This window comes from Neomonachus schauinslandi, chromosome X (genome assembly GCF_002201575.2).
Source record: "Neomonachus schauinslandi chromosome X, ASM220157v2, whole genome shotgun sequence".
In the NCBI taxonomy this organism is placed as follows: Eukaryota; Metazoa; Chordata; class Mammalia; order Carnivora; family Phocidae; genus Neomonachus; species Neomonachus schauinslandi.
Window position 1 is genome coordinate 14937179 of NC_058419.1, and position 109214 is coordinate 15046392.

General features: G+C 42.3%; 2 protein-coding genes across 2 annotated transcripts; one reads left to right on the top strand and one right to left on the bottom strand.

The window, feature by feature from the left end:
- The first annotated feature begins 1979 nt into the window (after window positions 1-1979).
- Window positions 1980-3458, top strand: GPR101 (G protein-coupled receptor 101). The gene has a single exon (XM_021684672.1). The coding sequence runs from the start codon at window positions 1980-1982 to the stop codon at window positions 3456-3458; it is 1479 nt and encodes a 492-aa protein (XP_021540347.1).
- Window positions 3459-13006: 9548 nt separating this feature from the next.
- Window positions 13007-90754, bottom strand: LOC110575939 (transmembrane 9 superfamily member 2-like). The gene is made up of 17 exons (XM_044911915.1): window positions 90566-90754; window positions 82585-82652; window positions 81155-81248; window positions 77736-77863; window positions 77312-77438; window positions 64312-64439; window positions 59015-59126; window positions 46019-46098; window positions 43060-43168; window positions 42227-42359; window positions 41082-41201; window positions 40823-40880; window positions 31695-31854; window positions 30660-30811; window positions 28718-28829; window positions 26119-26290; window positions 13007-13074 (listed from the first exon to the last, which is right to left on the bottom strand). Exons 1-17 carry the CDS (start codon window positions 90752-90754, stop codon window positions 13007-13009), a joined length of 2010 nt encoding a protein of 669 aa, XP_044767850.1.
- Between the last annotated feature and the right edge of the window lie 18460 nt (window positions 90755-109214).

The following is a 109214-nucleotide window of genomic DNA, read 5'->3' on the forward strand; positions in this document are numbered from 1 at the left end:
CCCGCGCTCGAGCGCCCCGGACGCCCAGTCCGCGGCGGCCCGACGGCAGCCGCTCCGGGCCGGGCCGCGCCGAGCCCCCCGTGCGCCCCGCTCGCCCGGCCGCAGCCCTCGCCTGTGCCCTCGCACTTCTCGCGCGCGGACCCGCGCTCTCCCCTTTGCTGCCCATCCTCTCTTCCTTAAGTCTTTCTTCGATCTTCCTCTCTCCGTCTCTCCCTGCCTCTCATTCGTGGTCTCCATTCCTCTTCCTCTCGTTTTTCTCTGCCTCTCCGGGTGGCTGTCATCCTGTCTCCGTCTCTCCTTCTCTTTCTGCCTCTCCGGGTCTCATTTTTTTCTCTCTCTGTCTCTCATTCCCTTTCTCTCTCTGCCTCCCGGTGTCTCCCGCTTTGCCTCTCTCAGACTCTCCCACCAGCCCGGCACCCCTGCCTCCTCTCCTGCCCTCCCCGAGCTCCCCGCGAGCTCCCCCTCCCCAGCCGCGCCGCCGCGAGAGAGAGAGAGAGAGAGAGAGAGAGAGAGAGAGAGAGAGAGCGGGGAGCTAGAGGATACGGGGAGGGGGTCGCAAGGAGGCATCCTCCCTGCCTCCCGCGGCGGCCGCGCCGCTGAGAAACTAGGAGATTTATCTGCCGGAGCCCGCGGGAGCCAGGGCGGCAGCTGGTTTCCATGGCAAAATAGTCAACCCAGAGATAGAGATCGGAGACAGAGATCCCGCCAGAGAAAAACCGAGGTGAGGGATCGTCGGAGGCAAACGGAGAGACACAGAGATACACACGCACTGAAAACATACGAAGAAAGTGTTGCGCGAGAGTCCCGGGGACAGAGGGACAAGACAGAGAACCCGGGTGTGTAAGTGCGCGCGCTAGCGAGATAGCCCGAGCCACGAGAGACAGGGAGAGCCGGGAGAGACAGCAGCAGATCGTCAGAGGCAACGGCGAGAGACGGGCAGACAGCGGTCAAGAGGGAACTAAACGCGCGGAGAGACAGAATCCGCAGGGAGACACGCGGCAGACAGAGGGAGACGCGGAAGCGAGAGCCTCGGGGAGACGCGGAGAGCGACAGGGACACGCAGGCAGCGAGGGATACTGAACAGGGGCACTGGGGACCCACAGAGACTGTCAGGGAGATAGGCTGGGAGAGACCGGGAGAGACGAGACCGCATCGGGAAAGGACGGAGCAGCGCACGCACTAGCGAGCGACAGAGACCGCGACCGGCAGAGACACAGAGAGATGGGAGCTCATCAGCAAGAGACGCAGGGAGAGACGGGGACGAGGCCGGGAGACAGGCGGAGAGAGACAGGGAGAGACGTGCGCGCACAGCTACAGAGAAAGTGCGCTGGCGAAGGAGTAACGGGGCGGGGGGCGGGGGAGGGGACGGAGTCCGAGAAATTGACTGAGACCTGGAGGGACTGACGGGAGTGACAAAGAGACGGAAAGGTCGGAGAGAGAACGACAGACTGACGGAGAACGACTGCGCGCACGTGCTAGCGAGAGACTGGGAAGGAGAGACAGGAGACAGAGTGAGAGACCCGGGCGAGAGAGTTGGAGAAGAACGGTGAGACACGGCCACAGACCCCCAAGAGCGACAGGGCAAGTGCGCTAGTGAGGGACACTGGGGGGAGAGAGAGCGACACGTAAACAGGCAGAGACAGCGCGCGGGCATGAGACAGCGCGCGCGCATGCGCCAGCGCCAGAGATCGCGGGAGAGACGCAGAGACGATGTGGGAGAGACGCAGCGCGCGCACGCCCGCGGGAGCAGCGGGTGCGGGGGGTGGGGGGAATCCCCGAGACCCCGAGAGAGAGCGGAGCGGAGGGACCGGGAGAGTAAGAGGAGGTGCGGAGAAACTGCCCTCCCGCGGGCCAAGGCGGCGCGGGGGTCCCGGGGAGGGCGGGGTCCCCGAAGCGGGGTGACTAACCCGGCCCCGGGTGTTTCTTCCGGCCCCAGCACAGGCACTGGCCACGGCCCGTGCGGCCCGCCCGCCGCCGCCATGACGTCCACCTGCACCAACAGCACACGCGAGAGCAACAGCAGCCACACGTGCGTGCCCCTTTCCAAAATGCCCATCAGCCTGGCTCACGGCATCATCCGCTCGAGCGTGCTGCTCATCTTCCTCACCGCCTCCTTCGTCGGCAACATAGTGCTGGCGCTCGTGTTGCAGCGCAAGCCGCAGCTGCTGCAGGTCACCAACCGCTTCATCTTTAACCTCCTCGTCACTGACCTGCTGCAGATTTCGCTCGTGGCCCCCTGGGTGGTGGCCACTTCCGTGCCTCTCTTCTGGCCCCTCAACAGCCACTTCTGTACCGCCCTGGTGAGCCTCACTCACCTGTTCGCCTTTGCCAGTGTCAACACCATCGTGGTGGTGTCCGTGGATCGCTACCTGTCCATCATCCACCCCCTCTCCTACCCCGCCAAGATGACCCCGCGCCGGGGGTACATGCTCCTCTACGGCACCTGGATCGTGGCCATCCTGCAGAGCACACCCCCTCTCTACGGCTGGGGCCAGGCTGCCTTTGACCAGCGCAATGCCCTCTGCTCCATGATCTGGGGGGCCAGCCCCAGCTACACCATTCTCAGCGTGGTGTCCTTCATCATCATTCCGCTGGTGGTCATGATTGCCTGCTACTCCGTGGTGTTCGGTGCGGCCCGGCGGCAGCACGCTCTGCTGTACAACGTCAAGAGCCACAGCTTGGAGGTTCGCGCCAAGGACCGTGTGGAGAATGAGGATGAAGAGGGAGAGAGGAAGGATGCGTTCCGTGGCCAGCATGGAGGTGAGGTCAAGGTCCAGGAGGGCCACGTGGAGGCCAAGGAAGGGAGCATGGAGAGCAGTGCGGGGAGCACGGCCGCCAAGGGCAGCGAGGGGGTCGGAGAAAGCAGCTCGGTGGCCGGGGAAGGCGGCGCGGAGGGCAAGGAACAGGGCAGCCTGAAGGCAGACAAGGGCCACATGGAGGAAGGCCAGTGCAACATCGACCTGGGTGAAGATGACATGGAGTTTGGCGAGGAAGCCATCAATTTCAGTGAGGATGACATTGAGGCCGTGAACATCCCGGAGAGTCTCCCGCCCAGTCGCCGAAACAGCACCAGCGACCCTCCACTGCCCAGGTGCTACGAGTGCAAAGCTGCGAAAGTGATCTTCCTCATCATTTTCTCCTACGTGCTGTCTCTGGGGCCCTACTGCTTCCTAGCGGTCCTGGCCGTGTGGGTGGATGTCCAAACCAGGGTACCCCAGTGGGTGGTCACCATCATCATCTGGCTTTTCTTCCTGCAGTGCTGCATCCACCCGTACATCTATGGCTACATGCACAAGACCATCAAGAAGGAAATCCAGGATATGCTGAAGAAGTTCTTCTGCAAGGAAAAGCCCCCAAAAGAAGACAGCCACCCAGACCTGCCGGGAACAGAAGCCGGCACAGAGGGTGGGACCGAAGGCAAGACCATCCCTTCCCATGATTCTGCCATTTCGCCTTGAAGCTAGTTCGAAGGCAAAGCTTGAACCGTGCACAGTGCACAAGCAGGAGCAGTGCTGTTTTCCGTGGACCGCCCCCAATCCCGGTGATGCCAACCCATACCATTTCAGGCAAGGCCTTGCACACATTCTTCTCGCCGCAAGATAGAGAAATATATGGAAGAGGTAGGAACTGGAGTTTTCCCTTAGAAGTGTGCCCCTCAAAGCACAGACTTGAGGATTCTGACTGAAATTTTCCCCCCAAAAAGTATTAGGCTCTAAATTTCTTAAAGCAACAAGGGCTATCCACTTTGGACCTGTGTCTGTCTCCCCAGAGCTACAGCGTGTCAGCTTTTGCTCTGAGGAAAAAGGAAGATGATGCCTGTGAACTTAAGGACTTTTAGGCCCTCAGGTGAAGAGATTATGGGTAAGGGCTACAGCCTGTGTTCAACTGAAAGAAAAGCAGCGGACCAAATCATTCATGGAGCCCAAGAAGCAGAACCCCACTGACTGATCAATGGACGAGTCAAGTTCTAAACTGAAGAGACCCACGATCTGGTGTAAAGACTATTATGGAAACTAAGGCAAAGAGCATCGTGTAGTTAAAATACCAAGAAGGTTTCTAGATCCTCGAAAGGGATCCAGAAAAGCAGAACAGGATATCAGGGCATGTTTGAAATGGGAAGGTAGTCCAAGGGAAAAGGTAGAGAAATAACACACATCCATGAGGCTAAACAGTTGGCTCTTTTCCGTAAAACCCTGGGTTTGTGCTGGGGCTGGGACCCAGGTCATTCCACGCAAATGGAAAATTGTCAATTGACACTAAAACTATTTTCTGTCTCCTATTCGGATAATAGTGAGATGGAAAGCATGCCACAATTTTACAATTTTCCCTTTGTGATTGAATTGGGATGCTCATAAGAATCCTCCAGATCTCCTCTGCCAGTCACTTGTTCGGGGGTGGGGGTGTGGGGGTTCCCAAATAGGCCTTTTGGGTCAAACAGTATTTCCAGGAAAAAAAAAAAGAAACGTGACTGGGAGTGGCCAAAAGTTTACAAAACTCACACTGCCAATGAAGAGTGATATGCTCATTAGAAATCTCTTTTGTGTCCATGGGATCATAGACAAGTGACATGACCTCCACGTGGGGAGCAAGTAAGGCAGGCTAAACATTTTCATTCCTCCAGGCACACCCATGTGTCTTTTCCACCTGTGGCTCTCTCTAAAGCCTTTAAGCTCCCTGCAGATGTGGAAGAGAAATACAAGAGAGTCAGAAATAGCAGAGACAGTGGTTTCACAATACCTGGCAAGCATCTGACCTATTTCAAACAATCCTAAACGAAAGCATTCAGGTCAGACATATCCTAAGTATTGCTACTGAAATACATTGCTTTGGCAAAGACTTTACAATACCTAAATTATCCCCAGGGTCAATATAGAGGAAGGCTCTTTCACATCTCAAACCCCAAAATCACTTCGGGTCAGGATATGCCTGTGTATTTCTGAGGGCACAGACCACATTGACATGACCTAATAAACATGGACCCCCAAAATGGCCAAGACAGTGTTTTTGATCCTCCTGATGATCAAATTAAAGCAACTCCATGGCCAGTCAACTGTTCATGCAGAAAGCCAACATTAATATGGGTGGAGGGAGAGGAGGGGGTATTTGGTTGAAAAATGGTTCATCGGGTGGTTGTACATAAAGATGGCCATATTCAGAGTTTAGCCTCATTCTTGTGTGATTACCATATCTATATTAGAACTCAAATTTCATTCATGTAAAGGACCAACTCATTGAATTTTTTTATCTCTTCCTCCTCACAGATTCCAACATGAGCTTCTCCAAGGGGGAGAGGTAAACAGCAATTTATGTGGGCTATGAATAAGTCTGCGTGGAAACTTGGGATTGCCACGTTCAGAATTTAGGAAAGGAGAGGGGTATAGATGCAAACGGGACTCAGTCTGTCCGTGAAAATCTTATCAATTCCAACCTCATTACCCTGGAACATGTGGTAATTCAGACAAGAAGTGTGGGCTGAAATTTCCCCTTGCACTATCCTTTATTTTTCTACTAAAATGTATAAAGTGAATTAATAGTCATAAATTTATTATGCCAATTTATTGCCAAACTCTCATAGTGACCTGTCCTCAAAGGATATCTGGGTGGAGAAATGGCCCGTGTGACCAGGCCTCTTAGTGGGGGGAAGGGTATCGCCTTGAAGGTCTGTCATGGTCAAAACAGTTCAAAGTAGCGAGAGCCTGTCCTTTGAGTAGAAATGCTTACCTGGGTAGGAAACAGGATTTCCAACACACGTGTCTCCAAATATTTTGTTGAAACTGAACTTCTTGTTTTATTTTTTAAAGCTCAACCCCTTCAAAGTGTATCAGAGAAAATTGTTTGCCAAAATCCCAAATCAAAATGGAACCAGAGCCTGTCCGAGTGTGGTAAGTTCACTTAACAGCACACGCAACATTCTCCGGGCCACCAAGACTCACCAATTTCCTTTATAAAGTTCCTCTTTTCCCTATTTTAGTCATGGTCTGTTCTTACAGCAAATTGGATTTTTCAAAGGTGAAAACCTTTTGAAAATTAGGAGACTGGAAAAGAGGACTTTTGAATTAAGAGCACTCTGCTTTGCTGACATTTTCTACTTAATGAACAATAGGGCCTCTGGTTAGCTCGAGATAGCAACTGCTTCAAATTTTGTGCTCTTTTGAATAGAACACTATCAACCTAATGAGGTTTTACTGCACATACTGTTTTGTCATTTAAAAATCTGAAAGCACACAAAAAAGTCATCATTAGCCTCACAGATCCTCATGTGCAATAGCATTCCCTAAATGTTTTTAAAGGATGTATTCTTTTGCCAAGGCCACTTCATATGTGCAGTAAAAATCCCATTAAAGTACAGGGGCCAGACAAATCAGACTTTGAAATGATGTGATTTCCAATTTAATGATTTCCTTATTTAAAAATAATAAAGCATCTAGTTTGCCCAAGGAGTCACAGGTGCTTTCACTAACACACCAATTTCAAAAAGCTTGGGAAGGCAGTAATAAGGAGCAAGCCTTGGGCTTCCATGGCTTCTGTGATTCAAGGGTCCATCTTCTGGAAGACACCACAAAGAGCAGCTCCCTGCGTACCTCTTGCCGGCAGGCCCCTGCCTCCACCTGTCTCACTCCCCCTCCCTCCCCTTGCCCCGCTGGCCCGTCCCCTCCCGCACCCAGAGCTGACAGATTTGCAGGAACCTGGGGGCCCGTGGAAGCAGGGGAGAGAAGTGAAAGGTAGGAGTGACCAGCAGTAAAAGGTATTTTTCTGTCTCCTCCCCAACTCCAGTCCAATTTAGAGATGACGGGATATCAACTTCAAATTCAACAGGTAAGGAAAGGTGCCATTTTATAGCTTAGGAGGAGGTAGGCACCTCATTTCTTACCCAAAAAGCACCCAATACAACCCATCTTTGGGGACACCTTCAGTCCTGTAGATACTGTCCACTGATTGCAGCAGGAAAAATAAAAACACTAAAAAATCTTTTACCTATAAAATTATAAGGTGCCTAACATTGCCTTATTTTATACATAATTAGCCAATTAAGCTAAAGTTACTTCAAAAGATTTTTTTCGTACTACCTTGAAGAATAATTTACAAGATTAAACTAGGCGTTCTTTCTTAGACTTTGCCAAAATGCTCTTAAAAATGCCTGAAATACACCACTTGGAAGAGAAGAATTATGCATCATCTGGTAATTGGAACTCTCCAAAATAAAACCTTCAGAGGTTGTTGGGATGAAACACAGAGAATAACAATTTAAACTACTGGACTGGTTTTTTCTCTCACAACTGCCCTCCCCCATATATTGAGGGAAAAAAAAAAAAAAGAAGTGTTTGCCCCTCATAATGGCTTGTTTTGGTTGTTGTTTTTTGGTTTCTTGTTTTTTGGTTTCTTGTTTTTGTTTTTGTTTTGTTTTTTTGCTGTGTTCCTCTTTAAGACAAACCCCATGCTGTCAGGAGAGGCTTCTCTAAGCAAAATGTCTTTTCCTTCTAGAGCAGACAAAAGATTAAAGGAACAGTTGGCTGCCAGCCAGTTACCAAGATAAGGAGAGAAAATCTGGTCAGTCATGGCTTTTAACCCTCTCCCTCCTTATCTCTGTCTCTCTCGTTTTCTGTGGGCTGGACAGGTGCTCTTGACCCCCCTCAAAGCCCCTCCCAGCTTAGGCACAAGGAGATGGAAGCAGTGAGCTGCAGATAGCAGACCATAGCCTAAAACTTGAAAAGAAAAGAAGCCCTTGTCATAAATTCTTTCCAGTTACTTACAAAGGATCTCTTCCTCGATGGCAAATGCCCAGCTTGCTTACAGCAGTCTTCTGCTAAAAGCAACAAGACTGGCTGGAGGAAGAAGTAGGAAAGCTACAGTCCACTGAACTTGACCACTGATTGCCACGTCACTGGCAAGTTCACTGCTCTTTGGTAAGTAGAATAAGAATCCTCGAGGTAAAAATGAAGGTTGCCAGTAGGAATCAAATGTTCCCATCATTGCCTCCCAAAGCTCTTAGATCTCAAAGTACACACACCAAGAGGAAACCACATAATTTATACACTCACGAGAGGCTCGCTATGTTTGAAGACTCATCACTGGATCTCCCTTGTTCCAAACTGTAGACGAAAACAAGATTGGTTTTAGCTTGGTGCTTTAAAGTTGAGTGGATTCCCCACCCTGCTTCATCTGTGTTACAACTTTAATGTTAAAAATTTGATATTTTGGTCTGATTCAGTGGTGTATTCCTTTCTGTGGTAGTTCTCCTAAATCTAAGCTGTAACTGTAAATAAAATACCAGTGTTCTTGGAGATAAGGTGCTAGATATTAGATGTATGTGTTCATAGATAGTGTCATCCTCAACAATGGATAGTTCGTACATGTAAAGTTAATAAAATGCATGCACAATTTTATGTGTGACCCACACCTTGGTCAGTTTCTGAAGTAGAACATAGTACATTCGTTTTTAAAATTTCATTTTTAAAGTGTATACTACAGGCTGTATGAGATGGCTCCAAGGTGGGGTAGCAGGTAACAGGTGCCTTTCATTCCTTAAATCCCTGGTAGTCTCTGACAGGGGAGAACTTATTCTGGTACAGTTGATCATTAGTGTGAATTAATCATCTTGGCTGAAGTCCTCCCTGGCGGTTCTCCACAACATGCTTGGCACTGGTATGCCTGTTGTCCATTAGGGTGAATGTACAGAATGCAAAATCAAAAAAGACAATCCTTTCCCCCTTCAAAGAGCACAGACCCCAGGAGAGGCTATTGGAGTCCTGTTGGCAGGATAAAAAAAAAAAAAAAAATACTGTACTCTCAAGACCCAACCAGTACTTGACTGTGAACTGACAGGATGCACATTTAGCAGATCTATATTGTGCCCATCCCCCCATGGCTAGAGCAGCACCCAAACCCAGAAAAAGGCTGCTCTGGGTTGTTCCTTTGATCGGTTGCCTGAGAGATGAGCTAGAGCACGGATGGGTAAATAACGTAGTGGGACTCCTCCGGGGTTCGCAGCTAAGGTGTTTGAGAATATTACAGTCATGTATCAACAACATTTGCATCAGACGAAAAAGAGAGAACTATGAGTTTATTATATTTTAAAACAAACATATGAAAACAGAAGACTATGTATATACATATACCCTCATTGAGTAATTTCTAAAACTGCCTTTAAAATCAAACTTTATGTGCTTTGAGACTGAAAACCATAGAAAGATGCATTCAGTCAAAAGCAGATCTCTTTAATATGTTCAATTTTGAATTTAAAATTTTCCTTTTCCTTTAAAAAAACATTTGTAATTTAAAAGTGCCTTTTCAAAGGATTGCCACATTACGATCCTGGGGCCAAGCTCCCCTTGGCACAACTTACCTTCAGGTGCACAAAAGGGGTGGGCTTTACCCTCCTGCCCCAGCAAGAAGAGAAACCCCTTCACACCCCAGTCAAATTCATAAATCAATACTGTTACATGGGCCAGTAGTCTCAGAGACTCTGCCCAAGGACAAGGTTTCATATATTGGTTGGTTTTAATTGGATCCTTTCTAAAATGGTTACAATGCGTTTTTTTGCAGGACAGGAATAATGGACTCCTGCTTGGGGAAGGCAGAGAGATTGATGTTTGTGGCTTAACTAAATATTCTTAAGTAATGTTTGTGTTTCTTAAATAGGTGCTGTTAATCTGTCCTTGGTATTCTTCTTAAATATGCTAAATAAAGTCTAATTTTAATGTGCGTATCTGGTTATTATGCCGGGCTCAGTGGGAAAACAGCAAGGAAGACACACAACTAGGTCTCCATGCGTTCTGTCTTGCTGGAAGGGAGGAGACAGGATAAACTAACTGTATGACATGGTAGGATGGAACATAGGGGCTCCAAGATTTCATACTGTGCTGCCCCAATACAAGAAATAATGAACGGGATGGGGGAGCCATCCTGATGGCCTTGCTGGAAGAGGGGCATGTGCCTCAGTCCTCTATGAATGAAAAGGATTTCAAAGTGACAGTAGGGTGGGCAGAGTAGGAAAAGGGCCAGGTGGTTTGTGGGGTTCCCAAGGCCATGAGGTCTGACCAGGGGGAGGGGAAGGAGTAGCCTTCCATTTTAGGAAACAATACTGCCCAGCAACCAGGTCACCTCCACTGGGCTCCTGCCCCTACCACCCCACTACCCATGACCAGGACACCTCCCTTGGCACAACCCAGTCCCAGCCACCTCAGCTCAGCCCCAGTTCACCAGGGTTTCCAGAACAGGAGGGCAGGCGCACGTTCCCCCGAGCCCCGGGGTGAGAAAATTATACCTTGAACACCAGCCATGACATATGCACACACAGGACACAGACGAGACAGTCAAATATGTCTACAACGTAAGAGCCCCCTAGTTCCTCCGGAGCTGACGTGCTTGACCTGCTAGTGGCTCTTCTGTCATCTCATCAGCAGTTCAAGGAATTGCACAGCTCGTGCTTCCCGAGTGGCATTCATGGCCCATGCTCAGAGGCTCAGAGAGCTATTCATCTCCGTTTCAATCAAAGTAAAGTGCTCTTCTCCATTTTTCACTCCAAAATCAAGCTAAACACTGATGTACACATTGTATTTCAAGATGTTCAAAGATGGCTGCCATGAGACCTGCACACGGCTGCAAAAATAAATTTGCCCTATTTCTTTCTAATACTTATTATTGAAGTATAGGTGACCTACAATGCTATATGAGTTTCAGGTGGACAACACAGTGACTGAACAATTCTGTAGGTTACTCGCTGCTCCCCGCAATGGGTATGGTCACCATCAGTCACCATACAACATTATTACAACATGATAGGCTGTATTCTCTATGCTGTACCTTCCATCTCCATCACTTATTTATTTTATACCTGGCAGTTTGTACTTCTTAATCCCGTTCACCTATTTCGCCCATCCCCCCCACCCCCCTCCCCACTGACAACCACCAATTTGTTCTCTGTACCTATGAGTCCGTTTCCATTTGTTCATTTTTTTTTTAGATTCTACATATGAGTGAAATCATATGGTACCAGTCTTTCTCTGCCTATTTCACTCAGCATAATACCCTCAAGGTCCAGCCATGTGTCACAAATGGCAAGAGCTCATTCTTTTAACAGATTTGCCTTTCGAGCAAACTACTACCATCAGTGCAAATAGGAGGGCTTGTGAGCTTAGATAAAACTCCCAGGCAGCCAACCCGGTGGGAAGAGTCCCCCGAAGCTCACTATAACACTGCTTAGTTCAAAGTATTTAGAGGAGAATGGAATTGGTTCCAATGAATCTCAGAACAGCAGTTAACTCCTCTCAGGCAGGGCCTAGGGCTCGGCCTGATTTTAAGACTGAATGGGAGAAGGTAGAGAGGATCTGAAAATTCCATTCAAGACACACCTTTGACCTTCTATAGCCACTCCCTCTCTGGCCAGTCTGCTCCAGGCCCCAGGTCTATTTGCCTGGGGTCTGAGCCCTGATCCTTCAATATAGACAAAGCCATCCTACTGGCTAGGTAATTACCTTCCTCCTTGAGGCAACTAGTAACTTCCATTTCCCCCCACCACTCTCCTTCAGAATGCAACTCTCTGACCCCATCCCTCACCATCCCAATCTCCCCTTCAAGAGCAACAGAGCTTCTTTGATCCCCCCCACACACAAACAAGTACTCCTCAGCTTAAGGAAGGCTTTGAGAATGTTCATGAGTTGAAGCTTGTGCATATACAGTTTTCAAACATTTTCCTCAACAAGGCCAATATTTATCAATAAAATGTATCACAGAAAATATATGATTTTCATGACTGCCTCCCAAAATTGCAAGCTTGGAGAATATTGTCATACGAATTCCTGACATTTGGGGAGTTATGACACCTGACTATTGTTCAGTCAAAGCAAATAAATCCCAGAAAACTGGTTCCGAAGAGCTAAGTCAAACTTGAACATTCTCAGCCTCCAAAGGACAGCAAATAGAAAAAGACAACCAATAACCAGAAATGTGCAGATTTAATTAAGGAATAAGACCGCAGTACCTGGTATTTCATAAACCCTATATACTAAACCAATGTGCAGGGACGCCTGGGTGGCTCAGCCGGTTAAGCGTCTGCCTTGGGCTCAGGTCATAATCTCAGGGCCCTGGGATGGAGCTCTGCATCAGGCTCCCTGCTCGGTGGGGAGTCTGCTTCTCCCTCTTCTCCCTACCCCCATTCATGCTCTCTCTTGCTCTCTCAAATAAATAAAAGCTTTTAAAAAAAATGATGTGCGTTGTTAAAATGGTCATCCAGGGGCACCTGGTTGGCTCAGCCAATAGAGCAAGTGACTCTTGATCTCAGGGTTGTCAGTTTGAGCCCCATGTTGGACGTAGAGCTTCCTTTAAAAAGTAAATAAAATAGGGGCTCCTGGGTGGCACAGTCAGTTAAGCACCAATCCTTGGTTTCGGCTCAGGTCATAATCTCAGGGTAGTGGGATCGAGCCCCGCGTCGGGCTGCATGCTCAGTGCAGAGTCTGCTTAAGTAAGATTCCCTCCCCCTTTCCTTCTTCCCTGCTCTAAAATAAATAAGTCTCTCAAAAATAAATAAATACATAAAATGGTCATCCAAATACAAGGGTGGAATAGTCTGTACAATCCACGTAAGTTAGAAAAATTCACATTTTACCTAAGATTTATTTGACAATAGTTCTGATGCTGTAAACAAAATGAAGAAGAAAAAGGAAAAAAAAAAAAACATTTCATCTGAAAAGCCCGTGTGCTCAGCTTTCATTTCCTAAAGAAATGTGCCTCCCTTGCTCTAATTGCTTTCAATTAAACCTTTTTATGGTATCTTTTCAGGACAGTCTGACTTAGAATAAACCTGTTTCCAAACCAACCTGTTTTTTTCCACATAATCAGTATTTTGTGTCATACAAACTGAGGCCAGACAATGAGATTTTTACGTGATATATATTTAAAATGTGTAGTAGGAAGCATACACATGTATCTCCATAGATGTTCATATAGATATAGATGTATATATTCGAAAGCAGTGGTGACATGCCTGGAAGCCTTTGGGGGACATTCTTTAATCCACTTTTACCACACTGTAGATTTTAGTAATAAACCAGAAACAGGAAAAAAATCCAACTGTCCCTGAAACAAAATGAAAAAGATCCTTGTTAACCAGACACTATAGCAAATCAAAGTAGCTTTCTCAAAAATGCAAAGCATGTCAGTTTTGAGGTGGACTACTGATTCTCTAAATCTCAGGACTCCCACATTATCAAACAAAAAATCACCAGGCTCTCTTGCTGAGCAAAGAGGATGAGCAGCAGGGCTGGATGCAGCCACCTGCAACAGGTGTGAGAATCCATTTGATTGAACGCTGCAGGTCTCTAACCAAAGCAAAAAAAAAAAAAAGAGTAGCTTAAATTCTCTATTTCAAAAAGGATACAAAGAGGTCCAAGGCTAGTTTCTAATATAATAAACTTCGTATAACTTGCTTCAATCTAGAAAATGTAACCATTATCACTTGATGTAACAAAAGTGGCAATAATCTATTATTTACTTGCATATTCAGGACATAGTTTTATAAATCAAAGTTTTATCTTATTAAACTTGAGAAATATCCCATTTCTGGGGATATATCCTAAAGAAATGACCCCGTAGGGGCGCTTGGGTGGCTCAGTGGGTTAAGCGGCTGCCTTCGGCTCAGGTCATGATCTCAGGGTCCTGGGATTGAGTCCCACATAGGGCTCCTTGCTCAGTGGGGAGCCTGCTTCTCCCTTTCCCTCTGCCTTCCCTTCCCCGGCTTGTGCTCTCTCTCTCTCAAATAAATAATAAAATCTCAAAAAAAAAAAATGAAATGACCCCATAGAAGAAAAAAATTACATGCAAAAAAGGTGTTCAAAATACTATGATTTATAATATTGAAAAATTACAAACCAAATGCCCCCCAATAGGTGACTTAGCTAAATGATGGACTAAGTGCTCAATGAAATAAGATAGTCATCAAAAATGACAAATTTAAAGACTATACAGCAGCATGGAACAATCTTTATAATATGGTGTTAGGTAAGCCAGATTGTAACTCACCAGTGTGAACACTGTATACACCATGCACTAGATACAGCAGAGCATGGACCAAAGAAGATACCTTTATATGTAGGGTGATACAATTCTGGGCAAATTTTTCTTTAACATAGGATTTCATCGATGTTCATGTTATAAAAACAATTCTCATATGATATTACGGTTCAGTAACTCAAAGAAAACTCTAATAGGAGTTTTCTTTTCCAGATCCTATAATCTAATGGGGTAACTCAAGACAATTCAATCATCTAGCAAAACATGTTAATCACAGAAGGCTTTAGGCAGGGTTTGGTCCCTTTTTCTTTGCCAGTTTCCAAGCTATCCAATATACCATCATGCCACCTCCCTCCCACCCTTCAAAGCTCCTTGTCAGGAGTCAGTGTGGTATAGTGATTAAGACCATGCATGGGCTCTGGGAGTGAGCCCCAGAATCTGCTCTGTTGGTTACTAGCTGTCTGATCTGGGCAAGTGATAATCTTGCCAAACCTCCATTTTCTCAGCCGAAAAATGGGGATGATAATACCTATTCCCATTTTAAGCTTCCTTTTCTGAATCCAACAACTTCAAAGGTTCAGGAGATGACAATGTGTAGCTAACACATGTCTCTGAATTTAAGACATTCCTGATTTCAATTTGCTGCATATTATCCCCGTACACTACTGAAATGTCTATGAATTCTCAAACTTTTTGATGCTCGACTTACAATACTCAAATTGTCTCCTACCCGAAACACAAAGCTCCATTAACTCTCACACTGTTCTGATAGGCAGCTAAGTCAGCTGACTCTGGAGTCAGGCAGACACTTAGCTATAGGATATAGAGCAAGCTACCCATCTCTGTTCCTCCTTAGTGAAAAGGAATTCTATCCCCCACCCAACTAACAGGATTGACCTGAGAGAAAAAGGTAAGATACATTAGGGTGCCCGTCAGAGGAGGTACTCAAGAAATGAGAGCTAGCATTCGTGTCCTGATCTGGGGCTTGAAAAATATAGTCACATGGGGCTTATTTGACTAGTGTGGTAGTCCTCAACATTGCCTGTACCCTGGAATCATCTAGGAAGATTTAACAGCTACTATTGCCTGGGTCACATCCCCCAGATGTAATTGATCTGGGATGCAGCCTCAGTACCAAGATTTTTAAAATCTCCCCAGGTGGGCCCCTGGGTGGCTCAGTTGGTTAAGCGACTGCCTTCCGCTCAGGTCATGATCCTGGAGTCCCGGGATCGAGTCCCGCATCGGGCTCCCTGCTCGGCAGGGAGTCTGCTTCTCCCTCTGACCCTCCCCCCTCTCATGCTCTCTCTCTCTCATTGTCTCTGTCTCAAATAAATAAATAAAATCTTTAAAAAATAAAAAAATAAAATAAAATCTCCCCAGGTGATCCTAATATGCAACCAGGGTTTCAGAGCCTCTGGTCTAGCCTGCCTTTCTGTCCCCCTCTCTCCCTCCCTCCCTCCCTCCCTCCCTTCCTTCCTATAAACAAACATCATTAAGTATAAAGAGAGGTGGGGAAATTTCTCTTCTAAGGGCCACTGAACCATACAATTGAAAAGCAACTTAAAGGATCTGGAAAATGGAAATATTTTTTTCTACAACCCAATTGCTTGTACTACAATTTGTGGGTAGAAAAACAGAGATGGGCCAAAAAGGGAGAGAATGGTCACTTTGGTGTCTCTGTCTACTTTTGCCTCAGGTCAGAGAAAATACTAAACCAGTACTAGAAATGTCCTAGTTTCTTTCTAAGCTTCATAACCTTTTATCATTAGGTCAGGTGATACAGGATCTTGATGAGGCAGTCCAAGCCAAGCAGAGAAGCCCATTTTTCCCCTTGTCCTGGCCCTAATTGCAATTCTATAAGGTAAAGAATGCACAGCCTGATCCTGGGACTGCTTTCCAATACACATTTCTTCTGAGGCTTTCCCAAAGTAGTCATTATATATGCACACTTGAAAAAGAAGAAGAAACTAGCTAAATAAAACATTTTGAAAGTCTACCGCATTCTACTTGATAGGATCAAACCTTTAAAGAGTCTTTCCACAGCCACTGTGGGGGCTATATTCCAATACACATTAATCTCAGAATTTGCACCAGTAAGACATGCAGGCAAAAGGTTTTCTTAAAGTTGGAATGAAAGCCATTACACAAAGGAACAAAGAGAAAGCTTGTTTGGAGAAAAGAGTCTTGGGGGCCTTGACTCCCTTCGGCCATATTTGATTCAGTATTCATGAAGCACTTTCTCTGGGCCTGGCCCTTGCTGGGTGGGTAATGAGAAGGACAGAACAGGGCTCTTGTAGGGAACGATCTCAGGTGATGGCTATCCTACACATCTCCACTGACAAAGACATCACATTCTCCTCATCTCTCATCTAGAAAACTCTCTCGGCTCACCTCTACCTCCAGTCTCTCTCTCTAATCCATCCTGCACTTGGTCAGAGTGACTGTGAGATTTCCAAAGCACAAATTATAGTCATGCCTCTACTTGCAAACCTTTAATAGCTCCCCATGGCAAAAGCACTCAAACCCCTGAGTGTATCAGAAACCTTTTAAGCTGTTAAAAATAAACATCAGCAAGGATTCTGATTCAGGGCTTCGGGATGGGCCCTGGGCATCCGCCGTATTGGTTTTCAATCATTTCCACAAATGAATGCGAAGCACGCCCACATTGGTGTCGGCTCATAAGGCCCTCCAGGACGGGGCCCCAGCCTCCTCCTTTAGGACTTGTTCCTGTCACTCCGTGCCTTAAAATTTCAAACTCCAGCAGCCCCAAATTACCTACAGATCTCCCCATACCATGCCTTGCTCAACCTGTCAATTCCACCTTCAAACTGTAAGACTCAGTCTTCCCTCAAGGAAGTTCTATCACTTTCTCCAGCAGAGCTTTTTCTGACCTCCTTCACCCTCCCCATGCCGGGGCCTGGCGCCCCTGTTCACTGCTTTCACAAAACCCTGAGCTTCATTTTTAGGCTCCTTGCCACAATGCGTGGAATGATCTGTTTATTTTTTTTAAGATTTTACTTATCTAGGGCACCTGGGTGGCTCAGTTGGTTAAGCGACTGCCTTCCACTCAGGTCATGATCCTGGAGTCCCGGGATCAAGCCCCGCATCGGGCTCCCTGCTCAGCAGGGAGTCTGCTTCTCCCTCTGGCCCTCCCCCCTCTCATGCTCTCTCTCTCATTCTCTCTCTCAAATAAATAAATACAATCTTTAAAAAAAAAAAAAAAGATTTTACTTATCTATTTGAAAGAGAGAGAGCATGGCAGGGGGAGAGGCAGAGGGAGAAGCAGGCTCCCCGCTGAGCAGGGAGCCCGACATGAGGCTCAATCCCAGGACCCTGAGATGGTGACCTGAGCCGAAGGCAGACGCTTAACTGACTGAGCCACCCAGGCACCCCGGAATGATCTGTTTAGAGGCCTTCTCTCTCCAGACTATAACTGTGAGGCTAGGGGTTAAGGCTTACTCAGTTTTGTACCCCCAGTGCTTAGCATGGTGTTGAGCACGTTGTAGGCAGATGACAAAATTTAAACTGGTCTGGATAAACTGCATAGCAATGTAAGCTCCCTGAGGATAGAAACCTTTATCCCTTCATATGAATGTTTGTTCACTGCCAAAGCCCCAGCCTCTAGGGCTAGTGCCTGACACACAGTAGGTATTCAATATATACTTCTTGAATGAATGGCAAGAATTTGGAGAGGGCATCACAGAGAAGGTCCTCTAAAGTTGGACTCTGAGGTATTTGAGGATGGGAGAGAGGTATTCCAGATAGAGCGAAAAGTACCCATAAAGGCCTGGAACAATTAAACCCTGACAGTTGTAAGAAACAGTGAGAACCATGGCAGAAGGATTGGGACATTAAGAGTGTATGACCGAAGAATTAAGGAAACATCAGGTGTCTGGCTGGCTCAGTTGGAAGAGCACATGACTCTTGATCTCGGGGTCATGAGTTCAAGCCCCATGTTGAGCATAGAGATTACTTAAAAATAGGGCGCCTGGGTGGCTCAGTTGGTTAAGCGACTGCCTTCGGCTCAGGTCATGATCCTGGAGTCCCGGGATCGCGTCCCGCATCGGGCTCCCTGCTTGGCGGGGAGTCTGCTTCTCCCTCTGACCCTCCCCCCTCTCATGTGCTCGCTCTCATTCTCTCTCTCTCAAATAAATAAATAAAATCTTAAAAAAGAAAAAAAGAGATTACTTAAAAATAAAGAAACTGAAAATATTCTTTAAAATAGTAAAAGAAAAAATAGAATTAAGGGAATATCAAAGAAAGCATATAGGAGAAAAGACTGCAAAAGTAGGTGAGAGCCAGGGAGTGAATGCTAAGAAGTTGGGATTTGATTAAGCAGGCGGGGGGGGGGGGGGGGGGCAGTGACGATACATAAGCCAGAGCATAAGATGACCAAATTTCTGGGGCGCCTGGGTGGCTCAGTCATTAAGTGTCTGCCTTCGGCTCAGGTCATGATCCCAGAGTCCTGGGATCGAGCCCCGCATCGGGCTCCCTGCTCGGCGGGAGGCCTGCTTCTCCCTCTCCCACTCCCCCTGCTTGTGTTCCCTCTCCCGCTGTCTCTCTCTGTCAAATAAATAGAATCTTTAAAAAAAAAAAAAATGACCAAATTTCTATTTCGTGACAATGACAACGATGATGATAATAATGATGAGGACGATATCTGTTGTTTACTAAAAATTTCTATGCCTGGCTCTGGGTTAAGCGCTTACACGTGCGATCAGATTGAGTCAAAGTCTCTGAGCTAAGTACTAGGATTCTCCCCATTCTATAAGGAAAGAGGGGCTCAGAGAGTCTGTTGACTTGCCTTACAACACCCAGCCAATAAGCGATTCAGCTGGGACTCAAAGCCAAGTCTTTGTTCTAGGATAGGGAGATCAATACGGGCTGAGGTGACCACGAATTGCTTTGTGCAGAAAGACCACAGAGAATGAGCAGCAGTTGGACAGGAAAAGCCTGGCGTGTCGGGAGTAGAAACCAATTCAGGTATGAGATGCTAGAGAGTGTAAACCACACAGTACAAGAATATGCCAGAGAATGCAGGTTCTGCTTCCCGCCGGGGAAAGTGAGGCTTCCCTTCCTCTGAAAAGTTTTAGCAGGCTACTCAAAACTAGAAGAACACTGGCTACTGGAGGACCCAGAGTTAGAGTAGGTGTGTAGCTAGTTGCACTGGGAAAAACAATGGGAGCCCCAGTTTTCCATACCCTCAAGAGAGAGGACTCTGTCCTGCTCATTCCTACAGCACCTGGCATGTGGATCCATAAATGTAAATTGAAACCAAAATGAGCTGGGCTTGAAGAAGTAATGAGGAAAAACTGGAAGAATGTGCCTCCATTTTCTGAAAGAAGGGTCAAAAGGGTATGGGAAAGACTGAGATATTGTTTCCATCATCTTATTCCTGAGGGTGATATTGTGCTCTTAGATGCGCCAATCTTAGCTCTCCCAATTCAGAGCAGTCCACCTGATCAAACAGAGGACCACAGAGGAGATTCCACAGGCATTCTCTGGTTGTTGGCTTGGCCTCAGCTCAAGGAAAGTGCCTCTCTCTTGAGGAGGACATGGAGAGTTGTAGTTAAGAGAATGAGCTTTGGAGTCAGACCAACCTGGGTTCGACTGAATCAGAGCTCCAACACTTACTAGCTGAGTGACCTCAAACAAGTCACTTAATCTCAGTTTCCTCATCCATACAATGGGAGTAATATGACTTAACATCTCATGCTAACTAGACAATTAGGTGAAAAGTAAGTGAGATAAATACGTGCAAATAGTTGGCACGAAGTCAATTCAACAAAAACCAGATAGTATTAGATCTATGTTTCCATATTCCCTCTTAACACATTGCCAAGCCCATAGAAGCTTAATAAATATTTGTTGGTTGGTTAACAATTAGCATTAATATATCTTTATCCCTTTTTGATCTTTTATCCTTTAGAACTATTTTTTTAGATTATTTATTTATTTATTTATTTGCCAGAGAGAGAGAGAGAGCGCACAAGCAGGGGGAGCGGCAGGCAGAGGGAGAGGGAGAAGCAGGCTCCCTCTGAGCGGGGAGCCCAAGGTGGGGCTTGGGCTTGATCCCAGGACTCTGGGATCATAACCTGAGCCAAAGGCAGACGCTTAACCGACCAAGCCAGCCAGGTGCCCGAGAACTGAAATTTTTAATAAGGCAGAGACAAGTCAGTATAGTAAAACACGAAAGGCCCACTACGGCTAGCATTTGTGCATTGAGGTAATTGGCCTTTTCCTTCAGTGTATTTCATCTTACACTGTGTGAGAACATGGATTCTTCACTTTAATTTAGTGATAAAATATTACACAGTAGACATTCTCAAAACATACTGAGCTTCATTAGGTTCTTTTTAATGAATAAAAATATATTCAAAGCACAGACACTTAGTGAGAAAGCTACCAGTAAAGCACTCGGCACTTGGCTAATACTTCTTCTGGGTCTTAAAAGCTCCTGGTACCAAACTGGCTTCAATCACCACACAGTGACTGGTGATTCAGAGTCTCAGATTCTAAACATAATCTTGATTTTTGAGACAATCAAAACTGTATTTTGGGGGCACCTGGGTGGCTCAGTCGTTAAGCGTCTGCCTTCGGCTCAGGTCATGATCCCAGGGTCCTGGGATCGAGCCCCGCATTGGGCTCCCTGCTCGCCGGGAAGCCTGCTTCTCCCTCTCCCACTCCCCCTGCTTGTGTTCCCTCTCTCGCTGTGTCTCTCTCTGTCAAATAAATAAAAATAAAATCTTTAAAAAAAAAAAAAAAACAACTGTATTTTGAAAATAGCATTAACTCCTAAGGAAAAGTAAGGTTTGAAAATAGTTCACTCTAGACCAGGGTTTCATAACAGTGGTACTACTGATGTTTTGGGCCAGATAATTCTATTTTGTAGAGGGCTGTTCTGCACACAGTAGGGTGGTCAGCAGAATTCCTGGCCTCTACCCACTAGATGTCTCTAGCACCCTTCCAGTCATGACAATTAAAAACGTGTCCACATATTGCTAAATGTTCCCTAGGGAGCAAATTCACCCCTGGCTGAGAAACACTGCTCTAGAATAATAGACTGTGGCTAAATAATAGACCTTGGCTAAATGCAAACATTTTTCATTGCTTGCTTAAAATATACATCATCACATAAAAGATTTCAAGGTTTACATTAGGCTATAAATGCCATTATTATAATACAACATAGCCCACTTTAGACTTTTAAAGAAGGAATCCTAAGTGTTAGATCTTAATTGGTTATTGTGATTTTATAACCTTCCTATCAAAATCTACAAAACTACATTATTTCAATTCATTTTCTTAAGACTTTAACTCATTTGGGGCACCTGGCTGGTTCAGTCAGTACAGCCTGACTCTTGATCTTGGGGTTGTAATAGAGATTACTTAAAAATAAAATTTAAGGGGCGCCTGGGTGGCTCAGTTGGTTAAGCGACTGCCTTCGGCTCAGGTCATGATCCTGGAGTCCCGGGATCGAGTCCCGCGTCGGGCTCCCTGCTCAGCAGGGAGTCTGCTTCTCCCTCTGACCCTCCTCCCTCTCATGCTCTCTGTCTCTCATTCTCTCTCTCACAAATAAATAAAATCTTAAAAAAAAATTAAAAAAAAATAAAAAAATAAAAAAATAAAATTTAAAAAAAGAACTCATTTGTTGATACCTAAAACAAAACTTGATGCAAATAAAAATCACTAACTATCCTCCAAGTATCCATAAGTGAACCATCAATTGAGACCAAGTATCCATAAGTGAACCATCAATGAGCATCCATTAGAAATCGGAGGAAAACAATCAAATTGGAAGACAGCATAGCCTAGTTGGTAATGCACAGACTTAGTTTCTTTTTTAACTAGCTTAACCAGCTGATAAACTAGTTTTTTAAAACCAGTTAAGATTTGGGGCAAGTCACCCACACTTAACTGAAATTTATTTATCTTAGTCTATACAAGGTTTCCGTCCTGGTACCCTCTGGTGATATTGTTGATATATTGTGGCTTATCTTTCCTCTCCCTGTCCCTTGAATCCTAAGTCGACATGTTGTTTACACATCTGTAAGTGTGCCACCAACTAAAAATTGGGTAGAGGAACACCAGCCACAATGCACATCACTTCCTTTGGCTCAAAAAATGAGAGGAAGAAAACAATGGGATGCCCTTTTAGACATACTGTGTTAACAAAAAAGAAAACCACTTTTGGGGTTTTGTTTTGTTTGTTCAAAAATAATACTCAGTGCCAGCCAAGGTTGTGGGGAAACCAATACACTGTGCTAATGGCAGAAAAGCATAAAGAATCATAAAAATATTCACGCTTTTTGACCCTGCTATCCCATTTCACAGACTGTCTTAAGGAAATAATTCAAAACAGAAAAAACAAGTTTGATAGGCAAGAAATGGTTAAATAATCTGCTCAATAGATTAAGCAGCCTTACAAATGATAAATATAAAGGATTCATAGTTGGGGCACCTGGCTGGCTCAGTCGGAAGGGCGTGTGACTCTTGATCTTGGGATCGTGAGTTTGAGCCCCATGTTGGGTGTAGAGATTAATTTTTTTAAAAAATAAATAAAGGATTTGTAGCAACATGGAAATATACTTAGTATATAAATAGTCTTCCCTACAGTCACAATACTCAATATTGAAAGATGACAGCTGTGAAGTCTTATCCTTCTGCTGTGATGACACAGATGAATCCAAATACCAAAGACAATGTGGTGACCACAAGGAAGAGCTTTGGATGAATGCATAATTATTCTAAATGAGTGTGAAACTCCTCGGCATTTTTAACATGAGTGGATATTGCTAATTTTCAAGTTGCCATTTAAAAAAAAACCCTCTCAGAAGCATTTGTCTACAGCAAGAAAGAGTAATCAGCAATTAATAACTGTACCTTTGTGTACATCCATATTCTCAAGACTAATGATTTAATTAAGGATGTCTTCCTCAAAAGTGAAACAACATGACCATAAGCAATAAGCCTCACTTCCTGCTGTGAACCTCAAAATATAATGATGATGAAAAAATACATATGACAGGAAAAAATATATAATGATGAAATGTAAAGAGATGCCATTTAAGGGTCTATAAGCAGACAGGGCTTCTTAAAGAACAGTTCTAGAAAACAGATGCCAAAAACACTTCATGGGATGCCCGGATGGCTCAGTCGGTTGAGTGTCCGACTCTTGATTTTGGCTCAGGTCATGATCTCGGGGTTGTGGGATCAAGTCCCCACCCCCCAAAATTGGGCTCTGCACTCAGTGGGGCATCTGCTTCTCCCTCTCCCTCTCCCTCCCCCTCTGCCCCTTCCCTCCATACTAGGTCTCTCTAAAATAAATAAACACATCAAAGATGGAAAGAAATTAAAATGAGTCAGTCTTGGGAAAGGAAGCACTACACTCACTGGAGTTGGCGTGTTGAGTTGGCAGTGCCAATGGGACAGGCAAATGTTCAGAATCTAACTGCAGAGACTTAGGAGCTGTCAGCATTGAGGAGGTAGATGAAGCCATGGGACTGGATGAGCTCTGAAACGGGGAGGGTACAAAGAGGGGCCTGAAATGCTAAAGACTGAACCTTGTATAAAGGCTAGAGGTAGGTGACAGGAAGAGGAAGGGAGGTACAAGGAGAATGATGCAAATTACATTGAGAGAGTTTCACAGAATAGGTGCTGAGTAGTCAGCTGCAGAAGCCAAGGAGGGTGAAGGCTAGGGAAAGGCCATTTGATCTGGCAAGGGATCACTGGGAACCTTCAAGAGTCAGTATTCAGGAGGGGCGCCTGGGTGGCTCAGTCGTTAAGTGTCTGCCTTCGGCTCAGGTCATGATCCCAGTGTCCTGGGATCGAGCCCCACATCGGGCTCCCTGCTCCGTGGGAAGCCTGCTTCTCCCTCTCCCACTCCCCCTGCTTGTGTTCCCTCTCTTGCTGTGTCTCTCTCTGTCGAATAAATAAATAAAATCTTAAAAAAAAAAAAAAGATTTAAGAGTCAGTATTCAGGAGCACCTGGGTGGCTCAGTTGGCTAAATGTCTGCCTTCGACTTGGGTCATGATCTCGGGGGTCCTGGGATCGAGCCCCACATCGGGCTCCTTGCTCACCAGGGCCTGCTTCTCTCCCTCTGCTGCTCCCCTGCTGCTTGTGCGCTCTCACTCTTGCTCTCTCTCAAATAAATAAATAAATAAAATCTTTAAAAAAGAAAACAATCCTAGTATTAAAAAAAAAAGTCAGTATTCAGTGGAGTGTGATAGAAGAGACGACAAGTGGTGCAGCCAACCAATGGGAGAAGATTTCTATCAGCAATGTGACCATTCAGCATTCCATCTACCTTCTGAAAGAAGCTGTTGTCATACAAGACTCTCAGAAAAAAGCAACCTGAGTCAAAGTGCTAGGTATTGAAGAAAACAGAAGCCTGAAATTACTGTGTGAGACACATCCAACTGCACATCACCCAAATATAAAAGCCAGTCAGTCACTGGGGGAGAAATCCAAAACAAAAGACACGAGGGGTGTAGACAAGGTCTACACACAGCAACGTGGAGGAACCTCACCAACAATACCAAGGAAAAGAAAGCAGACGTAAAAGAGTACATCCTGTAGGATTCCATCTATGCACAATTCAAAAACAGGCCAAGTTTGGGATGCCTGGGTGGCTCAGTTGGTTAAGCGTCTGCCTTCGGCTCAGGTCATGATCCCAGGGTCCTGGGATCAAGCCCCGCATCGGGCTCCCTGCTCCGCAGGGAGCCTGCTTCTCCCTCTGCCTCTGTCTCTCTCTCTCTCTGTCTCTCATGAATAAATAAATAAAATCTTTAAAAAAAAAAAAAAAAAAACAGGCCAAGTTAATCCATGATGCTAGGTGTCAGGGGAGTGGCTGCCTTTGGGGAAGGTGAGTGGAGAGAAGTGGCTTCCAGGGCACTGATCATGTACTGTTCATTGACACCAGCAATAGTTACAAAAGTGGGTTCACTTTGCGATAACTCATCGAGCTGTATGTGTATGGTGTATGTTGTGTGCACTTCTCTGTATGCATATTTTAAATACAAAGTTAGAAAAACCGCAAAACACATGAAAAGCCTGGTTAGACTAGGATGGTGAGACGTTCTCAGGCCTTCAGTTTTGAATAGAACGTCTGGTGGCTGAGAGATGTGAGGAGTCCAGCATAGTCTTCTGTGTACTGAGGAGTTAAGACTGGCAGTTTATAGGTAATACAATATTAAACAAGGAGACCCACCAAGATGCCTTGGTTTCTCAGGTAAGGAGACACCAAGACAAGACACTTGTCTTAAGGCTTTGATTTCTGACAAATTTCCATAGTTGATTTTTACGTATCTATTGAACCTGAGAGTTAAAATCAGAGAATACTTGAAATTTGCCCAAGTGATGTAGATAAGTCATGTGACTTGAGCGAAAACCAGAACTTAAAAGTGAGGCAGGTAGAGGGGCGCCTGGCTGGCTCAGTTGGTGGAACATAGGACTCTTGATCTCAGGGTTGTGAGTTCAAGCTCCACGTTGGGTGTAGAGATTACTTAAAAATAAAATCTTAAAAAAAAAAAGTGAGGCAGATAGAATGGAAAGCTGCCTCACTCGTCCTGAAAAGGGTTCCAAGCTCTCCAACTTCCTTATTTCTCTAACTGGATCATTTTATAAACCACTCCATTTTGCCACCTTTATGGCTTTAAGCATTAATCTAAACAAGAGTTGCCATCACATCTTGAACCCAAATAACAACCCCAAATGAATAATCCTGAGAAGTCTACATCTTGTCCCTCGCATCTAATTGCTTATATGACTACACATTTACTTAATCTATTTTTGCTAATTTAAAAGTTATTCAAGCCAGTTAATGTTTATGCTTGGAGGCTATTCAAAGGTGATTACACATAACCCTTTCTGTGCTTTGGAACACATCCCTACTGTTTAAAAACATTCACAAGGGACAACCTTGAAGCTAAGTACATAAGGTCCCTCCAGTTCCCCAGGCTTTGCAATCTTTTATCCCCAAAGCATAAAAATGAACATGATGACTTTGTTCCCTATTCCTTCCATTAATTGTTAATTGATGCTTATTACATTATGGCTATCTCCAAGTCTCTTCAGAGAGTCTGAAATGCATGAAGTAATTCTGTGGTTACCTGTGAAAAGGAAGAAAATCAAGACCATGACCATTGTGTACCCAAAGTACAAAATGCTGCTTGCAATGCCCACGATTTGAAGTTTGGCAAAAAAGTAATGAACTGCATATATGAAAAGGTAAACAGCTGTAAAACTGCTGGTAAAAAAGGCTCTCCACCACCAATGATAATCCTGCAAAAAGAAATAGCAAAAAACAACTTTTTAGGTGAAATCTAACTATAAATGGGTTAGGAATTATTGTCCTAAAATAGGCTTCATTAGATTATGCAGTAAAAGAAATAAAAGAGGAAGTTTTATAAGAAATTCAATGTGGGGGGGCGCCTGGGTGGCTCAGTTGGTGAAGTGCCTGTCTTCAGCTCAGGTCATGATCCCAGGGTCCTGGGATCGAGCCCCCGCATCCGGCTCCCTGCTCAGCGGGAAGCCTGCTTCTCCCTCTCCCACTCCCCCTGCTTGTGTTCCCTCTCTCGCTGTGTCTCTCTCTGTCAAATAAATTAATTTTTAAAAATCTTTTTTAAAAAAGAAATTCAATGTGGTATACACTGTCTGACTAATGTACGTCTGCTTGGAGTGCCTTAACATGTATAAACTCTTTGTTTCCAGGGAGACCATGTGTGCCCTCAGGGTCTGCACTTGTAATGCACGCATCCTTTCTATCAGGAGCATCCTTTCTATTGGGACGCTGCCTCAGCCTTAGAAGGTTTTCCGGTCAGCTTCAATTTACTGGCCAGAGCTGCCTCAGGCTAGGTAGGAAAAGATTAGTATAGAAACTTCAGATAGAGCTTTATAGCGAATGCGATTTGTTTTACCCAGCTGAATTTGGGACCCAGGGAGGCATGACTGAGGTCAATACGCAAGTTCTGCGTATTCTACAGGCTCCTGATGATGCTAATTTTACTGTAGGGGAACCTGGCTGGCTCAGTGGGGAGAGCATGCGATTCTTGATCTCAAGGTTGAATTCAAGCCCCACACTGGGCGGTGGAGCCTACTTAAAAAAAAAAAAAAAAAAAAAAAAGGAGGGGGCCCCCGGGGGGCTCCGTTGGTTAAGCATCTGCCTTCGGCTCAGGTCATGATCCCAGGGTCCTGGGATCGAGCCCCACATCAGGCTCCCTGCTCAGCAGGGAGTCTGTTTCTCCCTCTGTCCCCTGCTCATGCTCTCTCTCTCAAATAAATAAAAATTTTTTAAAAATTTTTTTAAAAAGACAGAAAAAAAATTTTAATGTAAAGGCACTGTGGTCGAGGGTCAAGGAGACCTACAGTACAGAAAAGAGTTAACATAGCAGGTCTGAAGTTACTATCTTTAGAAGGGTCTGCTTGCAAGGTTGGCCCTTGGCTTACATCTGGGAATTTGGCATTTAATCATTCCCTGACTGATAAGACTGGTTTGCTATACCTAGACTGTACAAACAATGTGATTTATGATGAGCACTTGCTTTCCTTTTGGGAGTCTGGAATTTTTGTAGTTGCTAGGCAGAGGGTGCCTATGTGACTATCTCCTAATGAAGACCTTGGATGCAGAGTCTCTAATGGGCTTCCCTGGGCACAAACATCACACATCTATTACTATATTTTTTACTGCTGGAGAAAGGAGCACAATTGATGTATCCTCTCGTGGAAAAGAGAAAGCATAGGAAGACTGTATGTAGAGTTCTCCAGACTCCACCTGTGTCTTCTCCCCTTGCTGATTCTGTTATGTATCCTTTGGCTATAATAGGCCCTAGCCATGCATACATCTTTATGCTGAGTCCCATAAGTCCTTCCAGTAAGCTGCCAAATATGTGGGTGGTCTTGGGAGCCTCCAAAACATTTCTTTTTTTTTTTAACTAGGCTCCAGTGGGGCTTGAACTCATGACCCTGATATCAAGACCTGAGCTGAGATCAAGAGTCAGATGCTTAACTGACTGAGCCACCCAGGCACCCCATCTAAGAAATAGAAATATACACATCATATGCCTATGAAAATGCTCTCAGACATCATGTATATGATAACCATTCCCTAAACTCTCTATTGTCACCTTTAGAGAGTGACATTTAACTACCAAAACAAGAAGGATGTAGGGGATTTACGAAAATAATGTTCACTACCACCTTAATTATCCAGAATGACATCAGAAAAAAAAATGCGGGTGGAGTGGGGTAAACAGAACTATTTATGTCCATGGTAACCAAAAGGCATGAAATGAAAATAAGAGAAAGGGCCTTTAGCAGCAATCTCAAACCCATAAAACACAATGCTGGCCTAAGCGGAGAAAATTTTAATTGTTAAAAAAAAAAAAAGCTACATTGAACCAGATCTTTTATATGTCCAAATATCAGATCAGTTCCCTATATTTTTCTATGTTAACTGAATATTATGCAGCAATTATAGTAACTAGCCAGAGAGAAATTGCTTTCTGTTTAAATTTTCCATCAAAGTCGCATTAACTTGATAGCTGCATCAAAATCAAAATGTGTCATCAGGAAAACACAATATAAAACTGATCCCACATTCTAGAAACCATGCAGTTAACAGTTGTTTCAATTCCTTTCTCAACACAGGCTTCTAATTCCAATAACACGAGTTTTGGAAGCATAAGATACATTCGTTTCTTAGGTCTTTACCTCAGCGCACAAATGGAAATAACACAGCAAAACTGTAGCTTCTGAACAGGTAATCAGGAGAATTATAAAGACCAAGAAAAGGAAGCCAAACATGAAGTACATCTGATGAGACCTGAAAATAAAAATGACAGCTTTAAAATTAACTTCACAGTACACAGAAAGCCCAATCTAAATCCATACAAGAGACGGCCACACTTCTCAAACCTTAGCAACTCATTCCAAACCTTTATCTATCCATCCAGTATCCAAAAGATACTCCCTGACCTGTGTGGCTTCAGAGTTCTGCCTGATCTTGTCCAGGTCGTATCTGTGTGGCTACTTACCCATAATTCTCTGCTCACGTCATTCAGTATTCAGTTGAGACCCATCAGTATCTCTGTCATTTTCTTTATGCACATTTTAAACTGTGCTTTCTTTTTAGCAACGGAAGGTTGTAAGTGCAAAAATGCCAGCAACTACGTTATATAACACAAAACCACAGAATCAAATACTGCCTTGCCTTTGAAGCTCTATTGACAGGCAGCCTCCCCCAATAGGTCTTGATAGCACAGCACACAAAATTCTATCAAATATACTTTCAGATGTGCATCTTCTTAAAGCTCTGTGTGTGGATTACATTTCTGCCAGACTTTGGAGGAACAGAGTCATTTCTTTCATTATTACAGAGCCGAGCTGACTAAATTGGGATGAGCAATTTTAAAAGCCTCCTAAAGAAAAGAAACTGAGGAACCAATCGATACCCCATTTTAAAATCTCCTGCAGAATGTATCCCTGGGCACAAGGGCGAGGGATGGGGCTTGGGGAAAATCATCTCTGTAGATAATGAACATATACAAAGTTGCATACAGCAAGCACACTCTGTTTCATTGAAATAAAACTTGTCTGAAGACTCTTCTAGTTTTCACTTGAAAATTATTTTCCCATCAAAAACATCTGGAAAATGCGGTTACTATAATCTATTTTGCAGCAGGTTAAATATTTAGTTGCTGACAAGGTAACAAATTTTATTGCTTATCTTTTAAACAAATTTGGCACAATGCTGTTTAAAAGGTGAGCAATTAATGTGCATGATTAAGCCTAACTTTTGAGGACTTGAAAGCTGTGTCTGAAAGACTGCTTTGGGACACAAGCATTCTAAACACACACAGCTGGCTACTGCCTTGGATTTTATGGGGACTTTGCCCCATCTCCAAAACTCCCTCTGCAGCACCACCCCACTCAACCCGCCCCTGAAACGAGAATGCAGTCAAGAATCAGGAATTAAGAAAAAAAAAGGACTTGGAGAAGCTGAAGCTGTCGAACTTGCATCAGAGAGCACGGGTTCTTACTTTACATATCAGAATTCTTAAATCACGACAGTTTCAAAGTAACAAATAGAAAGAGGAACACTGTAAGGAGCAGGCATGCTGACAACAGAGCTAACAGCTGACAGACAGGAGAGCAGAAAAACATTACTTACAGCTCAGGACAGATGAAGACCCAGAGTCAGTGGTCTTCAAAGTATTTTTAGCAGAGGAACTCTGAGATCTTGCATGGAAGGTCAGTACAGAAAAGAGAGATACATCAGGGCTGCCTCTTCTCATCTTTAGGCGCCTCCTTCCAAGGGACACCCCTGCCCCACCCCCTGCAAAGGCTCAGAGTAGTACAGTGTGAGCCAACTTTCTAAGTCATCTGGAAAGGCTTAAAAAGAGGCTATTACTTTTTAAAAAGGAAACCTGCATAGAAATTTCCATCAAAAAGTGTCTTGAAAAACTTGTGAATTAAGTCAAATTTCCCTAGGAAATTCCCCTGGGGTCAGATTGCCATTTCCTGGATTAAAAAGCGTGGGGGGGGGGTGTCAAATGAAGTTTTACCATACCAGAATTTAACCTCCTTGAAATACAGGAAAATTAATTGATCAACAATTAAGATTTTTTTTAGATTATGAAGATCCAATACTCACCAGATACTGTTCAGAATGAAAAACAGTTGAATAAAAATACAGCCAAAAGGTAAAATGCCACCGATTATGATGCCAAAAAGTGGTCTGGTGAAGAAATTCTGCTGAGGAATATGACGGGGAATCTGGTTTGTGTGAACTGGATGCTTAAACTGCTCGAAAAGAAATCAAGTGAAAATCAGAATGAATGAAATTGAGGTGAATTTATATACATATAATCACAACACAGAATCCTGAATCGGAACATGACATGGAACACTTCCAAGAGCAGTCATGTGGGCAGAGCCTAGACCACTGTGTGATAGAAATATAATACAAGCCATATATGCAGTTTTAAAGCTTTTAGAAGCTGCATTTTAAAAAGTGAAAAGAAATAGGCAACATTGGGGCACCTGGGTGGCTCAGTCACTTAAGCATCTGCCTTCAGCTCAGGTCATGATCCCTGGGTCTTAGGATCGAGCCCCACATCGGGTTCCCTGCTCAGTATCCCCCCAACCCCACTCGTGCTCTCTCTCACTCTCTCAGAAATATAAATTAAAAAAATTTAAAAACAAATAGGCAGAATCAATTTATGAATACATTTCATCTAACACCTCCAAATATTATCAGTTAAATTTGTCATCAATATAAAAAGTATATATATAGAGAGAGAGAGAGAGATAGAGTTCATATGACATCTTTATCCATTCATCTGCTGATGGGCATTTGGGCTCTTTCCATATGTTGGTAATTGTGGACGTTGTGCTATAAACACTGGGGTGTGGGTGCCCCTTTTGACAATATGTCCCTTTAATTTCATCCAACAGAGATAGACAGAAATATAAACAACCTATAAAGTGGGAAGTACATTAAATAGTGTCTTTTGAAGTATTACTGTGTTTCATTTTTAAAAATTTTTAAAAATATTTTATTCCAAAATGATTATCCTTTGTAGTTTTTGCCAATGGTACATTTCACATTCCATATATAGTAATATACACATTGAGGTATTATTTCAGACATTAGTCAATGGCCAACAGCAGTATTTTACAAATTTACCTTTTTCTTGCTTCCAAAGTATGCACCCAAAAATGTTAATGGTACTGAAATTCCAAACCACATCGCAAGGATACCTATCAGGGTACCAAAGGAGATTGCAGCCGATGACCCTTCCACCCAAAGAATCAGGTTCATAAAGAAAAGGTCGACAAAGACGACACTAGGGAGAAAAAAACATCATCAGGAAACAATATGCTTTCAGGAAAATGTTATAATCATACTTGATGTGAATGTCAGAACATTCTTTTGGTGGGAAGGATATAATAAATGACAAGGCTAAACCCTAGAAGAATATGAAGTCTCACTGTGGAAACCCAGCCACTGAGCCGGGGCTTAAACCCAATACCATATAATAAGGCAGCAGTTTATTATAAGACATCATTTCTACATCCTACTCATCTTCGCACCTCCAGAGTCTAGCAGAAAATAAGTAAGGTGTAGAGTAATATACCACGGAAAAACTCAATGTGCAATATAGGGAACACAATTAAGAACATGCATATACTGAAAACAGAATTCCAGACTGAAATGGGCTATGAGTCTCAAGTCCAACAAGTGTTCACTTAACACAAGAGCTTTAAATCAGTCACTCAAAATCAACAGGTCAGCTGCTGAATCTACTGGATAAATCACCAGGCAAGCCCAGCTATTGTGCCCCTATTGGTTCCAGATAAGCTTGGTCAAAGCTACAGGTGAATGTGGGTATGGATGTGAGTGCTTCTGAAAGCCTAAAAATGAGGGTGAAGAAGTGGGCAGAGGCTAGATTGTGGAAGGCCTTGAATGTCAGGGTAAGGAAGGTAGACTTGCTCCTGGCAGCATCAGGAGGCAGCTGAAGGGGTTTTACACTCAAAGCTCTGGGGTACACAGCGCAGCCTTCCAGGCAGATGAGTCTGCAGCATGGCGAAGGACAGCCCTAAGGGAAGAGAAACTAGAGACAAGGAGACCAGATACAAAGTGGTATGAATCTGTATAAGGTGGTGATGGTTAAAATGTAAATGATGTATATAAAAGACATGAAGCACTGAGAGACTTTTGGTTAAAGATGGCAGATTGAAATCACACATTTAGTTCTGCTGCCTCCTCAAAACTCCGATAAAATGATAGTAAAGGAACTTTAAAAGGGCACAAATACACAAGGATGGGGGATACAGGAGAGAAGACATTAGCAACAAATTTTGGAAAGCAAACAGCAGATGGACAAGTAGTAACTGAGTTAGTACAACTGGGAAAACTGTATCCCAAGTCATCTGTAGGAAAAGTTGAGAGGCCACTCAGGTTATACCACAGAACTCCAGAAAAGGTTCAGGGATATGTAGCGCCAGGTACCCCTGTGAGTGGGAGGGAAGGAGTGGCCAAAACCAGGACTGGTTGAAAGTCAGCGCAAGACACTCACAGACCTGCAGATTCCCTCCCCTGCACCGCAGAGCCAAAGACCTTCCCTTCCCGACCCCAGCAGAAGACTGGAGGGTCTAGCCTCTTAGAGAAGGTCCCTGCAGCTCAGAGGAAAACTCTAGAAAGGAAAATCTATGACTGACATCCACAAAGAGATTAGAAGAGCCACTGCAGCATGAAGCAAGATGACACTTTAAGGACTGGTGAGAAATAAAAGAGCTATTTGGAATTAGAAATACGACAAGGGGAATAAAAACCTCAGTAAAAGGGTTAGAACATAAAGCTAATAGTATGTCTTAGAAAGCAGCGTTAGGAGGAAGAGGATGAGGAGGAGGAGGAGAAGAAATGAAAACACCTTAAGTGCCCATCAAAACATGAGTGGATAAAGAAGTTGCAGTGTATATATACACTGGAATATTATTCAGCCTAAAAATGGAGGAAATCCTATCATTTGTGACAACATGGGTGGACTTTGAAGACATTATGTTAACTGAAATAAGAGAAAGACAAATACCATATGATCTCACTTACACGTGGAATCTAAAGCAAAAACAAAAGCAACCCAAACTCGGGGCACCTGGGTGGCTCAGTCGGTTTAGCATCTGACTCTTGGTTTCCACTCGGGTCGTGATCTCAGGGTCATGAGACTGAGGGCTCTGCGCTCAATGGCGAGTCTGCTTGGGATTCTCTTCCTCTCTCTCTGCCCATACCCTGCTCGCTCTCTTTCTCTCTCAAATAAATAAATAAATCTTTAAAAAAGAAAAAAAAGGCAAACCAAACTCATAGAAAAAGAAATCGGACTTGTGGCTAACTGGGGCCAGGGTGGGGGGAAGAAGGTGGTCAAAAGGTACGTATGAAGGACTAATGTACAACATGATGGCTTCCGCTAATGCTGCTGCGTGATAGATAGATAGGGAAGTTAAGAGTGTAAATCCTAAGAGTTCTCATCACAAGGAGAGATTTTTTTTTCCCTTTTCTTCTTTATTTGCCTTTTATTGTAGCTATAGGAGATGACAGATGTGAGATGAACCTATTGTGGTCATCAGTGCACAGTATATGTAAATTGAACCATCATGCTGTATGCCTTAAACTTATACAGTGATGGATGTCAATTAGTTCTCAATAAAACTGGAGGAAAAAAGAAAAAATTGAATAGGTCAAAAAGAAAGAAAGAAAAATTAGATGAACAACCCAGGCACATGAGAAATAGGAGTCACTTGAATAGACAGAGTTCTTCATGTCTTTTAGGGGTATTAGGTAATTTGCTCAAGGTCAGACAGTGGATAAGAGGCAGAGCTGGGATTCTAATTCAGGTGTGTGTGATTCTTCACGAGCAAGCTGTTTCCATGCCACTGTGCCATCCTAAGGCCTCTATGGTGGGAACCCACCCTGCCAATCAGGTCTATCTTCTCTTCCCCCAGACATTTTGTCAAAGACCAGAGAGAGGGAATGTGGCATCAGCCACATCATGACGCCCCAGCTAAGGCTCTGGTTAATTCTTTAGTTGGAAGTTCTCTCAAGGTCCATTCCAATTCTAGGATATAATGCTGCCTTCCTATCTGCCACCGTTCTCCAATTTCTTATTCAAGATCATTTTTTTTGGATGTTCCTCATCTCTCATTATAAACCAACTTCAGCCATTTCTTCCTTCATGTTACTATTTCTGCTCCACCCTCCCCACTGTGTGTACGAGCTCTTCTCCCTACTAAAACCTATGTTAGTAGGTACCTCTATTGTGCTTTTTAAAGGCTCACACATGCTCCTGCCAGAGACATGGTTCGAAGCTCTTTCAAACAACAATAAATGCAACAACAGTAAACCTCCACCTTAGGTCTCATTAGTTTCTGACATCTTAATAAGGGAATCTGGTTTCCTATGATTTAACCATACTTCTTCAAATGTTTCTTAATACCTTTCTGCTCTAATGAATTTGTTCAGCCACAATATTCCTCTGCCAAATTTCCTAGCTTTTGAGAGATTCATTTCAGCTGTTATCATTCCATGGCCAGAAAAATTATTTCTCACTTGACAAATCATAACCTCCCTTCTTATACATAAACTCAATTAACCCGTCTCAACAATTTCCCTCTTGAAAGTACACTCTAGAATGTTAATATGTGTTTAACAATTCTGTAACTGCCCTTCAGTTTCAAGTTTTTATATTCTAAATAGTTCTTCCTTTGTTGATCTCTAATTATTTCTAGACCTTTTCATGGAATCTTAAACAGCAAAACTAAAAGGAAATTTAAGAGGTCATCTGGGTTCATCTCCTACCTGAAACATTTATTCACACATTCATCAAACATTTATTGAGTACCTATGTGTTAGGCCCTGGTGTTCAAAGATAAATAAGAACCCTTGCTCTGAAAAACTCAGTCTAGTGGGGGACAGAGATAAACAAATAAATTACAATACAACATGGGAAATACTATAGCAGATGATAAACACAGAGCAGTAGGAATACGGAAGAAAAGAGTGATCAAAAGTACATTATAGCTCAGAAAATTTCACAATCTATTAGTTCATTTATTTCTCTAAATGACTCTGTGACAAAGGCATTACCCAGCAAGGAAATGGACAATCAGGAAGGTTATAGGATTTCCCCCAAAGTCACTTACCTAATACCGAGAGCCTAATAGTAAGTGCTGGAATTCAGACTTGCTTGTCTCTAATTGTAAAGTTTGGGTACATGCCCATCAAACTAGGCTACCTCTGCCTTTTCCTACCTACCACTTTTGGGGTTACATGAAGGAAAAGTATATGGTTTAATAATCTTACTTTCTTCAATTTCTTTTAGGGAACATCTATGTTCATTAGCCTAAATGCTTCTTCTTTTAAATTTAAAGCCATTTTTACACTGCCCATTTATGGCACCACATGAGCTACTTGCACATTGATATACCATGAGGCACTGAACTTCTCTTTCAACCTACTATGTTCTAAGAAATAAGAATGCCAGTACCTTACAATTCTCTCTCCCATCTACCTAAAAGAGCCCCTAAACCACTTGAGGGAAATATGTCCTTCGTATCATGCCTGGTTTATTGCTTTAAAATTGTATTCAATTCTACTAACAGAACTAAGAAACTGAATCTGTTTTGCATTTTTAAATTATTCACTTGATTCAATCATACAGTAGATATTTACTGAGTGCTTACTCCATAGAAGGCACTTATACTCCATATAGGGCACTTGGTTACAAGCTGTGAAAGATACAGAAATGAATAAGACATGGTACTTACCCTCAGGAGTTTTAGAATGCATAGTAAGATAAGGCATATCACAAATAACTCTAATCTAAGGAACACTGCGATAAGTATTATAGTAATGATAATAGACACTATAAAATTCCAGAACATGGAAGTGGTAGCATTTGAGCTGGGACATAAAAAAGAACAGAAATTTGGCATTGGAGGATTGGAAAGAGGTGATTACAAAAAGATGGAACAGCATGAGCAAAGGCATGACGGCAGAAGTCAAGAGTAGCTGATAACCACAGCTACCATTTATTGAGCACTCAGTATATGCTAGGCACTCTTTCAAATCCATTACACACATTATCCCATTTAATCCTCACAGCAACCATGAAGTAGATAATACCATGATTTGCATTCTACAGATGAGGAAAGCCAAGATTAGAGAGGTAAAACCAATTGCCTAACAACCCATGATTAGTAAATATTAGTTGAAGATCTTTTTTGCCTAATTTAAAAGACAACTGCATAATGCGATCATTATAAATCTGTGTTGACAAGCATGCAAAGTATTAAGATGTAATCTGTATGGCAACAGCAGCTCAAAGAAGGAAGGAGGGAAAGGAGCTATATGGGAGCAAAGTTTTTGTATAATATTGAAATTAAATTGGAATTAATCCAAATCAGATTAGTATACATTGATTAATTTTTTTATATTGATTAATTTAATTGTAATCTGTAAGGTAACCACTAAGAAAATAATTCAAAAGAAATAATAGAAGAAATGACAAAGGAATAAAAATGGTGCCATAGAAAACATCTATTTAATAAAAGAGAAGGCAAAAATCTCAAAGAGATGCCCGAACCCCTATGTTCATTCAGCATTATTCACAATTTGCTCAAGGCCTGGTAACTAGAAGGAGGCAGAACTGGGAAATGAACTGCTATGCACGTGCGGAGTGTAGGGTATGTGTGCATGGGGGCGCGCGCGCGCGTGTGTGTGTGTGTGTGTGACTCTAAAGCCTGTGTTAGGGGCGCCTGGGTGGCTCAGTCGTTAAGCGTCTGCCTTCGGCTCAGGTCATGATCCCAGGGTGTTGGGATCGAGCCCTGTGTCAGACTCCCCGCTCGGCAGAAAGCCTGCTTCTCCCTCTCCCATTCCCCCTGCTTGTGTTCCCTCTCTCGCTGTGTCTCTCTCTGTCAAATAAATAAATAAAATCTTTTAAAAAAATAAGAAATAAAAAAATAAAGCCTGTGCTGGTAGCTTCTATCACTACCTCTCCACTTTAATATACGGTTATGAGTTGTTATTGTTGTTTATAATGAAATTATTTAAAAATAGGTGGGGCGCCTCGGTGGGTCGGTGAGTTAAGCATCTCTTGATATCAACTCAGGTCTTGATCTCAGGGCGTGGAGCTTACTTAAAAATAATAATAAAAATAATAAAATAAAAATAGATAACACATGCATATGGTATATGATGCAAAAGGTTAAAAAAAAGAGTGAAAAGTAAGTCTGATATAAACAGTCTCCTTCACGCTTCTGTCCCCCAGCCACCCAAAAACCCACCCAGGACACAACCACCATTATTTAAATTTGCTTTTCAAATTTAAATTTCTTTTTTTTTTACTTTTACAAAACCATGGCTTGACACTGCATCATTTCATAGTCCATGTAAACCTGAGCCATGTTATTATGGATTTCTACTCAAATTTTTAAATTTTTCTGTGTAAAACATTCTTCAAAATTGATCCCATAGAAAACATGATGAAAACCGCTCATAGTGCATTGCAAATGCTAACGCTTTTCAGACATTGTTTAATTTGTCTAATCAAGCTTAGTGATATGGTATATTCTAATTCTTTTACATCTTCTATTTCAATGATGTAACTTATTATTGCAGTTAGATGGAACATCTGTGTGATGAAAAATGGGCCACTATTATTCATCTTGAGCCACGAAGGCAAAGATTCAGGGGCAATTTGTATTTATTTCCTCTATAGTGCCTCGCATAATGCCTTAAATATAGTAAAAACAAAAACAAAACAAAACCAAAAAGACCACAATAACTATGTTGAATGAGTAACTAAATAATGCAGAGAATAGTGAATGGCTTATTGACTGACTCTTGCATGTAATATCCCTTGTATTACAATTCAGTGTAATGACTTTTGCACAATGGCACTTCATTGCCAAATTTATTCAGTTTTGGATTCGTTTGAGTCTTGAACTTGAAGCAACAAATATCTGAAGTATTGTCAAGGACGTCGCTTTCTTACAGAAATGTAATAAAGCATTCACCTCAGAAAAGACCACCCATTCTAGTTCCCTTGAAAAGAGTTATAGGAAAAGCAGATGGCTCTATTCAAGGTGGGGAAGGGGAGGGGTGTGCATTGTCCTTATTTTAAATAAGTCAAAAATTATGAGGTTCCTGTATTTGATGTGCAAACTTGTAATGTTCAATCCTTTCAATGATCTAATCTTTTTCCCTGGAGTTTGGAGGGAAACCAGCCACATGGAGATGAATGATTATGGGTCTACAGAACCCATCACTGCATTGCATGATTTATTGCATGACACACAGTCACAGAGCATTATTAAAGCATTTGCTCTCACTTTGTCACTAATCAGAACATAACGCAACTGAATTTACTATGTATAACTTTCACTATGGGACCTCTTCCACTATTGCAACATACTCCTAGCATCACGGATGTGGGAACTTTGTAACAAATAGGAATTAAAGTACCACATGACAATTAAGACATAATCCACTACTTTTTCCTTTAAAAAAACTGTCCTTGGGTGCCTGGGTGGCTCAGTTGGTTAGGCGACTGCCTTCGGCTCAGGTCATGATCCTGGAGTCCCTGGATCGAGTCCCGCATCGGGCTCCCTGCTCGGCGGGGAGTCTGCTTCTCCCTCTGACCCTCCCCCCTCTCATGTGCTCTCTCTCTCATTCTCTCTCTCTCTCAAATAAATAATCTTAAAAAAAAACTGTCCTTTGTAACATATCAAGGAAAGAATATTAGAAATGAAACGTGTTATGTACTGCATTGTGTCCCCCCCCATTCATATGTTGAAGCCCTAATCCATTATGTAATGGTATTTGGAGGTGAGGCCTTTGGGAGGTGATTAAGCTTAGATGAGGTCATGAGAGTAGGGCCTTCATGATGAGATCGGTGTTTTTGTTTTTTTTTTTTTTTAAAGATTTTTATTTATTTGAAAGAGAGAGAGAGAGCGAGAGCAGGAACACAAGCGGGGGGAGTGGGAGAGGGAGAAGCAGGCCCCCTGAGGAGCAGGGAGCCTGATGTGGGGCTCAATCCCAGGACCCTGGGATCATGACCAGAGCCGAAGGCAGACGCTTAACGACTGAGCCACCCAGGTGTCCCGAGATCGGTGCCTTCCTGAGAAGGAACATGAGAGTTCACCGTCTCCACCTGCCATGTGAGGAAACAGTAAGAAGGCAGTCATCTGCAAGCCAGGAAGACAGCTCTCACCAGGACCTGACCCTGTTGGTGCCCTGATCTCCAACATCCCTGCCTCCAGAACTGTGAGAAATCAAATTTCTATTGTTTAAGCGTCCCCCACCCCAGTCTATGGTATTTTGTTATGGTAGCCCAGGCTAACTAAGGAGATGAAACCCAAAGTCCCAGGCGCCCAGGTGTCTGGCTCAGTTGGTTAAACGTCTGCCTTCATTCAGCTCAGGTCATGATCCCAGGGTCCTGAGATTGAGTCCCATGTGGGGCTCTCTGCTCATCGGGGAGCCTGCTTCTCCCCCTACCCCTCCTCCAACTCATTCTCTCAATCTCTCTCTAATAAATAAATAAAATCTTTAAAAAAAAAAAAGAATTCCAACAAAATCTCAAAAAAAAAAAAAAAAGAAAGAAAGAAAGAAACCCAAAGGGAGTCAGCACCTCATCAGTGAGGTTCTGTGGGAAGAGCCCTGGACGGGATGCCGGGGGGACATTCAGTTATGTATAGCCTGGGCTCTGTCACCGACTTCCCGTGTGACCTCAAACACTTGCTCCCTGGCTTGGCCGCCAACCCCACATCTCTATAATGAGGGGGCGGAGGGAGCTACTGGCCCGCCACAGCACAGCCCCGCCCACTCCCACGGGGACCATGATGCTACCTGGGAGCTGCAGTCACGAATGACACCGCAGGACCTAGGGGAGACAGGAAGAAAGGATCCCGGAAGCCAGTGACAAGGGGAACAACACAAGGTAGAGCGGAAATTGCCATTCTAACATGATACATAACGCAAGCTATATAACTGAGATGTGCATCTATGAAATCTGCTTCCAAACCAAAGATCAAAATCGAATACAGCGGCACCATGGCTGTCTCTTTGTACTAGAGGTTACGATGTACAAAAAGATGAAAGGAATGCAGATACCACAGAGACAGAATGCTGGCGCTACAGAAAACACAGTGGTCGCTCATCTCCTTTCTACTCCTCATTATCGGGTACAGTGATTTTGTTTCCAAGAGCAAGTCTAAGAAAGAGTATAATTGTGTAGGGAAAAGAGAACGAGCAATACTAACCCAGGACATAATAGTGCTGTCAGCAAAAAATTTGTCTTCCAGTTAACACCTTTAAATGCTGAGGAAGGAAAAGACAGAAATAGTTACTGTAGCAACTTATTTAGTCCACTTTTCAACTACTTTATACCCAGGGCCCAGTTACATTTTGATAGGCCAGCTAAAATGCCCCATGCAATTTTTAAATGTTTTCTTTTACGGCCTCTTAATGTCTACGTTTAACACACCAACTAACTGAAATGGTAACAGTTGCAATGCTTACTCTTATACATTCTAGCCGACACATATCCAGCAGGGGTTCCCAGGAGGACCCATAACACAACGGCACAGGTCATCAAGGCCCCTCGATGGGCGGGGGAAAGAAAACCAAAGCAAGCCAGAACTAAAGGTACAAAAAAGAAATATCAAAGCAGTGACAATAACAGCCCCAGAAGCATGCAAGACTTTATAATAAAGACCTGCTTATTAAGACACATTATGGGTAACAGCACATGAGGAAATTCTGCGGTGTGAGTACTTAAGTGACACTGTGAATGACTGTTATTCACTTAGCTAATGACAATTTTTTTCTTAACGAAAAGGTGTGATTTTCAATACTGGGCACATGAAATCAGTTTCCAAGTGTGGTCTAGTCTTTAATCTCACTGCTTAAATCAAAATTAAACAAACTAAATCCCCCTTCCCTACTCCAGGATCACGCCCTAAACAGCAACTCATTTTTCCCCACAAAAATTTCCTTCTGCTTCCCTTTATTCAAGGTGAGGAATAAAAAAATCAAAGCAAGACTTGGTCTCAGGAAAATATAACCTTAAGAGCTGAATTTTGAAATTATCATTGACACGTGAAACACCTAATAAGCCTTCCTTTTTTTTTTTTTTTTTTTTAACAGCAGCTTTGTTTACGAAAATCAACACTCTGGCTATCAAAAATTGACAAGCTCCATTTTTTACTTTATAAATGAAGGCAGCCAGGGTTTATCAGCCATTGAAAGACTACTAAAGATGCCATTGTGTTTATACATTTAAAGACCAGCGCCTAGGCTTGCCATAGCATTTCAAAATGCTAGTGGCTAATTATGAATTCCCTTAGTCCACGTATTAAATATGCTTCTACCCACATGCTGATTTTCAAGAAAGCATCTATTTTGCAAAGCGAGGAATATATGTATTGGACATTACAATAAATTATTCAGAACTGAAGAAGCCATGAAAGGTCCTTGACATAGGAACATATTCAGACTCCTCTCCTTAATTTGAGAAGATGGAAATGTAAGTACTAGAAAACATCATTTTCTTAAACTTCAGGGTATTTTCAAAGTCCTTTTGTGCACATGGATCAAAATTTAACATAGGTCAGCAGTTGACTAAGAATGTTTAAGATGACACCTATTGATCTGAGCCTACTCACATAAGGTAATAAACGTCATAATCAAAACTTGTGTTCCTTGACCCAGGAAAGCTGAGAGCAGCATTCTATTCCTTGGAGGTCTGAATACATCCCCATGAACCAGCTTCCAACCGAAGTCCTCCTGGGCCTCTTCCTGCACATAAGAAAGTCTTTGGTAAACACACACTATGACAGAAAGTTACCGAAACTCTGAAAGGTAGACGAAAATGAATTTTACTCTAAAGACAGATTAACTGGAAACCAATAGCTCATTTTGGATACAGTGGGTCTCTGGAAGGTACGTGATCCTGTCGTAAAATAAGTTGCTCCCTTACTCCAAGGTTTGCACTGGAGGGAATGTGTTCATCATATAGGGCACACACCTGGCTTAATTCCATGAAGAAAGCAAAATCATTTGACATACAGAAGGAATTCAACCAATTTTATAGACATTTAAAATTCACCAATACGCAAATGATTATAAGAGTCAAAATAGTATAAATGAGATAAAACTAAATTTAACCTAAATGATAGCATTTGGCAATGTTTGGTACATTTATCTCATGCTCCAAATTAATGAAAACCTTAAATAATAATACCCTGAAAGTTCAGAAACATAAAAAGGAATAGAACCAGAGTTGATAACAAATACTTCTCTAATAAACTTACTTGTACTTTTTAAAAATCTACACAACCCCATAACTTCTGATTTGGTATAATGGGCAAAACGACTAAACATCGAAAATGTGCTGTTTTCAAGGTATTTTATACTCTAAGTACAAATATAACATTGACAACTGGGCAGCGTAGGCATTCAAATATGTACTGAATCAAATATGTGCATTTTTACTTACAGAAAAATTCGTCTGATTGTATCTGATAATATCTCTATGGAGAGTTCTTAATAGAATCATAGCCACCATCCCAGACAAGAAGAGAACGATAACAAAGGAATTCATAATACTAGAAAATTTAAGGAAGAAAAAAAGAGAAGTTAAATCTCAAGCTCCTTATTTGAACAGTGAAAGAAAATGTGTGTATGTATAAAAGAAAGACATGCAAATTATCTTTATGTTGATCAGTTTTCCAAGGTTAAACTTAGATCAAATGCTGAATACATCAGTATATTAAATGAACTTAAAGCTCTACCACAAAAAGTGCATTACAAACAAAGCAATAGAAGCAACACTATTCTTAAGGTGATTTTAGAATTTAAGAGTACATTCCCAAAAAGAAGCAAGGAGAAGTAAATAAGATCAGTAACAGAAACTCAGTTCCAGAGCATGGCACTGAGAACGAAAGTTCAGGAATCGAGGTTGAACTAATGGCTGACTGACTTCTTAGCTGATAAACCAAGGTTGTAGTCTTTTTATCATTCTGTGAGCTTCAGGGTAATGACCCCATGGACAACTTACCTACGAGCTCTTACTGTTACTTAAACTAAAACGTAAAAATTATCCCCAAATCAAAACCAGTACCTCTGCCATCCTACCACCCAGCCAAACCCAGACACGTCAACAAAGTTTCACCAGAATCTATGAAAAGACCAGCACTGTTTTAAAAAGATGCCAATAAGATGATTGATGTCTATGGCTGCCAGAGGGGAGGTGGTGGGGGGATGGGCAAAATAGGTGAAGGGGAGTGGGAGGTGCAGGCTTCCAGTTTATGGAATGAGTAAGTCACAGGGATGGAAGGCACAGCATAGCGGATGTCGTGAATGGTATTGTAACGGTGCTGTATGGGGACAGAGGGCAGCCACACTTGTGGGGAGCACAGCAGAACGTACAGACTTGCTGAATCACCATGTTGTACACCTGAAACTAATGTAACATTGTGTGTCGACTAGACTTTTTGATATAAATAAATAAGCCAGCCAGCCAGCCAGCCCTGGGAATGAAAGGTACAGCACAGGGAATATTGTCAATAATACTGTAATAACTGTATATGGTAACAGGGGGTAACTACACCTATCATGGTGAGCATTTCGTAAAGTACAGGACTGTCAAATCACTATGTTGTACACCTGAAACTAATAATATTGTATGTCAACTATACTTCAATTAAAAATTTTTTAAAAGATGATTGATGTCTAAAATGTCTATTAAATGTCGTAAGTAAATTAGCTCATGACAGAAACTAAAGTACATTCCTCATTACGCTATAAATATCACTACTACTAGAGATTAGCCCCCACAGTGTATCCGGAGGCCCCTTGCTTTCACAATCCCTTTGGAAAAACCATTTACATAAATTTTATCTGAAGAGACTCCTGGAGGTGTAACAAAATGGGACCTGGACAGTTGCCCAAACAAAAGACTCTGTGGAAAAGCTATGGTATGATCATAATAATGAAGAAGAGGAGGAAGAGGGAGAGCAGGAAGAGAAGAAGGAACAAGTCTAGAAAAACAGGAGTGGGGGATGCTGTTCTCACTTTTTAAAAAAAGATTTATTTAGAGAGAGAGAGAGTGCATGCAGGGGGTAGGGGCAGAGGGAGAAGGAGAGAGAGAATCTCCAGCAGACTCCCACTGAGTATGGAGCCCAACGCGGGGCTCGATCTCACGACCCTGAGATCATGACCTGAGCCGAAACCAAGAGTCAGACACTTACTAACTGCACCACCCAGGTGCCCCGCTATTCTCACTTTAAAGGCAATGGCAATATAAGGAAAATCATCACCTCAAAAGACCATACTCAGAATCACACCTTTCCTCACTTTCATTTTTACTTTTTTTTTTTTTTAAGATTTTATTTATTTATTTGAGAGAGAGAGAGAATGAGAGAGAGAGAGCACATGAGAGGGGAGAGGGTCAGAGGGAGAAGCAGGCTCCCTGCCGAGCAGGGAGCCCGATGCGGGACTCGATCCCGGGACTCCAGGATCATGACCTGAGCCAAAGGCAGTCGCTCAACCAACTGAGCCACCCAGGCGCCCTCATTTTTACTTTTATAGTCTTCTTCCACTCCAAAATGAGCTAACACCTTACCCCTCCCTCAGCACTTTACCACAGTCATGCCCAATCATCACATTCTCAGCTGGTCCATCCCTCCGTCTCAGGTTGAAACTTCTAACTCTGTGGTTTGGCCCTGTTAAAGATTCCTGAGGAATCAAGCAGTTTCACCTGAATCCACTAGAACGTAGTAAGCTTCACGGGAGCAGAAGCCTGTGTGCCTCCCTCACACTGTCTCAGAGGCCAGCAGAGTGCCCGGCCACCTAACAGAGACTAGAAAGAACACCAGTGGAATGAGCGGCCCTTCACTCAAGATCTGACCTCCACACAGTCCTCTCCATTATCTGACCTGCTGAGGGAACGTCCCCTTGAGAAGGGAAACTAGCCACAGAGAAGAAAAAATGTCACCCAAGACCATCTCTGGTAACAAAATAATTTTTAAAAATATGTATGTATCGGGGCACCTGGGCAGCTCGGTCGGTTAAGCCTCCGACTCTTGATGTGGGCTCAGGTCATGATCTTGGGGTCCTGGGATTGAGCCCTGCCCTGGGCTTCATGCTCAGTGGGGGGTCTGCTTCACATTCTCTCTCCCTTTCGCTTTGCCCCTCCCCCTGCTCGTGCTCTCTCTAAAATAAATAAAATCTTTAAAAATATATATATATGTATATGTAATACAAATATATATTTACATCCCCCCCTTAAGCTATGTATTCTTTGTTTCATAAAGTACTTACGTAGGGGTGCCTGGCTGGCTCAGTTGGAAGAGCATGCGACTCTTGATCTCAGGGTCATGAGTTCAAGCCCCACATTGGGGGTAGAGATTACTAAAAAAAATAAATGAATTTAAAAATAAAACTAAAGTACTTACCTAAACCACTGAATGTTGGTATGAGGCATGGACTCCAAAATATAATCCCATCTAGATGCCCACTTGATGCTTTTGTTTTCCTAAAAAACAAAAATATACAATAATATGACCAAACTTTCACTGACCTTTTGCTGGTTATAATCCTAAGACAAACAAAGTTATTCTGCATGTACTTTCTCAATCTCTTCACTACTAACTTCATGGAATAATGAGATGTACCCTGGCATTTTTATCTTATTTTTATTAACTGACATTCTTCTTCATTTCAGAAAGGGACTAGAAAGTAATTTTAGCCTGCTGCTGTTCACCAGAAGTAGCAACCTTTTTTTCTCAATCTCTTCACTACTAACTTCATGGAATAATGAGATGTACCCTGGCATTTTTATCTTATTAACTGACATTCTTCTTCATTTCAGAAAGGGACTAGAAAGAAAGAAATTTTAGCCTGATGCTGTTCACCAGAAGTAGCAACCTTTTTTAAAAACAGACCATCTAGGGGCACCTGGGTGACTCAGTCAATTAAGCTTCTGACTTCGGCTCAGGTCATGATCTCAGGGTCCTGGGATTGAGCTCCGAGTTGGGCTCCACACTCAGCAGGGAGTCTGCTTGTCCCTCTGCCCCTCCTCGTACTTGTGCATTCTCTCTCTCAAATAAATAAAAATTAAAACAATAAAACAGACTATTTGCTTAAAGTAATCTCTACACCCAACGTGGGGCTCAAATTCACAACCCCGAGATCAAGAGTCCCATGCTCTTCCGACTGAGCCAACCAGGCACCCCTACATTTTTATACGTTAAGTATTTTGAGATGTAGTAGCAACAAGTTTATAAAAGATGTTTTCAAATATTGTAATTTTCAATACTGAATAAACCACAAGAAAATACAATTACCAATCAAGCTGTTTCTGTTGATGTGTGATCAAACTCAAATTGTCAGTAGCTTTCTTACAAAATATCCCCAGTAGATGAAGATCTTAACTGGTAACCCCCAATAAACACACCATTAATTCAGAGTAATCACCCCTCAAATCAATAACATGCTCTTAACAAAGGGAAAATGCTGGTACAAATTGACCAAGTAATGTTTGAAATGACTTATTATTTAAAACTGAGTGTTTGTAAGACAAAATCAGAGAGGGAGACAAACCATAAGAGACTCTTAACTCTAGGAAACAAACTGAGGGATGCTGCAGGGGAGGAGGGTTCGGGGGCGGACTAACTGGGTGATGGGCATTAAGGAGGGCACGTGATGGAATGAGCACTGGGTGTTATATAAGACTGATGAATCACTGACCTCTACCTCTGAAACCAATAATGCATTATGTTAATTAATTGAATTTAAATTTAAAAATAAAATAAAAGTGGGTGTTTGTTAGGTGTTTTTTCTGAAGTTTAGAGTTGGAGTATGGAGAGACTCAATGTGCACTGCTTTTTTTTTTTTTTTTTTTTTAACAAGTAGGCCCCACGCCCAATGGGGGGCTTGAACTCACGACCCTGAGATCAAGAATTGCATGCTCTATGGACTGAGCCAGCCAGGTGCCCCTAATATGTACTGTTTTAAAAAACAAAAACCCAAGGGGCACCTGGTTGGTTCAGTTGGTAGAACATGCATGCGACTCTTGATCTCAGTGTTGTGAGTTCGAGCCCCACATTGGGTGTGGAGCCTACTTAAAAAAAATTTTTAAAAATCCAAAGGACAGATTTTAATTGGGTTTTAATTCAAGTTGATTTTAACTAAAACCTGATGACTAGGAGATCATGGTTAACATCACCAGTGACGAAGCAGGTTGACATCACATGCCTCCTAACGTGCAGCATCACTTCCGCTGTATAATCTCTGCCTACAGTGTACGGCCTGAGCCTGCTCATAAAGAACCATCAGACAGACCCAGATTAATGGTCATCCTGCAGATTGTAAAGTCCTTACTCTATAAAAATTTCAAGGCTGTGGAAGACAGAGAAAGACAGAAGAACCAGTCTGGATTGGAGATCACAAACTAAACAACACATACTCCTGGATAAGATCTCAAACCACGAAGGGAAAAAGTGACATTGTTTGGCCAGCTGGCAACATTTGAATGGATGGATGTGAACCGGATGGTAATGTGATACCAGTGCAGATTCCTGATTTGGAGGGTTCTATGCTAGTGATATGCTATGCCAGTAGGAAAGTGATCTTGTTTGGGGGAAAGACTCCAGAGTGTTTAGGGGTGATGGAACACCTAGCTCTCCAAAGATTCAGAGAAAGACTAAGGCTAATGGACACACAGATAAGGGTGAACAATGCAGCAAATGAGTAAAATAGTAACAATTGGGGCGTCTGAGATTAAAGAGACTATGGGGGTTCTTTGTAGCGTTCTGGCAATCTTTCTGTAGTCTGAAACTGTTTCGAAATAAATTATTATGTAAAACCTATAAGGAGGAGCACCTAGGTGGCTCAGTGGGTTAAGCGTCTGCCTTCGGCTCATGTCATGATCCCAGGGTCCTGGGATCGAGTTCTGCATCGGGCTCCCTGTTCAGCAGGGGACCTGCTTCTCCCTCTCCCTCTGCCTACTGTTCCACCTGCTTGTGCTTTCTCTCAAATGAATAAAAACTTTAAGAAAATAAAATAAAATCTATAAGGAAATCAGAATTTTTAGACAAATCAAGGGATAAATATTCATTGCATAAAAGCATATATCTTAGCCATTCTATTAAAATATTGTTTCTATAGTAAAATGTGACTTAATTTGTAAAAATTTGAATTACAGGCATCTTCTTCACCAGCCTATCCCTTGCCTTAAGCAAGTTAACTCATATCAAGTCTTTCAAAACGGAGAGATACTTTCAAATATGCGCCATGAAGTTTGGATTTTACAAAGAGAGCCTAGAAAAATCTGCAGTTGTTAAACCTAATGGTTTTTGCACCAAACATTGCCATCTGCTGGAAATAATAGACTATAACACATATTACTCTTCCCTAAGAAAATAAGAAACTATTTAAAAATCCTAAGGCACATTTGAGAACAAAATGACAAATGCAGACAGATAACTAAGTGGTGGAACCTATTTCCTTAATCCACTGAAAACTAATGAGTTATTCTGCTTCTTTCCATGCCAGCGTTTCAAAGTCTTTTCTAAGACACAGCAATTCTCCTAAAACAAGTCCTTAATTTTGTTTACACTGGAGGCACAAGAAGCAAAGGTAGAAACACACACAGGACTTCTTGAGTCCTGACACAGTATCCCACGATGGATCTCACTCAATAAATACTCAGGCAGGGGCTCCAAGAATCAAATGGGCAGACAACGAGGGCTTCTTCTAGGCCAGATGTTTTCAACACGGGGAGCAGCGCCCCCTAGGGGGCAGAATGAAAATGTGTAGGGATGCTTCTGGTGTTAGCAGCATAGAACGCCAGACGTCTACAGCGCACTGGGAGACCAACCAACACAACAAGGAATTGAGAAAAACTTCCAAATGCGCCACCCAATATGGTGTGAGGGAAAGACTGCTTATGATTATGATCTGTGGGGCGCCTGGGTGGCTCAGTAGGTCAAGTGTCTGCCTTCGGTTCAGGTCATGATCTCAGGGTCCTGGAATCAAGTTCTCCATCGGGCTCTCTGCTCAGTGGGGAGCCTGCTTCTCCCTCTGCCTCTGCCTCTCTCCCCTGCTTGTGTGCGCGCTCTCTGTCTCAAATAAATAAACATTTAAAAATAAAAATTTTAAGGGGCGCCTGGGTGGCTCAGTCGTTAAGCGTCTGCCTTCGGCTCAGGTCATGATCCCAGGGTCCTGGGATCGAGCCCCGCATCGGGCTCCCTGCTTGGCGGGAAGCCTGCTTCTCCCTCTCCCACTCCCCCTGCTTGTGTTCCTGCTCTCGCTATCTGTCTCTCTGTCAAATAAATAAAAAAAATAAAATAAAAAAAAAATAAAAAATAAAAAATAAAAATTTTAAAATTTTAAAAATGATTATGGTCCGTGCCTAGATTCTAATTCCATTTTACAGATAAAGTACTTTTACACGTTTTTAATAACACTGACTTTTTTTGGGCACTGCAACTACCATGTAAATTGAGGGAAAACAGTACTATGTTCGGTTTGAAACTTTTTTTTCTTTTTATTTGACAGAGCGAGCATACAAGCCGGGGGAGCGGCAGGCAGAAGGAGAGGGAGAAGCAGGCTCCCCACTGAGCAGGGAGCCCGAGAAGCCCAATGCGGGACTCGATCCCAGGACCCTGAGATCGTGACCTGAGCCGAAGGCAGACGCTTAACCGACTGAGCGAGCCAGGTGCCCCTGGTTTGAAACTTTACCAAAATTGATCAACATTTCAGAAAATCGGGTGCCTGGGTGGCTCAGACGGTTAAGTGTCTGCCTTCGGCTCAGGTCATGATCCCAGGATCCTGGGATCGAGCCCCGCATCGGGCTCCCTGCTCCACAGGAAGCCTGCTTCTCCCTCTCCCACTCCCCCTGCTTGTGTTCCCTCTCTCGCTGTCTCTCTCTCTGTCAAATAAATAAATAAAATCTTTTTTTTTAAAGATTTTATTTATTTATGTATTAGAGAGCGAGAGAGAAACAGCATGAGAGGGGAGAAGGTCAGAGGGAGAAGCAGGCTCGCCGCTGAGCTGGGAGCCCGATGTGGGACTCGATCCCAGGACTCCAGGATCATGACCTGAGCCGAAGGCAGTCGCTTAACCAACTGAGCCACCCAGGCGCCCCAAATAAATAAAATCTTAAAAGAAAAAACATTTCAGAAAATCATGCCATCATTTGGAAATATGGGGTACTTGAGCTACCTATGTACAATATTCTCATCTTCATCTGCATCCACAGCTGTCACATTTACAGTGATTATACACAATGGTGCATGCATCTGACGGGCTGAAATATATACTGAACTACATGTTATTTTATTAAAAGTTATTTTCTTTTTATTTTATATTATAGTTAGGGTGTTATACTGATGTTTATTGAAACTACGCGTACAGTTTTAATCATCTAGTATCTATAAATGTGAATTCACAGTAAAGGGAGGCTGCAAAAACATTTGATATTAAAATAGGGGGCGCTGAGTGCCTCAGTTGTTAAGCGTCTGCCTTCAGCTCAGGTCATGATCCCAGGGTCCTGGGATCGAGCCCCCGCATCGGGCTCCCTGCTCCACAGGAAGCCTGCTTCTCCCTCTCCCCCTGCTTGTGTTCCTGCTCTTGCTATCTCTCTCTCTGTCAAATAAATAAATAAAATCTTTAAAAATAAAATAAGGCTCAGTCGGTTGAGCGTGTCTGACTCTTGGTTTCAGCTCAGGTCATGATCTCAGGGTTGTGGAATTGAGCCCCCACGTGGGGCTCCGAGCTCAGCACAGTCTACTTGCCCCTCCCCCATCCCACCCCACCCCCACACGCACACACGTGCTGTCTCTCTCTCAAATAAATAAAATCTTTTAAATAAATAAATAAAAGAGGACATCGATGTGATAGGGTTAAGAACTACTCATCTGTTTCAACTCTCTCATTTTATTTTGGGGAAACTGACGTCCAGAGAGGCAAATGAACTTGCTCAAGGTCACAGTATGAGTTTGAGGCAAGCTAGAACCAAAATACCAAAATTTTCTGCTTCTCAATTCAGTTAGTGGCCCATGCTGCCTACAAATCAAGAATATATTTTGGAGGGAAAAAAAAACAACAATGCTATAAATGTGGCTAGGGTCCCAGGCTAGCCCACAAATAAAACTTATATAACTCATATACATAGCTAAGAGTACTGGGATTAGAATGAAACCTTTTTAAAAACGTTTGGTTGGTGGTATAAAAACAGTAAGTTTCTGAAATAAAAGTACTGTGAATAGAAATACCTTAGCATGGCACTCAAGGCCATTCAAAATCTGGCCTATGTCTATCTTTCTAACCTTTCTACCAATACTATATAAACTATTAAAGTCTAGAGTGTTAGACTGAATCTCTTTGGCCTTTATAAACCCTAGCACCTAACGCCTGGCACATAAAGTGCATTTAATGTCCTTTGATGAATGGATAAGCAAAGGAAAACAATTTTGTTTCAATTGGACGTTTGTTTGCTGTTCTCCACATACACCATGTACAATCTTACCCAGAAAGCCCTACCCCAGCTCCTCGCCAAATTCCCAAAATCCGGCTCTCTTAACTCAGTCCATTGGCCTTCCCATAATGCTTCACACACCTCTGTCCCTTCCATCCAAATCACATGCAGCATCCTTAGAAGCCCAGCTCAAGGTCCCTCTCTCACAAAGCCTTCCTGGACAATTCACCCACCATTTTAAAGTCACACCGTGTATTTTAGAGGCTGCATTAAGAGCCTGGACTCTCTAGTCAGACTAATCTTGGTTTATAATCCTTTACTATAATCCTTTGGGCAAGTGACTTTCCCTCTATGAGTCTCAGTTTTATTTTCTATAAAATGGAGATTTAAAATAGTACCTGCTTTCAGAGGACTATTGTGAGAAATGAAGTTAAAGTAAGTACTTTATAAAAATTCCCATGCCAGGCATATAATAGGCACTCGATAAATATTTGTCACATAAATGGACGAATGAAAAGTCTTTACTCCGGGGCGCCTGGGTGGCTCAGTCGTTAAGCGTCTGCCTTCGGCTCAGGTCATGATCTCAGGGTCCTGGGATCGAGCCCCGCATCGGGCTCCCTGCTCCGCGGGAAGCCTGCTTCTCCCTCTCCCACTCCCCCTGCTTATGTTCCCTCTCTCACTGCCTCTCTCTGTCAAATAAATAAATAAAATCTTTAAAAAAAAAAAAAAAAAAAGGTCTTTACTCCAATGTTAATCTTTATGACCTGTCCTTCAATAACTTCTGAACAAATTTGTTATATAAACTCCCAACCTATACCCATTTGGGAATCATTTTCTGCAAACATAAAGTGCCCAAGATGCTTAACTAAAAAACCAAAAAGACAGAATTTTTTTTAACTAAAAATTATATTGCCTCTGGACCTTTCTGTAGCTAGTAGCTGCCTGAGCAGGGGCTCAGGCCCACAATCTCAGCCAATGACCATGGGCTCTGCTTCCAAACAGCAGCTTGCAGGTGGCTGTAGAGGAGGTACAAGGAGGTCTAAGGTGATAGAGGAAGGCCAGGAGGAGGGAGGTCACAACCCAGGTGGCTGAGGAGCCCCAGCTGCTGCATGGCACTGACATCTGTAAGTGGCTTGACATATGCATGAAGTTTGGCTTCCTGTCCATGTCCCCTGGCTCCATCCCTGTGTCAGGATTGTGCGGACCCCTCCCCCACTGCCCCCGAGAATGACTGTGTGTACCAGAGGTACATGGAAGGCTTCCACAGTCTGTACGAGGGTAAGACAGTGTGGTTCACCCAGCCAAGGGCCTGGAATCAATCCATGTCACAGGACCTCGTGGGATCTTCTGTACTGGGAGTGAGAGGCAACAAAAAGAGGGAAAACATGCAGAAGCACAGACCAAAGGGGAAACTCCCAGGAAATGTGGAGGGTTAGATCTTTGCCAAGATGGCAGCCCCTCTCCCCCACATTTCAGGTGCCTATTCAGCACCTGAAATGTGGCTGGTCCTAAGTGAGATGAGCTGCAAGTGTAACATATATGCTGGATTTCAAAGACTTGGTACAAGATAAAAGAACACAAGGTATTTCTTTACCAAAATAAGTGCTATACAAACATGGCATTCTAGTTAATAAATGTGTCTCTCACAGGGGTATAGGTTATCAGTGCTGACATTACATGTATGCTAGGGTTGAACAAATAAGTCAATGTAGTGTAGACGATAAGGGCCAGGTTTCTCAGTGTCAGAGAAAGAAGTTACCAGTGAGCAAGGGGAGAGGGCTAGCCTGAACACTGCAGTACTGGATTAAGTCCGAGATACTGGTATGAACTCATGTTCACTTACTTCCTTGTCCACTCAGTTTTATATTTTCCCATTTGCAATTAGCAAGTCATCTGTGGGGTGAACTTTGCCACTGTGAGAGTAACCAGTTTCCCCAATACTCATTCACCTCCAATTTTAACATCCACTGATAACATTGACCTGAATCAATTATTTAACCTGAGGGTGAAAAATAGTGGTTTTCAAATTCAAATTCCACTTCAAATAGTCATTACCACTGAAGCATTTCAACAAATGATGATGTCAACCCAGTGAGTTGACAAAATCTTTCATAAGCCATAATGCAGTTTATTTTATATTACAGTTACCAATGTATGAAGCTTTGCTTCTTATTTGTCCTCTGAAAGTTCAAGCTGTGTTATGGGTTCAATAAGATTTTGTGAGCTACTCCAAGATGCAACAACCATGTACACTTGGGATACCCAAAGTGATATCCACGATGTAACATAAATTATACTCCAGAAGAGTACTCCAGAGCCAACTGTAGCTGTAAAATGCTGGGTTAGACTCAGTCAAAATGTTTCTTTATTAGGAGACTTCTTTTTATAAGGATTTTATTTATTTGAGAGAGAGCAAGAGCAAGCAAAAGAGAAAGCATGAGCAGGCAGGAGGGGCAGAGTGAGAGGAAAAAGCAGGCTCCCCATTGGGCAGGGAGCCTGATGCGGTACTCGATCCCAGGACCCTGGGATCATGACCTGAGCCAAAGGCAGATGCTTAACTGACCAAGACACCCAGGCACCCTAGGAGACTTTTAAATATTTTACTAATGTGCTTTGTGAAGCTAAAAAAGGAAGTAGTAGAAAGTAGCATTTTCCAAACTTGTTTGACTAGTGTTCTAGGGAATGCACTTTGGGAAATGTTGATGTGTATCATTGTCACGGGGTTAAAAAAATGGCATTTTTCAACTAAAGACAATAAAATGAACAGCACCAGAGCTATACACCACCACTCCTCCTGACACCCTCCCCCACCTACAACAGCAATGTTCTGGTGTTCAGATCAAAAATATTGTGGCTTGGTGTGCTCACTGCATGCATGAGCTACTGTTGTGTGAGACACTTATGAATCACGTGCTCCTGTATCCACAAGAAGGAATAGGAAATATTGTATGTCTACTACAGGCTAGGCCCCATGCTAAATGTTTTATGTTAGCTCACATATCTCTGATAGTAATCACCAGAGGTGATGATTTTTATGCCCATTTTACAGATTAGGAAAAATAGGCACAGAGTAACCTATCTAAGTTCACACAGTTGGTACATGTCAGAGCCAGAATTCAAACGCAGACATGTGTGGTTCTTTCCATTGTGCCACTTCTTGAAGCCAAGGGCCTTCTAAGCACCCTAAATGAGCTTCAATGGGAGAGGAAGATAATTCCCTCTCCTGGAAGAGTTTCCAGGATGGAGACCTGTTAAGAAACAGGGGTTGAGCCATAACCCCAAATGAGACTCCTGATATGAATCTGAACTTCAATTTAGAGGTGTTCTCCCTTGGCTTTTACTGTAAACATAAAAGTTCCTACATTTAATTTTTTTTTTAATTTTTAAGTAGGCTCCACACCCAACATGGGGCTTGAACTCACGACCCTGAGATTAAGAGTCACCTGCTCTACCAACTGAGCCAGCCAGAAGCCCCCCCACCCACTGGCCACGTTTAAATTTTTAACAGCTGATGAATAAGAGATAAATATGTAGAAGGGCTTCAATTCTTTGATCAACTTCTGATAGTAGCTTAGACTCTGAATAATATTCTCAATCACTGGGGAAAGGTTATTTTAATTTCTTTAGGGTGTATTTCATTCCTTCCCCCAGATTACACTTCTGCATTTCATCCAGAGATCAGACGGCTGACTGGACTATACTTATTGGACTAGTAAATTGACTGTTTTTACCAACTGTACTTTGGGTGAACAGCAGGATGTAGGATCAAGTAATCCTGACCTCTAGCTGGATGATCCAAAGTATACACATACACATTTCTAACATAAACGGTTCTCATTTTCTTCACAGTAACTCTGTGGACAGAAAATATAACAGAGCTTTAATAAAGAAAGCCAGAAGAGTAGAGTAGAAAAGCTGAGTCTGGGGGCCAGACAGATCTGAATTTGAATATCACCTCCACCTCCGGCCAGCTATGACCCTGAGAAAATTAGTTCACCTCACTGGGCTTCAGTATCCTCATTTATGAAATGGATATAACCACATAAGTGATACATAGGGACAAAAGCAAGGCATCCCCAACCTGGAATTGCTCTCAGAATGAGATTAGGAAAAATCATGTTGTAATGGCTGTCAGGCCACCTATAGACATGACACAAACTGAGCACAATTTGTAAATATTTGAAGAAATTTGAGACCTAATCCCAAATAATGTGATTAGGGTTTGGTCTCAAGAAAGCACATCTAAAGCTTTAAGAAATAAGCCTTTTATACGAAATCAAGGATGATCAAAGCAGAATCAAAAATATGAGATATAGTCTTTAAAAAAAACTAAAAAGAGAAATGCACAGATCTATATAGTCATAAAAGGTTTTCCCTGTAAAAGGAAAGCCCCAGGGGTGCCTGGGTGGCTCAGTCGTTAAGAGTCTGCCTTCGGCTCAGGTCATGATCCCAGGGTCCTGGGATCGAGTCCCGCATTGGGCTCCCTGCTCAGCGGGAGGCCTGCTTCTCCCTCTCCCCCTCCCCCTGCTTGTGTTCCCTCTCTCGCTGTGTCTCTCTCTGTCAAACAAATAAATAAAATCTTTAAAAAAAAAATTAAAAAGAAAAGGAAAGCCCCAAAGTTAATCTTTTGGTGAAGCACCTCTAATACTTTGCAGGGCTGAGTTCCTAACCCATGAATATAAACATTTGGTCCATGGGCAAGCAGAGCACTAGAATGCCATGAATATCATCTTTTAATAGCCATTTCCCTTTGCTCTGGGGTCCTATGCTCACCAAGAAACTTTCTATTTATTCTATTCTATTTCTATTTGCTTTCTCACATATCATTATAACAGGCAGATGTGCTAACCAGCTAACATGAATGGCGTGGTCTGCTTGGCATTTATATTTCTCCATGTAAATTAATAAATTGGTATTCTGGTTTATACATTGGACCCTTAGGAGTTTGCTTAGTATGAATCAATCTTCCTTTGGTATAGTCACAGAATTAAAATTCTGAAGCAAGATTTTTAAAAATTGACAAAAACCTAGTACTGCTGAGTGTGTGAGGGAACAGCAGATCCTCAGCCCCAGCAACTTGTCTGGACAAGAATTTGGCAATGTGTTATCAAAATATGTACACCCTTTTACCTAAATAATCCTACTGCTAGGAATTTAACTTTAGGAGATAATCACAGAAGAAAATAAGTAAGAATGTTCATTAAAGCATTATTTATAGTAATTAAAAATTAGACATTTGGGTCATTCTTTTCAAAAGTACACTAAGTAAATCAACTATGGCCTACACGTTATGTGTAGTAGGGGCATCTAGGTAGCACAGTGGGTTAAGCGTCCAACTCTTGATTTCGGCTCAGGTCATGATCTCAGGGTCGTGGGATCAAGCCCCACGTGGGGCTCCGCGCTCAGCACAGAGTCTGCTTGAAACTCTCCCTCTCCCTCTGCCCCTTCCCACCCCACCCCTCTCTGAAATAAAAATGAAATCTTAAAAAAAATTCTTGGGGCACTTGGGTGGCTCAGTCGTTAAGTGTCTGCCTTCAGCTCAGGTCATGATCCCAGGGTCCTGGGATCGAGCCCTGCATCGGGCTCCCTGCTCGGCAGGGAGTCTGCTCCTTCCTCTCCCTCTGCCCCTGCTCATGCTTTTTCGTTCACTCTCTCTCAAATAAATAAATAAAATCTTTTTAAAAAATTTAAAAAATAAATGTATTAGGCAGTAAATAAAAGGAAGGATGTGACTCTATGTACACATGGAGTGAAAATAGCACATGTAATACCTCATTTGTACAAAGTTGCATATTTTTTGGTACCACATGCAGTGTTTCCCTGATATATTCTACAGAACATTATAACCCCATGAGTTCTGCCATGGTCTATGAAATACCATGTATCATAATCATCTTCTGAATATTCACAGTGCTTTTTAACATAATGAGTACTCTTGATGCCATTGTTTTAACATTGTTTAACTTAGCATTATCCAAAGTAACCTTGTCATAGAATCCCTTTTTCACATAACACTTTTGAAAATACAAAGCAAAAATAAATAAAATATGAAGCAACGAGTTTCCAGAAAAACCTTTGGGAAACATGGGCATCAGAGAGCTGATAGATTATTCACCAGAATGTTAATAGTCTGTATATCTATCTAGCTTCCCAAAATACATACCACTTCATAAAAACAGCTACTTACAAAAGAAAAATGACAGATGTAGAAACAATAATGAATGCCATATGTTGGGGACCTACTCTGTGTCATGCTAAGGTCTTTACATATTCTGAAAATGAGGATGAAATGACATGAGGAAAAAAAATTGAGCCTGAGATCACATGACTTACCTAAGCTCACACCGGCTAGTAAGTGGCCAAGCCTCAATTTGAACCACAGGTCAGTCTGAGCCCAATAAGGAATTTCTATTCGGGGTGCCTGGGTGGCTCAATCAGTTAAGCATCTGACTCTTGATTTTGGCTCAGGTCATGATCTCAGGGTCGTGGGATTGAGCCTCTCTGTCTCCCTCTGCCCCCGCTCCCCCTTTCTCTCTCTCAAATAAATAAAATCTTTTTTTTTTTTTTAAAAAAAAAAAAAAAAAAAAAAGGATGTTCTTTTCAGTACATGATACTCTGTCTCTTCCACAACATACTCTTCCTTTAAGGTCCCACTTGAGCAGCCTGCCAGCCTGCCAACCGCAGGTGACACCCCTCTGGTTTCCCACATACTTCTTTTAAACCTCCACGTAAAGTAAGAAAAAGTAAGTTATCTGACACAGTACCTGAAATGTGGGAGATTTAATACAGAATTCCTTTCACGATTGTCCTCTGACTGGTTTTAATATAAAGAACTTAACCTACTTTCCTGGACTCTTAGCTGTGTTATAAAACTTTGATGATGAAAATTAAGGCTTTACTATTAAGGAAGTATATGATATTTATATACTTGATTTGGAACAAAAGCAAGATGATGGCATGGAATACTTACTTCAAATCTCACAGAGTAAGTGTAGGTGACACTCAACTTATCTGTATGTTCTCCAGGAATTTCCATAGGGGGTCCATTACAAGTTAGGTGGTTTTCATCCGAATGCTTATAGCTAAGAAAAGGGCGGGGAGGAAGGGAAAGGAATTTTTACACCAAACCGCCACTGTAAATTGCCGATTCACGGCTATTCGGGCATATAACAATAGCAGACTGAAAAAATACTTAAAATACTTTTGTTTCTAAATGTTCCCAACACTCAAATTGCCCTGCTTTTCCGAAGCTCACTTTATGCCACTTCGCTTTAACAAAAGACCTACATTAGTGCCTGTTTTCACGAACTAACTGAAAGAAATGCAAAGAGGATTTTCACTTTTATGAAAAATCAAAAAGAGGATTCAGCATCGCTTTTGCAGGGAGCCATAATAAAGGCAGCTCGCACCCCAGCAGTGAGCATGGCGCCACCCAGCCCCTTCCCTGGGAACCACACAGCATTTTGACATCAAGCCACCAATGCTTTGAACTGGGTCTGTGAGCATCTGTGCTTTATCTCGGTTTACTTTGTGCATCCATTAGCAAGATGTGTCTTAAGGTATCAGAAAAGCCTGAGAGAGGCGATTTGGAGGGTCTGGGAACGCTCACAAATTTTTCCATGTAAGTTAATGGCAATTGCTTCCAAAAGCTTTCATAGGAACACTCTACTTTCGGATAGCAGGGGAAAACATATCACCCTAAGAACCTTCTCATGGTTCTTCTCCTGAGCCTGGCTGGCTCAGTCAGTAGAGCATGCAACTCTTGATCTCGGAGTTGTAAGCTCAAGCCCCATGTTGGATGTAGAGATTACTTAAAAATAAAATCTCAAAAAAAAAAAAAGAACCTTCTCGGGCGCCTGGGTGGCTCAGTTGGTTAAGCGACTGCCTTCGGCTCAGGTCATGATCCTGGAGTCCCGGGATCGAGTCCCACATTGGGCTCCCTGCTCAGCGGGGGGTCTGCTTCTCCCTCTGACCCTCTTCCCTCTCGTGCTCTCTCTCATTCTCTCTCTCAAATAAATAGATAAAATCTTTAAAAAAAAAAAAAAAAGAACCTTCTCTTTGGCTGTGGATAGATTTTTTAAAGTCCTTCTATTAGCAAATGGCTTTATTTCTCATCTTTCATCTCACCCCTCTCCAATATATTAAACAACCTGTCTTGTATTCTTAGCTGTAGGCTTAGAAAACCAAATAGGTTTTGAAATCATATTTATAAGCAGCCAGAGATCTGAGGGCCTACTGTGTGTAAAATGAGATGCTTAGTGATGAAAGGTAGTGAGGACAATCTATGCAAACCTTTTGTATTTGAAAAAGATGATTATAAAAAATAGAAGATGGAAAGCAAAAACTAAAGAAGTGTGAAACTAAACTTAAGGACTGATGAAGCTAACAAGTGCCTGGTCAGGAATAAAGAGACTGTAATATTACTTGAAAAATAAAAGAAGGGGCGCCTGGGTGGCTCAGATGGTTAAGCGTCTGCCTTCAGCTCAGGTCATGATCCCAGGGTCCTGGGATCGAGCCCCACATCGGGCTCCTGGCTCAGCCGGGAGTCTGCTTCTCCCTCTCCCTCTGCCTCTCCCACTGCTCATGCTCTCTCTCTCTCTGTATCTCTGTGTCTCAAATGAATAAATAAAATCTTTAAAAAAAAAAAAAGAAAAAGAAAAGAGGAATAAAAGGGAGAGAGAAAAATCAAAGGAGAAACAGTGGCGCTTCCCTTTTGAATTATTTACTCAACATACAAATTATCCCTTGGCTTCTGTGTAAAGGACAATATGCAATCCTTATGGGATGGTTATTTCTACATGTATATACACAATTAAACCATTCACTCACAATTGAGGGGGGTTATTGACATGCCCCTCTTCCTATTCATTTTTGTAACCCTAGTGTCTGGCATATGATATGCCCTTACTAAGTGTTTGTAGGGTGAATTCTATTTAAAGCCAAAATATATTTTATTTTTTTTATTTTTTTTTTAAAGATTTTATTTTATTTATTTGACAGAGAGAGACAGCGAGAGAGGGAAAACAAGCAGGGGGAGAGGGAGAAGCAGGCTTCCCGCGGAGCAGGGAGCCTGATGTGGGGCTCGATCCCAGGACCCTGGGATCACGACCGGGGTCGAAGGCAGACGCTTAACGGCTGAGCCACCCAGGCGCCCTGCCAAAATATATTTTAAAACAGCTATGAATGGGGGCACCTGGGTGGCTCAGTCAATTAAATGTCTGACTCTTAATCTCGGCTCAGGTCTTGATCTCAGGGTCGTGAGTTCAAGCCCTGTGTTGGGCTCCACACTAGGAGCCTACTTCAAAAAAAATTTTTAAATAAAATAAAACAGCTATGAATTAAATGATCACTGTTAAGGCTACCAATAAAAACTTAACATCTACAGGAAAAACATTACATTACCAAATGATAACGCATATCAAGGTTTACTGTTTAAGTATGTTTAAGTATGGCCCTTGAATCCAGCCCAGGAAATACCTGCATTTCATATGAGAGAGATCATGCAGCAAAAGGTATATTAAGATCTCCAATCAATGTAAAAGGCCTATTTTAAACCACCAGCCTTACATATGGGTTGCATAAGGCCTTCTAGGCCATTTTCAAAACTTGAGCCTTTACTCTAAGTGAGATGGGAAGTCACTGGAAGATTCTGAGCAGAGGATTGACATGAGCTGACATTTCAAAAGGAATGCTCTGCACGCTGTATTGAGAACAGACTGCTGGGAAACAAGGATGGCACCGGGAGACCGGTGAGGGTGTTGCCATCAGGCAGGTGAGATGTAATGATGTCTTGGACCAGATGATAGCGGTGGAGGTGATGAGAAGGGGTGGATCCTAAATATATTTTAAAAACAGAGTCCCATGGTCTGCCAAAGGACTGGAATAGATACAGAGTATGAGTGAAAAATGATAAAGAGGAGTCAAGGTTGCTGCCATAGTTTGGGGGCCTGAGCAACTGGAAGGATGTAGTTGCCATTTGCTGAGATAGAGAAGACAACAGGAAAAACAGGTTGGAGGAAAGATTACAAGTTCATGTTTGGTCACATTAAATTTCAAATGCCAGGGCACCTGGGTGGCTCAGTGGGTTAAGCGTCTGACTTTTGCTCAGGTCATGATCTCAGGGTCTTGGGATCCAGCCCTGGGCGGAGAGCCCACTTCTCCCTCTCCCTCTGCCCCTCCTCCCACCATTTGTGCACTCTCTCTCTCTCTCTCAAATAAATAAAATCTTTTCTAAAAATTTCAAATGCCTACTAGACATCCATGTAGTCATGTCAAGTAGACAGCTAGATATACAAGTTTACAGATCTAAGAGTCCTTGTAGGATCCAATGCCATGAGACAGGATAAGATTACCAATGTGTAAGTATATATAAAGAAAAAAAAAAGTTCAAAGACTCAGTCCTGGGGCCCTCCAATATGAAGATGTTGGAGAAATGAGAAGACTGATAAGCAACCAGTGAGACAGGAGAAAATCAGTAAAGTATGGTAATCCAAAAGCCAAATGAAGCAAGTAATTATAGGAAAAAGAAATGATCAACTATGGTAACCATCAGGGAAATTAGCTGGGTACAGTCCCTAATAGAAAACACAAGACTGTAGGCCTAGAATACCATTAGGCCTAACTCACTTCTTATGACCTTGAGCAGACTGCCTAATTCTAAAAAAATGATTTATAGCACAGTCCTTGTTCTCAAGGGGCCCACATAAATGACCTTTACAATGATTAGATAAAAGTTTTATTGCATGCATAAACTGTTGCTATGTGCAGTGTAGAATAAATATAAGTCTAAAAAATTATTTTCTTGGCTTTTTTACTCTGAGTCTGACAATATGAGATATAACTGTAAAGCACTGTTTGATTTTCATATAGCTGATGGGACTAACTGCCTGGATGATCATACCCTGTATGTTTACTACCTAATGACTTCGAATATGAGCAGCCATCCCGAGTTAGACCTCACAGTCCATGCTCCTAATATTCTCTTGCCAGATATCAGAAGTGACATACACCAAAAAGCATAGGTGATTGCCCTTGACAATGATTAGTATTTCCTGGCCTCTCTTGGTAGCTATGTTTATTTCCTGTTGTTCACAAATATACTCTGATCCCTTTAAGCCTTCTTTTATTTCCTACTTGCAACACCTTGCAAAGATAAATAATCCTCAAAATTTTTAACATAGACATTAATTTTAAAAGAATATCCTTTTACTAAGATAAACCAGAGTTGGAAAATACCAGTGTTCCTCACCACTTGGGGTCTGTTTAATGAAATCTATAGGCCCTTTTACCCAGAAAAATACACATCAATACAAATGTCCAGAGTTCGATATATCAGGGACCATATTAAAAACTCCTAATTCAGTCCTCTCCTCTCACAGATGAGGAAATTCAGCCTATGACAAATCAAGTTAACCTACCCAATGGTCAAAAGCTTGGCACAATACAGTCTCTAACTCTTCTTTCCCTTTGGGAATAATCTCTGTGCCAGATGGAACCTTGGCAGAAGTCAAATGGGGCAGTAGCCTTAAAAACAATGAAGTCTGATCCATTTCTACAAACTTAGGGTTGACTTGCAAAATGGAACCAGGAGAGATGAGACTAAAATCCAAATTTCCTAATTCCTTGTTCTGTATTCAGAAAACTATACCACATGGGCCTCCTTTAATATATGCAAGTAGGTTTCAAGGGATAACTTCTTCCCTCCATCTTAGTATTTCAGGTTTTATAATATTTTGCCCATAATGGACCATGATTTTATACACGTGTGCTATATTCCCCTCTCTATCCTAATTGAAGAGTTCTAATTTACAGCTAGGTCATCCAGGCTCTTTCTATAAATGTACAGGGATAAAGTACCTGCTAATTCTTGAGATTGCTTATTTGTTAGAGAACTCTAATTGTTAGTAGATTCTTCCTTATATTCAGCTGATACCTGCCGAATAGACTCCAGTAATAGACCTGTCCTCTGAAGAAACACAAATCTAAATCTAAGCTCTTTGTCATATGGCAGCAAGTAAAGAAGAGAGTTAGGATGCCCTCAATAAGTCTATTTCCCTTCCACATCTGTCAATTCTTCCTCACATTACACGGTATTCAAACTCTAACTATAGGTAGAAGGGAATAAATTGCCTGTTTAATTTTTCAAACTGTATGTCTAAGGTTACATCACATGTGTACCCTAAAAATGAAAATTCTAGTTGAGAACGTCTACATTCTGAATTAATTTTTAAATTAAAGGAACTAATTAAAAAGATATTCTATAATTACCTTTGGGGGTCAAGTTTGGCAGCAACCAATCTTGCAATAGCCCAATTTCTTTCACTTTCCCTGTGATACATAATAATAATATCAACGTGGTTGAAGAGGTAGAAAGTATTACTTTTGTTGAATTCAGGCTGCAAAAAGACACAGAAATTTTAAAGAAGTTTGAACTTTTCCCAGAAACTAAAAAATATAAAATCTGACCATGGAATAAAAATGGGATCCACTATATTATTGGCTATATTCCCTATGCTTTTCATCTTCATAACTTATTTTATAGCTAGCAGTTTGTACTTAATCCCCTTCACCTATTTTGCCCATCGCCCATCACCTTCCCCTCTGGCAACCACCAGTTCTCCCTCAGAACCCTCAGAAGGAACCAACGTGCCTACACCTTGAACTTGGACTTCTAGCCTCCAGAACTATGAGACAATAAATTTCTGTTGGTTTTTTTAAGATTTATTTATTTATTTCAGAGACAGAGAGAGCGAGCATGAAGGGGGGAGGGGCAGAAGGAGAGAGAGAATCTCAAGCAGACTCCCACTGATCAGGGAGCCCGACGCGGGGCTCGATCCCAGGACCCTGAGATCATGACCTGAGCCAAAGGCAGACGCTTAACCGACTGAGTCACTCAAGTGCCCCAAACTTCTGTTGTTTTAAGCTACCCATTTTGTAGTGTATTTTTAGCCAGCCCTAGCAAACAAAGGGCTTTGCAATATGAGCTTTGAAATCAGACAGCGTTTACTAGCTATCTGACCACAAACAAGTCATTTAACCTCTTTGAGCCTCAGTTTCCTCTTTTTACAAATGGGAACAACAGGGGCCCAGTTGGTAGAGCATGTGACTCCTGATCTCGGGGTCATGAGTTTGAGCCCCACGTTGAGTGTAGAGATTACTTATAAAAATATCTTTTTAACTAAAAAAAAAAAAATGGGAACTATAATAGGATTGCTCATAGAATGGTTGAGGATTTAACAGAATAATGTATGTAAAGTATTCAGTGCAGTGCTTGGCATAGGAAGCCTTCAATAAATATTAGCTATTACATCAACCAGGCCCTTCAATCTTCAGAAAATGAATCCAAATGAACCTTGTCAATTACCATATTGATTAATCTACAACATGCAGTATGCCTAGATTAAGAATTATGGCTCCAGGGCGCCTGGGTGGCTCAGTCGTTAAGCGTCTGCCTTCGGCTCAGGTCATGATCCCAGGGTCCTGGGATCGAGTCCCACATCGGGCTCCCTGCTCGGCAGGAAGCCTGCTTCTCGCTCTCCCACTCCCCCTGCTTGTGTTCCTGCTCTCACTCTCTCTCTGTCAAATAAATAAATATCTTAAATAAAAAAAAAAAAAGAATTATGGCTCTGCAAATCTCAGAACTGAGGGTGATGCCCTGAAGGAATTTTAGAGATCCTTTAGTACAATAATAACAGAAGAGGGTAAGAGTGATCCTATGGGGGAACAGCACAGTCAGCTTGGGCTGGAAAGTACATACTACTTGCTGCAGTGCTGTCCATAATTGCAAAGGACAAGAAACCACCAAGACTGTCTATGAACACAGTTAAATGAAATATGGTGCAACCACATAGAGAAATAAAATGCAGCTAGCAGATTTTCATGTCCTAGTATGGAGTATACCATGTATTGGTATCGGCTGTCCATGGTATGTACTAATAGAAGCAACCCCGCATTGTGGTTAAGGATGTGGTCTCCACAGTCAAGCTGCCCAGGTTGAAAGCTCAGGTATGGCATGTATTAGCCTGTGTGACCAGTTGCTTAGCCCCTCAGTGTCTCAGTTTCCACACCTAAAATGTAGAGATCATAAGACATAAGAGTACCTATCTTCATGGGTGCTATGAGGATTGAATCAACCCATGAAAAGCATCTCAACCAGTCTTGGGCATAAAGTCCCAATATGAGAGGTAAAGTGGTAACAAGGCCCTTAAGGATCTGGATCCTGCTTGTCTCTCCAGACTCATCTGCTGCCACAGCCCCTACTTGTAACCAGCTAAATGACTACAAAGAATTCTTTATTCTGTGCTCTCATAGCACTCAGCTCATATGCCAGTCACTCAATGACCACATCGAATTGTAGTCAGTGTATTTCCACGTTTACATCCCCTAGTCAATTGTGTTCCCCAGTAGATTACAAGGCTAGGAACTTTGCTTCACTCATTCATTCATTCAGCAAATATTTTTTAACATCTATTATGTGCCAAGCACTTCTTAACTATGCCCTAAGAGCTAATATCCTACAGGGGCTCAAATAATACAAGAGGTAGTTTCATATGTTACAGAGAGAACAGAATTTGGATCAAAAAACACTGGGATGCAATTCAGATTTTGCCACATATAATCTTTTGTATGTCAGTCTTTCTTGGCCTTAGTTTTCTTGAAATGGGGATACCATCACTTACTTCATAAAATTGTTAAGTGGATTGAGTGAGAAATTATAGGGAAAGAACTAGCACAGCACCTGGCACAGAATAAGGAGATCATTAAATGTTAGTTTCCTTCCTACTAGATGTCAAAATCATGCTTTAAAACTTCTAGATTTCCAATTCCAATCCGATTTGGGCTAAATCTCCCGCTGAAAACTACAAATGGTAAATATAACATAACAAATATCTTCATAAAAGCAACATGAACATAGAATGTACAACACCAAAAGTAAACCCTAATGTAAACTACAGGCACTGGGTGTCAATGTAGGTTCATCAATTGTATAAAATGTACCACTCTGGAGTGCCTGGCTGGCTCAGTTGGTAGAGCATGCAAATCTTGATCTCGGCGTATATTCAAGCCCTAGGTTGGGTGCAAAGATTACTTAAAAATAAAATCTTTTTACAGAACTAGAGGGTATTATGCTAAGCGAAATAAGCCAATCAGAAAAAGGCAAGTATCATATGATCTCACTGATATGAGGAATTTGAGAAACAAGACAGAGAATCATAGGGGAAGGGAGGGAAAAATGAAACAAGACGAAACCAGAGAGGGAGACAAACTATAAGAGACTCAATCTCAGAAAACAAACTGAGGGTTGCTGGAGGGGACGGGGGTGGGAGGGATGGGGTGATGGACATTGGGGAGGGTATGCACTATGGTGAGTGCTGTGAATTGTGTAAGACTGATGAATCACAGACCTGTACCCCTGAAACAAATAATACATTATATGTTAATAAAAAAAAAAAGAAGATAGTAGGAAGGGAAAAAGGAAGGGGGGGGGAATCGAAGGGGGAGACGAACCATGAGACTATGGACTCCAAAATCTATAAAGAACTTATCAAACTCAACACCCAAAAAACAAAGAACCCAGTTAAGAAATGGGCAGAAGACATGAACAGACATTTCTGCAAAGAAGACATACAAATGGCCAACAGACATGAAAAAAATACTCCACATCACTTGGCATCAGGGAAATCCAAATCAAAACCTCAATGAGATACCACTTCACACCAGTCAGAATGGCTAAAATTAACAAGTCAGGAAACAACAGATGTTGGTGAGGATGCAGAGAAAGGGGAACCGTCCTACGCTGTTGGTGGGAATGCAAGCTGGTGCAGCCACTCTGGAAAACAGTATGGAGGTTCCTCAGAAAGTTGAAAATAGAGCTACTGTCTGACCCAGCAATTGCACTACTGGGTATTTACCCCAAAGATACAAATGTAGTGACCCAAAGGGGCACGTGCACCCCAATATTTATAGCAGCAATGTCCACAATAGCAAAACTATGGAAAGAGCCAAGATGTCCATCAACAGATGAATGGATAAAGATGTGGTCCATATATACAATGGAATATTATGCAGCTATCAAAAATGAAATCTTGCCTTTTGCAACAACGTGGATGGAACTGGAGGGTATTATGCCAAGTGAAATAAGTCAATCAGAGAAAGGCAAGTCATATGATCTCACTGATATGAGGAATTTGAGAAACAAAACAGAGGATCATAGGGGAAGGGAGGAAAAAAATGAAACAAGATGAAACCAGAGAGGGAGACAAACCATACGAGACTCCTAATCTCCGGAAACAAACTGAGGGTTGCTGGAGTGGAGGGGGGTGGAAGGGATGGGGTGGCTGGGTGATGGACATTGGGGAGGGTATGTACTATGGTGAGCGCTATGAATTGTGTAAGACAGACGAATCACAGACCTGTACCTCCAAAACAAATAATACACTGTATGTTAATAAAAAAATAAAAATCTTTTTAGGGGCGCCTGGGTGATTCAGTCAGTTAAGTGTCTGACTCTTGGTTTCAGCTCAGATCATGATCTCAGGGTCATGAGATCAGGCCCCACATTGGGCTCTGTGCTCAGTGCAGAGTTTGCTTGTCCCTCTCCCTCTGCTCCTCCCCCAGCTCGTGCTTCCTCTCTCAAATAAATAAATAAAATCTTAAAAATATTTTTAAAATTTTTTTAAAAATAAAATAAAATATACTCTCTGGTAGGGGAGGTTGATAATGGAGGAGGCTATGTATATATGGGGGTTGGGGGTATATGAGAACTCTCTGTACATTTCCTCTTAATTTTGCTGTGAACCTAATCCTGCTCTAAAAAATAAAGTCTTTTAAATTAAAAACAAAAACAAAACGTGAGCTGACAAGAAAGTAAGGAACTGCCATGCCAAATCTAAGGGAAAGCAGGAAGCCAGAGAGGTAAGCTGGGTGAGGGGAGCACTGATGCTGCTACTGTCCTGAGGACACCTGCTGATCTGGGCAAACTTGAACTTAGGTTTGGGTAGCCTCATGGGATAGGGAGGAGAGACCTCAAGGAGGGCCCTCCCAGGTGAGAAGGCTAACATGAGACCCTCTGCACATTAAGCTGAGACCATTGACCCCTCACAAAACCAATACCCTCAGGGTAAAGATGAGCCAGAAGAAAACCTTCTCCACACAAGCCCCCCATGGACTACAAGGAAGATGGCCTTGATGGTAAACAGAAAAGGGGAGTGGGGGAACTGTCCTGGAACAGTTGTGGCCACGGGCCAGCCCTAACATAGATTTGCAGTGTGGATTCCCATCACCTAAGTGGCCCTAGGAATTTCAAGTTGTGAATTTGCTTTAAGGTGGTCCCAGACTGATATTTCCCAAAGATGTCTGCAGAAGTAAATGAAAATCTTCTCTGGAGGAAACTACTTTGATCCTAGGACTCAAAGAAACTCCACAAATAATTTTTTTTAGAGGCTGAGAGAGAGCGAGAGCAGGGTTGGGGGGCAGAGGGAGAGGGAGAATTTTTTTTTTTTTTTTTTTTAAGATTTTATTTATTTATTTGAGACAGAGAGAATGAGAGACAGAGAGCATGAGAGGGAGGAGGGTCAGAGGACGAAGCAGACTCCCCGCGGAGCAGGGAGCCCGATGCGGGACTCGATCCCGGGACTCCAGGATCACGACCTGAGCCGAAGGCAGTCGCTTAACCAACTGAGCCACCCAGGCGCCCGAGAGGGAGAATTTTAAGCAGGCTCCACATCCAGTGCAGAGCCCGACATGGGGCTCGATCTCATGACCCTGAGACCATGACCTGAGCTGAAATCAAGTCAGACACCTAACTGACTAAGTCACCCAGGTGCCCCATCAGAAGCAGATTTAAAACTAACTACATAGGGGGCCTGGGTGGCCCAGTCATTAAGCGTCTGCCTCGGCTCAGGTCATGATCCCAGGGTCCTGGGATCAAGCCCTACATCAGGGTCCCTTCTTGGCAGGGAGCCTGTTTCTCCCTCTCCCACTCCCCCTGCTTGTATTCCTGCTCTCGCTGTGTCTCCCGCTGTCAAATAATTAAATGAAATCTTTAAAAAAATAAAAATAAGTAAAATTTTAACTACATTTACTATACTTAAAGTAAAATACAAGCATGACAGTATGTGCACAAAATAGAAAAGTATAAAATAATGACTTAGCAAATTTGCAAAAGAACAAAATAAAACTTGCAGAAATGAGAAAGCAAATTACTGAAATTAAAAATTCAATGCCTATGGGGTTTTTTTCAGGATTTTTGAGGTCTGTTTATGGATGAAATAACTTATAAATTGATTATCAGATGCCAAGGCAAAGGGCTTGAAAATGTGAGAACAAAATTTCAATATGTTTGATATAAATGTTATTGTAATAACACATTTTTTTCAAGTTTTTATTTAAATTCTAGTTAGTTAACACACAGTGCAATATTGGTTTCAGGAGCAGAATCTAGTGATTCATCACCTACATACAACACCTGGTGCTCATCACAACATGTGCCCTCAATGCCAATGTTTATAAGAGAAGAAACAAGTAAAGAAGAAAATTTTAGACTAGAAGATATGCCAGAACGCAGCACACACAAAAAAATGGAAAATACAGAAGGGAGGTTAAGAGCATGGAGGAGAAAATAAAAACATTTAACACAGCTTTAATTGGAGTCTGAAAAGGAAAGAAGAAAGTATCTGACAATGGCTGAGAATTCCAGAACTGATAAGAGGCACCAATCCAGGAAACTAAAAAAAATACAGAAAAGATTAAAAACAAAGCAAAACAAAAGTCTATTAACTAGACACATAATCATGAAACTGTATGAGACCCTTTATAGAAAGAGGTGACTAATAATTCCATTTTATGGAATCTAAAATGCCACCAATTATAAAACATTCTTTTAGGGATGTCTGGGTGGCACAGTCAGTTAAGCATCTGACTCTTGGTTTCGGCTTGGGTCCTGGTCTCAGGGTTGTGGGATTGAGCCCCGTGTTGGGCTCCATGCTCACAGTAGAGTCTGCTTGGGGCACCTGGGTGGCTCAGTCATTAAGCATCTGCCTTTGGCTCAGGTCAGGATCCCAGGGTCCTGGGATCGAGCCCCGCATCGGGCTCCCTGCTCCACGGGAAGCCTGCTCCTCCCTCTCCCACACCCCCTGCTTGTGTTCCCTCTCTAGCTGTGTCTCTCTCTGTCAAATAAATAAATAAAATCTTTAAAAAAAAAAAAAAAAAAGAGTAGAGTCTGCTCGGAGATCTCTCTCCTTCTGCCCCTCCCTCCCCTCCCCACCCCCACTTTCTCTGTCTCTCAAATAAATAAATAAATCCTTTTAAAAAAACACTATTTTATGTGCTGTTAGGAAAAAACATTGCCAATTAAACTTTGACAAGCCATCAACTGAAAGGGATACATCCTGATTCCATAAATGTTAAAATATTGGAAAATATGAGTTTTAGAATAAAACGTGGACTATAAAAATAATAAACAAAGCATAAAATAACAGAAGTGAGAACAAATGTCTATCAGTAAATGTAAATGGGCTTGACTCACCTATTAAGAGGAAAAGGGCTTTCAGAAGATACAAGGCAAAACTCAACATGTTGTATACAAGAGACACATCTAAAACAAAGAGGTTCTGAAAAGGTAAGAAGGGCTGGGCAAAGTTACACTGAGGGAAGGTAGGCAAAAAGAAAGCAAGGGAGTTGGACCTCCTCTTCCTGACATGATGGAATAATGAGAGACCAGATTTATCCTTTCACTTTAAACAACTAAAAAAAAAATGGGTAAAATATAGGAAGACAACATTTTTTAGACCTCAGACAACAAAGAACATTAAGAGACTGTTCACTGGGACACCTGGGTGGCTCAGTTGGTTGAGCAACTGACGCTTGGTTTCGGCTCAGGTCATGATATCGGGGTCCTGGGATCGAGCCCCACATTGCGCTCTGCACTCAGTGGGGAATCTGCTTGGGATTCTCTCTCCCTCTCCCTTTGCCCCTCCTCTCTCTCTCTCGCTCTCAAATGAATAAATAAATCTTTAAAAAAAAGAGACTGATCGCTAAGAGAAAGGCAACAAATAAGCGGAGCCCTGAAATAAAATCTTTTTAAAAAATTGTTTTTCTTTGCAAGGAGGCATTGAATGAAGTGCTGCCAGTAGAGGGTGCTAGACAGACATTACCAGGGAGGAGAGTTTTGTTTTCTGGTTGACGGGAGCTCTCACTCCACACTCCCCTATTTCTCCAGTGGACACAACCTCTAAAGAATTAATGGATCCATGTGTCACAACAAAAAGAGAGACAAAAAGACATCAGGGTTGGGAGGGAGGGAGGGATGAATAGGCAAAAGGCAGAACACAGATTTGCAGGACAGTGAGACTACTCAGTATGATACCATAACAGTAGATACATGTCATTACACATTTGTCCAAACCTATAAAATGTACAACACCAAGAGTGAACTCTACTGAAAACTATGCTGAGTAATAATGGTGTATGAATGTAGGTTTATCAATTGTGACAAATGTACCACAGTCTGGTGAGCGAAGATGATCATGAGGAAGGCTATGCATATGTGGGGGCAAGGGGACCATGGAAAATCTCTGTACCTGCCTCTCAATTTTTCTTTGAGCCTAAAACTGATCTAAATAATAAATCTACTTTGGGGGGGAGCCTGGGTGGTGCAGTTGGTTAAGTGTCCGACTCTTGGTTTCAGCTCAGGTCATGGTCTCAGGGTCATGGGATTGAGCCCCACGTCAGGCTCCACACTCAGCACAGAGTCAGCTTGTCCCTCTCTCTCTACTCCCCCCACTCCCCCCATTCTCTCTTTCTCAAATAAATAAAAATTTTAAAATAATAAATCCATTTGTTAAAAAGGAGACATCATTTGCCTCTTGATGAAAGAACACACCACTACCTTATCTCACCAAAGAGATCAAACTTGAATCTGATCAAGCCACTGGATCCATCTGTCAATTTTCAAGAAATAAAAGAATATGCAGCACTATTTGGATGAATGATACAGGGACAGACAAATGGATAAACATGTGATAAATCAAATATTTTAAAATGCTAATTGGGGGCACCTGGCTGGCTCAGTCGGAAGAGCATGCAACTCTTGATCTTGGGGTCGTGAATTCGAGCCCCATGTTGCGTATACAGAGTACTTAAATAAAACTCTAAAAAAATTTTAGAATCTAGGTGCTGGGTATATGAGTGTCTACTATATAATGAATTAAGCTTTTCTGTATTTGAAATTGCTCACAATAAAAGATTTAAAAAAGATATATAGGGGCACCTGGGTGGCTCAGTCGGTTAAGCGTCTGCCTTTGGCTCAGGTCATGATCCCAGGGTCCTGGGATTGAGTCCTGCGTTGGGCTCACAGCTCAGCAGGGAGTCTGCTTCTCCCTCTCCCTCTGTCCCTCGCCCCTGGCTCGTACTCTCGCTCTCAAATAAATAAATAAAATCTTAAAAAAAAAAAAGACATATAAAATGTTCAAGTCTAAACTACATTGTCTAAAACTAGAAAAGAAACTTAAGGAAGTGATTAGGATAGAAGTTAGGAGAGTGTTTACTTTAGGAAAAGGAAGGACGTTGTAAATGGATAGGGATACACTGATACCTTCTGGGTGGCTGGCCAAATTCTATTTCCTGACTTGCTTGAGGTTTACAAAGGTGTTCCCCCTTGTAATAATTCATTAAACTTTATATCTGTTCTGTGTGGTTTTCTAGATCTGTATTTCGCAACAAAAAGGCTTTTTTTAAAGTCCATATCCTTTGACTCAGCAATTACCCTTATATGAATTTATCCTAAGGTAATAATTAGACAAGAGTACACAGATGTTTGTACAATAACATTCATTGAGTGCCTACTATGTATTAGACACAGCTCCAAGCACTTTTTAATATTTTATTTATTTATTTGAGAGAGAGAGCAGGAGTGGAGGAGTGGAAGAGTAGAGGGAGTGCAGAGAGTGGGGGGAGGGGCAGAGGTAGGGGGAGAAGCAGACTCCCCATTGAGCGTGCATGGAGTGACTGGGGCTCAATCCCAGGACCCTGGGATCATGACCTGAGCCAAAGTCAGATGCTTAAACAACTGAGCCACCCAGGCGTCCCTCTGAGTACTTTATAAGTAGTATCCTATCTATCCTCACAACAACCCTATGTGGTATATACTACTCTTATTCCCATTTTACAGATGAGACTCAAAGAGACATAAGAATGTTAACATTGTGTATCAACTATACTTCAATTTAAAAAAAAAGAAAACAGGGGCACCCGGGTGGCTCAGTCAGTTAAGCATCTGCCTTCAGCTCAGGTTATGATCCTAGGGTTCTGGGATTGAGCCCCATGTCTGCTTCTCCCTCTGCCTCTGCCCCTCCCCCTGTTCCTATGTGCTCTCCCCTCTCTCAAATAAAGAAAATCTTAAAAAAGGAAGAAAACAGCTATTAAAAATAAAAAATAAATGTTCACTGCAGCATTATTAAGTAACAAAAATTGAAAACACCTAATTATGGTGAAGTGGATAAAAAATTACGTTCCAGGGGCTGGCTCAGTTGGAAGAGCATGTGACTCTTGATCTCAGGGTTGTGAGTTTGAGTGTCACACTGGGTGTAGAGATTACATAAATAAATAAGTAAATACTTAAAAAATATCTTTACAAAAAAATGAAAAAATGGGGCATCTGGTTGGCTCAGTTGGTAGAGCATGCTACTCTTGATCTCAGAGTCATGAATTTGAGCCCCACGTTGGGTGTAGAGATTACTTAAAAATAAACTCATTTTTAAAGATTTATTTATTTATTTTAGAGAGAGAGAGCACACAGCAGGGGGAGGAGCAGAAGGAGAGGAAGAAAATCTTAAGCAGGCTCTGACTCCCTCCTGAGCACAGAGCCTGAGCAGGGCTCAATCTCACCACCCTGATATCATGACCTGAGTCAAAATGAAGAGTTGGCCACTTAACTGACTGAGCCATCCAGGTGCCCCAGTAAATTAACTTCTAAAAATAAATGGAAATAAAAAGAGAGCCTTTAAAAAATTATGTTCCATCCACACAATGGAATATTATGAAACTACTAAAAAGCATAAACACTTTCTTGTTCTTGTATTCTATCTGTATATGAATAGATAGGTAGGTAGATAGATATTGACCACGGAAAGAAGCCCATTATAAACTTCTAAAAGAAACAAAGCAGATTACAGAAATATATATATACATTTTATAATCCCACTTAGATTAAGAAATGATGTATTCATACTATTAAAATTGAGGTGGATTATAGAGAGATTCTCACTTTGTACTCTTTAAACCTCTGGGTTGTATGAGGTTTTTATAAACATGTATCATTTTGTAACCATGGGGGAGGTGGTTGCACAATGTGAAGGTACAAATGTTGATAAAAGTTACTGCTACCCTGGCCAACTGCAGCTCTTTCATTCTATGGGTCCATTTATTCTTCACAGACTTGGCCTTCAAAAATGTGGTCTTTACATCATCCCAAAGAACCCACTTTCATATATGCTATCAAACACAGACTATATTAATCAAAATTTCTCCTATTCATTAACTCCTCTTTTCTGCCACTTCTCCTTTATTTTTTAAGTTTATTTATTTATTTAAGTAATCTCTATATCCAACATGGGGCTTCAACTCATGACCTGAGCCAGCCAGGTGCCCCTCCTCCCTTACTTTAAAAGAATTATCAATTATCAATGAAGCATTTGTTTGTTGCTTCTCCTCCCATATTCCCTACCTAAATGTTTCCTATTGTGAAGAATACATATCACTGGGGATATAGGAGATGATTTTAGGCAGCAGATGAAAAAACAATTTGTACTCTATTTGTACTCTACTTTTGTATCTATATATTTGAAATTGATGAATTAAAAATATAAGTAGTGCACTAAACCTATACTTTCTGGGATATTATAGTTTCCTTTCTAAGTAAACTTAAGTTATGGATTATCAAAAATAGATAATAATGGGGCTCCTAGCTGGCTCAGTTGGTAGAGTATATGACTATTGATCTCAGGGTTGCAAGTTCGAGCCCCACGTTGGGTGTAGAGATTACTTAAAAATAAAAATCTTTAAAAAAAATTGAGGGGCACCTGGCTGACTCAGTCAGAAGAACGTGGACTCTTGATCTAGGAGTCCTGAGTTCAAGCCCCAAGGTAGGTGTAGAGATTACTAAAACTAAATAAACTCAAAAAAAATTTAATAAATAATAATATAGGTGCCTCCGATTTGACCAAAATCACCAAGGTAATGCATAAATGAGTGAAATTTAAGAAGCACTGCCCTTTTATCTGGAAAGAAACAGTTAAGAGTATCATCAGTTAGACAACCAAGCCAGAAACTGGGCAGTCATCCTATATTCTTCCTTCTCCCATCCCCTTTGTCCCCATCGCTGACCCACACTGAGTCGCCACACAGAAAACAGATTAAAGGCAGTGCTGCCCTGGTTGAGCTCTTTCACAGCCATTCAGCCTCTTAGTCATCCTCCATGGCAGCCCCAAGACACTCCTGTTAGTCTAGGGCCCAGTAGGACACTGACTGAGAACCGCAAGGCAGAACAGTGTGACTGGGACTTCCAAGCTAAAAAGATCTGAGTTGGAGTCCTACTTCTGCCATTTAACCAGCTGTATGTCTCTAGTCACGCCACAGCCTCTCGGAGACTGAGTTTCATCATCTGTAAAATGGCAGCAGTAGATCCTAGCAACAGGGCTGTTCTAAGGATGAAATTAGTCACTGTATAAAGTAATATAACATTGCTCCTGGCACATTAGAGGCAATCGATACAATTTTCCTTACCACTGCACACAGGACCTCCCTCCATGACCTGGCTTCTGCCTACCTCCCATTTTAGCTTCATCTCTAGCTGTTACCACCCAAACCCCAAAACTTATGCCCACAGACATGTTCGACTCCTCACAGTCCCCCAATCATAGCATCCTGTTTCAGGCTTCCAAGCTCTTGATCACACTGATCTCCCTACTAGAAATGCTCACCCACCCATTTATTTCACATATACTTTTTCATACCCTCCATTATATCCTCCTTGTCCCTTAATCTCCTATCATAGGACATTTTAGTGTATTGATTTGTCTACAGGGCTATCTCCTTACTCAGGACTGTGAACTTCTAGAGGATAGAGACCATGTCCACTTGAGTTTGTATTCCCAACACCTAGCCCAAAACCTAGGAGATGGTAGGTGTCCCATTAATGTTTGCTAAGTGATTATAATAGAAAGCAAATTATAAGCAACTTATATTTCTACAGTAAGTTCTCAACACTTACGTGGATAGCGCAAGCATCTTTCACTGTGCCACTTTTGGTAATAAAACATCCTATCGGAAATCCTGGTGTGCAGTACTTTCCATCCTCAATAACGTGACACCATATTACTGGCATATTATCAATAATCCTAAATATAAATATTTTAAAAATAAAAGATTTAAGCATTTCACATGAAGCAATAGCAACATCATCTTGCATATATTTAAGTTCAAATTTTTAATCAAAGTCACAAAAAATAGTATATAATTTCAAATATCTATTAAAACTACTTTTTTAAAAAAACTACTGAAAGGACTTAAAATTTTTAATCAGTCACAAAAATAGTATACAATTTCAAGTATTAAAACAACTTTTTTTTAAAAAACTACTTCTGAAAGGACTTAAAAAATTAAGTCATGTTATCTCAGTGTTATTTCAAACCTACCAGTGATGTTGATAATTTAGTTGTATTCCTTTCTTCAAAAAAGCCAGCTTTTTCTTGTGGTCCTCATTTTCTCTATCATAGGATTTTACACAAACTTTTTTACATGTTTCTGTCTTGTTAAAAGAAAACTGTTAAGAAAGAAAATAGTAAAAGACTTGACTAAATTTTATAAAAACAAGTATCACAAAATAAGTACTTTACCTTACAGATAAAACTTTTCCTCAGAGACTTCAGTATGCCATCATCCTCAACACTATCTCCTTTGAGTTTCAATTCATACCTGAAATGATTACACTACACACACACACACACGCACACGCACACACACACATACACAACATGCTTTCACCACTAAGCAGAAGAATTTGCCTTCTTCAATAACATAGAAGGTAGGATATAACATCCACTGTAGCTTCCTAAAACCACCCTGATATAGAACCCTTCACTTAAAAGTGGTAACAAAATTGATTTTAGTGATGGTCACACAACACTCTGAATATACTAAAAAACATTACATCGGAGGGGCGCCTGGCTGGCTCAGTCAGTTAAGCATCTGCCTTGGGCTCAGTCCATGATCACAGGGTCCTGGGATCTAGTCCTGCATCAGGCTCCTTGCTCAGCGGGGAGTCTGCTTCTCCCTCTGCCCACTCCCTCCCTGCTTGTGCTCTCTCTCAAATAAATAAAAGCTTTAAAAAATAAAAAATAAATAAAAAACATTAAATTGGATACTTCAAGGGGCGCCTGGCTGGCTCAGTCAATACAGCATGCAACGCTTGATCTCCAAGCTGTAAGTTCAAGGCCCATGTTAGGTGTAGAGCTTACTTAAAAAAAAAACGGACACTTTAAGTGGGTTACTTGGTATGTGAATATCTCTCAATAGAGCTGTTAACAAAAAAGTGTTAATAAAATATTTGATACTTTTAATATGAAACCTCTTATTTACAAAGTCTAGCTATCAGGATAAAGTACCGGTGTTACTAATCAGGAAATAATGAACAAGAATAAACTATGAAAGAGTTATAGTTAGCACCTCATATCCTGAAATCATACAAATATTAACCAAAAAGTTCCCTATTGGCAGCTGAGAACACTGTCACCTTTCTTTCTTTCTTTCTTTCTTTCTTATACTGTCATGTTCTTCATTCCAAGGGACAGCATTTCTTGAAAAAGTTCACTTTTCTGTTAGGACAATGGTACTCCACAGAGGTATTTTGTGCAACTTTAATCATCAAAAAGCTAATGCCTGACACACAGACCAAAGAAATAGATCAACAGAGAACCCAGAAATAGATCTATACAACTATGTCCGTGTGATTTTTTTGACAAAGGTGCAAAAGCAATTCAGTGGAGGAAGGACAGTCTTTTCAACAGATAATGCTGAAGTAACTGGACATCTATAGGCCAAAAAGCAAAAACAAAAAAAAATCCAGTAATTTCAATCCAAATCTCATACCTTATACAAAATAACTCAAAAGAGATCACAGACTTAAATATATAAAGTAATTATAAAAGTGTCAGAAGAAAACATAAAAGAAAATCTTCAAGACCTAAAGGCTATGTCATGTGTCCTTAAACTTGACACCAAAAACACAATCCATAAAAAAGAAATTTGATTATTGACCTCATAAAAATTAATGTTTGCTCTGTCAAAGACTCTGTTAAGAAGATGAAAACACAGAGGTGCCTGGCTGGCTCAGTTGGTAGAGCACACTATTCTCGATCTCGGAGTCATGAGTTTGAGCCCCGTATTAGGTATAGAGATTATTTAAAAATAAAATCTTAAAAAAAAAAAAAAAGATGATGATGAAAACAAAAGCTACAGACTGGGAAAAAACTATTTGTAAACTACTGTTGCAACAAAGGAATCACACCTAGAATATATAAGGAATTCTGAAAACTCAATAGTAAAGGAACAAACAATCCAAATAGAAAATGGGTAAAAGAGGAGACAGGGGCTCCTGGGTGGCTCAGTCGGTTGAGCATCCGGCTCTTGGTTTCAGCTTAGGTCATGACCTCAGGGTTGGGAGACTGAGCCCCAGGTCAGGCTGCACACTCAGCAAGAAGTCTGAAGATTCTCTCCCTCTGCCTCTCCCCGCATTCTTTCTCCCTCTCCCTCTCACACACACACAAGTGAATGCATGTAAAACTAGTGGAATCTGAATAAGCTCTGTGCACTGTACCAGTGTCAGTTCCTGGGTTTTGCTATTGTACTACAGTCATGCAAGATGCTATCATTGGGCAAACCTGGGCACAGGGTACACGAGAGCTCCCTGTTCATGGGGTTTTTGTAGCTTCCTGTCTAGCATTATTTCAAAATAAAAAGTCTTGGGGCGCCTGGGTGGCTTAGTCAGTTAAGCATCTGCCTTCGGCTCAGGTCATAATCCCGGGGTCCTGGAATCGTGTCCCACATCAGGTTCCCTGCTCAGTGGAGAGCCTGCTTCTCCCTCTCCCTCTGCCTCTCCCCCTGCTTGTGCTCTGTCTCTCTCTCTCCCAAATGAATAAAATCTTAAAAAATAAATGAATGAATAAAAATCTTTAAAAAAAGTTTTAAAAGAAGTTAATGCCTGATGGTTTCACAAGTGTATACATAAATTAAAATTGAGCAAACTACATACTTTTTTAAAAAGTTTTAAGTAATCTCTATACCCCACGTGGGGCTTAAACTCACGACCCCGAGACCAAGAGTCGCATGCACCTCCGACTGAGCCAGCCAGCTGCCCCCAAACTATACACTTTCAATATGAGCAGTTTATTGTACTTCAAGTAGATGTCAATGAATTTGGAAAAAAGAAGAAAAAAAGTTAATGCCTTCATAATCATAACTGCTTATGAAAACATCCTTACTCTATACCCATTACCTATTAAGATATTGAAGGCAAAATCAATAAGACAATGACAGTCCAATGACATCTGCTTATACCACCCTACCCGAAATATGCAGGGACAATAAGGTAAACTTTTTCTTTACTAAGCAAAAATAAAATTTGAAAGGCAAAATCTTTATGTGGAATCACTCCCTACTGCAGATAGTTCAAAGACCACATACTCATGCATTCTTCTGGCAACACCACATCCTATCTCCTTTCTTTTTTCTCTACCTCCTTTTAAAACACTCTTTGGGGTTCCTGGGTGGCTCAGTCATTAGGCGTCTGCCTTCAGCTCAGGTCATAACCCCAGGGTCCTGGGATCAAGCCCCGCATCGAGCCCCCCATCGAGCCCTGCATCGGGCTCCCTGCTCAGCAGGAAGCCTGCTTCTCCCTCTCCCACTCCCCCTGCTTGTGTTCCCTCTCTCGCTATGTCTCTGTCAGATAAATAAAATTTTTAAAAATAAAAAATAAAACAGACTCTTTGCTACAATTTTAAGTAGCCAGTTCTGAGAAGATTCAATTTAAAATAATATTAAATAAGATCTGAATAACCTTATAGGGAGATGATGTTATTCGTTCTCCAAATAGTACTTGGCCGAGATTTTCAGAAGGGTTTTTCTTTCCAGAATCTTGACAGAAGTCAAAGCTAGAGGAGAAGTTCAAGTAAGGTAAAAACATATATATACATCTCAGCAAAGAAATACATCTTTGTAATTTGTCAAGCCTCTCCACTGTTAATGGTAGATACTTCTAAAAACATGACCCAGAAGGTGTCTAATTATGATTTATAGACCTCATTATAGATTTCTTTTTAAATTGTTTAACTTCTTATAACTAAGAATTCATTATTTTAAATGCTCATGGTACTGCTCTTGGCTTTTGTAATGTAGGTAATCACAATCTTAAAAAAACTAACAGTTATTTTCAGGGTTAATCTTCAAATTACATAAAATAAGCAAAGAATAGTTTAAAATCTGTACTAATTCTAACCTGAGACATTTAGAAACTGCTGTTATCAGTTCTGATCAAAGGGGAACTTAAACAATAAAATCCCTCCTCAAATACATGCCCACAGATTCACTCACAAATCAAATGGTTACTACATGAAAAGAATTACAACTACCTTTAAGTAAATGTGAATATATAAAATTGAATATAAAATGGCAGACGATAAAATCAATGGTAGGCTTGCATAATATTTTAAATGCTCCTGCTAACACCCTACATTCAAACCTGGTATTTTAATGAAAATTAGATCTGATTTTACTTCTGTTTAATTAGTGGAAATAAAGTAATACCAAAGCGAGCTACAATCATTTTTCTAAAACGTATATCATTTGTTGCTATTCTCAAAATGATTGATCTTAATTTTGATTATGTGATACCAGCTCACTACTAAACTAAGCACTTGGCATCCATTAAAAACCTTAGTAGAGGGGCAGCTGGGTGGCTCAGTCGTTGAGCGTCTGCCTTCAGCTCGGGTCATGGTCCCGGGGTCCTGGGATCGAGCCCCGCATCGGGCTCCCTGCTCCGCGGGGAGCCTGTTTCTCCCTCTCCCACTCCCCCTGCTTGTGTTCCCTCTCTCGCTGTGTCTCTCTCTGTCAAATAAATAAAATCTTTTAAAAAAATAAAAATAAAAATAAAAACCTTAGAGAAACCTCCCTATCCCATGTTTTAAAAATAAACTACAACTCTGCAATGATTTTTTTAAAGTTCAAAATATAGTAACTTTATAATTTGCTTTTCTTAGAAAAATCAAGTATGGCAACTTCCTAAATTTTTAAGCATTTGCCTCACACTGAAAGCTCTCTATTTTAATCATTTTGTTCCTGTTACCTTTATTACAAAATTACCACTGTATTTCTTAATATATCCAGGGCTTTCATCCACTATCTTTAAAAGCTTAAAACACACTTTTAACACAATAATATCATAATTATGATGTAACCACAATTATATCAGAGATAATACTTATAACTTACGTATTATATTCATAAGGTAGGACAGATTCTGCTGAGTCCAATCTATTTACAAATAGTGCTATTGATGACTACAAAAAGGAAAGAAAACACTCATTAATAATACAAAATAAAACAAGGTAGCACTTGCAAAATACATAATGAAGTAACTGAAAGGTAATTGGGTCTACTGCTCCCATCAATTTATAACTGTGCAATTATAAATTTATAACTTAGGACAATGTTATAAATGTATAACAATACAGTTATAAATTTTTAACACAGTATAGCTATAAATTCATAACATTTCATTTAGGTGGCATCATTGGATTCTCTGAATACATAAATTTTTCAGATATCTCAGCCATTCTTAACCTTTTTTAATTATAGAACCCTTTGAGAATGTGATGAAGGCTATGGCCCCTCTCCTCAAAAAAGCATACATATTCACCAAAGTCTCTGTTCAGGTTTAGGAGGCTTCATAGGGCCCCTGGAGTCCACGGAATTCAGGTTAAGAACTTGAGATAATTAAATCTACCTGTATAAGAGCTCTCCCTGTATTATTTTAGCCGTTTTTGTAAGAATCATTCTAAAATACACTTCACTCTTTCCTATCTTAAACAGAACACGGTGATCACAATTCAACCTTCCTTGATGGCTCAGGGTCATTTTGAACATCAATCCTTGCACCAGCTTTGACTCTGTGACATTCTCAGTATCAAACTAAGTGAGAATTATTTGCCCCAAAACTACATTGCGATAGATGCTACCCACATCCCTACTACCCACACCTCTCACCCCTACCAAAGAACTTCAACTTCTTTGTGTAGATTTTAGGTCTTTTTTTTTTTTTTTTAAAGATTTTATTTATTTATTTATTTGAGAGAGAGAGAGCACATGAGAGGGGGAGGGTCGGGAGGGTCAGAGGGAGAAGCAGACTCCCTGCCGAGCAGGGAGCCCAATGCGGGACTCGATCCAGAGACTCCAGGATCATGACCTGAGCCGAAGGCAGTCGCTTAACCAACTGAGCCACCCAGGTGCCCTAGGTCTTTCTTTTCAATTGTCAGTTGTTGAGATGCCTCTTCTCCCTTCTTCCCCACCCCCAATCTGCTAGAGAGCAAGCCCTCAATTTGTGGAATAAATCACAGATTTGTTAAAACTATATCAAAAAGGCTGAGAGCATGAGAGTTAGTGCATGAACATTAGGACATCTATTCTGGCTTTTCACAGAATACTTCTGCTTACTTCCCTGGATCTCAGCTGTGTTGTTGATAATTTACAAGATAGGATTTTTTTTAATTAGGCTCTATGCCCAGCGTGGAGCACAACACGGGACTTGAACTCACAACCCTGAGATCAAGACCTGAGCTGAGATCAAGAGTCAGACGCCTAATTGACTGAGCCACCCAGGTGCCCAAGATAGGATTTTTAAAACCACTAGAACAGCAGAACTTGGGTAAACACTTTATTCTTGTTCAAAATTCCATAAACTGTTTTTTTAATTGAACATCTGCTATCATCTTTACCACATGGTTAGTTTTTTTTTTTTTTTTTAAAGAGGATGTAGGAAATCATCAAGTTTGGCAACAAATATAAACAACCTTACTCTAACTCTGTAAGAGTATTGTATCTGCACTTAATGAAATCTAATCAGAAATTTAGCAGTAGCAACATATATCAGAGTTTTATAAAGGTGAACAGAGAAAAGTTTCTTTTTTTTTTCATTTTTTTTAAAGATTTTATTTATTCATTTGAGACACAGAGATATATATAGAGAGAGAGCATGAGCAGTGGGAGAAGCAGAGGAAGAGGGAGAAGCAGACTCCCCGCTGAGCCAGGAGCCCGATGTGGGGCTCGATCCCAGGACCCTGGGATCATGACCTGAGCCGAAGGCAGACGCTTAACCATCTGAGCCACCCAGGTGCCCCAGAGAAAAGTTTCTAAAAGGACAGCAGATAATTAAGGAAAATAGCTCTCATCTAGAATCCCAAAACACAATGTATATAAGATTTGAACTATATTTTAAAATGCATATCTGGAGCTTACTATAATTAAAAGAATCTTAATGGTTTCACAAATCAAGTGGAGAAAAGATAAATTCTTCAATAATACTGTTAAGAGAACTGGTCAGCAATCTAGGGGGGAAAAAAGTTAAGCTGGATACTTACCTCATACATTACACCAGGAAATCTCAATCTTATTTGTTAAAATTTATTTTTTTTTTAAAGATTTTATTTATTTATTTGAGACAGAGAGAATGAGATAGAGAGAGCATGAGAGGGAGGAGGGTCAGAGGGAGAAGCAGACTCCCTGCCGAGCAGGGAGCCCGATGCGGGACTCGATCCCGGGACTCCAGGATCATGACCTGAGCCGAAGGCAGTCGCTTAACCAACTGAGCCACCCAGGCGCCCTTATTTGTTAAAATTTAAACCATAAAATTTAAACCATAAAAATAATAGAAGAAACCATGGGAGAATTATTTTATAATCTTGGCTGGCTTGGTTAAGACCTTTCAAAACAGGGCAAAAAAGTCAGAAACCAAAAAAATTTTTGATATATTAGAATAAAAGCCAATTTTTCTAAATGGTGAAAAAACAAAAGCAAAAACAAAACACAATAAGCAAAACCAAAAGACAACTGACAAACTTGGGAAAAGGATGTCACAGAAAAGGGACTAGTTTCCTGATTTAGGAGTGTAAATTAATGCAACCTCCATGGAAAGCAATTTGAGGATATCAAAATTGTTAAGTGCATATATTCTTTGACCCAGCAATTCCAGTCCTAGGAATTTATTCTATAGATATTCTCATATGCAACAATGTTTGGTAAGCTCAAGAGAATAGAAACAAGCTAAATACATAAATAAGGGACTATGTAAATTAAGTATAGCACATCCTTATAATAGAATGCTATACCATTAAAAAAGAACAAGGATGTTCTTTATACAATGATATAAAATGATCTCTAAGCTATATTGTTAAATGATAAAGGCACCTGAAGATGAGAACAGTATGCTCCCATTTGTGTAAAAAAAAAAAAAAAAGGCAAAAATGATATAAATACTTATTTGTTCATTTATTCATGAAATCCCTAGCAGGATACATGAGAAACTGATGATATTGGTGCTCTCCAGGGAGGGGTACTATGTGACTAAAAGACCCAGGTAGATGAGACCGTCACAGAGAAAAACCTCTTATCTGTCCATATCCTTGTATATTATTCTAAGTGAGATCATTACAATCAGGGGGATGAACATTTTTTTTTTAAGATTTTATTTATTTATTTGACAGAGAGAGACACAGCGAGAGAGGGAACACAAGCAGGGAGAGGGAGAAGCAGGCTTCCCGCGGAGCAGGCAGCCCGATGCGGGGCTCGATCCCAGGACCCTGGGATCATGACCTGAGCCGAAGGCAGACGCTTAACGACTGAGCCACCCAGGCGCCCCAGGGGGATGAACATTTTTGTAGACTTTGATATATATTTCAAATTACTCTCCAAAGGGTTCAAGTTTAACTATTAAACCAATCTACATGCCATCAAAAGGCAGCAAAGAGACAAGTCCAGGAGGACTTGCACAAGAAAAACAGACTGATCCCTTTTATAAGTTAATGTTATGAAAAAAAAAAAAGGCAGGGACTGTGCTTGATTCAAAGAACCATAGACTACAATAAAGAGATGCAATTTGTGGTCCTAGATTGGATTCTGGTTTGGTTATTTCAGGGATAACTAGGGAAATCTGACTATGAACTTGGTAATACATGAGATAAAAATGTATTGATGTGGAAAGATAGAGTTGTTAATAGAAAAGTGCAGGTTATGGGATGGTTAAGCATCTGCCTTGGGCTCAGGCTCAGGTCATGATCACAGGATCCTGGAATCCAGTCCTGCATGGGGCTCCTTGCTAAGCAGGGAGCCTGCTTCTCCCTCTGCCTGCTGCTCCCTCTGCTTGTGCTCTCTCTCTCTCTCACAAATAAATTTTTAAAATCTTTTTTAAAAAAGGAAAGAAGGGGCACCTGGGTGGCTCAGTCGGTTAAGCGACTGCCTTCGGCTCAGGTCACGATCCCGGGGTCCTGGGATCGAGTCCCGCATCGGGCTCCCTGCTCTGCAGGGAGCCTGCTTCTCCCTCTCCCACTCCCCCTGCTTGTGTTCTCTCTCAGTCTCTCTCTGTCAAATAAATAAATAAAATCTTTAAAAAAAAAAAAAAAAAAAAAAAAAAAAGGAAAGAAACAAGATATTGATTAAAAAAGAAAGAAAAGTGCAGGTTACAAAATAACATGAATACCACGATTTTATGTCAGTAAAAAATGCATATGGACTTTCATTCATTGCTAGTGGGAATGCAAAATGATATAGCCACTTTGGAAGACAGCTTGGCAGTTTCTTAAAAAACTAAACATACTCTTAGTATACAATCTAGCAATGATACTCCTTGGTATTTTCCTAAAGGAGTTGAAAACATAAGTCTACACGAAAACCTGCACAATGTCTATAGCAGCTTTGTTCATCATTGTGAAAACTTGGAAGCAACCAAGATGTCTTTAGTAGGTGAATATATAAATGAATTGTGGTACATCCAGATAATGGAATATTATTCAAAACTGAAAAGCAATGAACTATTAAGCCATGAAAAGACACCGAGGAACCCTAAATGCATATTACTAAGTGAAAGAAGCAAGTCTGAAAAGTCTACATACTGTAGGATTCCAACTATATGACAGTCTGGAAAAGACAAAACTATGAAGACAGTAGATAGATCAGTGGTTGCCAGGGATTAAGAGAGGGGTGGATGAATAGCAGAGAACATAGAGAATGTATAAGGCAGTGAAATTATTCTGTATGATATTATAATGATGGATACATGTCATTACACATTCCTCCAAACTCACAGAATGACCAAGGGTGAAGTGTAATATGAACTATGGGCTTTGGGTGGGAATGATGTGTCAATCTAGGTTCATCAACTGTAAGGAATGTAACACTCTGGTGAGGGATGTCGATGAAGAAAGCTATGCATGTGTGGAGCAGGGGTATATGGGAACTCTATTTTCTGCTCGATTTTGCTGTGAACCTAAAACTGCTCTAAAAAAATCTAAAAAGTCTATTAAAAATACACATACGGGTATGAGTATGTGTAGGAAAAAATCTAGAATATATGCTAAGATATCAAGAGTGGTAATTCTCTAGTTATTAGAAATGTTTTTCTTATTTTTTGCCTACCTGCATTTTCTAACCATGTATGATGCATGCTACTGCTTTTGTAATAGCAAAAATTTTAAAACTAAAAAAAAAAAAAAAAAAATCAAGGGGCTGGATGCTACCAAATGAAGTAAGTTTAGAGTGTTAAACCTAAAAATGAGAGACTCACCAAAAGACAGAAGATGAAATCTCAGAATAAAAAGTAGAACACATATAGGGATGCAATAACAGCCTAAAAAGAAAAGAGCTTATGGAAAAGAAGTTCCAGACATTTGTTATGGTTAAAGATCATGTTTCTTTGCTAGGAAGCCTGATGAAAGAGAGATCCAGGATGAGGTATTACCAGAGAAAAGGCAGACATAAAAATATTTTGTAAATGCCATTTCTTACATTACATGTGTTTGGCAAGATGTTGGCTCAAAACATTACTATCAAAACTTCACACAGGAGGGCGCCTGGGTGGCTCAGTCGGTTAGGCGGCTGCCTTCCGCTCAGGTCATGATCCTGGAGTCCCAGGATCGAGTCCCGCATCGGGCTCCCTGCTCGGCGGGGAGTCTGCTTCTCCCTCTGACCCTCCCCCCTCTCACGTGCTCTCTCTCTCTCAAATAAATAAATAAATAAAATCTTTAAAAAAAAAAAAAAAAAAACTTCACACAGGAAAAGGCAAGTTCCAGGTTTTAAGAGCAAACTTGCTGCCCCTAAAACTGGCCTTTAAAAAACCGTTTCTGGCTTGCATCTGGGTGGCTCAGATGGTTGGGCGTCTGCCTTCGGCTCAGGTCATGACCCCAGGGTCCTGGGATCGAGTCCCGCATCGGGCTCTCTGCTCCTTGGGAGCCTGCTTCTCCCTCTGCCTCTGTCTCTCATGAATAAATAAATAAAATCTTTAAAAAAAAAAAAAAAACCCTGGAACTTTCAAGTTGGTTAAGTCTATGTTAAACCACAGCCAGCACTGTTCTCAACTTCCTAGTGCCTTTGTGGTGCCTTATGCCAGAACGCTCCCCCATCCAATGAGGAGTCCGAAAAATAAGTCTTACTCTTTTTTTTTTTATTTTTGCGAGAGAGAGAGAGAGAGAGAGAGAGAGAGAGAGAGCGAGAGCGAGCATGAGCAGGGGAGAGCAGCAGAGGGAGAGGGAGAAGCAGGCTCCCCACTGAGCAGGGAGCCTGATGCGGGACTGGATCCCAGGACCCTGAGGATCATGACCTGAGCTGAAGGCAGACGCTTAACCGACTGAGCCACCCAGGCGCCCAAGTCTTATTCTTTAATATATTTTGAATTGATTACTTACAAAAAAAAAAAAAAACACCTTTTTTGGACTCAGCTTACAGTTACAGAAACCAAGCTGCTAAAGAAAAGAGTCAGAAAATTATTGGGTGTTGAGGAACACACAGAAGAGGAATTGGGTCAGAAATCTCTGCCCAGGGGCGACTGGCTGCGTCAGTGGGAGGAGCATGCGACTCTTGATTTTGGGGTCTTGAGTTCGAGCCCCAGTTGGGTGTAGAGATGACTTAAATAAATAAACTTTAAAGAAAAAAAAGAAATCTCTGCCTAAAGAAAGCTAATAATGACAATAGTTACCATTTATGGAAAGCTTACTAAGCGCCAGGTACAGTTGTCAGTGCTTTTCATACATTGTCTCATTTTATTCTCACAAGTCTGAGAGGTAAATAAGATCTTGGTGTTTGCAGGTAAAGGGCCCAGGGGAGACAAAAGTGCATTGACAAGAATTAAAGAGGTAAAAAGCAGGAGACCAGAGGAGTGAAGAATGACAGAAAGGAAACATGGTAGGGGTGTATCTAAGACCACAGTGAGGTGGGTGGGGGGACGGATGAAAGAGCTGATGCGGATTAAGCAGCGCACTTGTGATGAGCTCCCGGTCTTTGTATGGAAGTGTTCAATCACTAAATTGTACACCTGAAACTAATTTAACACTGTATGTGCACTGACTGGAATTTAAATAAAAACTAAAAAAAAAAAAACCACAGTGAGTGTGTGAGTCCTGAAAGGGAGAGAGTACAAGGAGGACAATCGGAAAGGGAGGGAGAGGGAGAGGAGAGAGCCAAGGAGGAAGAAGGAAAGGAACTGCGACAGAAAAGGAGGAGCTAAGAAAGGTGGAGGAGCAGCCAATAGGGAGGGAGGAAAGGGAGGAGCTCAGAGGAAGGAGGAACAGAAGGAGCTAAGAAGTGCGGTGGAGAAGCCGCCCAGAAAGGAGGAAGCAAGAGGGCGAGCCCAGAGGGAAGAGAAAGAGGGAGGGGTGGAGTCAGGCAGAAGGGGCGGGACCTAGAGGGGAGAGCGTAACGGAGGGGCGGGGCTAAGGGAAGAGAGACGGAAGGGGCGGGGACAAGACACCGGAGCGGGGCCGAGAGGGAGGGGAGGGGCTGAGAGGGAAGTGGGGAAGGGCGGGGCGGAACGGAGAGGGAGGGGAGGGGCTGCGAGGGAAGTGGGGAAGGGAGGGGCGGAGCGGAGAGGGAGGAGAAGAGGAAAAGCTGAGATGAAAGGGAGGGAGCCAAGAGAAATGGGGGAGAAGGAGGAGCTATGAGGACGGAAGAAGAGCTGAGCGGGAGTTGGACGAACGGAGAGTAAGGGGAGGAGCCAAAAGAGAGGGAAAGAGAATCTGAGAAAAAGAGAGGTTCGGATCCTCCAAGCGCGAGGCTCAGAGATAGAGACGCCGAGACACACACCCACAGAGAGGGCTTTGGCATTCTGGGTCGGAGGCAAAAGAGCTCGCGACCGTGGTCTCCCCCGGTGTGCCCCATACCCCTACCCGAAGCCTTCCCCTCACATCTCACTGCCTCTCCCACTGGTCCTCACCTTGCAGGTTGCAGTCTCTCGGGCCGCCTCGCAGAAGTTAACTGGAGCCAACCCGGGGAGGTAGAAGGCCGCACTGCGGGTGGCGTGAAGCCCCAGGAACAACCCCAGACCCAGCAGCCACCTCAGCCCGGGGAGGGCGAGCCTGAGGCGGCAAGGGTTGGTTCCCACGCGGAAACCACGAGCACTCATTTCGGGAGCCCGGCTCAGGGCTCGGGCGATATCGAACCAGTGAAGGGGAGAAACGGAAATGATAAGAAAGAACCGTGGACGGGGACGAGCCGAGACCGACTGGTGGGACTAGAACTCCGGGGAAAGCCACTTATTCCGACGAGACAGTGGCTTGGAACCCGTTGCTAGGGCGCCAGGCTGCGTTTATGAGTGCGCGCAGTACGCATGCGTGCGGCTCTGCGCGGCGTCTTCCACCTCCCCCCCCACCTCTCCCACTCCCCCCATCCCCCACCCGCAGCCTGGCGCTTTCCTGCGGTAGGAGCTTCCTCGCTGAGCGGGGGAGGGGGGCAGGGGAGGCTGGCTGAGAGGTCTCAGCATCGCAACATCACAACTTCACAGGGTGAGGTGTCCTCCCCGAGTTTGCCTCAGTCCCAAAGTAGCAGTGTTACCGCCCCCCCACCATCTTCACTTCTTCCTGCGGGGTGGTGGGACAAGAAGGGGAACGAGGGGGAATTCCGGGGCCAAGCTGTCCAGGATGGTGGGTATTAGGCGCTTGAAATGCCGCCAGTCCAAAATTAATGTTCCATAAGTGTCAAATGCACACCCAGTATCAGAGACTGCTTGGAAAAAAAGAATGCAAACCTCTGCATTTTTATATTGATTGCATATTGAAATTGTAATATTTTGGGTCAGTTGCGTTAAATAAAACATTGTTAAAATTAATTCACCTGGGCGCCTGGGTGGCTCAGTTGGTTAAGCGACTGCCTTCGGCTCAGGTCATGATCCTGGAGTCCAGGGATTGAGTCCCACATCGGGCTCCCTGCTCAGCAGGGGGTCTGCTTCTCCCTCTGCCCTCTTCCCTCTCGTGCTGTCTCTCATTCTCTCTCTCAAATAAATAAAATCTTTAAAAAAAATTAATTTCACCTATTTTTTTTAAATGTTTTATTTATTTATTTGACAGAGACACAGCGAGAGAGGGAACACAAGCAGGCGAAGTGGGAGAGGGAGAAGAAGGCTTCCCGCAGAGCGTGGAGCCGGATGTGGGGCTCGATCCCAGGACCCTGGGATCATGACCTGAGCCGAAGGCAGACGCTTAACGCCTGAGCCACCCAGGCGCCCCTCACCTGTTTCTTTTTAAAGTGTGGCTGCTAGGGGCGCCTGGCTGGTTCAGTCCGTAGAGCACCGGCCTCTTGATCTCAGGATCATGAGTTCAAACCCATGTTGGGCGTGGAGCCTACTTTAACATAAATAAATAAAAATAAAGCGTGGCTACTAGAACATTTAAAATGACACGTGGCTCGCATTATATTTCTTTTTTTATTCGTTAAAGCAATTTTTAATATAAATAAATTCTGCAAAAATACTACAGCAAAAGAAAGCCATGCAGTGTTACCAATTAACCAGTTCAGCTATTCGGTATTTTTATGTTGTCTGTGATGATACATATATCGCTCAATGTGAAATAAGTTCCGGCATCATTCCTACCTGGGAGACACAACTTTTATTTTACATTCATGACTTAAGCAGAATATGTTTACTATGATTCAATGATAATCTGAAAAATCTGAAAAATCACCTTAAGAAAACCACACACCCACAAAAAAAAAAAAAGAAAAGAAAACCACAATAATCACATCCTAGAGAATGCCAGGTGGACTTATCCTAAATATGTTCATTGAAGCGTGGTTGACACACAATATTACATCAATTTCAGGTGTACAACATAGTGATTCCACAAGGCCTTCCATTTCTATTGGACAGCGCAGGTCTGGGGAAGGAGGGGGGAGGGGAAAAAGGCTACAGAAGAGGGAGGGAGAGGGAAGTGTTGCTCTTAGTCTTTGAAAGTTTCACTTAGCGGCAAGGATCTTATTTTTCGACCTCTTGTAAGAATCCTCGTCGCCCTCGCCTTCCGCTCCCTGTGCTGTCCTATGATGCAAAGTGCTTGTATTTGGACCCAGGCAGTAGTGTAGGTATCATACAACAAAGATAGTAGAAGAGCTGATCCTTTTTCCTCCTGGTCTGTCAAGAGCTTTGGAGAACAAGAGGTCACTTGTTTACGCTGAGCCCAGTGCGCCTGGCCATTCTGTCCAAGTTCCCTAGCTCCGAGAGGTCTGCGTCCTCTGTTGATTGGCAGCCGGCGATTCCAGGCAGAACAAAGGCAGAGAGCTGGCGGTTAGGAGAGGCCTGTAGAATTTAGCGAGTTAACTCTTGAACTAGAGAGGCAGGAAAAGTTGCAGGGAGAAAATGTACTAATGATCAGAATCCGGGGCGTTGTAAGAGAGGGGAGAACGAACTTAACCACGCGGACTGGAGACGCCCTTGTAAAGATTTGGAGAACAGGAGAAGGTGATCAGAAGGGGCACTACTTTTGCGAAGAGGAACAGGAAAGAGGAGCTGGGAAGCGGTAGAGCGGTCAGGATTAGAAGTCACCAGAGCTTGAATACAAATCTTGCGTTTTACCACTACATTACTACCCCTCCCCAGGCAGCCTGTGGCTGAAAAAGTGTACATGTTTAAATAAACGGGATGCTCCGCCAGCCTCCCAGGCCTGGGCGCGGGGTCTAGCGGCTGCTCTAGGGCCCTGCGGGCGGGGACTGCAGCGGGGACTGGGAGCCCTACTGAGCGAGCACAGGCGGCTCACCGAGTGTGGGGACCGTGGGCGACGGGGCTGCCCGGGACCGGTGTGCCACCCGGGTCACCTACAGGACGCCGGCCTCCGCCCCTCCGCAGACGCAGGAGAGAAGCAGGAAAGAGCAGCCGGTTCTTGATCCGTTTTGTCCCCATCCCCGTCCTCATCCACAACTCCAACTGTGACTTTGAGGTCTTCCATTAAAGCTCCCCGCCGCGCCGTGTCTGTTAAACTCAAGAAGCGAAGCAGCACCGAGGGCTACGTCCCCATTCTCAGCAATAAGACAGCCCTCCCGGTGTCCCCACTGAGTGATTGTCACCAGCTCCATCTACCTGCTGGGCCTGAAATGGAGGCGGCTCCTTCTGGTGGATTCTCTGTGCTCCTTGTGCTCCAGGAGTTGTCTTCTGTTCCCTCCCCCCCCCCCCCCCCCCCATGTGCAAGCCATTCACTAGGCAGGCCTGGCTTTGCCCAACTCCAAGGCTCCCCCTCCCCCATGCGCCAATTTGAAGACCTCTTCCAGAGGGAGGCCTGACTGGCACCTGTAACTAGGGACCGTTTTATTTCTTCCTTTCCAATTCTTATGCCTTTTATTTCTTGTTCTTGCCTTGTCGCACTATATAGGATTTCCAATAGGATATTGAATAAGAGGAAACATCCTTACCTGTCCTCCTTCTCAAGGGGAAAACATTCAGTTTTTAACCATGCAGTATGATACCAGCTATAGGCTTTTTTTTCTTAAAGATTTTATTTATTTATTTGACAGACAGAGAGCACGAGCACACAAGCAGGGGGAGTGACAGGCAGAGAGAGAGGGAGAAGCAGGTTCCCTGCAAGGAGCCCGCTTAAGGGCTCATTCCCAGGACTCTGGGATCATGACCTGAACCGAAGGCAGACGCTTAACCGACTGAGCCATACAGGCGGCCCCAAACTATAGGTTTTTTTATACTTGTCCTTTATCAGGTTAAGGAAGTTCCTTTCTCTTCCTAGTTTGTTGAGAGTTTTTATCATGACTAGATATTGAATTTTATCCAATTTTTTGGCAGTGTTTCTTATTAAGGCTATTAATATGATGCATTACATTGATATTTAAATGTTGAATCAGTCATGTATTTCCAGAATAAACCCCACTTGGTTGGATGATATGTAAAAACAAAAAAAAAAAAAAACAAGTGGAGCTATATTGTAGTGTGGAATGCAAAATTTGCAAGGCTTTTAAAAGATAAAATTCAAGAGAGAGAGGCAAACCAAGAAACAGAGGCTTAACTATAGAGAACAAACTGATGATTATAAGGGAAGTGGGTGGGGGGATGGGGAAACAGGTGATGGGGATTAAGGAGTGCACTTGTGTTGAACACCTGGCAGTGTATGGAAGTGTTGAATCACTATATTGTACACCTGAAACTCATATTACACTCAACTAATTGGACTTAAATAAAAACTTTAAAGAGATGAAATTCAAAGAAATTAATCTCTTAATGTAGGTTATGCCCCAAACTCCGGGGAGACATGGGTTTTCCCTTCTATGCCATTAGGAATATCTTAGTGGAAAGTGAAGAATACATTATTCATTTTATTTGCTTGTCTCTCACCCTCTACTGAAAGTAAGCTCCTTAAGCACAGGATCCTTTTTTTGTCTTCATATTCCTAGCACAGGATGTGAGGGCGATCTGGCTGCGACATCTGTCACCCCATTGATCGCCAGGGTTGATTCAGCTGATCTGGCTAGCTAGGCGGGTGTCCCCTTCCTCCCTCACCGCTCCATGTGCGTCCCTCCCGAAGCTGCGCGCTGGGTCGGTCGAAGAGGATGACCTTCCCCGATAGAGGAGGACCGTTCTTCTGTCAAGGGTATACGAGTAGCTGCGCTCCCCTGCTAGAACCTCCAAACAAGCTCTCAAGGTCCATATTCCTAGCACAGACCCAAGCACTTGGTAAGAGCATATTGGAGAAGAAAAATTTTCTCTATGCTTCAAGGTTTTTTTAATTGGTCTAAGAATTACACTGACATAAGACAGATTAACAGGAGAAAAATCTAATTTAATTATGTACATATGGGGAATCCACAAAACATGAGAGATTTCAAAAACAGGAAAAATGACGTATATATGTCATTCTGGACTAAGGAGAAGGGGGTAGGGGTCTGGGGCTTCAAATGGAAGGCAGGCAATTCACAAGAAATTGAAAAAGAGCAAATGTTTTGTAAACAAATGTTTGCCAGGCCATACAGAAACAATGGAACACAAAAAAGAATTTTAACAGATTTTGCTAAGTTCCTCTGTCTGCCACACCTAGATTGTTATACTATAGTTATCTGTCGCTATAGCTCCCTTTCTAGAACAGATCCTCTATCTAGATTCTTTGGGGGGGGGTGCAGAGGGAGAGGGAGAGAGAATCTTAAGCAGGCTCCACACCCAGGTGCAGAGCCCAACATGCAGGGTTCTATCTCATGACCCTGAGATCATGACCTGAGCCAAAATCAAGAGTCACTGCCTGAGCCACCTAGGCACCCTGCCGGAGTCCAGCTCCAGCCGGGGTGGGTCTCTCGTAGGAAAGGACGGCGTCGGCGAATGAGGAGACACAGACACAGGATCAGGTTGCAAGCATCTCCTCCTGACAGCCTCGGAGGAACTTTATTTATGTTAGGATATTTTTGTTTTTCCACTCTTTCATAACATGTGATTATGGTTTTTTTACAATTTATTGAGATAATCTTAGATCATTTTTTGGACTACAGACATAGCCTTCTTTCATTTTCCTTTGTAATGGTTAACATGACCTTTATTGACTTCCGCGAAAACTAAAAAACAGTACGCAAAGAGAAAGGTGCTAGGCAGAGCGTGACCGTCTTGTTATTTTGTTCTATAGAAACTAATTCTTCGTGGAATTAGTTTCATTATGATTGCTTAGATAGGCGTAACTAAGATGAGTAGTCACTTTATCATGAGACCCCAGAAATATTCCCACAATTACAAAGATTGCCATAAACAAAATGAAAGAGAATAGCAGGAGCCAGCTGTGGAGTCTCCTGTTTTCAGGATCCTCCCCCATACTTGGACCTTGTCAAACAACATGAGTAGCTTGGCTCGAGCCAGCACCCCAAGATTCTTTTAGGCAGTTAAGGGGAAGATAAAAAAAAAAGAAAAAGAAAAACTTCCTGGGGCTCCTGGCTGGCTCAGATGGAAGAGTATGCAACTCTTGATCTCAGGGTCCTGAATTCAAGCCCCATGTTGGGTGTAAAGATTACTTAAATAAATAAGCTGAAAAAAAGGAGAAAAGAAAAATTTCCCCAATCTTCTGTTTCTTTTAAAGATTATTTATTTATTTATTTGACAGAGAGAGATAGCGAGAGCAGGAACCCAAGCAGGGGGAGTGGGAGAGGGAGAAGCAGGCTTCCCGTGGAGCAGGGAGCCCGATGCGGGGGCTCGATCCCAGGACCCTGGGATCATGACCTGAGCCGAATGGCAGACGCTTAATGACTTAGCCACCCAAGAGCCCCTCTTCTGTTTCTTAATAATCAGCCTAGGGGGCGCCTGGGTGGCTCAGTTGGTTAAGCGACTGCCTTCGGCTCAGGTCATGATCCTGGAGTCCCTGGATCGAGTCCCTGGATCGAGTCCCTGGATCGAGTCCCGCATCGGGCTCCCTGCTCGGCAGGGAGCCTGCTTCTCCCTCTGGCCCTCCCCCCTCTCATGTACTCTCTCTCTCTCTCTCATTCTCTCTGTCTCAAATAAATAAATAAAAATAAAAAAATAAAAAAAAAATAATCAGCCTAGGGGTGCCTGGCTGGCTCATTCAGAGGAGCCTGTGACTCTTGATCTCAGGCTCGTGAGTTCAAGCCCCATCATGTTGGGTACAGAGATTATTTAAATAAATAAAACTTAAAATTTTTTTTGAAAAGAAAAAGAATCAAACTAAAATAATCCACATGCCTAAGAGACACATTTTGGGGTGTCAAATTTTGCTCCCCATCAAGCACAATACATTGATTCAGAATAAATGAAAAGATGGAAGAATGAATGCCATGTAACTTACACTGCCGTGGCATTTTTATATATTTTACTTCATATAGAAGTCAAAAGAGGATGCAATCAAAAGATGGGAGTAAGTGTAGATAACCAGGATAATCCCTCTTTATTTACAGCAGTAGAGTCTGCATAGTTCCTGCATAGATCCTCCCAGTGCCCATGTAAGGTAGGCAGAGTAGTTATTTTATGTGAGATAACTGAGGCCAAGAGTAGTTAGTTTGCTTGTCCAAGGTCACACAGTAACAGAGGACCAAGTCAAGGCTAGGAAGCAGGCCCCCTGATGTCTAATTTAGTTCTGAAATATAATGGAATTAAAAGGAAGTGCCAGGGACACCTGGGTGGCTCAGTCGGTTAAGCATCTGCCTTTAGGGGTACGCCTGGGTGGCTCAGTCGTTAAGCGTCTGTCTGCCTTCGGCTCAGGTCATGATCCCAGGGTCCTGGGCTCCAGCCCCGCATCGGGCTCCCTGCTCTGCGGGAAGCCTGCTTCTCCTTCTCCCACTCCCCCTCCTGGTGTTCCCTCTCTGTCAAATAAATAAATAAAATCTTAAAAAAAAAAAAAAGCATCTGCCTTTGGCTCAGGTCATGGTCTCGGGGTTCTGGGATCGAACCCCGCGGCGGGGGGGCGGGGAGAGGGGACCTCCCTTCTCTGCTGTCTGTCTCTCAAATAAATAAATAAAATCTTATAAAAAATAATAAAAGGAAGTACCAAGTGGTAATAAAAAAGAAATAAACTCATTTTATGTAGCTGGAAACTTGACAGCTACATCAACTACGAAACCCGCAAGTAAAAGCTTGAGTGAAGCATATGAACCTGAAGTTAGGAGCTAACTTTAGCAGTGGTGCACAGAGAGATTCAACCATGAAATTTGTGATATGCAGCGTCACTCAAACAACTTTGGAAAAGGAGAGAAATGTGAGGAATGGCACTTCACAAAAGTGGGTGCTTTGGGCTGCACTACAGACAATGTGTAAGATGGAGGAAGACAGTAACTAGGTCTTTAATGGTTCATCTTTCATAGTGACATTTTCCCCCTCGATTCCAACCATTTGGAGTTAAAGATATCCAAGTGACAGTTCCCATCCTCTTTCCAGTTCACTCCGACGTGTACATATCAAAATTCAGTAGGGGAACAAAGGAATACTGTGACCCAGTGAAATCATGCTCTATTTAAGCCATGTTTCTAAATCAGCATATTGGAACATCAAAAAAAGTACTAATGTGCCCTGGTAGGCCAGGGTGCCAGCCCAGAGGCCACATCATACCTTTCATAGTGTCCTGACAGCATCAGTCTAGCTTACCCTTTGGGCCTCCGGCCTTGACTCACTTTTTCCTTCCCAGGTCCCCCAAAATCTAAATAGGTTTCTTTCAAACTGGTAGTGTAAATCTCATCGTTTCACACTCCCCCTTAAAATCCTTTGCTACACAGGGGTGCCTGGCCATCTCAGTTGGTAGAGCATCCCACTCTTGGTCTCAGGGTCATGAGTTCCAGCCCCACATTGGGTGTAGAGATTATTTTCACAAAAATTAAAATTAAAAAATCCTTTGCTGGGACGCCGGGGTAGCTCAGTTGGTGAAGTGTCTGCCTTTGGCTCAGGTCATGATCCTGGGGTCCCAGGATGGAGCCCTGCATTGGGCTCCCTGCTCAGCAGGGAGCCTGCTTCTCCCTCTCCCCCCTGCTAGTGCTCTCCTGCTATCTCTCACACACGTGCAAATAAATAAATAAAATCCTTAACATAAATAGATAAATAAATAATCCTTTGCTGCACAAATCAATGTAATGTGGTGGGGTGGCGGCGGGGGGTGGGGGTGGCTAGATTGGATCCTGGCACAGAAAAAGGACACTAGTGAAAAAATTGGTGAAAGCCAAATAGAGTTTTAGTTTGCTTAATACCATTGTACTGATGCGTATTTCTTCCTTTGATCATTGTACCATAGTTATGTAAGATGTTCACATTAAGTGAAGCCCAGCGAAAGGTGTATGAGACCTCTATGTACTATTTTTGCAACACTTCTGTAAATCTAAAATTATCTCGAAGTAAAAAATTGAAAAACTCTCCTGCTGGCTCTCCATTGCCCTAAGGGTTAAGTCCAATTTTTGCTTAGCACGGCCTGCTCCACCTAACCCGCAACCTCCAACACACACCTCCCCGGCATCAACCTTCTGGTGTGGATGGAGCTCCACTCCCACAATTACTCTGATCCTGCTCCAGAGAATTACTTTTAGTTATGGGAAGAGGCCATTCTCTCTAGCCTCTGAACAAATTGATCCTTGCTGTTCATAGGTCTAGTACGCTCTGCGGACGCTTACCCCCTCTCCTACATTTTGCTTGGCTGAAATCTTGATCCTGTATTTCAGCTCATAATTTGGAAGCTACTTTTCCCAGTGTATGTTCCCTGACAGCCCCCCAACACTACACATATCCCACTGCCTCACACCCACACAGAGAGTTGGATCAAGTGTCCCTTGAATATGTTCCCACTGTATTCTATGTATTACTTCTGATTTGTCACTTTCACACTGTATTACAGTCCTGTCTCCCCCCTCACCCCCCACCTGGTTGATCGTGAACTCTGGATCTTCCCCTTCTATCCACACCTACCGCCATTAAAGTAGCTTGACTTCACGGGTTTAACACTTTGAAGGTTAAGCTTCCCCTTTGAGTAATTATTCTCATAATTCATATACTCTGATAGAGTGAAAGGGAAGAGTTTTAGTTTTTCCCTTTGTACTACAGAATTTCTGACCTGACAATCATATTTTTGCACCAATATCAACTTGTTATCAAAGGATACATAGATCCCTGTATTACAGAAATCATTGCAAAATGATCACCGCAATAAATCTAGTTAACATCCATCACCATACATAGTTATAATTTTTTTCTTGTTTTCTTTTTTCTCTTTCTTTCTTTTTTTTAATTTTATTTTTGAGTAATCTCCACACCCAGTGTGGGGCTCAAACTCACAACCCCGAGATCAAGAGCCCACCAGGCCCCTTGCAAAAATTTTTTTCTTATGATGAAAACTTTTAGATTTACTCTCAGCAACTTTCAAGTATACAATACAGTATTAACTATAGTCACCATGCTGTAAGTTACATCCCCATGGCTTTTTAATTTTATAGCTACAAATTTGCACTTTTTAACCCCCTTCACCCATTTTGCCCACCCCCACGTTCCTACCTCTGGCAACCACTAATATGTCCTCTGTATTCATGAACTCAGTTTTTTGCTATTGCATTGTTTTAGTGTGTTTTTTTTGTTTTTTGTTTTTCATTCCACATATAAGTGAGATGATATGGTTGTCTTTCTTGTCTGACTTACTTCACTTAGCCCTCAAGATCCATCCATGTTGTTACAAACGGCAAGATTTCCTTCTTTATTAAGGCTAAATAATATTCCATTGTAAATATTATACCACATTTTCTTTATCCATTCATCCATTGATGGATATTTGGGTTGCTTTTGTATCTTGGTTATTGCAAATAATGCTTCAGTGAACATCAGAGGGGGAGCTATATCTTTTCAAATTAGTGTGTTCATTTCCTTTGGATAAACTCCTAGAAACGAAATTGCAGATCATATGGTCATTCTATTTTTAATTTTTTGAGGGACCTCTATACTATTTTCCACAGTGGCTGCACCAATTTACATCCCCACCAACAGTGCTCAAGGGTTCCCTTTTCTCTATATCCTGGCCCACACTTACTATTTCTTGTCTTTTTGATAGTACCCATTCTAACAGGTGAAGATAATATCTCATTTGGTTGTGTTTTGCATTTCCCTGATGATGAGTGATATTGAACATCTTTTCATGTGTCTGTTGTCTATTTGTACATCTTCTTTGGAAAATGTCTGTTCAAGTCCTCTGCCCATTTTTATTCTGATTTTTTTTTTAAGATTTTATTTATTTATTTGTGAGAGAGCACATGAGAGGGGGGAGGGTCAGAGGGAGAAGCAGACTCCCCAGGCAGGGAGCCCGATGCGGGACTCGATCCAGGGACTCAAGGATCATGACCTGAGCCGAAGGCAGTCGCTTAACCAACTGAGCCACCCAGGCGCCCTTTATTCTGATTTTTTAAAAAGATTTATCTGTTTATTTGAGAGAGAGAGAGAATGCACACACACAGGGTCGGGGGTTGGGGGAGCAGAGGGAGAGGAAGAGAAGCAGACTCCTTGCTGAGCAGGGAGCCCAGCCTTGGGGCTCAATCCCAGGACCCCGGGATCATGACCTGAGCTGAAGGCAGACACTTAACCCCGACTGAGTCACCCAGGCGCCCTTCCTCTAACCATTTTTAATCAGATTATTTGGATTTTTTTGTGTGATTTTGTTTGCTATTAAGTTGCATGAGTTCTTTATATATTTTGAATATTAGCCCCTTATCCGATATATGATTTGCAAATATTTTCTCTCATTCAGTACGTTTCCTTTTCGTTTTGTTGGTGGGTTTTTTGTTTTGTTTTGTTTTGTTTGTTGCTGTGCAGAAGGATTTTAGTTTGATTGAGTCCCATTTGTTTATTTTTGCTTTTGTTGCCTTTGTTTCTCGTGTCAGATCCAAAAAATCATTGCCAAGACCAACGCCAAGGAGCTTACTGCCTATGTTTTCTTCTAGGGGTTTCATGGTTTCAGATCTTACATTCAGATCTTTGATCCGTTTTGAGTTAATTTTTGTGCATGATGTAAAATAAGGATCCACTTTTATTCTTTTGTATGTGGCTGTTCGGTTTTCCCAACACCATTTGCTGAAAACACTGTCTTTTCTTCATTCTACATTCTTGGCTCCCTTGTCATAAATTAATTGACTACATATATTTTGGCTTATTTCTGGGCTCTCTCTTTTGTTCCATTGATCTAAGTGTCTGTTTTTATGCCAATGCTATACTGTTTTGATTACTGTAGCTTTGGAGTATAGTTTGAAATCAGGGAGCATGAGGCCTCGAGCTTTGTTCTTTCTCAAGATTGCTTTAGCTAACAGGGGCACCCAGGTGGTTCAGTTGGTTAAGCATCTGCCTTCGGCTCAGGTCATGATTTCAGGGTCCTGGGATGGAGCCCCTGCTCAGCATGGAGCCTCCATCTCCGTCTCTGTCTGCAGCTCCCCCTGCTTGTGCTCTCTCTCTGTCTCTCTCTCTAATAAATAAAATCTTAAAATAATTATTCTGCAGACAATATATGTTTATTTTTTTTAAGATTTTATTTATTTATTTGAGAGAGAGAGAGCACATGAGAGGGGGGAGGGTCAGAGGGAGAAGCAGACTCTCCGCTGAGCGGGGAGCCCGATGCGGGACTCGATCCCGGGACTCCAGGATCACGACCTGAGCCGAAGGCAGTCGCTTAACCAACTGAGCCTCCCAGGCGCCCAACAATATATGTTCAAAAAAAAGATGGCTTTAGCTATTCTGGGTCTTTTATGGTTTCATGCAAATATTAGCATTGTTTGTTCTATTGGTCAGTGGTTATAAAAAAAACCCCCTATATTCTCTAAATCAAAAGAAAGCAGTGCGAAGAGTGGTATTGTTTTTCATTTTTGCCGATCTCTTTAATGTCTGGCTTAATAGAAGATAGCCAGCTTCTCCTACTTGCTTCTGCCTTCAGTTTGTTGTGAAATCACATGTCACACAGCCTCAGGGCTACTGCATATTCAAAAGAGAATACGAGGGCGCCTGGGTGGCTCAGTTGGTTAAGCGACTGCCTTCGGGTCAGGTCATGATCCTGGAGTCCTGGGATCAAGTCCCACATCCGGCTCCCTGCTCAGCAGGGAGTCTGCTTCTCCCCCTGACCCTCCCCACTCTCATGCTCTATCTCATTCTTTCTCTCAAATAAATAAATAAAATCTTTAAAAAAAAAAAAAAAGAGAATACGAGTGACAAAGGCACATCATATCTTGGTATCATTATGCAATTTGTTTCATCTTGTGAATGCACTGGATGTGTCCCTGGATCCCTCCAGAGTTCTCAAACCAAACTTTGAGAACCGCTTGACTAGAGCATTAACCTACTGCTAACCGAGGACATAATGAGACATTTAGGAGTTACAACTGATAGGATTTGGTGATGGATGGATGATTTGGGGGGCTAAGGGAGACAAGTGTCCTGGCTGATTCATAGGCTGCTGACTTGCACAGGTGGCTGTGTGGTGGAGCCACTCACTGAGGCATGGCAGTGGAAGAGGACCAGGTTTAGGGCGACAGAGAGAGAGAGATCAGGAGGGGGTTTTTTGGGAACTGTTATACCTGAGGAGACCCTGAGAGTTACAAATGGAGATTGCTTTTTTTTTTTAAAGATTTTATTTATTTATTTGAGACAGAATGAGAGAGAGAGAGAGCTCATGAGAGGGGGGAGGGTCAGAGGGAGAAGCAGGCTCCCCGCCGAGCAGGGAGCCTGATGCGGGACTCGATCCCGGGACTCCAGGATCATGACCTGAGCCGAAGGCAGTCGCTTAACCGACTGAGCCACCCAGGCGCCCCGATATTGCTTTTTTTTAAATTTAAATTCAATTTAGTTAACATACAGTGTATTATTAGTTTCAGGGGTAGAATTTCGTGATTCGTCAGTTGCATAGAACACCCAGTGCTCACTCCATCACATGCCCTCCTTATGCCCATCTCCCAGTTACCCCATCCCTTCACTCACCCCCCTCCAGCAACCTTCAGTCTGTTCTCTATAGTTAAGAGTCTCTTATGGTTTGTCTCCCTCTCTAATTTTGTCTTATTTTATTTTTCCTTCCCTTCCCCTATGTTCATCTGTTTTGTTTCTGAAATTCCACATATGAGTGAAATCATATGGTATTTGTCTTTCTCTGACTTATTTTGCTTAGCATAATACCCTCTAGTTCCATCCATGTCATTGCAAATGGCAAGATTTCAAAAATGGAGATTTCAAGCATGAATATATAACTCCAGAATGGAGACACAAATTTGGGAATTGATGGCTTATGATAGAAGAAATCACGTAATGGGAGAGTACAGGATGAGAGCAGAAGAGGATCTAGGGCCAGTCTTTGAAAAATGTCAACAGAGTTGCTAGAGAAGGAGCAGGCGGAGAGGTAGGTGGAAAACCAGAACTATGTGATGTTCAATATAAAAGGGCTTGGAAGCCAGGGGAAGAGAGCCTTCCAAGGAGAAAGTGGTCAAGAACAAAAAAGGCCATAAAATAGCAGACAACATCTTATCTTTTTGATTTGGTGACACAGATGTCATTGGTGATATGAGAGAGAGCTATCTGAGGGAAAATTATCAGGAGAAAAGCCAGACTGGAACAGATAAAGCATTGATTAACAGGTGATGAAATGAAGGTAGTTGGTATAGACAACTCTTTCTTTTATTTGATTTACTTTTAATTGCATAAGTAATACAGAAATATGTTTCCCCTTTATAAAAATTAGAACATTGCAGGGGTGTCTGGGTGGCTCAGTTGATTAAGCATCTGCCTTGGGCTCAGGTCATGATCCCAGGGTCCTGGGATCGAGCCCCGCATCGGGCTCCCTGCTCCACGGGAAGCCTGCTCCTCCCTCTCCCACACCCCCTGCTTGTGTTCCCTCTCTTGCTGTGTCTCTCTCTGTCAAATAAATAAATAAAATCTTTAAAAAATATTCATACAGCTTGGAAGTGGCAAAGCCTGGCTTCAAACCAGGCATCTCAGCACCAGAGTCTAGTTCTTAGGTAGGCTATTCTGCATTGTTTCTACTTCCTAACCAGCTTTCTCATCTGTCCATGTTTTTCTATCTCCACAACTACTACCCTAATGTAAGCTGTGTCCTGTCTTGCTCCGAATCCTGCGTTAAACTCCTAAGTGGTTTTCCAGCCTCTGTGCCTGCCCCTTTTATAACTAACTCGTTCTCTCCTCAGCTGCCAGAGTGATCTTTCAAAAATACAAATCAGCTCAAGTTTTTCTCCTGGATTAAAGCTTCCTATTGCTCTTAGTATAAATCCCCCAAATCTCAGGCAGGGGACTTGCAAGGTCCTGGGTGATCTGACACTTCCCCAGTCTTCCAACTGACGCCACTTGTCATTGGTTTCCTTAATCCCCATGTGCCAGTCAAAGTGGCTTCATTTAAGTTCTTTAAGCACATCAAATTCTTTTCCTCAGCAGGGCCTTTGCACATGCTGTGGCTGCTATCTATAATGTTCTTCCTACAGTTCTTTCTACGGGTGGTTGCTGCTCATCATTGAGAACTCTCAGCTTCCACGTCTCTGCCTCAGAGAGATCTTCCCTGGCTATTGTAAATAGGTTTCCTCCCCTTGCACACACATACTTTAAAAAAAATTCTCTATCACTGCAACTTGTGTTCTTCATAGCGGTTTTCACTTTTTATTTTCTCATCTATTCTCTCTCTCTCTCTCTCTCTCACACACACACACACACACACCAAGTAAAACATAAGTTTCATGAGGGCAGGGACAAAGTCCATTTTATTCACCATTGTATACTGTAGGGGAGCAAAATGTGCCACCCCATAATGTGTGTCTCTGGCATGTGGGTTACTTTGGGCTGATAATTTTTTTTTAAGTAAAAAAATATGTCCAATGCGGGGCTTGAAGTCAGGACCCTGAGATCAAGAGTCGCATGCTCTACGGATTGAGCCAGCCAGGTACCCCAGGCTGATTATTTTTGAAAAAACAGAGGACTCAGGAAGTTTTTCTTTTTGCCCCTTAACTGCCTAAAAGAATCTAGATAGAGGACCTGCTCCAGAGAGGGGGCTATCACCATAGGTAACTGTAGTATAACATGAACTAGGTGTAGACAGGAAAAAATTTAGCAAAGTCTGTTAGAATTCTTCTGTGTCCCACTGTTTCTGTATAGCCTGGCAAACATTTGTTTACCAAACATTTGCTCTTTTTCATCTTCTTGTGAACTGCCTGCCTTCCCTTTGAAGCCCCAGGCCCCTACTGCCTTCTCCTTAGTCTAGAATGACATACCTACTTCACTTTTCCTGACTGTCTTTGGAATCTCTCATGTTTTTTGTGGATTCCCTGTAGGTACATAATTAAATTCGATTTTCTCCTGTTAATCTGTCTCGCGTCAATTTAATTCTTGGACCAGCCAGAAAAACCTTGAAGAACAGAGGAAATTTTTCATCCCCAACAATACAGGTCCAATCTTGGTGACTAATGCATAGTAGTAGGTATCCGATAAATATTCAGCAAGGGAATGAATTAATAAACTTGAGGCAGCTAAGGGGTAATGTGTGACAGGAAGTTGGACATGCAGGTTGAGGAGCTCAAGTGAGAGATCTGGTGTGGAAATATAAATCCAGGAGATGGAAGGGTATTTATTGTAGTGGACACTTGGGTAATGGATATGATTGCCTAAGGAGTGAGAATAGAATGAAAAGACGAGAGGGTCTAGCAACAAGACTGAAGAAACTCCAATATTTAAAGACCTACTGGGAAAGAATGAGCCCGTCAAAGACGTTTGAGAATGAATGAATGCTCTTGCAGTCCAATCAATCAGTCTTTTCATTCATGCCATCTGGATTTTGTGTCAGAAAGTCCTTTTGCTTCAACCTTCAAAATATATCCAGAACATAGTAACTTCTCACCACCTCCACTGCTGTCTCCTCCATCCCAGGCCCTATCACAATAGTCTTCTCATTGGTCTCCCTGCTTTCACCCTCGCTCTCTACAGTGCATCCTGGACAGAGCAGCCAATGTGATACTGTTAGGAGGTAAGACAGGTAAGTCACTCCTCTGCTCGTGGCTCACCAGTGGCTCTTGATTTCAATCCCAGTAAAAGGTGAAGGAGCAGAATTTGCCACCCCCAAATATGCCTCTTTGGCAAAAGGGTTATTTTAAGATGATTATTTTTTAAGAACTCCAAACTCAGGAGAAGCTCTAAAAACCCAAGTAGAAGTTGCCTTTTCATAGGACATATTAACATTTATAAGGGACTATCCATTCATTAGGGTGTCTCCCTCTGTGGACGAGGAAGAGGGTGACTCTAAATCTCTAGAAACTCTTATCAATGGAGAAGGTAATGACTTAAATCTGCATAACAACCTTACCCTTGTTTCCTGTACATCGCCTGCTCCCCTCCCATAACGGACTCCCCCATCCCCAACATTTTTCTTTTGGTGTTAGCTGAAGATGCTACTTAAGATGATGGCTAGGGCCATTTCAGAGAGTTATTCAGATTTCCTGGGTCTCTCCCAAGCAGATTAGAGGTATACATGTTATTAACCTTGTTTTTCTCTGGTTCATCTGTCTTTTATTATGGGGTGAAGGAATGTGTCCTCAGCCAAGAATTTAGAAGGCTAGAAGGAAAATTATTTTTCCTAACAAAGGTAAAGGCTTCACCACTGTCTACTAACATCTACAGGATCTGGCCCCTCTGCTACTTAGAATCCTCTCTTCCTACTCTTGTGCTCCTTCACTTGGTTTCAGCGATACTGGCCTTCTTGCGGTTCTTAGAATATGGCAGGTAGGTTTCAGTCTTTCTGACACACTTTCCGCCCAGATATCCACAGGGTTTACTCCTTCTTTTATCTTTGCTTCAAATGTTACCTTAGTGGGCCGCCTGGGTGTCTCAGTCGGTTGGGTGTCTGCCTTCAGCTCGGGTCATGATCCCGGGGTCCTGGGATCGAGCCCCACATTGGGCTCCCCGATCCTCTGGGAGCCTGCTTCTCCCTTTCCCTCTGCCTGCCGCTCCCCCTGCTTGTTCTTGCTCTCTCTCTCTCTCTGTGTCAAATAAATAGATAAAATCTTAAAAAAAAACAAATGTTACCTTAGTGAAGCCAATTCTGATCCACCCTTTCAATTTTGCACCCTTCCTTTCCATACTCTAGACCCTCCTTCCTTTATTTCTTGCATAGCACTTTTCAACTTCAAACATACTGATTGATTGATTTCGATTGTTTATTGTCTTCCCCTCTGTAACTAAAATGTTAGCTCCAGGTCGGCAGGCACTCTTCTCTTTTTGTTCACGGATGTATTCCCAGCACCTGAAACAGTGCTGGCACAGAATAGACACCGTGTTTGAGTAAGGATTTGCTAAGTGGATAAATGAATGGATGGATGGTCTTCATGACCAGATGATAAAAGCACCTACCCATTTTTCTTTTAGTACTTCAATGGTTCTACCCTTTACATTTAAATCTTTGAGTTGGAATTTATTCCAGAGTAAAAAGTGTGGTGTGAATCCAGACTTTTCCCCCCTTCAAATGCCTAATTGTCTTGACACAATTTATTGCAAAATCCATTGTTCTCCACCCTCTCATTTGAAATATTTCTGAAGACATACTTCAGTTCCTTTTAATCAAGTATTAAGTTTGGTAAAAACTCATTCTCTCCTTCATTGTGGAGAAACGTCCAGTAGAATTAGATCTTCATCCCTTCCGCCAGTTTCTATAGAGATATCAGAGCCACACTTTGGTTTACAAAGTTTTTCCTCGCTTATTGTAGCTAAGTTGGCTATCTTCTGGACAGTGGCTACTTTAAGTGGTTTGGAAAGTCTCCCAATCTGTAATCTCATGAAATTCTTCCCTCCCTTCCTTCTTGCTGGACACCAGATAACAGATGTTTCTAGAACACGTGGCAGGATATCTTTCTGTCGTTTGGAGAACACGCATAACTGGATGCAGAGGGACCCTTCATATGAAAATGCAAGCCTGCCCAGAGAGCTTCAATTTACTCATCTCAGAGTGAGCCTTAATTTGATGATCACAGTTTCTTTTTTTTTAAAGGGTTTTTTTAAATTAAGTGGAAGTTATTTCTGAATCATTTAATTGCTTTTCGTTGTTGTTTGTTTTAGTAAAAAAAAATGTGAGCCCTTTGCAGGTAAATTGAGATTTAAGACAAGGCTACAGTATTCATTAAATACTCGCTATGCCCTCCCCCCC

Coding starts and splice junctions, on each gene's coding strand:
- LOC110575939 (XM_044911915.1), bottom strand. CDS start 90,754: ATGAGTGCTCGTGGTTTCCGCGTGGGAACCAACCCTTGCCGCCTCAGG. Junction 77,864..81,154: donor TAACATCATCTCCCTATAAG/GTTATTCAGATC, acceptor CTTTCTTAACAG/TTTTCTTTTAACAAGACAGA. Junction 31,855..40,822: donor ACAGCACTATTATGTCCTGG/GTTAGTATTGCT, acceptor TTTTCTCCCTAG/TGTCGTCTTTGTCGACCTTT.
- GPR101 (XM_021684672.1), top strand. CDS start 1,980: ATGACGTCCACCTGCACCAACAGCACACGCGAGAGCAACAGCAGCCAC.